The sequence below is a fragment of the Phyllostomus discolor genome, chromosome 4, assembly GCF_004126475.2.
Source record: "Phyllostomus discolor isolate MPI-MPIP mPhyDis1 chromosome 4, mPhyDis1.pri.v3, whole genome shotgun sequence".
Classification (NCBI taxonomy): domain Eukaryota; kingdom Metazoa; phylum Chordata; class Mammalia; order Chiroptera; family Phyllostomidae; genus Phyllostomus; species Phyllostomus discolor.
In genome coordinates, this window is record NC_040906.2 from 37,417,555 (window position 1) to 37,561,733 (window position 144,179).

Consider the following 144,179-nt stretch of genomic DNA (forward strand, 5'->3'; position numbering starts at 1 on the left):
ATAAGGTCATCTGAGTATGTCAATTCCTCAGAAAATTAAACAGAATCACCCCATGATCCAGCAATTCCACTTCTGGGTATATACCCACAAGTGAAAGCAGGGATTTAAAAAGATACTTGTACAACCCATGTTTATAGCATTATTCACAGTAGTTAGAAGGTGGAAGCAACCCAGGCATCTATAGAAAGATGAATGAATAAACAAATGAGGTATATAAACACAATAGAAAGTTATTCACCTTTAAAGGGAAGGAAATTCTGACACATACTACAACATTGGATGAACCTTGATGTCACTGCTAAGTGAAATAAGCCAGTCACAAAAGGACACATACTGTGTGATCCTGCTTACCTGAAATACCTACCATGGTCTAAGTCATAAAGACAGACAGAATGGTGGTTGCCTTAGGCAGGGGCAGGGGAGGGAAATGGGGAATTAGTGTTTAATGGATACAGAGTTAGGGAAGATGAAAAAGTTTCGGAGATGGGTGGTAATATGGTAGTGATGGTTGCACAATATAAATGTACTTAATACCATTGAACTGTACGCCTAAAAATGGTTAAAATCATCTAGGTAAATTTATAAAATAAGCATAATGGCTTAGCAAACAAAATAAAAAGGAAAATACCTTCCAAAGGTGAGACCTGATTGACAGTGTTACCACTAATGAAAGAATGTTTCATATCAAAAGAGATATTTGTTAGCAAAGAAACTTAAAGAGGAGATAGGCAAATGGCGGTATTTTTAGCACAATCCAACCTGTGATGAAGGTAACAGAAGTATGTGACTCAAGTGGGAAGGGGTGCCTCAGGCTGAAAACTAGCCATTAAAAGCACCAAACTCATTTATTTCTATTGCTTCCATTGAAATTTGGTCAATGCAGAAAAAGTGTGAGGACCAGCAAGTTCAACTATTATTAACTCCGTCGTTGCGTTTCTCATAAATTAATACATTAGTATAATGGTTTTTACATAGTTTATTAGCAAATTGAATGTGTGACTAAGTATTCCACAGTGCAGACACTACTGATAAACCAATTTCAAGCCTAGAAAAGAATCAGATGTTGAAACCCAGCAATCACACCAAGGTCCTGCTGGGCAAGCTATACCACCTTCCCCAAGCAACTTTCTCAATGCACACTTTCCATAATGCTGTATTGCCATTACCTGTTACTAGCCTTGGTTAAATGAAGTAGAGAATGGATATTTTATCTCTAACAACTAATAAAGTTCCTAGCCTAAAGGAAAGAATCCAATACATATATGATGAAGTCCAATTTAGTGAGACATAATTAGAGAACAAGTATTGTAAAGATTCTTCTGTAAATTTCCTCTAAAGTTTACAAATGGAAAGCTAGACAATAGCAGAGACAAAATATGCATATTTAGATTTATTTGGAACTCTTAATTCAAGCTGAAGTTACAGTGGTGAGGTCATATTTCATTGAGAATGCCCATGAGTGCCACTCAAACCACATGCTTTGGTCTGATGAAAGCCAAGACCTGTCTCAGAGAGTACCCTTTCCCCCAATAACTTCTCTAGTTCAGTAAAGAAGATGGAAGATGTACACCTTCACTTGCCAAATATGTGGGACTGGTAAAATGCCATTTCTTTCTATTAACATGCAATCAAAGAAGAATAAAATTCCTTCCTAATGTGTCCTAGAGTTCTGCTGTTTCACATAGTGTAACACTCAGACTCAACATCAGCCAAAGATGCCCAGATTAGGAATCTACCAAAGAGACTAGCACACACAGCAAGGATAACTCTTGACAACACAGGAGAGCATTAGGCCACACCTGCTCAACATAATTCAAATTGCAAGAAAAACAGTGCCAGATGTGAAAGGGTCTGTGTTCAGGCTAGATTCCAGTGCATAATAGAAAACAACTTCTGGCCTATTATACCCAATCAGATAGGATGACTAACTTTTTAACCTTTAGGTCTTAAATTTTTTTTCCTCTTTGGGGTCAACAATACAGCATAGGGAAAATAGGAGTTACTTTATCTTCTACCAATTATGAAAACAGACTCCAGAGGCAGATGGCCTGACTTCTAATCCTAGCTCTGCATTTACTAACTATGACCTGAACATCACCCAAACCAGTTGCCTTGTGTAAAATGAAGACAGTAACTACCTCATGGGAGAGTTAAATAAATTAATCCACAACAGTGCCTGGCACATAGTCACACTTTATTGTTAATTGTGGTTATTATTGCCACAGATAAATGAAAATATTGGAAAACATGAGTTATACATAAATAACTTTCCAAACATTCTGGTAACTGGGAATTTACATATCTGTATCTACCACTAGACTATATCTGTGACTTCCCGATTGTGATTTATTCTTTTTTTTTTTTTTTACCAAGAACTTCACATTGCAAGACACAAGTATATGTACCAGCTGCAGCAACCTTGGGTTTATAAGGTCCTTGCTTAGTAAAACCTTAAAGCTTAGCAGGGAAGAAGAAAGCCTCGGGATAAATCTATTCAAACAAATGTAATAAGCTTACATACCAATCAAAGCAAAAAAAATGAAGGAGGTGCAAGAATATGAAGACATACTATGCTGAAGTTGCGTACACAGTAGGCAAAGACCACATAATGTAATGCGGAGATAGGATATTAATTTTTTTGTAAGTAAATATTCACAACTCCCCTCTTACTCTTCATCACAAAAACGAGCCAGCCCCACATCTTTTACTTCAAGTGAAGTGGGAGTAACGTTTTACTACTTTCCGACCGGAAACGCGTCGGTTCTCTGGGAACCCAGTACAAGTCCTTGCGGCCGCCCTGAGTTTCCATTCTCTCTTAAAATATTAGATATTTCAAGCCACACCGTTCAGTTTGGTGAGAGTTCCTCCAAGATAGAATGACGAACAATCTACCAATCATTTTCTCATAGGGGCGTCCGAATTCCAGCCAATTTTTTTTTTCTTCTAATGCAGCACAGTGTTCAGAACTTAATGGTATGCTGTTAGACAAATCCGTGTTCGGCCTCCGCTAGATCACTCACTAGCCCTCTGACCTTACAGAGAAGTCTTGTTACCTAGAAGCCAGGGAGAAAATGCAGGAGCTCAGGCACAGTGTCTTCGGCAAAGACCAGCTTTACGCTTATATATACGTTGAGTTGAGTTAAGAGTGACGCCCTCTAGGCTAATCACAGCTGGCCTGACAACAGGACGCGACACCATACTGATGACATCATTTCCGGAGCGCCAAGGTCGGGCTTTCTAACGCCTGAGAAAGGGCACTCCACCCGTCGATGCACGGGAACGAAAGGAGCACCAGCTACAGTTGTTCACCCTGCAGGTGGGTGAAAGCTCACCCCCCCCCCCCCGCCCGCCCCGGCTTTTACACGCTTGGGAAGGCGGTTCTAGACCGAGTCCCTCGCCTTCTTACAGCAGATATCGCTGGCCAAATCCCTGGGTTCACATGGGAGCCTTCTTGACCCAGAAGAGAAGTACTTTACTTGGCACGAGCTGCCCTACCTGGATTTAGGGATTGCACATCCAGTTTCTCAGGGTGTGTCTGTCTGAGCAGCACTCCTTTAGCTGCTCTCTGTGTGGTCGATCATATCCAGCCCCTGGATGCCCTCTGCCCCAGTGGAACAATAAAGGTTTCAATATTCATTCCCTCTTTTTTCCATGCTGTCAGTAGTGTAGTAGGGAAAAAGCCCACTTAGTAAACACCCAGAGAGTTTTAGAACAAGTGATTTGGGAGCATGAAACTAGATACTTGGCAGTGTGGAAGTACCAGGGGCCTTTAGTGGACTGCTATTACTTTGGAAAAAACAGGATTTGAGAAGATCTCTGTTGTGATAAAGTTGTGGCAAAAAGGTAGATTTAATTAGAAAACTTGTAATTAATGGATAAAATAGGTAGGAAGTTGCAGTCTTTTTAGTCGACATGTGGTTCATTTAAGATGAGCTGTATGAGAACACTTGTTTCTAAACTAGACCACTAAACCTTATTTTGAGTGTGTTTTGTGTGTACTCTGTTTTCCAATGAAATGATTAAATTTTATTTTGAAGAATGTTTCCTGGAAATGGAATGTATTTATTTTTACTGTTTCATTTTGCTATAATTTTAGCTGTCAAAAAATAAATAGCACTTTCCAAAGGACTATTCCATCATCTATTGTACTGTAACATTAGCTTTTTAATAAAGAATAATGAGTTGTTTCGTAAGAAGAGCATGAAAATAATAGGAATGCAAAAAATTTATATCTCACTTTCCTGTTTTCCCTCTTGAAGACCATTGTATTCATTCATACTATTCTTTATATTATATAAATTATATAATTATATAACAAGTTGTTACAACCTTTAAAGATTTTTGCTGACTTTTACCAAACTGTCCTATAATTTTATAAAACTCTAAATTGAAATATAGACCAAGCTTTCAAAATTTTGCTTAACTAAATGTGCTAGTGGCCCATATCATTTCCAAATAATATTTAGTTTGTTTCTTTAATTCTTTTCCAGGAATTATCTATAGAGTAAGTATGCTAATATTGAATAAGACAGCAGGAGTTTTCTTTAAACCATCAAAAAGGAAAATTTATGAATATTTAAGAAGTTTTAATTTTCATCCTGGAAAAGTATTTCTTCATAAACTAGTATTGGGAATTGAAACCAGTTGTGATGATACAGCAGCTGCTGTGGTGGATGAAACTGGAAATGTTTGGGGAGAAGCAATACATTCCCAAACTGAAGTTCATTTGAAGTAAGTAGACATTATCTTGGTGGTATTCACTTTTTTGGAAAAAAAGTAAAATAATTCTTTTGTATTTATCATATATAAAAGTTAAATTTTAGGAGCTAATTTCTTTTTTGTACAAAAGCTCCTAATAACTTTTTTAAACCTCTCAGCCCTGGCTTTTAAGGCTCTTGATAATAAAGTTCAAACCTTAACTAATCCTGTTGACAAAAAGAAACTAAGCTCATTCCCAGCTCCAGTATTTATCCATGACTTCCCCTCAGTAATGCCCTTCCTCTTTTGTTCACCTGTATGTATCATGTTGTCAACTGCAGTCTTAGGAAAGCCTGACTTCTAGCCTGTGTTTATCACTGAAAACAAAAAATCCTATTCACAATTATATACATAACTCATGTTGGTACTGTAAGAATATTATTGTATTGAAGCACAGAATGGTGCAAGTTTTATAAACTAAGATGTTTCCAGAGCACCAGCAGGCAAGTTACAGAAATAAGTGGGCTGGATACAAAGTGGAAAATATCTGGAGGGAAGTCAGTACTTAGATCCAGCCAATTATTGTCAGGCAGGTATATAGACCCTATATTATTTGGTTATCAGAATTTTCAAGAAAAAATGGAAATTCAGAATGTTACTGTAACATTCTGAATTTATCTCCAGATTTTTAAAATTAGCTAATTCAAAATATGTTGAAGCACTGTACAAATTAAAAATGCCTTGAAGCCCTCAATTTAAAATGGATGAATAGTGAAAAAGGTTGGTATTTTCATATCACAAAACTGTATTTTAATTATGAATTAGGCATTTGGTATTGGCTGCCTTTAGGCAAGTGCTTCATCCTCTCTGATTCTGTTTTACATCCATAAAGTGGGAAGGATGCCTACCATATAGGATTGTGGGAAATATAATAGAAATAATATAGAATATTATAATTAGAAAGAATATAGGTGAAGAGGCAGAATAGGCCTCGAATGGTTACATAATATGTGAAAGGGACTGGCAGGTGTTAGTAAGGCATAGTGAAGTACTAGAAAGTCCTTGCCTTCAAGAAGCTTAACCTGATCTCTAAGATATGATATATAGTTGACCCTTGAACAACACGGGTTTGAACTGCACAGGTCCATTTATGCAAATTTTTTTTTAGTAAATATGTTGGAAAATATTTTTGGATATTTGTGACAATTTGAAAAAAACTTGCAAATGAACCACATAGCTTAGAAATCTTGAACAAACAAGAGAAATGTATGTCATGAATGTATAAAATATATGTAGATACTAGTCTATCATTTACTACCATAAAATATATACAAATCTATTATAAAAACTTAAAATTTATCAAAACTTATTAATATATTTATAGACCATACACAGCACCATTTGCAGTTAGGAGAAATATAAACCAACCAAGATGAAATATTAAATCATAACTGCATAAAATTAACTGGAGTACATACTGCAGTACTGTAATAGTTTTGTAGCCACCACCTGTTGCTATTGCAGTAAGCTCAAGTGTTGTATCTGCTTGAAGTGCCATTTGTCTATAATACCTCTACATAAGCAGTTCATCTCTCCGGTAAATTGGGTATCACGGCAGAAAGTGATCTACTGGGGATTTTTGTATAGTTTTCATTGTGTTTTGTGCAGTACCATAAACCTTGAATAACACCATGGGACCCACATGAAGTGCCACTAGTGATGCTGGAAGTGCTTCAAGCAGAGAAGAGTTATGACATTACAGGAAAAAGTTGGATTGCTTGATATATATCTAGATATGCCTGCCATTTTAAGGTAAATGAATCCAATGTAAGGGCCATTGCTAAAAAAAAAAATCATGAGGCTGTTGCTGCTGCTATGTCAGCAGTTATAAATATTTTGCACTTCTTAGGAAGTACCTATTTATCTCATATTGAAAGTACAGCTTTTATGTGGATGCAGGATTGCTATAAGAAAGGCATACCTATAGAAAAAGTGAAGTCATTACATGACAAAGTAAAATGAAGGTGAAGATCTAAAACTGAAGAATTTAATGCCAGCATTGGATGATTTGATAATTTTAGAAAAAGTTTTGGCTTAAAAAATGTTAGGATGGCAGGTGAAGCAGCTTCTGTTGACCAAGAGGTAGTAGATGAGTTCCCAGATGTTAAGAAAATCATTAAGGAAAAAGTATATCTACCTGAACAGGTTTTTAATGCACACAGAAGTACCCTATTCTGGAAAGACAAAATGCCACAAAGGACATTTATTGTAAGGAAGAGAAGTGAGCACCAGGATTTAAAGCAGAAGGGGATAGGCTTAACTCTATACTGTTTTGTGCGAATACAGTTGGACTTATGGCCAGGACTAACCTTATCTATAAAGCTGCTAATACCTAAGCCTAGAAGGGAAAAGATAACTACTAGCTGCCAGTCTTTTGGTAGTATGACAACAAGAAGGTCTGGATAATGAGGACCCTTTTTCTGGATTGGTTCCATCCATGCTTTGTCCCTGAAGTCAGGAAGTACACTGCCAGTAAGGGACTGTCTCTTAAAGTTCTTTTGATATTAGACAATGTCCCTGACCACCCAGAAAGCTGTGAGTTTAATGCTAAAGGCATCAAAATGGACTTTCTGCCTCCAAACACAGCATCTGTAATTCAGCCTCTAACCCAGGGTGGGGGGTGTGTGGAGGGTGGATCATTAGGACCTTAAAGCCTCGTTACACATGTACCCTATGGAGAGGACTGTATTATGAATATGGTTATAGTACTACATGCCATAAAAATTTTTAACCATTCATTATTGTATAGGCTAGGCTACTGTGATGCAATTATGTCGATTATATTAGACCACCATAAAGCAATCACATTGCTGCTGCTCTGTTATCAGTGCATAAATCATTGTACTCTATAAATGAAATTTTTTCATAGTATCTTTTCATTTTTGATGTCTAGTTTTAGTAATATGTATAAATCTGCAGTGTTTTGTATCATATAAGACTGTTGATGTAGGTGGTGATAGATGATTCATATCTTGTAAACAGGCATAAACTCATGGTATCAAATACTGTACAGTACTACAAATGTAGTTTCTCTTATTATTTTTGATAACACTTTCCTCTCACTAGCTTACTTTAAGTATTTAATACATATACAAAATATGTGTTAATTAACTGTTCATGTTATTAGTAAGGCTGCCAGTAGTAAGATATTAGTAGTAAAGTTTTGGGGGAATCAAAGTTATGCCTAGATTTTTGACTGCATGGAGGCTGGCACCTCTAACCCCTGCATTGTTCAAGGGACAACTATATATTAAGTAAATATATTAAGTAAATATAGTTGTATATTTGCATACAAATACATAGTTGTATAGTTCATTGTATGCTCCTACTGAGGATTTTAACTTCTCTGTAGAGGACTAGCAGATCTTCAACATCAAATGCTTGAAGTTGTTTTCAAGAGTTGAGGTGCATGTCACAGACCCTGTATTTTATTGCTCTGCTTTTCTGTCACATGCTGGCAATATTTTTGCTGGCAACTTTACCTCCTAATTCTTTATTCTTGACATTTGGAGTGATTATCCACTGTCTGTCCTTACATGGACTAAAAATAAAAATTACCAACTCTGAGCACAAACTTTTTTTCAGGATTGCAAGCTGTTCTGCTGTCCTGCTATGACTTCAATGCAGTGTTTAAAAATAAACTTATCTTTCTTTACAAAACTCTTCATGTTTCTGTTAGTATTTCTTTACTCCCAGTCATTCCAGCTCAGTATCTGAATCATCTTTGATGCCTTCGTTTCTTTTCCTCTTATATCCAATTAATTATTACAGTTTTCCAGGCTCCCTCTCCCTTTCTTTTCATTCCCACAATCACCAGATTAAGATGTAATCACCTTACACTTTTGCAATAACTTTAAGTCTTTAAAAGTCTTACTACTGCAGAGATATTAATTTTCCTAACATCCAGTTTTATCCTGTCCTTTCTGTGTTCAAATTTCTTCCTTAAAATGCCTCTCAAGATTATTTTGGTAATTGCTTTCATCAAGAAACAAATCTGTAGGAGTTTTTTTGTGCACAATTTTAAATAAACATTACACCCTTAATCTAGTACTACATCCTGAGTTCTTATAGTGTGCTGCATTCATTATGACACATTTGAAAATACTTGACTTAACTATTAACTAACATTTTTAGCTATGTAATGATTTAAAACATATCTTCAGCTATAATATATAATTTTTCTTCCTATTTTACCATCTTAAAATTATAAAAAGCTTTTTAATAATCTCTTTCAGAACAGGTGGAATTATTCCTCCAGTAGCTCAACAGCTTCACAGAGAAAACATTCAACGAATAGTACAAGAAGCTCTCTCTGTCAGTAAAATCAGTCCAAGTGAACTCTCAGCAATTGCAACTACCATAAAACCAGGACTTGCTTTAAGCTTGGGAGTGGGCTTATCATTTAGCTTACAGCTGGTTGATCAATTAAAAAAGCCCTTTATTCCCATTCATCATATGGAAGCTCATGCACTTACTATTAGGTTGACAAATAAAGTAGAATTTCCTTTTTTAGTTCTTTTGATTTCTGGAGGCCATTGTCTGTTGGCTTTAGTTAGAGGAGTTTCAGATTTTCTGCTTCTTGGAAAGTCTTTGGACATAGCACCGGGTGACATGCTTGACAAGGTAATTAAGAATTAATTTCTCTGTTCTTTTTTAAGGTGTCAGTGTCAGTTAAATAGTAATAGCTGCATTAGTACCATTCATCTAAATATTTCTGAATGATATTATATTAGACTGAAAAATGTATGTGCAGTAAGACAAGAGAAAGGAGTATCTAGTTTACAAAAGATTCTTTAATAGCCGTTCCAAATAAAATGGTAAGAGATTTACATCAACATATAAGAGCTCAAAGAGTTTGCAAATACAGTTAGGTTTTTAATCAGCTAGGATAATGTATGTGCAAGAAAGCATTTTTGTGAAGTCTAAAGTACTATAAAATGTGAAATGTGAGCCAAGATAACATAAGAATATTAAAGATACACGAAATTTTAAGGTTAAATATCACAATTGCTGACACGATCACCAAGCAGGTTTCTTTTTCCTTTGCTTTAGAATCCTGCAGAGCCTAATGCCATACAAAGAAATCCTGCTGCCAACAGTTGAAATGATTGGAATAAATGAGATGTGAAAGCCCATCTCACTTTTGAAGTTCAGCATTAAGGGGTCATTGCTAATTTCAAATCTATTTTCCATACCCAGTAGAAGAGCAAAAGTAGATAAGGAAACAGTGATCAGCCATTATTGATCCAATTGTCAGAAGTAAAAGTAGAGTATGTCTTATCTATCCAGGGTTTTGTGTGTTTTTCATTTCCTTTGCATCTTCGTTTCAATATGTGCAATTTTATGACTCATTACAAAAATTTTTGTTTGTTTTTGATAGGTAGCAAGAAGACTTTCCTTAATAAAACATCCAGAATGCTCCACCATGAGTGGGGGAAAGGCTATAGAACATTTGGCTAAACAAGGAAATAAACTGCATTTTGATTTCAAACCTCCCATGCAACGTGCTAAAAATTGTGATTTTTCTTTTTCTGGACTTCAACATGTTGTAGATAAGACAATAACGCAAAAAGAAAAAGAGGAAGGTACATTTATAATTAGTAAAGTTGGACAGATAAATAATCCTGGGTTTTGCCTAAAAATGCCTGTTTGTTCTGTAGGTATTGAGAAGGGGCAACTTCTGTCTTCAGCAGCCGACATTGCTGCTGCAGTGCAGCACACAACAGCTTGCCACATTGCAAAAAGAACACATCGTGCTATTCTATTTTGCAAGCAGAGAAACTTTTTATCTGAAAGTAATGCAGTATTGGTAAGTTTTCTCATCTCATTATGGAATAGTAACACTTCACTGTAAGATACTTTTCTCCCAAGAGCTTAATTGACCCTGTGCATTGGATGAAAAGGTCTTTAATGCCATACACTAGACCTGACAATATGAGATATGCAGAATAAAGCTAACATCCATTTCTTGTACGTGTGGCAGCTTTATGGGATATGTATAGCCTGTGTGGCAAAACAGTCCAAGCTACATCTTCTCACTAAATTTAAAAAGATGGTTTACAATAAGAAATAAAATGCAGTAACCGGTTTCATTATTTTTAGAAAAATAGATTGATTTCCTTAAAAATTATTTTCCTTTGATGAAATTCTTTTAATGTGCTTAAAGTCTTTAAATAAACTTCTTATTTAACTATATCTTAAACTTAATTGTTTTGAAAAATTATAAAGTGAGACAATATTTAAATGATGGTATATTCATAAAATGGAATATCAAAGATGACAGTGTTTTAAGGATTATGTAATAAAAAGGAAACATACTTGTAAGTAAAAATTTCAGGGTCTAAAGTATTGTGCTATGATTATAATTAGAAAAAGGTTAGAAGGAAATATACAAAAAGTAGTAGTAGTGATTATAGGCTGATAATTTTTGGTGTTTTTTTTATACTCCAAATTTTTATTGTAGAGAGATATCAATTGCTCATCCATCTATCAAAATGTGATCTTTTCATTGTATAATATAGCTAACAGCTTGGCTCATATCCATATGTAATATTTGTTAATTTTGGTCTTCTCAATTACTTCAGGTTGTATCTGGAGGAGTTGCAAGTAACTTATATATCCGAAAAGCTCTGGAAATTGTAACAAATGCAACACAGTGCACCTTACTGTGTCCTCCTCCCAGACTGTGCACTGACAACGGCGTTATGATCGCATGGTAAGCCACAAGGTGTATGTGCTTCCCTCATAATTATGTAAATATTGTCATTTCATCATGTAAATCTTCTTCTTTTAAATTTTGGGCTATTTTGTTTCCATGATTCTTATATAGGAATGGTATTGAAAGATTGCGTGCTGGCTTGGGCATTTTATACGACACAGAAGGCATCCGTTATGAACCGAAGTATGTAGTACAATTCATATCTTTATGCAAGTTGAATTATAAAAGTCAAAGCCTGGGGTGAAGGGTTTGCAGGAACAATTATAAAGGACATATGGACAATAACAAGGTGGGGGTGGAAACAGGGGAGGGAGGTAGAGAGGGCTGGGGTGTTGGGCTGGGGTGGGGGAAACTGCTCGAATAACAATAAAAATTAATTAATTAAAAAAGAGTCGAAGCCTCAATGTTGCCTTTATATTTGAGGTTTTCACTGACATTCTAGTAACATTAATCTAGTGACATTAATTTATTTCATGAACCTAGGAGATAGATACCTTATAAGAAATATGTTTGCTGCAATTTCAAGTTATAAAAAATTTGACAAATCTTAAGTTAGAAACATTATAAGGCACGAATTATAAAATGATTTTTTTTACTTGGAACCAGAATGGAAACCCTATCTATAGCCTGACTTTTGCAGTGTCAAGACCGCCTCAGAACCAGCTAGTTTGCTGGGAAACAAGGAATATGTGCAAAAAGCATTTGGGTGTGAGACTGGGCTGTGAATATACCCTTCTTTGTGCAGCTGAGTAATGGCCAAAGACAGGTGTTTTCTGGAAGTCTTAGTTTACTCCCTAATCAAAGTTCCAAAGAATAGCACAGTTATTCAGTTTGTTATCAAGTTCTGGTCTAAGTTAATTCAAGAATAGTAAAAATAGTGAAGGATGATTATGTTTCATAGTCTAACATAATTCTGTTTTAAACATTGGTTCATCTGATGTTTTACAACTTTTTAGCATTATAGTCCATCACTGTAGCTACATGAACCACAGACTCTTATGGCTGATTGTAACTGAACTGAGTCTAGTTAGTAGTGGCAGAAGAAACCCCTATGTCAATGGCCTGGTCTTTGGTAGAATATATCATCTGATCCAGTGGTGCCTTCTTTGGGCAGTGCAGAGGCTGGAGACAATGGCTTTTTCCAGGTTGGGCAACATAGTGAAAAAGCAGAAATCTGCAGCCAAAATTACTTATTAAGGAAGAACAAAGGAAGAGGGTGGGATCTAAGACCTCTCCTGCCTGTATTGACAAAGGAAGGTGGAAAAGAAGCTAGATTTTGAAACCTCACAGAAGAATCAGTGGAAATCTAGGGAATTTCTAAAGTAGGAGTGGATGTAGTTTTGGCTTTAGCTATATGGTAAATTGTTTTTGCCTTTTTAGCATTATGGAGGATTATAAGACTTTTTAAAAATCTTCCTACTTCATTTTGTTTTTATTTATCTACAGTATTTGAGAGCCACAGAATTATTTCTTTCGAAACATCTCAATCCCCAAAGTCACACTGAGTTGTATATATTAAATATGTATAACTTTTTACATGTCAAATATACCTCAAAGTAGTTTAAAAAATCTCCAAATTTAGATTTCTTATTAGTGAAACTGGCCTTTCTTCATCCATTCTTCTGGTTTGAAGTCCTGTTGTACTTACATGTATTCAAGAATTATCACTACACACAACTAACTATAAATTAGATACACACATTGTTTGTTAAGAATTCTAAGCAAATAGTCTGCAAACTAGTGCCAGATCAGGAAGCAAATATTTGAAATAATGTGATTGGTCTGATTATCGTGCAGATGTCCTCTAGGAGTAGATATATCGAAAGAAGTTGGAGAAGCTGCCATAAAAGTACCACCATTGAAAATGAAGATTTGATTTTTGCTTTTCAAAAATCCCTGAAGGTAGTATTTCAGCAGTTTTAATTTTTTTGTATATCAGATTGTAGAAGATATATAATATGTTGATGAACACTTTCTTTTGTTACTCCTCTTATATTTGATGCTTAACCTGTTCTTCTGAGAGCCTGCAATAATATGTTATTGTCTTACAAGAGAATATAAATTTTTAAATCAAAAACCAAAGTAAAACATCTTCTGGGGGAAAGGATGTACTACTATTGGCAGATAGAAAAAACAAACCTGTAGGAAGAAATACAGTGACTCTGCTAAATTCTGGCCCCATGTCATACAGGCCGAGATTGTCTTCCCCTTTTTCCTATCAGAGTAGTAGAAGCTATTTCTTTGGCTTCTGCTGAAAATTAGCCTGACTTTTCCATTGAGAGAACAGTGTTGGAAAAGGAGCCAGGTCAAAGTTGTGTCAAGTTGTAGAATTCCAAATCAAGACAAAAGGTGACATTTAACAGAATGTATGTTATAAATTATAAAAAATTTAAAAAATATGTTACATAGGTATGTTCTCTGGAGCAAATGGAATGTCTATACATTTCTTAAAACCCACCTGGGATTTTAAGAATAAGAAATGTGACATGCAAGTAATTTCTCATCGTGTATTGTACTTTTTAGTTGATCACATATATTCATTATTTTAGTATATTCATTATGTTATTTAATTGATGCAAATAGATGAGATGAAAAGGGTTTTGTTTTGTTTTTAGATAATTTCCCAGAATCTGAAACTTTGTACTGCAGATATCATAGTAGTTTATCACTTTTTTCTGCCTGGATTAAAGTAGGTTTGACTCTACGGACAGTGCCACAGACTATATAATGTCCTTTGAGAGGATTTACCAGTAGAGATTTATAGAATGTCATCCACACAGGACAAGCTAACTTTCTAGTCAGTGACTTGCATTATTAAGAAATAGGAGAAAAGGATGCAAATCTATAATGAAAAGATTTCTCATTTTAATCCTGCCTTCAGGTGACTATCTTATGAGAAATTCCTTAAGTTATTTTCTTTAGAATTGTGATCATAGAGTATTGCTTTATGATCATCCAATTTATACTGGAAATAGAAAACATAATTTATATGAAGGAACTTACAGAAACAGCCAATTTATAAAGCTTTGCATTTATTGATGTTGAGGTATAGGTTTGATGGGATTGGTTTACAGATATTAAAAAGAAACAATTAGTGAATTCACATTTTGTATTTGAATTTGTGTTCTGTATAATGTGGATCTTAATTCAAAGAGAAGAAGTGGAGTCCTTTGCTGTGGCTATTAGAATCAGAGTGCATATAAATTACGGAAGAAAATTTACTAAAAATTCTTACCACTATCACATATTATGAAATAGGGATATCTATAAACTAAGTTGTTAAAATTGACCAAAATTTCTCCCCACTATCACAATTATAAAATAGGGATATCTATAATATAAATGGTTAAATTTACTAGCATACATGTCAAATTTGGGTTCATGATTAAGTAAGAGAAACTATAGATAAAGAAAATGAGCAAATTCTGGAAGCATTCATATCTTGAGCCCTTTCAGTACTTAGCCATAGGAAAGAAGGAGAGAAGAAAGAAAGATGGAAAGGAAAAGGAGAAACATCATGCTCTATATTGGCAAGGATATGTACCAAATTTAGCTTATAGTCAGGTATGAAGCAAGCAGTTGCTGAAAAGTTTCTATTTAGAGGCCTTTCTTATCTTACACATAATTTTAAAAAACAAAAGGAAAATGCAATGTAATAAAAATAATCTGTACAGGGAGGAAGGGGCTGTATTTGACAGTAATTTACAGAGAAATACAATAAGTATTAGAAGTAATATGATGGTATGGCTAGGCCAAGGTACTCAGGTAATGTCTATGTTGTTGAAAACAAAGAAATGCTGATCCTTATCTGGAAATACTCTTAAAATATAGTTACAAAGCTAAAGTTTGCTATCTAAAATAAAGGCTTTTTAAAAAGTCTACATAGGCTTAATATTTCCTTTGATATTCTTATTTTTAATGGTACTAAATAAATGACATAGTTTCTTATCATTTGAATTATTTATCCCTTTCTAGTATAAAATAAGCCATTCCCCCACCACAATTCCTGTATTTTAGTCCATCCACCAGAAAGCTGTGACTCAAAGCAAGTAAGAGAAAATAGAATTGTATTTGAGGATTAAAGAGGTCTCGTATTGTGCAGTGGTTAAGAGCACATGCTTTGGACTCTGGCACATGGAAAAGTCTAAGTACATGTAGCTGCTGTCATCACCATCATTACTGTTGTGTTAAGGCATGTTGGGGAAAATAACCGTTCATTAATAGATATGTTCAGTGCAGCCCAGGAAGACGTATGAAGACACTGAGCAAAGTGGATAGAGAAAAAGGGGGCCTTTAAAGGATACAGTGAAGCCCAACTTGCTTTCGTGTCACATCTATGTGCTGCTGTAAAATGGGAGAAGCAGACATACAACAAAACTACTACCTGCTGCAAACAGTTCTCTCTGGGCAGAGACACCATGTAATTCTAAGCACAGAGAATATCACCCTTTCCAGCTGTAAACCAGAGGTTCTCAATAAGTATGGAGAGTGGTCAGTGCTGTTTGCCACATTTTTAGCCATACTTTTGTACATGATGGTCAATGAGTTCAGATTTTTTTAAAAATAAAATGTCTTAAAGGTATACATTTAGAAGCCTCATGAATTTGTGGAATTTATCATTAAATATCTTAAGGTATTTCAGTGAGTGTTAATGTGGGCTACTTTGAATCAGGCCTCTTTAGCACAGCATACCAATTAAAAACCATTTATAACACTTCATACAAATACTAAGTATGCCACTTGTGTCAGTTCCTATATTTTAATAGTTTTAACTTCAGGCATTCTATTTCAGAAAATTGTACCTATTTTTTGAAACTATAACTCTGCCTAAGTTTAATTTCCCTTAGTAGACATGCTAAGGGAAATCTGTTAAATATCAGTATCAAGAACTTCCATTAAAAAAAGATTACTTAATTATGTAATATGTATTTTACCACAATTAAAAATTAAAAAGATTTCTCAGGAATCCTTTCACGCTAAAATGCTTTTATTAGCCTTCTGTAGTTTCCAAATCATCTTTCTGTACATGTTTTCCAAGTTCGTTCAAAAATACTATTCTTGGTCTTGATACTTTTATGATATCTGATGAAGTTGCAGATGAAAAAGAAAAAATATTATGAGAAACAGTGGTCTTTTTTGCTGCTTTGAAGAGTCCCATGAAGTTAGTTACAGGAGGCAATAAAGTCAAAGAATCTCTTGGTTGAATTTTAGGTTTTAATTTTCTTCTGTGCCGTTTCCCTAAAAATTAAACAGCCACAATTAAATGTCTCTTTCTTAAGCCTAAGAACCCAGGTATGGTCTTATTACCTTTAGTTCCACATAGTTCTGTTTTCTTTACATCAGTAAAGCATACTAAGAGAATAGATCAGTAGCTTCCAGACTCTTAGATGTCAGAGTGCAGAAATCTTTGGGGACGAAACATATGGTTGCCAACTTTTTATTGTGCCAATTTGGCACTTTATAAAAGAAAAAATGCTCATTACTTTAATTATTATTTTGTAAAAGAAGATATTTTAACACCAAAAAAGTATGAAAGGCATTATTTCAAAGTAACAGACTTTAGCAGAAACTTGCTACCTTGTCTTTATTTTGTCTTACTTCCACAAACCTGTGAAAACTTCTTCAGACCATGACTGGTACAGATTGTTATTTAGAAATCAGTATTAAAGTGAAGGAAGAATAAGACTAACTAAAGAAGCTGTACACAAAAATAGACATTCTTATGCCCAGGACATTCAGAAATAGAGCCTCCCATATATACATATGTAACTTCCCTCAAATACTCCCTGAAAAATGAAATTTTTTTCTTCTTTTGTTCTCTCTCCCTAATTTCTCTCTTTCCAGTTGTAACTAAAGCAAACTGACTTCTGAATGATTCCATGCTTGCTTTTGACTTGAGGACAATATGCCAAGTAAGACTGAATTTGGTCCTACATTAAACACCTGTGAACAAGCACTAAGCATGTATGTGAAATCAGTGAGTAATTTGTTTTTCCTATCACATGTCTGATAGGCATTGATGGGTAACAGTAGAAGATCTGGACTTTGATCTTGCAGGCCTAGACTGCTCAGTCGTCATCTGCCAACTATGTAGAAAACCATACAGAGTATCAATAGAAAAAAATGTGGTCTCTTCCCTAAGAATTCATTAGACAAGTTGTACATGGAACAAAACAATAGCAAGGTCATAATTTAAGTCATACTTACATGTTTTCCAGTAATGACTTATTACTGTGTGTGGCTTGTGAGAAAAAGCAAAGAAAGATGAATTTCTGTCAAGTGATGTTAGTAGGAAAGGCCTTAAAAGAAATATTTAACATTGGTTTGTAAATGGGAAGACACTTTAGTTATATAGAATTACAAAACCCAAAGGTCACAGGTAAACGTCTGGTAATCTCTACATTTTGAATTTTTATAAACAGAAAACAGAGTGTCAGGGCTAGAATGTATCTCAGAGATAAAAGAAAAATCAATTACCTTTTTTAAAGACAGGAATTATGGATGGTCCTCCATTTTTCTCCAGGCTAAAAGGAAAACATGTTTATCAAACTATAAATATATAAATACTTTGTATATCTACGTACCATGTTCAGTGCCTAATGATCTAATTTATACATGTTACCTGTAGGTATTTTATATTCATGTACTCATTTATACACTTAATCGTTCAGAACATTTGAAACATTAAATCTACTTAAAGTGATCAGGGAAAGCTTCATGGAAGGAAAAACACTTCATCTGGGTTTTGAAGAAAATAGGTCTGCAAACAGATGAGGTGGGGGACAGGTGTCCAAGATCAAGGAAATAGGGCATGAAAGATTATAGTACTATAAAACAGCAGGGCGTGTTCCAAGGGCACTTAGTTGTCTGGTGCAGTCGGACTTAAAGGTATCTGGACACCTGATAGGAGATGAGGTTGGAGAGTACAGATCAGGTCATTTTATGTATTAAGAATATGAGAAATCCCAAGCATTATTTACTCTACTTTGAATTCTTGTGAAGTTTCATGGCTGAGAACTCCCACAGGATTACCTTCCACAAACTTCTCTTGCAAACACCATCTCCCAGAAGGTACCAGCCAGGAATACAAGAGTTCTTTCAGTTCACAGGCTGGCACTCAATCTGCTGAGCCACACCAGGCAGGGCAAAAAAACAACTGTGGGACATTTACACAATGGAATACTACTTGACCATAAAAAAGAAGAAAAATTTTTACCCTTTGCCACAGCATGGATGGACCTGGAGAACATTATGCTAAGTGAAATAAGCCGGTGAGAGAAAGACAAATAAATACCATATGATTTCTTCATACGTGAAATCTAATGAACAAACTGAACTAATAAGGAAAACAGAGATAGACTCATAGATGGAGAGCACATGACAGCTAGTGAATGGGGGGCGGTGAGGGGATGGAGGGATTGAGCAAAAAGGACAAAGGACTCATGGACAACAGTGTGGTGGTTGCTGGGGGTGGGGGAGGTGGGTATGAGGGGACTAAAGGGTAATGGAAAACATAAAAATTAAATTATTAATATTTGAAAATATATATTTGAACTGACTTTAAGAATAACTTCATGTTGCAATAAAAAGTTGTTTGTACTTATAAAATAATGTGAAAAAATTTAAACTTCATTTTCAAAGTAATGGGGTACCTAGGAAGTGTTTCAAGTCAAAGAATAATAAGTCAAATGTGCCTAAGTCAATGTGTATGTGTGTTTGGAAGGGGGGGGTGTTTGTGGCTTTAAAAGAAGTATTATTTTAATCATCATCCTGTACCTTTAACATACAAATACAGTATTGTATGCAAAAAATCCCCTGGTAATAAAGGTTTTGATTAAAGTACTAAATAGTTATCACAAATACATTTCTTCTGGTTAATTAGATGAGAAACATTTGCTCTTTTCAACCTCAATGAAGCAACTTCATGCCAGTAGGCTTAACATGAAACTAGCTAGTGTTGGTCTCATATTATTTTCATGCAGGGTCAGTTAACACCAGTGAAATATGTCTCTACAAGTACTTCAAAACTTACACATTCAGGGACTCTTCTAATAATTCCATTCTTGGATGGGAGTATAGAAATAAGAGTAGTGGTATACACTAAAAAAAATGCTATTATGATCCCAATCACAATCAATCTACTTTCTCTTTCCAGTAGTGGTATCAAGGAATATTTTGTGAAAGGTTATGCTTATTCATCCCAAGCTTGCAAACTTATTTTAGTAATCTTTTAATGCGTTTCCCATAGTTTCATTTAAACCAAACTCCTTTATAGGAGTGTTATAAAAATTACAGGGAACTGTCCATATAAGTGCTCTAAGGAGTGTGCGTAGCACTATTTGTTATGAGAGTAATTGTTATTTGCTCACCACTTCTACCTCACTGGGTAACCATTCCTGTAAGTTTACTAATTGCTAGTCACTGCTTATTTATAATCCTGCAAGTGGAGTATTTGCAACTAGAGGGAATGCATTCACCTCCGTCATTGCAGATTTGTATAGTTACAACAGTTTTCCAGCAGATGGCAGTAAAGTGTCCTGAGAAGGGATATTTTTTCTACTTCCCCAAAAAGTTGCCTTGTGGGCTAGCTGTGGGAGTGACTGTTAAATAATACTTCCATTACTTATCCTAAACTAATTTTTTCAACCAGCAAAAATTACTTTTTGATGCTGTTAATCACAGCAATTGCAATTTAGTTTCCCTGGCTTTTTTTTTTTTTTTTAAAAATGAGGTAATAACCATGGCTGGTGTGGCTTAGTGGATTGAGCTCTAGTTTGTGAACCAAAAGGCCCCCAGTTCTACTCCCAGTCCAGGCACATGCCTGGGTTGCAAGCCAGGTCCCCAGTTGGGGGCATGCAAGAGGCAGCTGATCGATGTATCTCTCACACATTGATGTTTCTCCCCCTCTCTTTCTCCCTCCCTTCCCCTCTCTAAAAGAATATAAATAAAATCTTTTTAAAAAATTAAGGAACAAGTTTTAGGTTTTAAGTTTTTCAAAGAATTCAAATTAAAGTGACTTTGAAGATGTACTCATTTTTCTCTGTACTTAAAATTTATTTTTAGAACCATGATATTGTATCTTATTCTGTTATTATAAAGTTAATAGTACATCTTGAGTAGATCTGTTTCCTATGTGTAAATAGTACTATTTGCAGAGAAGACTTATAATTCAGCTACATTTACAGAAGGAAATATGTGAATAAATGTCTGGCAAACTTTGGCATAACTCCAACCACTAGTTCTGATTTGACCACGCTTTGCATCAAGTCCCAAAGTCCCATTTGATGCCAAGGTCATGGTGGTGGTGGTCCTGGTTGGCTCAGAACTCTCACAGATGAGGAGGCAACCAGGCTCCGCAAAACTTCTGAAATGTGAATAATCCTTGTCAGACAGGATCCCCAAGATCTGGTTGTATTCTTGTTTGCACTCACACTCCTGTTCATAAGTTGGAATTAAAACACGCTTTGGCAATGGACATTTAAAGTGAAGTTTATCCTTTGGTATAAAAGGCATATATTCCTGTCAAGAATAGTTCCCCTTGTTTGATGTTTCTTAAACTTCGTTAAAATTTCCTCTATCAATAATTTCACTACTGCAACTTCAAATATAAGCACAATACCTTAAGGAAGGAAGTCCCACTTTTTGTTGTATTTGAAATTCCTTCAAAAAGGCTGGGTTAATACTTGCATCTCTGCTGATATTATTTGTTATACGAAGGAACTGGTTAGGCTTATTCCTGCATTCCATTAATAGGATGCGGAAAGCATTTGCATTGTAAGTTAAGTAGCCAAGAGCGCAGGAGCAAGCTGTGCGAACCTACATGAAGAAGAAACAATTCCTTAACCATTGAGCTTTATTCTTAAAATATGTAACCCAGTGCTCTCATTACGTTTTTCATAGGGAAGTTCCTGCAGCTATGTATAGCAAATATGTAGGTCAACCTATGGCAACCACAGTCATGTTTTTAGAGAGGATGTCAACTGTCATTAGTTTCTACTAGTTATTCTCAGTCCTCTCATTTTAGGATCACCAGAAGTTTTCCTTGTTGTTTAAGTGCACCAACTGAATGAGACTCTTGGGGCAGAATCTGGCCATATATATTGTTTTTAAAGTGCCACAGGAGATTATAACTAATGTACAGCCAGAATAAGAACTATTGAGTTTGAACCAAGCCAGTGGATCTCAGTTTTGATTGTGAATTGCAGTCCCCTGGATAGCTATGAAAGTTACTCATGCCTAGGGTTCACCCCCTAAAAACTATGATTTTATTATTTTGGGTGTGGCCTAGATATCACAGTTTTTCCAAACTGCTCAGGTGATTGTAATAGGAAACCACTGAGGAAAGCAACTAAATTTTCCACTAGCAAAAACAAACAAGAACAAGCATCAGGCCATAGGGCTCCAGGAAAAGTCCTTTCTTTTCTGGAAGGAAATGATACCCTCTGTCTGTGACCTTGAATTAATTAGGTTATTCATATGATTGATTAAAGTATATTCGTAGGCAGTTGTTAGGGAAATCTGTTAGTTGGCATAAGCAATGTGGCCCATTCACAGTGCCAGAAGCTTGACACTTTGGTTTTTACACTGGCATCTGACTGCTGTGCGTCTCCATATATCTCCCACACCTTGAACAGTGGTCCTCAGTGTATGGTCCCTGGAACAACAGCTCCAGTTTCCAGGAACTTGTTAGAAATGCACATTCTAGGTCCTACACCTGATGTATTGGATCAGAAACTCTTGGAATGGAGCCCAGCATCGATGGTGTAACAGGTTCCTCTGGGTGATTCCAGCCTACCCTAAACTGGAGAAACACTTCCTTCCACGTGGGGCGAAAAGCGTAGGGGGACATTCAGAGGCACACCACTACTGGCCATCCTGGCTTTCTTCACACACCCTCATTGCTAAGCCTGCTTGGCAGATAAGGAAAACTGTCCAATAAATTCCACTTTCATTCATTCCAAATAATCATAGAAATGACAGTGAGATCACAAAATTTTGTGAGACTTTCCATATATATTTTAATTATAAATTTCTGTATCATCAATGCAGTAATTTGTAGATTGACTCTTAAATACCAAAGTTAAAACAAATTTTCACATTTTGTGGGAACCAGGATTGTGGATGGCAGATACAGTAGTAGAGAAGTAATTTCATTTTCAGTTAGTAACATGAACTATTGTATATCACACTCAACCTGTGGAGGAATTAGCCCACAGAAATGAGAGAGGCAAATTACAGTTTTAGAAGATTCAATTTTAGTCTTTACCTCTTCTTTTTCTGAGTACAAATGATAACAGAGCCGTTGGATTGTCCCTAGTGTGGTAAATGCTTCTGGAATACCAGCTCTAGAATGAGCCAGGCTAGCTATTAAATTCCCTAAAAATTAAACAAGAAAAAATGCATGTGTTACTTGATATAAACTGATACACTGTGCTTTTGATTATTGGCACATTGGATTAAGGAGGTTTGAGTCACAAGTGCTGAGGAAAAGCATTTGTATGTCAAGTTTAGAATAAACTTTCCCCATAATTATGGTTTGGTTTTCTGTCACAAGGACTAAAAGTTAAGTGAACTTATTTAAGAGAGGGAATATTTGAAAATTAGAGGTTTTCTTCCTTGTGGTTTCAGAATATGTTTTGTTTTGAGGTTTTAGGGCTTTTTCTTTTTAATGACTATGAACATTGACATACCTTAAGAAAACAATATGTAGAGACACAACTAAAAAAATAATAAGGAAACTTGATATGTCCTTTTTGAAGTTCAAATGGCTCTGAGTTAAGAAAAGCTTAATGGTATTTTAAAATCAAAATTATGTTGCTTATTGAAGATTAAAGTCACTGAAATTTTTGCCATGAAAATAAGTGTTTTAGGATTAAAAATAAGTGATTCAGTAATTAAATAAATGTGCAACTACCAACATAAATCTATTTCATTCAAATTCTTGTTTTAATTTTAGAGTTCTCTTGTGATATTCTTTCATAATATTGCTGTGTTAGTATAAGTATAACACAACTTTTAAGATATAAGTAAATGTATTTTTACATTTGTGGGTAGATACTTTGTTGAGGTATTGACTGGGTTTTTGTTTTATTTTTTTCCCACCACTATAAACCAAGAAGACCTTTGAATTTATTGCCTAAGGATGGGGAGGGCTGAGTTGTATAGCCTAGAGAAAAAAATGTCTAAATTTAACCTTTCTTTCAGGCTTATATTTTAAAAAGCCTGAGTTTATTGAGGGCATACACTAGCAGGAAGGGAGAGAGGTGTCTTTAAACCTGCAGAGTGAGAAATAGGGAGCAAATGGAGGAGGGCAAAGAGTCTAGACTAAGAAGGACATAGTAGAAACAGGAACTTGAATTGGATAATAGTTAAGTGGTACATGTAAGAAAACGGGACACTTGGCAACAGAAATTCCAGTCTCTGCAAAACATCTATACCTTTGGAGCCTCTTCTGGGGACCATGTGGACTTAGACATTGAGCACATCACTTATTTTATGGTATACCTGAGACAAGAATAGCCTGCTCTGCTTGAGATGCCTCTGACATGCATATGACTCTGGACATGTGTATAACTCTGATGGAGTGCTGAGAAAACCCAGTAATTTGGGGGATTAAATTCTTACCGGCCTGGGGAAATTAATATTTGAAAGCTATTATAATGTGGCATTTCTTCCACACAACACTTAATGGAGCAAAATTAAACCCATTACATTTGTTTTTCAGAGTCATAGGATTATTGTTACTTAGAGAAAAATATGTTTAATAACTTTTTAAAAACATGTTTCTTCCCTAGGTAGTTTCCATCAGAAAGTTTTCTTTTGCTTGAATTTCTTTACATGCCAAGTAAATATACAACATGAAAATATAATTTATTCTATGGCAACAAGTGGAGCTTCCTTCACTGCCTTCAGTGATCCGTTTCAGTGATCTGTTTCAGATTTTGGTGGTAGTTACTCCAAATTGTAACTTACTCCAAATCGTAAATGACTATTGTTTTGATACTATTTTATGTTGTGTTGACAGGGATATATGAAGTCAGTAAAGTACTTATTGATTATCCGGAGAGATGAATCTGGAGTAGATATAGTTACCCAATTAGAATTGTGTCAAGAACTCTGTTGGACCATTTTGCTTTGCTATATTGAATATCAATGTAGAGAACTCTTAAATGTTAGCCAAATATGTCCATTTGGTCAAAAGGGCACCAGACACAGGTATGTCAGTATAAATTGGCCACTATTATAAATCAGTGTGTAAATTTTGTTAGTAACTCATAGTTGAATTCTAATTTTATATTCTGGAAAAAATCATTAGGGTTTGAAAAAGTATGTGAAGAAATAAAAAAGGCCATGTTCAGAGTTACTCTGCTCCTATTTGGGGTACAGAAAAGACTTACATTATTCAACACTACTACCTGCCTATCAATGTGACACTGTTCAAGACTTACATGTAGACTCATTCTCCAAACTGTGTGACAGAGTATCAGGCTTATTATCTTATTATTGCTCTGGTTACAAAAACATTTTTTTAAATAGATGTATGTGGATACAATTAGATTCTAGTTATTTCTCACCTGTCAATACAATAGTAGCGGACTGAACTGAATGCAAACAATCGACTAAAATAGTAACGCCTCTTGAAGACAAAGTAATATGGTCCATGTCTATAATGACTTTAGCTAATATAATAATCTAAAAACAAAAAAATAAGCATAGAATTATTGAACATTTTCCTCTCAGTTTCTGTAATTAATTGATGGATTGATTGATTTAGTACTTCTCTGGAAGGTAAGAGGGGTAATTTGATCTGATTGAATAGAAGAGAAGCAAGTGACAGGGGTAGGAGTTCAAACACTTGTCCCTGTCTGATCATTTTATTGACTATGGTAGGCCTTAGTATTCTTTCTACAATGTTTGTAACTTTCATATCCTTGAAGTATGGGTTCATGGGAAATACTGCTCCTAAAGGTCATAGGGTAGAAAAAGAAGAGAGAGAATAAGACTTAGAAGAACCCAGATACATCTAGCTGTCATAGGCTGAAGAATCGGGTGATCAGCTAAAGATGTGCAGTTAGAAAACTTGAGTAGGATACTACCATGTTTCTCTGCCTCCTCCCTTGTAATATGCAGGTGACTAAAATACTGCTACCTGTCTATCAATATGACATGGTCTTATAAACATCAAATGATGTACAAAAGCAAATATTCCATTTTAACTTGTAAAGTTCTATATAAATGAAGAAATCCTTGTAGATAATAGGGTTTTTATGATGTGAAAGGGGCTGTTGTGAAAAATGTGAATTTTACAGATCAATAAACATTTTTTCAGATTCAAAAATTTTTCTACTTTTTGGACCAGAGTTCTGGCCAAGATGGAGGCATAGGTAGAAACCCTTCCTTCCTCACACAACCAAAAGGAGGATAGCAACCAATCTAAAATCAATAAACAACCAGAAATGCCAGAAAAATCTAACTGCACAGAACTCCGACAACCAAGGAATTGAAGATATAGTCAACCAGAACAACCAGACCAGTAAGGCTGCAGGTGGAGAGAAACCGCAGAGGCGCAGTGGACCTCGCAGACAGAGCTGGCTACAGTGAGGTGGTAGACTGCAGGCGGGGCTGACTGAATGGGAAACTGAGACTCAGAGGTGGCTGTGGACTATGGCCACAGTGGAAGATACTCCCAGTCTCACATAAGAGTTCATTGGAAAGTGGGCTAGAGATAGATGGGGGAGCTGCATTGTTCCCTCTCTGGCCCCTCCCCCACAGGCAGTGCCCCAGCACAGCAAAGAGGGTTACCCTGCCCTGGTGAATACCTAAGGCCCCACCCCCTTACAACTTAACAGGTGAGCCAAGACAAAGAAATATGTCCCAAATGAAAGAACAGAGCAAAACCTCAGAGCTAAGTGATAAGGAAATAACCAACTTATCTGATGGAGAGTTTAAAGCCCTGGTAATCAAAATGCTCACAGAACTGATTGAGCTTGGTTGCAAAATAAACACATGAAAGGTACCCAAAAGGAAATAAACCAAAATATTGAGGGAACCAACGGTGACAGGAAGGAGACCAGGACTCACATTAACTATTTGGAACAAAAGGAAGAAAAAAACATCCAACTAGAACAGAATGAAGAAAAAAGAATTCAAAAAAATGAAGAGAGACATAGGAATCTCTGAGACAACTTGAAACGTTCCAATATCCGAATTATAGGGGTGCCAGAAGAAGAACAAGAGCAAGAAATTGAAAATTTATTTGAACAAATAATGAAGGAAAATTTCCCCAATCTGGCAAAGGAAATAGACTTCCAGGAAGTCCAGGAAGCCCAGAGAGTCCCAAAGAATTTGGAACCAAAGAGGAGCACACCAAGGCACTTCTTCATTAAGTTACCCAAGATTAAAGATAAAGAGAGAGTCTTAAAAGCAGCAATAGGAAAGGAGAGAGTTATTTACAAAGGAGTTCCCATTACACTATCAGCTGATTTCTCAAAAGAAATCTTGCGGGGAAGAAGGGACTGGAAAGAAGTATTTGAAGTCATGAAAGGCAAGGACCTACATCCAAGAATACTCTACCCAGCAAAGCTTTCATTTAGAATGGAAGGGCAGATAAAGTGTTTCCCAGATAAGGTCAAATTAAAGGAGCTCATTGTCACCAAGCCATTATGATATGAAATGTTAAAGGGACTTATCTAAGAAAAAGAAGATAAAAAATATGAATAGTAAAATGACAACAAACTCACAAACTATCAACAAATGAACCTACAAAAAAGAAAAACAGTGAAAACTAAAACTAAGCTAACAACTAGAACAGGAACAGAATCAGAGAAATGGAAATCACATGAAAGGTTTTCAGTAAGGACAGGAAAGGGACGAATGGGGGAAAGGGTACAGGGAAGAAGAAGAAGCATAATTGGTAGGCATAAATTAGATGGGAGGAGGTCAAAAACGGTATAGGAAACAGAGAACTCAAAGAACTTACATGTACCACCCATGAAAATGAACTAGAGGGAGCAATGAAGGAGGGTTGAGGGGTGCAGGGCAGAGGGAGGATAAAGGGGAGAATATTGGGAAAACTGTAATAGCATAATCAATAAAATATACTTAAAATTTTTTACTTTTCACTAAAAAGACATTTGTTGAAGATTTAACCTCTAATTTTATACCTGAAATGCTGCCATTGCCTTCTCGGTTTCAACTGTTGATTCAAGAAAAGGTTCAAAAATTGATATGGTCATTATTCCACTTTCCAACATTAAATATTGTTGAAAGCGATTATTGAAGGCAAAAAGGGTCAATGCATAGCCTGCTCTTAAACAAATATCCTGGAAATAAAGGAAACATGCATTATCCTTAACTTCATTTATCAGGTTATCAAGGTAATAGGTTTTGAATTCTTGCCCATTATAATATATTGCATTCTTATTGCTGGGAGTAAAATATGACATTACTATATTGGGGAAAACAAATAAAAACAGTTACCTCAGAAAATAAAGAATTAGGTTGTGATATTGGAGAGAAGAAAAGAGAAAAAAAATTAATTTTTAAAGGAAATGTTAGATTACTGATTATATAATTGAATACCAAAATGGCAATAGGAAACTTTGTAATTTCACTTACACTCAACTAATTTGTCTCAATATATTTTTATTTTCAACATTTCAAAGTAATGAGTTGATAAATCAGAACTTCCCATGTATAACAGGCTATATATTGTATTTTATGCATTGTGGAATGATTATCATCTCTTAAAATAAGTTCATTTGTAAAATTCTATTTAAGAGGGAATTAACAATGATTTCTTTTTTTTAATATAGTCTTTTATTTTTTTAATATTTTGTTTTTATATTTATTTTTAGAGAGGGAAGGGAGGGAGACATAGAGAGAGAAACATCAATGTGTGGTTGCTGGGGGTTATGGCCTGCAACCCAGGCATGTACCCTGGCTGGGAATCGAACCTGCGACACTTTGATTCGCAGCCCGTGCTCAGTCCACTGAGCTACGCCAGCCAGGGCGTAAAGAAGATCACATTTTAATATTCTGGGACTGGGAAAAGAGCAAAAATCAATTCTCCTTTAAAGACAGTCTGTTTGCCATAGATGAACAAGTATCATAGACCTTCCAGATAGGCGCAGAAGATAGAATATTATGACAAAATCTTATTTTTAATATTTTATTTGAACAGTATAGTACAGAGAGAAAGAGAACCACTAATCTTACTGAGTTTTCTTCTGCCACTATGAATCATATTAAAATGTTATATACTGAAATGTTTACAGATAAAATTATACGATGCCTGATATTTGATTCAAAAATAACATAGGGATAGCAAGTAGGTATATAGAGGAAATAAGACTGACCATGAGTTGTTTGAAATTTTCCACAATAAAAATTGTATGCACACTAAATAGTCACTAGGCCACAGGCAAGAAGAAAGGTATTAGAAACAGGTGGTAACAGACTGGAAGGAAAAAGAGAATGATTGATAGTGCAATGGGTAGTAGAGCAAAAGTGAGAAGTGTGGCCTGAGGAGTGGGGTAATGAGACTAAAATGTGAAAGGAACAGAGAGAGAAGAAAGGTGACTTGGAGAGTCAGATATGAATTCAACCTCCTCACCCTATTATTCCTTATCTTATTAAAGCAGAACTTCTCTATCTTTTGTGAACTGCCGTAAATTAAAATTCTCTATTAAAACAAATAATGTAGTGACTTCATTTCTCCCCTTACAACCTTTCTTTCTCCTCCCCAAATCTCCCAGGACTGAGAGGGACATAATTGGCAATTTTCTTCCCTAATTGCCAAATGCACTGTAGGTAACAGAAGTCCCTGAGTTTTTCTAGGGTTTGTGCTATTCAAACTGTGGCCAATGGACCAGTGACAATCCACAAAATGATTGACAACAGATTTACAGAAACTGAGAATAAACATTTTTTTAAAGATTTTATTTATTTACTTTTAGAGAGGGAAGGGAGAGAGAGAGAGAGAGAGAGAGAGAGAGAGAGAGAGAGAGAGAGAGAGAGAGAGAGAGGGAGAGAGAGAAACATCAATGTGCGGCTGCTGGGGGCCGTGGTCTGCAACCCAGGTATGTGGCCTGACTGGGAATCAAACCTGTGACACTTTGGTTCACAGCCCTTACTAAATCCACTGAGCTACGCCAGCCAAGGCTAGAATAAACATTTTTTAAAATGGCTCTTTCTTACAGTGAAATGCCAATTAATAAATGTAGAAGGAAAGAGGGATTTTAAAAAAAATCACCATTAGGCAAGTGCCACAGTATTCACTGTTGCATCAGTGTATGTTAAAATTGGTGAGTAAAGGTACAATGCAAACCAGCATATTTGCATAGCCTCAAAGTGTCTCACCTCAAGATACTTATTAATTGCAATGGGAATAACAGTAACTTTACAGTGAGAAATATGGCAAACACCACTTTAACAAGTTTACATTGCCAGTTGTAAGACATGTCAATATCATGTACCTCCTGAAAGGATGCACTGGGAAGATGAGTGAAGAAGACCATGTCATTTTTATGGTATTCTTATCAAAATCATCACCTCAATTGAATCATGAGAAAACATCAGATAACAAATTGAGAGACATTCTACAAAATAACTGGCCCGGACTCCTCATACATGTCAAGATCATGAAAGGTATGAAATCCTGAAATACTGAGGACTGAGTTTCACGGATTGAAAGATACTAAAAAGGCATGACAACTAGATGCAATGTGGAATCTCTGATGGATTCTGGAGCAGAAAAAGGACATTGTTTAAAAATAGGCAAAATTTAAATAAGGTCTGCATATTGGTTAATAGTAATGTATCAATGTTCATTTCCTGATTGACATCCAGGAAAACTAGATGAGAGGTGTACCAGAACACTCTATTAAATATTTTTGCAATTTTTTTGAAAGTCTAAAAGTATTTCAAAATTTAAAGTCTGTCTTTTTTAAAAAAATAATATTGGATTGGTGAGGAAAAGCTATTTCTTTATCACAAATAGACTGAGAAGCACCATTCTAGCATATTGGGTAAGCAGCAGAAAACTGAGGGTTGAAAGGTTACAAAATTAGGTTACAGATTTGATGGATTCAGGATAGAAGAGATGTGATGTTTGGTTTGTCCCAATGTATAAAATTGCTACATGTCAAAAATGAAATGTGCTAAATATGAAAAATATGGAACAGTATCATCTCATCATTACAAACGACTTATTGAAGAGATTTTACATTTCTTAAGTAACACATTTGAATATCGCCATGAAAAAGACTTGATGATAATTTGAGCATGTGACCTAAAAACATTTTTTTCTAAATGATCTTTAATGTTTCATAAAGATATTACCTTATCTTGTGAGTGAAGAAGATAAAGGACATCAGCATACTTAAATCCTTCATTTTCTTGTAATATATTCTGCAACTCATCATTCCTTAGGACAAGGCATGCCAAGGAAAATGCCACTTCAACCTAAATATGTGGTTTTCAGAAATTAACTTATTTTTCATTTATGCTTTATCAAAATGACATTTTTATTATACAAATTTATAGTGGATACATTAACTCAAAGATACTATGAAATCCATTGATTCTAATTCTCTCACTAGTACTTAGAGAGTGGTATTTACAACTTTTGGTGGAATGTCCCTTATCATTGTGAACAGCTGGGAAAATTCCTTCTTCTCTGTGCTGGCATGACCACAAAACTCCATTTGAGGGCATAGGTGTATCCCTTCTATATCTAAATATTTTTAAAAATTTCTTGGCATGGGTTATAAAGCTGTTTTGAATTGCTTGTTAGCTCCCTACCTTTGAATTGTAAGACTTTAATGGAATGCCTATCAGTTTAAGCAAAGTACTGAGGAGTAGTATTAATGAATACTTCTCTATATCTGCAGTCATTTATTGCACATTCTGATGTAAATGAACATTGCCTATTATTAGGATTCAAAGTTAAGTTTTTTAAGTTGTTACACTATGCATTTCTATGAAAAATGTTATGAATTAGAAAAGCATGAATATTGCAAAAGTGTTTTGTTTACTATAGAATTTCACTTGAGGAAAAGTATTTGTGTTCTGATTCAACAAGTTTAAGAATTTATTGAAAATATATACTGAAATATAGATGGATGCAATCATGAAAATGCACATTTAAAATAAAAATGTATTTTTATGTAGCATTTTGCATAATCTTATAAGATTTATTTATACTTTGAAAGCCAGTGTAGTTTTTACTATAATTCAAGCAAAAAAACCACCAGCATATGCCTCTTTCTTTTTTCCCCCTAATTCAACTTCTGTAATAAATCTATTTCATAGCAAGAAAAGCCACAAACCTTACAGCATCTTTTCTGATAACAAATACATTCCTTAAAAGAAATAATGCTATGTTTACTTACATATTTTCTACTTTGGCTATTTCTATTTTCTCATTTCCAGTGGAGCCCATACCAAATTTTGAAGAGAAAATATATGTTTTTGTTGTTACCATTTTGTGCCTGGCCTCAATTTCCAAAGCTTCAGTAAAAGGGTTTAAGTAGAGGTCAATGCCGTTTTATTAAAGGCATTCTACTAGAAGTAAAAGGAAGAGTAAATGACTCTTCAACAACTCTTAGTAATTCTTAGTAATGTTCACCCTTGAGAAGGCTGTTGCTGCCAGCTAAAACAGGCTGTTAGGTAGAAGGTAGGGCTGTTTTGATGATGTAGCAATGACAGGATTCACTTATATTTGAAAAATTTTGCTGCATAAAGCACACACACCCCCCACCCAATTTTTAGCAACCAATATCTGAGGAAGTAGGGAATAAATTCTGTGAATAATCAAACATCTGAGGAATAAAACTTGTTTGATGAGTGAGGATATAAGACATATTTTAAAGAAATATTTTAATAAAATTTACTATCTTTGTGGCAACTTTTTTGTTTAAAACTTCTAGAATTTTATTTAAAAGTCAAATATTTTTATTAAGCTTGTGAAGTTTTCATAAAGATACAAATTATTCTTAAAAACTCATTTATGTTCATTTTTACCATATCAGGAAAAAAATCCTTAAAATGTTATGCATACCTTAATGCTGGGAGAAGGGTGATTTCTTAGTAGTTGAATAAGTACTGGAAAAGCATTTTCATCTACAATAAATTGTTGACTAATGGGATTGCTTGTATGGGCGACACCTGCAAGGATCCACATTATCAATAAGAAACTTTTTTCCATCTTGGAAATGGCCAAGTCCAACACAGGTTGATATGCTTGATTAATAACGTGTCCTAGCATAATACATTAGTAAACTCTTTCCACCAGATTGGAGCCTGTGGAGGTAAGTGGTGTTGTTGCTTCTGAACTGTGCAGGCCTGTTTGAACAGGGCTTCTACACGACAAACATGTCTGGAAGGCTGTGGTCCAGACATGAATGGGGTCTCTGGAACCAGAGGGAGCACACAGCTCTTCTTAAAACAGAAGGTGTTTATGCTCGAGATGAAACTGAATTCCATCTAGGCAAGAGATGTGCTGATGTACTAAATAAAGAACAGCACAATGACTTTTGTTGCCAAACTGAACAAAACTCGAGTAGTCTGGGGGAAGGTAACTCATTCTCATGGGAACCAGTGGCATGGTTCGTGCCAAGTTCCAAAGCAACCTCTTGAGAAGGCCATTGGACATGGAATCCATGTAATTTTGTGCTCCTCAGGGATTTAAACTTCTTGAAAAGTAAATAAATATAAGAGGGTTTGTTCTCTTATAAAAAATGTGATTCGTAAATTACCAAAAGAAATGCTATATCTACACTAATTTATCTGAATTGTTTTCAAAAGGCAAAGTTTAATGGAAAATGTACTGTTAAAAGTGTACATAGTTTTCTTTTTTTAAAATTTTTATTTATTTATTTATTTATTTATTTATTTATTTATTTAGAGAGGGAAGGGAGGGAGATAGAGAGAGAGAGAGAGAGAGAGGGAGAGAAACATCAATGTGCGGTTGCTGGGGGTTATGGCCTGCAACCCAGGCATGTACCCTGGCTGGGAATCGAACCTGCGACACTTTGGTTCGCACCCCGCGCTCTATCCACTGAGCTACACCAGCCAGGGCAAAAGTGTACATAGTTTTCTAATAGTCACAAAACAAATTAGAAATGCTAGACTATCAAAGAATAATAATATAATAGCTGTCATCTATTGGAGAATTATGTGCAAGATACTGAAGCCTGTGATGCTACTGTTTTTCCATAATGTTTGTTTTTATAAGAATAAATAGATTAAATATTCTAACTTCCCTAAATATTACAAATTTTTGGATTCCCTAAATACACATACTAAAAGATAATCTTACTGTCTTCTTTTTTAACCTACTACTTTAAAATAGGCCTGATCTCAGTGAAGAAACTTAAAAATTCTCTTTCTAGTGAATCTAATTGTCATAAATGTCACAACACATATAAAGTAGGCTTATAAACTTAAATACAAATGCAAGATTGGGCCTCTCCATAAACAATAAAGAGAAACCACCTACTTATTGGTCTGGGGAGGTTTGATGGAATTGGGCGAAATAGAAGGAACAAAGAACAGATTTGTGTCCTTGTCTCTGACTCACTCACTGGCTGCCCAGGGACATATACAAACACTTATTACATGAACATTCTTCATTCAACCGACGGGTATTGAATGCCAAATCATTAGGCACTGAGACAGGAATTAGGGCTAAAAAGAGGAATTAGAATGTCTGCCCTCAAGGAGTTTATATTCTATAGGGAAAGCAACTATTTAAGTACATGATTTCAATACTGTGTAATAAGTGCTTTAATAGAGATATAGAAAAGTACAGTAGGAGCACAGAAGAGGGATTGCTCACTTCAGAGTAGGTGGGAAAGGGATAGGAAAGGGGATTTCAAAGGGTGAAGATACTACAGATGGGTCTCAAAATATGAGTATTTTTGATAGTTGTTATGATAATAATGGTGTTGTTATATGAAGAATACACCCAATTCTTTGACTGGAACTTCACATGGTAATGATGGGATGAAACTCCATTAAACTGGAGAAAGAACCACTACAAGCAATGGCTGAATAGTTCTCAGAGCTCACACAGGGCTCGGGATGGTTTGTGTTCCTACTGGCCAGAGTCCAGATACCTCATAATACAAGGGGGCTATGATCAGGTCCAAGGAAAAGTATCGTCTTAATACTAGGGTTAAGTTAGTTCCAGAGTGAAGGTTGCTGTAGACTTGTCCTAACAAAGCTTAAAAGCTAGCTGCAAAAGGGTCAAACAGATCCCAGAATGGAGCCTGACCCTTTAAAGGAAGACAGTAAGATTCAGCATCTTTCAATTTAAACTTACAATGTCCAGCATTCAATCAGAATTTATTACTCATGATTTTAAAATGAAATATTTAAGATAAAATGGGTAAAATATATGCAAAAATTGTATGTTGGAAGTTACAAAGCATTGCTGAGAGATATAAGAAGACCTAAATAAATGGAGAGATTCACCATGTTTACATATTGGAAGACTTGATATTGTTGGGATGTTTGTTCTCCCCAAATTTATTTATAGATTACATGTAATTCCAATCAAATAACAGAAGACCTTTTTAAGAAATTGAAAGATTAATTTTTTAAATTGTATGGAAATACAAAGGACCTGGGATTCCCAAAAGAACTTTGAAAAAGGTTTAAGGACTTAATACTGCCCACTTTCAAGATTTACTGTAAATCTCTAGTAATTGTGACAGTAGGTAAAGCATAAAGATACACAAATGGACAAGTAGACAGAATGGAGTCCAAAAACAGACCCACAAATACTTAGTCAACTGATTTTTGACAAAGGTGCCTAAAATATATGGAGGAAATATAATCTTTTCAATATATAGTACTAAAGTGGATAGTAAAATATCACATGAACAATAACAAGGGGGGTGGAAACAGGGGAAGGAGGTGGGGGGAGGGCTGGAGTGGTGGGGAGGGGTAGAGAGGAAGGCAGATAACTTGTACTTGAACAATAAAAAATTAAAAAAAAAACGGATCATACATCAAAATATACAGGAAAACAGAAAACCTTTCTGATTTTGGATTTGGCAGAGGTTCTTGAAGAGGACACAAAACCTATAAACTAAAACTTTTTAAAATCAGTAAATTAAACAATCAAAATAAAAACTGTTGGTCTTCAAAAGACCTTGTAACAAATCTGTAAAGATACACTATAAACTGGAAGAAAAGATAATACAATAAAAGTGGACAAAATACTTTAACAGACACTTTAATAGAAAAGATACACAAATGACAAACAAGCACATGAAAAGATGTTCTAAATCATTAGTCTATAGGAAAATGCATGTTAAAACTACATTGAAAGCCCTGGCTGGTGTAGCTCAGTGGATTGAGCGCGGGCTGGGAACCAAAGTGTCCCAGGTTCGATTCCCAGCCAGGGTACATGCCTGGGTTGCAGGCCATAACCCCCAGCAACTGCACATTGATGTTTCTCTCTCTCTCTCTCTATCTCCCTCCCTTCCCTCTCTAAAAAATAAATAAATAAAATCTTTAAAAAAAAAACTACATTGAGATTTGCTATACACTCACACTAGAATGGCTAAAATTACCATACTAACTGTTGACAAGGAAGTGAAGCTGCTGGAACTATTATACACTGCTGGTAGGAATGCCAAGTGATAACACTACTTTGAAAAAGCCTGGCAGTGTCTTTAAAAGTCAAACATACAGCTACCATGTGACCCAGAAATCCTACTCTTAGGTATTTGCCCCAGAGAAATGAAAACATGTCTACTCAGGACTTATACATAAATGCTCATAACAGCTTTATTTACAATATTGAGAAACAAAACAATCTAAATGTCCACTAATGAGTACATTGATAAACAAATACTAGTATATTGATATGGACCAGTCACAGTTTTCCAGGGAAACAACCAACAGGATATGTATGAATGTATGTATGTATGTATGTATGTATCAAATAAGGCATGAAATTAACCATCATACCATATAGTGGAATATTACTCAGAATGAAAAAGAAGTGAACTATGACATGCACAATAACATGGATGAAAATAATTATGCCGAGTGAAGGAAGTAAAAAGAGTACATCTGATTAATTTCATTTATGTAAAAATCTAGAAAATGCAAATTAAACTACAGTAATAGAAAATAGATCAGTGGTTATCTGGAGATGGGATTGCAAAGAGGGAGGGAATATAGAGGGACACAATAAAATCTTTTGGAGTGATGATTATATTCATTTATTTGATTGCAATGGTGTCACAGCTGAATGCCTATGTCAAAACTCATCAAACTGAACATTTAAATCATGTATTTTATCCTACTACCTATTTTAAATATTGTATGTCAATTATATTTCAATAAAACATAAAAGAACCCATACCTAAAAAACTCTAGACATGCAAAGGAGCAGGAAAATATGATTCATAATTAGGAAAAAATTAAGCAATAGAAAGAGACCCAGAAATGACAAAGATACTGGAACTAGATACAGGGATGATAAAACAGTTATTTTATATTTTTTATTTTTTAATTTTAAAGTTTCATTTATATTTTATTAAATTTTTAGGTTGACTTTGGTTCGGATGGTCATATAGGTTTCAGGTGTACATTTCTATGATACATGATCTGTATATTACACTGTGTGCCAACCACCCAAAGTCAAATCATCTACCACCACATATATGGCCTCCTTTACTGCCCTTCCACCCCCTTCCCTCTGGTAGCTACCATGCTGTTGTGTGTCTGTGTCTATGAGTTATTTTATATCCTACATAAAATACTTTAAATATGCTGCATTTGTCAAGAATGTACAAGCAAGCATGAATTTGATGAGAGATAAAAAGGAAGGGGTGTGTGTGTGTGTAACCAGTCTAAGCTGTTGAGTTTGAAAACAAGCTATTCTGTACTTCTACTGGCGACCTCTTGTCTAGGAAAATGTGGACAGCAAAACTGATATAAAAATCTGGATTATACCACTTTTACTCATTAAAGTCTTGGAGAAATAAAAATTATATCTATAAATTTAATTTAATTAAGTATTAAACCATATTTAATATGGTTGAGGTCTCTAACAGTGGGGATAGAGGGGTATGGGAAGTATCTTGATAATTAAAAAATTGGGAATAAATTTACAAACCAATACACATTGATCCCACTGCTCTGATGACACTCAGAAGTGTGCCTTCAGCAAGTTTACTAATCCTTAGTAAGCGAATCAATGGTGCAATTCCATTCCCTTCACATATTTGATTTTGATGTATCCTGCTGTCCTTACTTAGAGCTATGACTGCTTCACCTCCTGGTTTAAAAAACAAAACAAGAAACATGTCTGATTTCCAGTGTTCCACATTGTGTAGATTTATACACAGAAAATAACTTACCAACATACTGCATTTTAGCTGATGGCGACAAAAGCATATTTATTATAAAGTTGTATCCAATTTGTTCTGCCATATACTTTTGTTGTTTCAGTGTTTGTCCTGCCAAGGCCCAAAGTGCTACAGCTCCTTGTTCCTTAACATCTATTTGAAATGCCTATTTTAAAACATATTTCATTCATTTAATGAACATTTATTAATACTGTAGGCATATCTGTTTTATAAAATGTTTATTCTAGAATAGGTTTTAGTTTTATTTTTACTGAACTGAATTCAATATCAAATACTTTGGCTAAGAAAAAGGACAAGTAATCACAAAATTCCTACCTTGAGAAGTTTTAAAAGATATTTACTTAATGAATTTTCCAGAAAAGCTCTCTGTATAGAAGGGTTGTAACTTGCCAGTGATTCCACAGCCATCGCGCCCTTCACTTGTACACTCAGATGTTTCCCTTTAAAAAGAGCCACCAGAGGTGGAATGGCTCCTTCCATAGCCATAGCATTCTGAACATCCCTGTTGTCACGTGCAACCTCGGCTATTGTAGCAGAAGACGCAGCCTTTAACATATCTTCAAATGAATTCAAGAACCAGTTAATGAAATCTTTTAAAATGTAAGAATATAAAAACACAACACATCAACACATCTTTTGTTTCTCACTTTATAAAATCAAATTCAGAGTTTTTAGAAAATTTAGAAAATAAAAATAGAGAAAATAAAACTGTCCACATTCTTACCGCCCAAACACAATCAAATATTTCCTTTAAGCCCATCTACTATTTTTATGAATATATATATAATTTTAGATAGTATTAAAGACATTTAATACAGTTGTACAAGAAATACAATGTCTGCATTTTAATTTATCAATATAACATTTTCCTATGCTTTATAAACATCAGTGTCTTTTACATATTCCATCAATAGGCATATCACATTTCCTTAGTAACTTATAATTTATCTTTATTTTTAAACTACAGTTTACATTCAATATTATTTTGTATTATTTTCAGGTGTACAGTGAAATTGGTAGAAAATCATATACTTTAAAAAGTGGCCCTCTGATGTTTCAAGTACACACCTGCTACCATAATAATTATTACAATATAATTGACTATATTCCCTATGCTTTACATCCCCAGGGCTATTTTGTGACTACCAATTTGTACTTCTTAATTCCTTCATGTTTTTCACTCATTGCCCCAAACTCCCTCCCCTCTGAAAACCATCAGTCTGATTTCTATATCTATTAAGTCTGCTTCTATTTTGTTTGTTCATTTATTTTGCTCTTTACATTCCACATGTAAGTGAAATCATATAGTATCTGTCTTTCTCTAACTTATTTAACTTAGCATTATACCCTCTAGGTCCATCCATGCTGTCACAAATGGTAAGGTTTTATTTTTTATGTCCAAGTAATATTCCATGTACTTTTTTAATGCACTCTTCTATTGATGGGTACTTAGGTTGTTTCCATGTCTTGGCTATTGTAAATAACACTGCAGTGGATATACAGGTACATATATTCTTTCCAATTAGTGTGTTGGGCTTTTTTGGATATATATCCAGAAGTGGAATTGCTGGGTCATAAGGCAGTTCAATTTTTAATTTTTTGAGGAAATTCCATACTGTTTTCCACAGTGGCCGCACCAGTCTGCATTCCCAAAAGCAGTGCACTAGGGTTCCCTTATCTCCACATCCTAGCCAACATATTTTTGTTAATTTATTGATGACAGACATTCTGACAGGTGTGAGGTGATATCTCATTGTGGTTTTAATTTGCATTTCTCTGGTAATTTATGACTTTGAGCACCTTTTCATGTCTATTGGTCATCTGTATGTCCTCTTTGGAGAGAAGTATATTCAGGTCCTCTGCCCATTTTCTAATTGGATGTTTGGTTTTTCTGGTGTTGAGTTATATTAGTTCTTTATAAATTTTGCATATTAACCCCTTACAAGATGTCATTGGTGCATATATTCTCCCATTCAGTAGGTTGTGTTTTCATTTTGTTAATGGTTTCCTTTGCTGTGCAAAACGTTTTTAGTTTGATGTAGTCTCATTTGTTTATTTTTTCTTTTGTTTCCCTTGCCTGAGGAAACATTATAAAAATATTGCTAAGAGAAATATCCAAGATTTCACTGCTTATGTTTTCTTCTAGGAGTTTTATGGTTTCAAGTCTAACATTTAAGTTTTTAATCCATTTTGAATTTACTCTTGTATATGATGTAAGAAAGTCTAGTTTCATTTTTTTTGCATGTATCTGACCAATATTTCCAAAATGATTTATTTAATAGACTGCATTTACTGCATTGTATATTTTTATGTATTAATTGACCATAAAGGCATGGGTTTATTTCTGGCTCTCTTTCTGTTCCGTTGATCTATATGTCTGTTTTTATGCCAGTACTGTGCTGGTTTCATTACCCTGGCCTTGTAGTATAGTTTGATATCAGATGCTGTGATACCTTTGATGTTTTTCTTCTTTCTCCAGCTTGCTGTGGCTACTGGGGGTCTTTTGTGGTTCCATATAAATTTTTAGATTATTTGTTCTGATCCTGTGAAAAACACCATTGGTATTTAGACATAAATTGCATTAAATCTATAGATTGCTTTAGGTAGTACTGGCATTTTAATTAGGTTAATTCTTGAGCACAGTGCACACTTATATTTATGTGTATCTTCTTCAATTTCTCTCACCAGTGTCTTGTAATTCTCTAAGTACAGGTCTTTTACATCTTTGGTTAAATTTATTCTGAGGTATTTTTGATGCAATTGTAAACAGGATTGTTTTCTTAGTTTCCCTTTATGATAGTTCATTATTGGTATATAAAGATGCAACCAATTTCTGAATATGTATTTTTGTATCCTACTACTGTACTGAATTCATTTATCAATTCTAGTAGTTTTTTAGTAAAATTTTTAAGATTCTCTACGTACAGTACTATGTCCTCTGCAAATAAAGAGAGTTTACTTCTTCCTTTCCAATATGAATGCCTTTTATTTTTTTCTTGTCTCATTGCTGTGGCTAGGACTTCCAGTACTATGTTGAATAAGAGTAGTGAAAGTAGACATCCTTGTCTTGTTCCTGATCTTAAAGGAAACACTTATAGTTTTTCCTTGTTGAATATGATGCTAGCTGTGGATTCATCATATATGGCCTTTATTATGTTGAGGTATGTTCCCTCTATTCCCACTTTGCTGAGAGTTTCTTTTTTATCATAAATAGGTGCTAGATGTTGTCAAATGCTTTTTCTGCATCTGTTGATGTGATCATACAATTTTTATCCTTCATTTTTTTATCTGGTGTGTCATGTTCATTAATGTGTGAATATTGTACCAACCCTGCATCCCAGGAATAAATGCCTCTTGACCATGGTGTATGATCTTTTTAATGTATTGCTGAATTGGGTTTGCTAATATTTTGTTAAGGATTTTTGCATTTATGTCCATCAGGGATATTGGCCTATAATTTTCTTTCTTTGTGGTCTCTTTATCTGGTTTTAGAATTAGAATAATGCTCACCTTGTAAAATGAGTTTGGGAGTATTCCCTTCTCTTGAATTTTTTGGAATACTTTGAAAAGGATAGGTGTTAGTTGTGTTTTGACTATTTGATAAAATTCACCCGTGAAGCCATCCAGTCCAGGACTTTTGTTTGTTGGGAGGCTTTTTTTTTTTCATACTGCTTCCATTTCATTAGTTGTATTGATCTGTTCAGATTTTCTGTTTCTTCTTAATTAAGTTTTGGAAGATTACATGTTTCTATGAATATATCAATTCCTTCCAGATTGTCCAATATGCTGGCATATAGTTGTGTATAATATTTTTAATAACCCTTTGTATTTCTGTGGTATCGGCTATTCTCTTTCATTTCTGATTTTACTTATTTGAGTCCTCTTTTTTTCTTGATTTGTCTGGTTCAAGTTTTGTCAATCTTGTGTATCTTTTCAAAGAACCAGCTCTTGGTTTCATTGATATTTTGTACTGATTTTTTTAGACTCTGTTTTGTTTATTTCCATTCTTATCTCTATTATTTCCTTTCTTCCTTCTACTTGCTTTGGGCTTTGTTGTTGTTGTCATATTTTTAGTTCTCTTAACTGTAAAGTTAAATTGTTTATTTGACATTTTCCTTGCTCCTTGAGGGAGGCCTATATTGCTATGAGTTTCCTTCTTAAAACTGCTTTTGTTCTGTCCCATAGATTTTAGGTTGTTGTGTTTTCATTTTCATTTATCTCAAGGTATCCTTTGATTTCTTCGCTGATCTCATTGTTAGACCATTGATTGTGTAGCAACTTATTACTTAGCCTCCATGCGCTTGTGTGTTTTACAGTTTTTTTCTTACAATTGATTTCTAGTTTCATAACATTGTAGTTGGAGAAGTTGCTTGATATGATTTCAATCTTCTTAAATTTTTTGAGACTTGTTTTGTGTCCTAACATATGGTCTATCTTAGAAAATGTTTCATGTGCACTTGAAAAGAATGTACTGCTGCTTTGACGTGAAATGCTCTGAAAATATCAGTTAAATCCACCTGGTCTAGTGTGCCATTTAAGGTCACTGTTTCTTCATTGGTTTTTGGGGGACTTGGAAATTCTATCCATTGATGTTAAAATCCCCTGCTGTGACTATTACTATCAATCTCTCCTTTATGTATATGAAGATTTGCTTTATATATTTCAGTGCTCCTATGCTGGATGCATACGTATTTACAAGGGTTATATATTCTGGTTGGATTGATCCATTTATCATTATGTAATGTTCTTTGTCTTTTATTATGTCTTTTATTATAAGCCTTTGTTTTAAAATCTATTTTTTCAGATATAAGTATTACTACCCCAGCTTTTTTAAAATTTCCATTTGCATAACATCTTTTTCAATCCCTCTACTTTCAGTTTCTGTGTATGTTTTGGTCTGAGGTGGATCTCATGTAGACAGCATATATATGGGTCTTGTTTCCTTATCCATTAAGCTATTGTATGTGTTTTGATTAGAGCATTTGATTCTCCTTTATCCTTTAAAATGATTATTGATAGGTAAACATTTTATTGCCATTTTATTATACACATTAATGTTCCTTTTTAAATTTATTCTTCTTTTAAAAAAATCCCTTTAAAATTTCTCACAATACTCGTTTGGTGGTGTTGAACTCCTTTGGTTGTTTGTTTGTTTGGTCTGGGAGGCTCTTTATTTCTCCATTTTTAAAGACAGCCTTGCTGGGTAAAGTAAACTTGGTTGTAGGACCTTGCTTTTCATTACATTGAATATTTTGTGCCAATCCTTTCTGGTTTGAAATGTGTCATTTGAGAAATTAGCTGAAAATATTATGGGGGCTCCCTTATAAGTAACTAACTTTTCCTTGCTGTTTTTAAGTCTTTCTTTGGAGTGGCTGCTAGAAAGAGGCATAAGGAAACAATTTCCAGGCCTGCTGCATCTAGCCTGAAGTATGAGAAAAAATTAGTAGAAATTCTGTGGGCTGGAGGGCACTGCGATTGGCCAAAATGGGAAGGACTGGGTTCTTCTCTCTTTCACAAAGAGCTAGTGGGACTGGCTAAGGTCAAGTATTTTTCCATCTGTCATCAGGCACTGACCACTCATTCTTCTAAGAAAACCCACAAGTGTAATTTTTGTGAGAAAATGTTTCACCAAAAAGATCACCTGAAGAATCGCCTACATACACATGGCCCTAAACAAAGAGATGTTTAAGTATGAAGAATGTGGCAAGAACTATAATACCAAGCTGGAGTTCAAACGTCACATGGCCTTGCATGCTGCACCAAGTGGTGACCTCACTTGCAAGGTCTGTTTGTAGATTTTTGAAAGCACAGGAGTGCTGCTGGAACACCTTAAACCTCATGCAGGCAGGTCATCTGGTGGGATTAAAGAAAAAAAGCATCAGTGCGAGCATTGTGACCACCGATTCTACACCCAGAAAGATGTTCATAGACATATGGTGGTGTACATTGGAAAAAGGGCTTCCTCTGTCAGTACTGTACACAGAGATTTGGCCAAAAGGATCACCTGACTTGACATATGAAGAGTCACAATCACAAACTTCTGAAGGTCCAAACAGAACCAGAGGATTTTCTGGATCCATTTACCTGTAATGTTTCTGTGCCTATAAAAGACAAGCTCTTTCCAGTGATGTCCTTACCTTCCAGTGAACTTATCAAAGCCACTCACAAAGACTTTGCTGGTCAAACCCCTGTAACACTCCATTTCAGTCCATGCAGAGCTCCGGATCTGCCCACCAGATGATCACAACTTTACCTTTGGGAGTGACATGTGCAATAGATATGGATGCTGTTCATCCTTCTCACCACCTTTCCTTCATATAAAGAACTCATATGACTCAACACCAGGAAAACAAATAATCCAATTAAAATATGGGCAAAGGACCTGAATAGGCATTTCTCTAAGGAGGACATGCAGAGGGCCCATAGACAAATGAAAAGATGGTCAGCATCACTAGCCATCAAAGAGATATAAATTAAAACCACAATGAGATACTAGTCCACACTGGTCAGAATGGCCATTGTTAATAAATCAACAAACCAAAGGTGCTGGCGAGGATATGAACAGGGATCCCTAGTGCACTGTTGGTGGGAATGAAGACTGGTACAGTCACTGTGGAAAGCAGTATGAAATGTCCTCAAAAAATTAAAAATGGAACTATCTTTTGACCCACAAATTCCACTGCTGGGAATATACCCTAAGAAGCCCCAAACACCAATTCAGAGGAACCTATGCACCCCAATGTTCACAGTAGCACTATTTTCAATAGACAAGTGCTAGAAACAGCCTAAGTGCTCATCAGTAAATAAGTGGATCAAAAAACTGTGGTACATTTATACAATGGAATGGCAACAGAAAGAAAGAAGGAACTCCTCCTTTTGTAATAGCATGGATGGAACTGGGGAATATTTTGCTAAGTGAAATAAGCCAGTTGGTGAAAAACAAATACCATAAGATCTCACTTATAAGAGGAATCTAATGAACAAAATAAACTAATTAACAAAATAGAGTCAGAGATAGGGAAACATGAACAGGCTGACAGAAGCCAGAGGGTAGTGGTAAGGGCAATAATGGTGGAAAGAAGTGGAAGGGACTAGTCAAAGAACATGTATGAATAACCCATGGACATGGACAACAGTGTGGGAATTATCTGTTTGTGGGGGAGGGATAGGCAGAGGAGCTCAAAGGGGGAAAAATTGGAACAATATAATAAAATAACAATTAAAAAAGATCCTTTGTCTTTAACCTTTGCCATTTGAATTATGTGGGCCTCTTTGGGTTCATCTTCTTTGAGACTCTCTATGTTCCTAAACTTGTGTGTCTTTTTCCTTCACCAGTTTTAGGGAAGTTTTCAGTCATTATTTCTTCAAATAAGTTCTCAATCCCTTGTTCTCTCTTCTTGTTCTGGAACCCCTGTGATGTGGATGTTGGCATGCTTCATGTTGTCACAGAGGTGTCTTCAACTCTCCTCATTTAAAAAAAATTCTTTTTTTGCTACCTTGTTTTTCAAATCTCTGATGTGATGCTCTTCTTTATCTATCTGGTCCTCATTCCTTCTAGTGTATTCTTTATTTCAGATATTCCTCATTTCTGACTGGTTCCTTTTTATGGTTTCTGTGTTTTTTTTATGCTTACTGACTGTCTCATTGTTGAAGTTCTCGCTAAGTTCCTTGAGCATCCTTATAACCATTGTTTTGAACACTGTATCTGGTAGATTGTTTACCTCCAATTTCTTTAGTGTTTTTTTCTGGGGTTTTCTTCTGTTCTTTCATTTGCAGCATGTTTCTTTGTCTCCCCCTTTTATTAGCCTCTCTGTATTTGTTTTTGTATATTAGGTAGGTCTGTTATGTTTCCAAGTCTTGGTAGGGTGGCCTTATGTAGTAGGTGTCCTGTGGGGTACAGTGGTGCAGTTGCCATGCTCACCTGATATACATGCTCCAGGAATATCCCTGTGTGGATTATGTGAGCCCTCCTGTTATAGTTCAGTCTTGATTGCTGTTGGCTTGTCCATAGGTGGGGTTGGCCCTTGGGTTAGCTAACTCTGAGATGTGACACTGCCCACTGTGTACAGGGTGATATGTGGGGGCTGACCCCACAAAGCAGAATGTGGGACCACAGGTTCTGGTGCCTTCCAAGATTTCCCTTTGTGTGTGCTGCTCTTGGCACTAATCAGACCATGCTTTGATATGGTCTGAATCTTGGTTCTGGGGCCTTTCGGGAGGGACTCTGTTGCAAATCAATGTCAGATGCTGCCTGTGACCACCACTGGGCTACTTGTCAGGAACTGCAGAGCGATCCACAGTTGGTGACTGCTTCTTCTGGGCCTGGGTACACATGGGAGGGCCCAAGCCACATTCTGAGGCCAGCTTCCACTAGTACCAATCCTGGGTCAGGTCAGCAAAAGGCCAAAGGCACTCAGATCTGCCTTCACCTGCCAGTTGCCTGTTATGCTCAGCCACTGAAAGAGCCTCTGGTGGTACACGAGTTGTGTGAGGCAGGTTCTGAGTCTCCAGGTAGGGGCAAGCAGTGTCACCAGGCTGATAGAGATTCAAACTCAGTGTCAGTGTTGGCTGGGTCTGAGGCCACTCAGCACCTGTCTTATCTGAAACCTAAATGAAAGTAATTTATCTAGTACTGTTAATCTATATTATCTCCTCAGACCAAGGAAGAAAAAAAATTAATTTTGAAAATTAATTTTTCTCTTTATGTTTACTATTTAGAAGTGCTACCTTTATAATTTTCATGATTTAACAAATAATTGTCTAGGACACAGGTGGCAAACACAAGGCCCGAGGGCCGGATCCTGCCCTCCACCTTGTTTCATCCAGCCTGGCACCTTGTTTCCACCCAGCAGCAGCAGCAGCAGCAGCACCGAGCTCCTTGCCCCTAGTTAAGGAGTAGTTAATTACATTCAGCCCTTTTGAAGGCAACTGTGAGGCTGACGTGGCCCCTGGTGAAAATGAGTTTGACACCCCTGGTCTAGGATGTTCATTGGTTTGTTAAATTGTAGCAGATCATGAAGGAATTTTATTAATTTTAATTTATTTTTAACCATTCTGAACCACTCTAAAATGTCATGCATTCAAGTTAAATGGCCCCAAAGTAGATTCACAGCAGTTTCTTGAGACTCTGGGTTTATTACCGTCTCCTAAGTTTTAACCCCTGTCTCTAGAGGTTTTTCTGAGTTTGGTTTGTTTTAGGCATATGGTTCACCCATTTTTATCTATTTGCTTCATATTTTTCCACATATGTATGTGTATACACACATTTCCATTTGTTCAATGCTTCTGATTTCATCTTTTTTACGACACGCAATTGTCCTGCTCTGCATTATTAATGAAGATTTATATGACACTACCATGGAAATTCAAGCATGTAACAAATCATACAAAGGGCTTTTAACTCCATACTACCTGAGCAAAACTTGAAGAGCACCTTCTCCATCTCAGAATGACTATTAACACATTTTCACTGCAGAAATGTTTACATGTACTCATTACCTTCTAAAATCTGAAAACTTTGGGATTATGATCCCAAGAACTTTAGATAAAGATTACCTTCACCACTGGGCTTCTTTCACACAGCTCTTAAAATTGGATTTCTTCAACCTTCTCTTCTTGGTCTGCAGCTTTTTTTCCACACAGCAAACTCTCTTTAAGCAACCTTATTTCTCTTAAGAACTTTGTTATGTTTATAATCTATTCTTCCCACTTCTCTATCCAAATCCCTGACCCCTCCTCTGAACTTTAAAGCTCATACTATTGGGGTGATTGAGGTTCTAAGTGAAGACAGCCCTCTTCCTTTAGAATGTCTATCCAATTGGTAAGTAGACACTGGAATCAAATAGAGATAAAAGCTTGAGCCATATTGCTGGAAAGCTTGTTTTGAGATAAAGTGCCAAAAAGAACCTAAACCATACATTTTTAATGACTCATTCTTCAAACTGAGAAATTATAGAACTCATTATTTCTTTCACAGGAGGAATGAATAATAACATTCCTGAGTGGGAGGTAGAAGTAGGAATTTCTACCTTTGGACCCATGCAGAAATATGGGGTAAGAAAAAGAAAGGTTTCCCTCTCACTCCCTTAATTTTATAAACCCAGCAGGTTAAATTCAGGTGTTCTAGATCTTTGGGTTATATTACACATGTCTAGATCCATTCTAAGACAATCCAAGACAAGTCCAAACCTGTGTTTGCGTTACTTAATAATATATCTGGTTATTTAAAAATATATAAATAGAGGCTCACCTGAATCAGAACTCAGAAAGTCAATGAGATATTTGATGCCTTTATGGTCTCTCACTGCTCTTTGATTTTTCTCATTTCCCATACATAATACCCGTATACAGCTCATTACATTTACTAGCACATTTTCTATGTCTAACTTTAAGAGATTAACCAGAGCTGGGATTCCATTCTAAAAATAAACAAAAAGTTTAACTACAGTTAAATTTATTTGTGATGGATGCAATCTCTATTTAGAATTACAAGGGTACGATCTTGCTGCAAACACCAGTTCATTTAGGACAGGACATCTCTCCATAAACAAATGTCTACTGATATGAGCCATAAAGCGCCAGTTAATACAACTTTGAGAATATTATACACTGTAGTATTAGGGTAAATATTCTATAAATATATTTTAAAATAGCCTCCTTTATGCCAAAATAAATTGATGCTCCAAGTTCACTGTAACATTTAATAAATATATTTATATTATATACAAATATATTTTATTATATGCTTATATATTATAAATATACTATATATTATGTTTATATTTATATAAATTATATATAATTATTTATATTTATATTATATTTGTTATATATTATATTAAACATATAATAAAAAGTAAAGCAAGTGAGTAAGATCAATTGAGTACAGTGTCCATTTGGAAATATTTGCCATTGTAGATGCACTCACTATTGGTAATTATATTTGAGCAACAAATTATTTTTAAATGTGAATATAATTTCCTAATAGTAAATGGCATAAAGATGGAATTTCTCCCTACTAATAGAAATAATGCAAGAGTATTAAGGAAAATAAAAAATGGAAATGTAGCCCCATCTTCAGTAAACCTAGGAGACATCTGCAATGTAAACCATAATAAATGTGAATGTGTTGTCCACAGGGAGAGCTCTCCCATGGCCAGTGGCCACAGAAAATGCTAGCAGAGGACAGTTTTCCAAAACGGGTGGCTCTACCTTGAGGGGCATAAAAAGAAACACATATTCCCCCCATTTGGGACAACGGCAATGAAGATGCAGCATGGCAGCATGCACTTTTCTGCACCAGTGCGGCATAACGTTTCAAAAATCAAGGAAGGCAAGGAGCATACCAACAAATATGTTTAGGAAAAGTAGTTTGTGGGGGAGGTAAAAAGGAGAAAATAGTCTCACTTTGTGGAGAAAATAAAATCGACATTGTAAGCTACTACCCACCAGTCTTTGCTGACTAGGGAGAAGTAAGGTGGACAGGACCCACGCACACAACCCTATTCCCTGAGTCATATTCTTGATAGAGTAGCACACGGGTCTAGGCCCTTTCCCACATATACTTCCTGCAAATAGTTGAGCTGGAAAAAAACTAATTCAGAGATGAGTAATAATCATAAAAGAACCAGGATAGGATCTATCCAAATATGAGGGAAAAAAAAACAGGAAAACTTTGTGACAGATAAAGAATGCTCTTCAGAAAAATACTGCCACAAAGTAGATAAAATTATTACTAGATGGTATATTATTATCAATGAAAAAGTGATAAGGCAATCACCTGTATAAAACAAGAGTATACAGGAAACACCCCAGAGCTCAGGGAAAATATTTTGGAGATGGAGAAGATAAAACAAGAGCTGGAAAAGCTCGGGAAAGATGTTGGAAGATCTAAAAGCTAAATTTCTATCCACACAAAAATGAAGCTAAAAAACATAGCAAGGGACAAGGAGGACAGGACTGACAAAATAAGAAAAATGAAATAATAAATGGAAAAGGACTAGAGAGGAAATGATAGCTATGTTAGACAGGAAAAGATGATACAGTTTACGAACAGTTGATGTTTCTAAATGGAAGTGGTCAGCTATTTCAGTGATCAATAAATTCAATGGTCAATTTTTGGCTTTCATCTTACAACAGCATTTAACACTATTAATCATTCCCTCCTCTTTGAAACACTTTCTTCATTAGGCTGATAGGACAATAGATTCTTCAGATTTCTCCTACCTCAATGGCTATTACTTCATAGTCTCATTTGCAATCCCTCCAGATCTTACAACTTTCCCACAGAGAATATGATCACTTCTCATCATTACCACTATTAACACCCTGGTTCAAGACACTATCATCTGTCACCTGAATTATTGCAATAGCTTCTTAGTCTTGCTGCATCTCCACTTGCTTATCCATTGTGATAGAGATAGAACAATGTAAATTTCTGCACGGAACTTCCAGACTTCCTCAGAGTACAAGCCCAAGTGTCTGACAGGTGCCCACATGGCTCTACATGGTGTGGTCCACAATTACCCAACCAAGATTGTCTCCCATTTCTCCTCAGCTACTTTTGCTGTCTGGCTATTCCTTGAGCATGGCAGGCACACTCCCACTTCATTTACTTTGGCCCTGTTTCCTCTGACTAGAATGGTCTTTCTAACAGAAAAACGTGTCACACTCTCCCATCTACTTTAGGTCTATACTCAAATGCGAAATTCTTAGTCCAGTGTTTTTCAACAAGCTTCCCCTGTCGTCTTTCCCTGCTTTATTTTCCTCCTTAACTCCTATTCTCAACTAACATAAACTACTATATATTTGGCTCAGTTGCCTTGTTTATTGTCTTGTTACCCTCAACTAGAATAAAAGCTCCATGAATGCTGGGATTTCATCTGTTTTATTCACTGCTATAACCCCAGCATCTAAAATACTATCTGCCATATAATAAATTCTCAAAAATTACTTGTTGTATGAATGAACTGAAAGACTACTATAGAGATGTAGTATTTAAAGATATAAATTCAAGAAAACATTCCAAAAATAAAAGATGAATGTACATGTTGAAAAATTATACCAAGTCCCAGGAAAAATAGGTAACTAACATTGATATATAAGTCCTATATTTTAAAGATGAAAAAAGCACTGATTATACATAAGATTTAAAAATAATAACAAAATATGACAGAATGAAGATTAAACATGTTACATCAACAAATGTTAATGAATTGTATACTTAATAAAAAGTAAATGACAAAACAAAAATTAAATATACTTCATACAGAGGACACATTTATCCTAACTTTGGGTGGTTCTCAGAATCACTGAAGATTATAAGGTCTAAATTAATAAGACTGAGTAACTCTGAAGGTGGGCCTGGGGTTTTTTATATTTCTAATATATTTGCCAAATGATTGATATCACACCAACCAACAAGAAATAAAATAGCAAGAAAAGGATGGGCAAAGCCAAATTAAACATGAGAGCACAAAGAAAACAGATCATAAACATATTTTTGGATAAGACAGCAGTGCAAAAGTATTACACTTGACAAAAGGGTATATTTTATAATGCTAACTGATTCAATCCATAATGAAGATGCATTACCTAAGAATACTATTAAATATTAGTTATAAATATCAATTAAAATAACAAAAATAAAACATTAGCAGACAGAATAAGGTGGGTTTTATTTGAGGAAATATAGCATGGCAAAGATTGTTTGATGTTTATAAATAATAATTTTCCTCTAATTCTGGTACAGAATTAGACTATATTTCTCAGGCAGGATGAACATCTAAAATGGTAGTGTTTCTTATAATATCTTCTCATAAACAGTATGAAGCAACCACATCTCCAAGAGCTAAGTTGGCACTTGCCTTCCATATTTGCCCAGCTGCTAGCTTTACCAGATATTTTTGTTGAGAAACAGTCTTCCCTGGGCCTCTTGCATGCCTACCTGTAATGTGCCAGTGTGTCAAGATTATAACAGCTCTTTCACCTGGGCCATGCTTCAGGATTTTTATGTGGCTAGAAATCTTGTATGATATGGCAACAGCTCCCTCCAGACAAAGAACAAGCTTGCTTACTGATTGCCAACAAACACAATGACAGACTTCTTAAGCTCAAGGTTACACAGATGTGACACAAACCCAATGTATAGGTAGCATCCACCTGGGCCCACTGTGCCACCTTGTAAGACTTGGGGACAGGGGAACTGAGTATCTCTGCTAAAGCTCATGCCTGTTCTGGTATTGTCTTGCTTGTTTACTTTTGACTCTCATTGGATTGTGGCAGGTTTTCTCTTTCTTGTCCTCATTGAGATTGGAATCCTCCCCTGAAAGTTTGGCTACCGCATAATAACATGGTATGTGTCTTTTGAGCTTCTATATGAGGGAATTACTACCAGTCAAAATGATTTGGTATGAAAAGAACTTACACATTTGGCAATAACATCCTTGTTTTCAAGTTGTGCGATATCATACAGAACAGCAGCACAGCGAGAGTGTAGTTGTGGTTCATCAGAAACCAGTAGGTTGATCAGAGCTGGAATGCCTCCTGCCTCCACTAGAGCATGCACTACACTTGCATGGGTTGAGATGTTACTCAATAACCCAACAGTTTTGCACTGTAATTTTATTTTGGAACCTTTTAATGCATTGATTAAAGCAGGAATGGTGCCTGCAATGAAGAGATCAAGAAAAACATGAATTATGTGTAGCCATTTGTAGTCAATTTATCATGATAAGATTTAAGTAAAATTTATGGGTATTGCTATATAAAAATTAGCAAATAATCCTATAAAATATTTATAAGTTATCACTTATAACTACATAAATGCACCTTTTTGTCTTGTCTACAACACAGAGCTCTCTCATTCATATGTTTCATTTCACACAGCATACAATCATACATTTCATATTGGTAACTGTAAGCAATCTTTGAAACACTGAATTTTGGCTTAAGATCATGGAAAAATAAATTCTTTGAGCTGCCACATTGCAGAGTTCATTTGTGTATCGCCTCAAATTTCTGTGGCAGTGTTTGTGCAGTTATTTGAGCATTATATTATATTTTAACCATGTTTTTTACAAATACAAGTACTGCAAAAACAAAAATTAAGTGCCAAGTCTAGTAAAAAGCAAGCTTTTTTGACAATTGGGTCAAAAATCAATGGGCATGGTGAAAATAGAAAATCTGGCTTCAGTTGGATGCTCGTTATATCAGTTCAATGTGAAAGAAAAGAGCACATTATGAAGCACACACAAAGTGTTGGAAAATATAATACTGAATAGGTATAGTTAGGCTTTGTTAATTTATCTGAAATGTAATCTCCATCATAACTTACTTATCTATGGCTCACTTTTTGGACATAGAACTTTTGTACATATTTTTAGGAACACATTAGGGGCACTACCTATAGTAATTTTTTTCACGGATTCATTCATTCAACAAATATTTATGGAACATATCATGTATGTTCAATATTTACCTTAGAGTAAAGGCAACCATAATGGACATTGCAGATACAACATTTCCATCATTTTAAGAAGTTATATTGAATAGTGCTATTCTCTAAACAATCCTATGAGGTATGACCCGTTTTATTAATGAGGAAACTAGGATTACAGAGGGTAAGCAATTAGATTAAGTTCACACTGCAGAGCTATCTACAAACCCAGGACTGCTTTTACAGACCACAAACACTACTTTTTTAAAAAAGATTTTATTTATTTATCTTTAGAGAGGTGAAGGGAGGGAGAAAGAGAAGGAGAGAAACCTCAATGTGTGGTTACCTCTCACATGCCCCCAACTGGGCACCTGACCTGCAATCCAGGCATATGCCCTGACTGGGAATTGAACCAATGACCCTTTGGTTCGTAGGCCAGCGCTCAGTCCACTGAGCCACATCAGCCAGGGCACAAACACAATTTTTAATTTAAAAAATAAACTGTGGCCCTGGCTGGCATAGCTCAGTGGATTGAGTGCGGGCCTTTGAACCAAAAGGCTGCCAGTTCAATTCCCAGTCAGGGCACATGCCTGGGTTGCGGGCCAGGTCCCCAGTAAGGGGGCACATGAGAGGCAACCACTCATTGATGTTTCTCTCCCTCTCTTCCCCTCTCTAAAATTAAATAAATAAAATCTTTAAAAAAATAAAAAAATAATTTGTGTAAATACAGAATAGATAGTTTCTACATGAAAGTAGTAAATATGAGAAGTTGTAGAGTAATTTAATATTTATAAATTTGTAATTTTTAGAAAAATGGGACTTATTTAGTTTTTTGATCCTGTGCAGCTTCTGTGTGGAAAATAAAAATATTTCTTAAAGTGATTAACTGACTATTATATTAGCTCTGTATAAAACAGCATAAGCAAAAGGTAATTAATAAATTTTACATCACCTGCACTCAAAATATATTGCCAGTACTCCTCCTTTGCTAAGCAAATTACTTCTAAGGACATGACAGCCATGATCTTTCGTTTGTAGCTTTCGCTCTGCAACATTTCTGGTGAGCGTTGAACAGAAAAACACATGTTATAATTTTACAAAAGAAGTGGAGTGAATGCTTCTGTTTCTGTTTTGTCTAGGCCAAGTGAAGCCAAGAGTTGAGATCACCACCACCATCACTACCACTGCAGTCGTAAAGTTCCCTTTGCGTGAGGGCTTCTGTGAGATGCTGAACATACCGCATACAACCATGATCTTTGAGCTTTATAATCTGTATAATTAGTATTAAAAATCATAAATTTTTTATCTTTGGCCTGAATGGCTTAGATCGAATGGTCACATGATTCAAGTTCACTTGGAAAATAGTATACCTCAGTGGCCAGAAATCAGCTGCTGAATAAAATTTGAGTATGGCTTTTCAAGGATGTAAATTACATTATTGTCAATAAAAATTTAATATCTATTAAATCATATGTGAGGCTTTATATATTCCCTGAATATGAAGAAGAATGAACTTATACTCCAGACATGAGATAATACAAATGCACATGCTTCCAAACAATGTTTATAGTGCAAGAAAAACCTCATAGCAGTATCCTTGCCTCATCTCTCCTTTCCAGCTCTTGTAATAACAAATCTGGCCCTAATTCCTACCTTGGCTAGATTTCTCCGTGGCTCTCTCTTTTAAAATTTAGCTTCCACTCCAAGAGCTAATCCTGAAGACATAATAAACTCTGGCTATTTTTCTTTTACTCATAGTGGACATGGTCAATGTAAGGAGGAAGACCTATTCTAGAGCTCAAAGCAAAGAAACGGTGGCCGATGCCCACTGGTCACCTTGTTTTTATCATCATCGGGACATCCTGACAATGACTGTAGGGAGCAGTGGCTGTCGGGAAAGTTTTGTGCCATTAAGCTCTTCCGGGTAGGAATACTATTCTATACTGAGGTGAGTGTGCAAATATCTTAGTCTATTAAAAGTAACAGGATTGTCTTCTTAATTCTTCCTAGGAAAACTAAGATATAAAATGATACATATGCACACATATACAAACATTGAAAATACTTCCCAATATTTGTTGGGGCTGATAATTGGAATGTGTTCCCCGTACCCAGTAAAAACCAGTTACTCCGACTTCCTGAGTCAGTAGATTGGGACTGAAAGTCATAAATATATCTTTTCCCATGCTAAAATGAGTTGTTGGAAAAATATATTGGTTCTCATCTCTAATTTGTTTCATTTTTTGCTTTAGTTTTTATTTTCTTAAAGTAGTACATGTTACTAAAAGGCCTGCAGCAAAATATAGTGGTTCACTGCCCCACACTCTTCAGCCTTCTGAATTTCTCTCCCCAGATAGCCTCTTTGGACTCTTTCCCTATACCTTCTGTGATTTATATATCTCTGTATCTCTAAATACTTACACACATTGTTACCTTTTGCTATATAAATTTTAGACATCATAGATTGACTTCACATTATGGTAAATGAGAAACTAGCTCTTTCAATACTGCTTTGCCATTACCTCTGCTTCCTCTTCCCCATATTTATGTAAATATTTAAATGAATATTCAAGCCCTGACTGGTGTGGCTCAGTTGGTTGGGGGTTATCCTGCAAAGCCAGAGCAAAAGGTTGCTGGTTTGATTCCCAATCAGGGCATGTGCCTGGGTTGCAGGTTCGGTTCCCTCTTGGGGCCCAAACAGGCAACCGATCAATCTCTCTCTCTCCCTCTCTCTCTTCCTCTTCCCTTCTCTAAAAATAAATAAAATCTTTAGAAAAATGTATTCAGTACTTACATTATGATACTTAAACAATTATTCACAGCTAAGCATTATAATATAGTACAGTTGAGTCTCCTTTCTTTTGTTTTCCTTGGATGTAATAATTTTCTTATTTTATTTCATCTGTGTAGTTTTCTTTGTACCTACTAGTAATTCCTCCCACATTTTCTTGTCCACCTGGGTACACAGTTTCTATTCTGGGACTTCCCTTTACTGTCATCTTTGAAATTCTGTTTGCTTTTCTTTAGGGCCAGGTTCCCAGTTTCCTGCTGGCTGGGGGGAATTCCCTACTTAGCATCCTTAGGTCTTTCCTCAGTTAGCCTCTGCAGAGAGCACTCCTGACTGGCATTGCAAGTTCTTGAACCTATGGAGGATTTACAGTGTGAGTGTGGGAGGGTCTCAGTTTTTCCACTGTTGGCATGGAATGGTTTTTCTAGTCAGTTAAATCCTAAGATTTGCCTATCTGTTTCCAATATCTTATTGCAGTTGTATCCTTTCCTGTTTTCTCCTGAATGCTTGTTTGCTGCCAGTGGTGGTGGTGTTATTTTTATTTAATCTCCATGTAATTTTGGTGAGAAGTTGTAAAATTAGATGTGTACATTCCAGTTGGCCTAGTAAGTCTTACCCTTATAATATTTCTGGCTAGGTTGTATAAAAATTTGGACAGAAATCTTGAGCAGAATTTCTCAAAAAAACATTTATCAAAATGTGAAAAAAAACGTTACTGATTCTGTCTCTAAAATTAGGAAGTGAGGAATAAATTGGAGGGAGTCTTTTCCACTCAAACTTTAATTTCCTCCCCCTTTCCTTTTTTTATAATTTGCTTTTTCGATGGAGAGAAGATGATTTGACTTTTGAAGAAAATTGGAAAAAATAATTGTATAAACTATATTCTGCCTAGGTTCTTTATCTTTGATTTTAATTTAGAAATAAAACTACTTTTACACATACAAACACAAAGTTTGGTGCTTTTTTAAAATGCAAGTCAAGCAAATATAAATTTATATTCTTTTTTTAAAGATTTTATTTATTTTTAGAGAGGGGTAAAGAGAAAGAGAGGGAGAGAAATGTCAATGTGTGGTTGTCTTTCATGTGCCCCCTACTGGGGACCTGGCCTGCAACCCAGGCATGTGCCCAGACTGGGAATTGAACCAACAATTCTTTGATTCACAGCTTGCGCTCAATCCACTGAGCTACACCAGTCAGGGCCAGTTTGGTGCTATTTTTATTTCTGGCTTTAACTCAAAAAATGTTTATTTCATGATTTTCAAATATTTGAAACCTGATGCATGTATTACTGCATTTTATTTCCTCTATTTCAGACTAAGTATCAATAATTAACTGAATAATAATCAGAACATTTATTTATAAAGAGATTACATGTTCTATACTCACCTACCAAAGTTTTCCAAACTGGGAGTTCAGGAATATTTAACTCTATTATATATTTGAGAACTTCTGTGTGAAAGCTTAGCACTGATAAATGAATTATATTATTTCCTTTAATATCTGTTTTTCTCCAGTTAGCACCCAGAGAGAATAGGTACTTAATAGTGTCCAGTGCTCCTGAAGTGGCAGCAAGTAACAGTGGAGTACACTGATTCCTAAAAATCAAGGAACATATTATAATAATTGAGCACACATATAATATGTCAAATTTACTTTTTGTGAATCTATCCAAATTGCTATTGGAGGAAGTCTGCTTTCTCCCATCACCTCTCCTTCTTACACGTTATTTTTCTGTATGTTCCATATATGATAGATTTGCTTCCCCTGCCCTGGTTGCCCTTAGTGTTTGTCCTTACACTCCTTCCCAAATTATTGGGTTGGCCAAAAAGTTCATATGTTTTTTTTCTATAAAATAAAAGACACATTTTTCATTTTCACCAATAATTCTATTGATTTGGATATTTTGAGTATGTCAGCTATCTCCTGCATAGTATAATGATTGTTCTCAATTAATATGTTTTTTTGATCGCTATCAACTTCAGCTGGTCTCCTGGACTGTGGAGCATAGTCCAAGGAGAAATCTCCAGCATGAAACTTTACAAACTGCTTTTGACATGTTTGATCAGTCACAGCATCTTCTCCCTACACTGCACAAATATTTTTTTGCAATTCAGCTTCATTTTTACCTTTCTTGATATAATAAAGAATAATATGCAAAAATGCTTATTTTCTTCCATCTTCAACATTAAAATGGCTACACAAAAATTCACCAATTTTGATAAGTTTTTTAAATGCATGCTGACATGACAGCTGTCACAATACAATCTAACAAAATTGTTTCGAGTGAAGTTAAAGACAACTAAGCACTACTACAGCCATCTTGTGGGGAAAAAAAACAAACTTTTTGGCCAGCACAGTAATTACCATGTCTTATAATTTGTTCAAAAGTTGATAATTCACAAAGTTCTGAGACTATCCTATCTCATCGAATCCTTACAACCACTCTATGAGTGAAAGAAAAAGCAAGGCAATTATTATCAGCCCATTTTACAAATGATTAAACTGGGACTCAGTTGGAGTTACAACACATTTATACTTCAGGTCTGGTCCTCAAATCCCAGCTTCCTTATTGTGGCAGAAACTAACAGTTTTTTTGAAAACTTGCTATCTGCTTTTTAGAGTATGAAGACTTTTTGGTTGGACATATGGCCCCCCACCAAAATATGACATTCCCACCTCCTCATAGATAGGAATGGCCACCAGACTCACATTGGCCAATCTCATATTAATAAAAGTTGTTGGACAACAACCTAAAGAGAAAAGGAGAGCACAATTACTTTTCCCCTCTCTTTCTTCTCACAGCTAGAATACAGGCATAATAATGAAAGCAGGAGTGGCTATTTTGCACCAGGACATTAAAACCACATAATAAGAAGCAACAAGAGGAAGTCAGGGTCCCTCGTATTGTCGAGCCATTATGCCAGCCCTCAACCATGAACCCAGACTTCATAAAAAGGAACTACATGTTTATCTATTTTAAACTACAAATATTTGGGGGTGTCTTTGTTATAGCAGCTTCAACCATGTCTTAACTAATAGGTCTAACTGACTAGCAATGTTACCAGAAGCAAACTGGGTTCTGTTCTTTGTCTGTAAAAGAATGAAGGTAAAAATCAGCTGATAGTACTGGTCTAAGAGGGGATATAAGGTACTTGGCACAGTCTCAATACATAGTTCCCCTCTCCTCCTTTCACCACATCACATTGCCTCAACTATTAGTTTTTTTAAAATCCTTATATCTATGCCTTTATCTCTTTGTGAAACCTCTCTCTCTTGCATCCTGTTCCTGACCTCTATCCAGCTGACCCCAAGCCTCTCCTCTTATTTCTTTTTTCTTGGCACTGGGGAAACTGTAGCTCTTTATGAGTGACCATCTCTTTACTTTCTCCCTTTTCTACTTTGACAAGACTATTCTCCTATTGCTTTCTCATATTCAATGTAGGAATAAAGATTACTGTTACTTCTAACATCATCACCCTGATTTGCCTCATTTGAAAAATATGCTACACATTATAATACCCTATCTAGCTCCATAGTGCCATTGTCCCCCACTCAAGTGAGTCGTTTTCCACATCCTAGCTCATGTATTGCCACACCCGCATGGCCCCTCCTATTGTCAGTGACTTCAACATCCATGCTAATTACCACCTGTGTTCCAGTCTCTCAGTTCCTTGTCATACCTTCATTTGCGTTCCATATTCAAATGCATATTCAGCACAGCCACTCCTCTTTAGCTCCACAGAGGAGATCTCAACCTCTGTAATCATCCTCTCTACTAATCCTTTGCTTCTTCCTTACGTTCTACCTCTGATATCGAATTGTTTGATCTTTTATAATCCACCCAGTCTTGTAGCCTCCTTATTCCCAAAGGCACACTGTCCAAACTATGACAGAACCAGGACCTGAACTTGGGTTTCCACATTCCATGGCTCTTTCCAGAATCCATTAGGTTAGATAATCTGTTAGCCAGAGATCCTGGTTTCCTGAAAGCTTTCTCCATACACATTTCTGCCCCAAAACAGAGAGAGGATTAATTTCTACGCTGAATAATAATGGAAAGATTATTTGAAGACCCAAAAATATCTGAATGAAATCATGCCTAAATCATGTTCAGAGATTCAAAACAACAACCCGGTTTTATGAATACCAGCCAATAGTGTACCCTCAGAAGTTACACTTCCACCCTAAAAGTTGGTCCTCAGCAAAACTGAAACAGACACCTGTTTGGGCTGTTTCTGTATTTCAAAGTAAATCATTTTACTTCTTTTTAATGTGTTCTTATTCTGGATACCACTAAATATGTCTCCTGTTATCTAAGGCCTAACCATTTTATTCTGGAGCCTTGGGGCTGCATCCTGATTGTATGGTTTCCAATTTAGGGGAACTTTCTCCTCCCTAGTCTCAGGGTTCTTCTGGGGCACTAAGAAGTAAGCCTGACAAACCAGACTGTAGAACCATACCATTGGGAGAAGGCTAGGAAAAACCTGCTAGGGCTTACTCTCTGCCCGCCCCCCGACCTCGTATTTCTTTGGAAGTTCATGTGACCTAGATCTGGCCAATGAGAGAGAACTAAGTCTCCTAAGTGGACATTTTGGGAAAACTATTACAATCCCTAAGGATGGGCTTCAGCTGGCATATGTCTTTCCCTTTCATCAGTCCACTTCTTTGCTTCATGGAAAGTGCAAGCACACCATGAAGTATGAGATCAGAGGCCCATGTCCAGGATGGCAAAGTGGAAAGAGGATCCCAGACCCCTGGTGGCCTTGGAGGGGTCCTGTCCCAGCCCTGGATGGCCAGCCTCCAAATGGTTCAACAACAGTTTGCTAGGGCTTACTTTTTGTTCTTCCAGACAGCATGCATAGGCTAATAGAAAAGCTGTCTGTATAAATTCTAAGGATAAGTGGTAGGAGAAGAAGGTAGTGACCAGAAGGATGGCAGAGTAAGCCTTACACAACGGTTCAAATCAACCATACCAACCATTTCTTTTAGTGTCAGTGTTTGGGGCAAGCCATGAGAGCAGAAAAGTATATTTTTACAAATGCTTAATAACTTACTCAGCTGCTGCCTCTGCTTCTAGCAGACTAGGATCTTTCCTACAGAGAATAATGATGATGCTGATATTGTCATAGAAAGCAGCAAAGTGAATGGGCAGCCAGCCTTTTTTTTCAGAAAGCATGTAATCAGCTTTGAAACAAAGTAGACAGGTGGCTGATTCTAATGAGCAAGCCTGTGCAGCCAGGTGTAGCGGTGTTGGACCTGGAATGGATGGACAATTCCTTCAGTGGTCAAAGATCTGACATTTCTAAAAAACATGACTTTTTGATATCTTTCCACAGAGTTTAGTATTGTGCGATATAGAAGCTCCAAGATAAGCACTAAAAGGATTAATGTAGGCAATGCTATATTTCTTTATTTAATTTAGGATATCTAACCATTAAAAATGAATACTTCTTTAAAAGTTAAGAGTAAATAACACTGAAAATATTAAATAATTGAAAATTAAGTCAATGTGTTAAACGGTCTTGTGATAAAATAAGCTATTTGTTTAAGTTATTTTTCATTTAATTCAAATATTTTGTACAAAAGATAAGATCCTTTGAAATTTTTTTAAAAAAACTCACTCAAAATGTCACTAAATCCAGTGGGCTTTTTTCAATTCTCATCTTACTGACCTCTCAACAGTAAATTGACCACATCTACCTCTTTAAAATAGTTCCTTTCCTTGGCTTTCGTGATATCATACCATCCTATTCCTCTTCTACCTCTCTGGCTGGTCCTTTGTAGTCTCCTTTGGTATTTTCTTTGTGCATCCAAATGAGTTTTAATCTCTGTCTTGGTCCTTGTTATCTTCTCAATGGCTTCCCTTACCACCTATAAGTTGATGACTCCCAGGGTTATATCTATGGATCAGTTTCTTTTCCAAGCTCCAGATCTGTATCTCCAATGTGTGACTGGGCCTCTCCACACACCACCTCAAATTCAACATAATCAAAATTGAATTCCTATCTTTCCCTCCAAACCTGGTCCTGTTTCACTGCTCCCTAAGCCAGTAAAGGATATCATCACTCAGCCGTCCAGTTTTACAAACTGGAAACCTGAAAGACTCCTTAGCACCTGCCTTCATTTCATCTCCATAACCAGCTCATCACCAATTCTACATATCTGCAGAACCTGTCTTCACTGCCACCACCACCCAACTCTGAGCCATAATCACCTCTCAGAGGATGTCCCCATCTTCTTCTTTCCTTCCCCAGTCCATTTGTTTTTTCCAAAATGTAAATGTGATTTCTTTTTATTTTATTTACTTATTTTTAGAGAGGGAAGGGAGGGAGACAGAGAGAGAGAGAGAGAAAAACATCAATGTGCGGTTGCTGGGGGTTATGGCCTGCAACCCAGGCATGTGCCCTGGCTGGGAATCAAACCTGGGACACTTTGGTTCCCAGCCTGCACTCAATCCACTGAGCTACGCCAGCCAGGGCAAATGTGATCTTTTTATTCCCTTGTTTAAAACTTCTCAGTGGCTTCTTAAGGTCATCTGAATATGAATACAGGAAAGAAAATCCACTGGCTTCAACTTAACCTGAACCACCACCACTGGCTTCAGCTTAACCTGAACCACCAGCTAGCTCCCACCCTCCAAAAAACCCACAACTTACACACCTGGTTTTCTTCATTTGGGCCTGTTTGTAGCTCCTCCAATGTAAGGTGACCGACCACACATCCCAGGCTGTCCAGGAAAATATTAGTCTATGACTGTTGCCTGAGAACAATGTTTAATAGTGCCCCTTCCATTATCAAGTCTTCCACATTTTGATGATGAATTATCTGTTCCTGCTTTCTGAAAGCTTCCTTCTCTCAAACAACACTTCCCTGACCAGGGTCTAGCTAACTCCTTCGTTTCTCTGAAAAAGCACTATTTTTCTTCTGACTCAAAAATTTCTAACAGCCTCTGCCTGCCTTAGTAGTCCAAGCTTTATATCATAGACTTGATAATCTATAACACCTGAAACAAATCTATTTAAAGCTACTTGCTTAGTTTTACTTGTTTCTGGTTTAGCATGTAAGGAGCTTAAAAGTCATCACTCCATTCTCACCTCAGTAAAAAGCTGAGCAAACTTAAAAATCAACAACTCTTCTTAAATGTCTTAGAGAAATGAGGTCACAGTGTAAAAATGCTGCCTCCAAAATGGGAGAGCTAGACAGGTAAATTCTGAGCATCACAACTTACCGGAGCAGGAGCCCAAGAGCAGAAACCTGCACAGGAACCAGTGCTGGGATGCGAATTGCTGGTGGCTCAATGAGGACGAATCTGAGGAGTTAAAAACTCCAGGGGACCCAGTCAGAGGGAACCCTACATGTGGCTGAGTTTTACCTTCAGGTCCTCACAGTGAATATCAGAAAAAAATCCCCTCTGCTTCCAGCAGGGGGAAGGGAAAAGGAGCCGTTCTGAAACACACCAGAGCATTCTGTCTTTCTTAACAAGGCCTGCCTGCAGGAGAAACTATTTTACCAGAGCCTGAACTGCTGGGTTATCAGAACCTTATTGATCTCGCTGAAGAAAATACCCAATCCAGCCTCCTCTAGCTACTACCCTGACCCACCTTAGGTGGGGGGAGCACTGACAAGAGCAGGCTCCCCAAAAGACTTGAGACCTAATGATAGGACTTAGAGCCTATGGGTTCACTTCAACCAAAGGGAAGGCAGAAGGCTGCTCTCAGCCAGAGAAGCATATCTGAATGACATGAAGAATTTCTTTTTAAGACCACAGCAACGTCCCCTCTCACCCTCTCTTGTCTCTGTCACTCTCCGAAAACCATTTCACAACATCCAAGGGGCAGGAGCTGTTTCCCTATAAACCCCCTCTTACTCCTTTAAAGTATGCTTCATAGAAATGCTGAATCGTGGCTTCCACCCAGGCCCTCTGAATCAGATTTTGCATTTTAATAAGGTTTCTGGCTGATTCCTATGAACTTGAAACTTATCCCAGAACCTCCCAACACACATATGTGCAATGTCTGATGACATTTTTGCTCGTTATAACTGGGGTGAGGGTTGTTACTGGCATTTAGTGGGTAGAGGCCAGGGATACTACTACATACACGTTTTATAGTGAACAGGATAGCCTCCCACAATGAAGGATTTCCTGGCCCACAGCATCAACAGTGGTTAGGATGAGGAACACGGTCCAAAGTCATGCTAGAATCAGGGAAGCTCTGGCAGGGCCTATGTAGGCAGAAGAAACCATTCTCTGAGAATATTCCCTGGTCTAGAGAATAAATATTCTCTTGGGCCCTGAAAGGCACATTTACCTCCCTTTTCTCTGAATTCCTCTAGTACATTACTATATATTAATTAATGCCAGTAATTGTCAAATGCTACCCTGCATTCATCCACGCATGCGTTCATTCAACAACTATTTCCTGAGTACCTGCTAATGCCAAGCTTTCTTTGGGGCACTAGGAACCACTGCAAAGTAAACCAAATCCTCACCCTGTGTGGGGTTTATATTCACATGAGGGAGACACACTAAACAAACAAGTACTATTATACAGGGTAGCCATAAAATGATTTTTTAAAAAATCGTTTTTATTGAGCCCTGGCTGGAGTAGCTCAGTGGATTGAGTGCGGGCTGCGAACCAAAGTGTCGCAGGTTTGATTCCCAGTCAGGGCACATGCCTGGGTTGCAGGCCATGCCCCCCAGCAAACACACATTGATGTTTCTCTCTCTCTCTCTCTTTCTCCCTCCCTTTCCTCTCTAAAAATAAATAAATAAAATCTTTTTAAAAATCATTTTTATTGTTATTCTATTACAGTTGTCCCAATTTTGCCCCCTGTGCCAGGAAGCATACTACTGTTACTCAACTGCAAATTCCTACAGAGTAGGTGGGCCAGATAACCTTTCTTTCTCCACTGCAGGCCCAGTGCTCTCACCTTACCACCCACCCTGCACTACTCAGTCTCTGTGAGGGGTTCAGGTCAGCTGTGCTCCTCCACCAAAGCACGGTGGCTGGTTTGAATAACTACCACCCTCCCCTTACGAAAGTCAGGGCTTTGTAAATGGTTTCTTTAAAAAATAAACTCTCATTGAATTACCTAGTACAAAGTATGAATTATATATATATATATATATATATACTTCATATATATATATATACATACATATATATACATACATATATGCCTTTACATATTTTTCTGTTTTCCCCACATGTAATGCTTACAGCAGACTCATCCCTCAGGCCTCATAGACTGTTACTGTTGCCAGATGGCAGCACATCTAAATAATATTAACTGGCTTTTGTTTGTTTAAGGGATCAAAACCACTTTGGGGTCTGATTTTATAAAAATAAGTAAAGGTGACTGCAAATTTCACAGTTAAAAATGAAAAAAAAAAACAAGCTTAGGAGGAATATAAATAAGTAACCACGAGTAGAAAAAGTTTATACTGCAACATGTATATGGCATTGTGGCATTCTCACAAGACAGCATTGTAGAGATTATACACTGTAAGAAAAGTTTTAATATATGCAATAATGTTTTAAAATGCACCAAATATTTAACTTCTGTCTTACCATTTCTTTCTTTTTTCACGTCCATTTTTGATGACTCTGATTTAAAAGGAAATACACATCAAAATATGATTATTAATATATAGCAGTTTCCTAAATTAGTCAAAATAGACTCATATGAATAAGAATAAGAAGGCTATGTGTAGACACAGATCACCTCAAACAGGGTTGGGGGTAACTTTTGGTCAAGCCACCTGGGCATGTTGTGTGCACCTGACATCACCTCAGAGAAGACCTGTGCCTCCCAAGTGGTTGGTCAAAAGGCACAGGTGAGGTGGTGTTATGTTGATTAGGTAATAATAGACAATGCCAGTAGAGTTAAACCTTTTCTACACTTTAGAATCTACCCAGTTCTCAGCCAATGGAAATTCAAGTAGTCACAGGATGGATGAGAGACTAATTTATTAGAAATGTTTTCACACCAATAAGAGCTTAAAATAGAACACATTTTAAAACAATAGCTACCCATTGCATTTAAATTTGACTGAATTTGTGCTCTATTTTAACTAAGTTCACTCTGTATTGAGTATTTTAATCAAGTAATAGAAGCATCTTACTATCAAAACAGTTTAATTATAGTGATAGAGTACAGAATTTATTAGTAGTCAAAATGATTAAAGCAGAACATCTCATTTTGATGAGTGAAAATTTAACACAGCTTGTTAAGATAGCTAGTTAAAATATAAAATCATCATTTTCTTTTATTGCCAATATTGTTGCATCAGCCATTCCTGACACTTTATCTCTATCTCTCCCTTCAGTTATGGAGGACCTCCACTCTCATTTTCAATTTTATTATTTTTGTGCTGGTTAAATATATTCCAAAGAATATACACATATGTAGGTGTAGCTAATAACCAGGAAAATTTGCTTTTCAAAGTCTAAATGGTGGTAGCCCTAAAGAGGTCACTAATCCTAAAACTCATTATTATAGAGGACATTTTTGTCATACATATAATTTAAGTTTATGTCATGTGAAGAAACTACTCCCCAGCTGAGACCCTGGGGATAGAAATGGATATTCTGTTAAGATCTCTATTTATCTCCCCTGTCTCTGAAATTCTAGAGTAAACCACTGCACTTTATGCCAGTGATTATCAAATGCTACCCTGCATTCATGCATTTATGCATTCATTTAACAACAATGATATCCTGCACCTATCAAAGCCAGGCTTTCTTCTGGGCACTAGGATACCATGGCAAACAAAGTAAACCCAATCACTGCCCTTCAGGAAGCTTATTCTCCAGTGACAGAGACACAATAAACAAATAAGACAAGGAAGCAATAAGTGATACTTAGAAAACTGAAAGGAGCCCCTCTGAGATAAATGAAACAAAACCCTCAACTTTGCTCTAGGTACCAGCACCAAATTTTAGGCTTGTCTAAAATTGTCATGCATTCTTAATGCTGACTAGGGGTAAGAAAAAGAAAAAAAAAATTAAAACCTTTTAAAAGATTTAAAACTTGATAGTACCTTGGCTCACCATAATAAAGCGTCTCTGGTTGATGTTGAAGTTTGCGTAGCACAGTTGGCATATGATGGAAACTCTGTTGTGCAGAGCAGCGTGGTGGAAAATTGTGTAACCGGCCTCATCCGAAACATTGATGGTTGAGCTTGAGGTTTTACGGCTAAATGTGTGGAAAATAGCAGATAATCCTCTTTCAACAGCAGACTTCATACCAAATGGGATACTCTAAAATTATTAAGAAGGCCGGAATTAGTTTTTTTTCAAAATATGGCTTCAGTATCATTTATAGAAAAAAAAAGGACAGTGAAATATATTGATATAACCACAGGATTGGTTCTCAGAAAGTGTCTCACTCAGCATTGAGAAACATTGATTTGTTGTTCCACGTATCCATGCATGCATTAGTTGTTTCTTATATGTGCCTTAGCCAGGAATCGAACCTGCAACCTTAGCATATCAGAACAATGCTCCAACTAACTCAGCTACCTGGCTGGAGCTCCAACTACTTAATATTTTAAAGTAAAACTCACAGGTTATTAAATTTTTTAAATGTACAGAAATTAAAACAAATAAATGGTAAGTAAATGCCAGTGTATTCTTTGAAATTGGTGAGCTCACCCTTTAAAAATCAGTTCCAGAAGCTATAGATCAAGGCTTGTTGAAGCAGATGCAGAGATTTATTTCAGGATGTTAGGTTTGTTCTTTAGGTTTAGTTCCCAGGACTGAATCTGGCCTCTAGCATTTATGAGCTATGTGATTTGGGAGAGATCCTTAACTGGCTGCACTTCCAATTTCTCATTTGTACAATAGGAATAATGACAATACTAGTAGTACCTTGAAAGAGTTCGATGAAAAGATTTATGAAAGAGCCTCACATACAAACTTAGCTCTCAATAAATATTAGCCATTATTTAAATTAATCATAATCCAGTTTATTAACAGGTTGTTTTATAACCCTGCTGTAAGTTTATAACCCAGAATTATATAGATTTCACTGCCAAAATGTGGAAATTTTATTTCATATTGAAAACTTTATTTAATCTATTATTTATCTCAGAGATAAAAATTTGAGATATATATTTATGATATATAAGTTCTTACACAAAATTATGTGATAATTACTGAAGTACCTTGCATTTCATGGCTTTCTTGAAACCAAATTTTTTCTTAAATTGTTCATGTAGCTGAGCATCTGTCAGTGGAAGTCTTTTTGGTCTTAGATTGTTCATTATTTCATTTATGGCTCCCCACCACTGTGTCTTATATAGTTGCTGATAGAAAGTTTCAAGTTCAAAATAAATCACATAGTAGCTATAAAAAATTTTTTTTAAAAGTAAGTTTTTCTGACTTTGAAGTAATTTGGTACTTTTTAATACGCTGGTAAACATTATTTTTAATAGCAATTTCAAATGTAAAATATAAAATGTAGTTTAAATTGTACTTGATTGAAACATTTTAATAACACAATTTATCAATTGTTACAAATCAAGTCTTTCTAATAACAAGTGTCTTTTCCGTATTGGCCCTTCCTTCCAATTGACTCTGCACTTCCCATGCCAGTGACTGGGGGGCATCGTCTAAAACTCATTGGAAGCCCTAACGCTTCCTTGAAGGAATTCTAGGCTTACCTTTTAACCATCCGCTTACTCTCCTGTCACAAATTTATATATTAACGCTTTTAATCTTATTATTGCTCCCTTTGCTTTCTCAAGAGTTTGCTTTGAGTCTGACCTGGAATGATGACTGGGTAGTGGCTGCTTGACTTTTACTTTGTTGTAGCAGTGGACTAGAGAAACCCCCAACCCGCCAGGTCCTTGAGGCATAGGTGGACAAAGCCTTAGCCCCTATCAATCTGGAATGGAAAAGTAACAAAATTTTGAGTGACTCTTTTCTCTGGGATTGCTTATTATCACAGGTGAAAGAAGATGGTGGCCTTGCTCTACTTTTGCCCATGATACACGTTTTCCCATCCCAAGATTCCTGTGGTGAGCACCTCTGCCAATGGGAAGCCTCTCCCTGTTACCTGGGTTTCTGCTTTAAATGAAAATACTTATTGCTGTAAATACTGTATTCTTGACAGTGGTCAACCCCTTCCTATGGCTGTTCACTTTACTGCTTAGTGGCTATCATTTCTCCGAAGGGTGCTGAGGAGTTTGTTCCATTGTGCACATTTTTAGAGAAGCGAGTCGGTGACTGTGCTCAGAAAGCTGGGCCCCATGGGTCAATTAAAAGAAGGTCTTAGGGAAACACTCTGTTACAAACTAGTCAGAGGCTAATATCCTCTTCCTTGACCTTTAGTTCAATCCCAGTTTTCTTAATATTGTCCTAGATCTCTGTACAGATGTAGGAATGTCTGAGGACTTGTTCACATTTATTTGAGCTTGTCATTCTTCTTATCCACCATCCTCTCCAACAAAAGGAAACTAGACCACAGGAAGCTAAAGGCTGTCTTCACCCGCACCTTACAAATACACTGCCCAGGCTGTTGGTGGTCCTTGTCACTTTATCCGGGGGTCCCAACATATGGAGGTGCCACCTTCATCAACATAGACTTGCCTGACTCCAGCCTCTGACATCAAGGAGCAGGTATCCTGAATCCTATTCAGAAAGCTTTCAAACCACAGTGGTGATAAGCTCTAGAATATTAAGGAGCCATATGGATCAGATTGTGTTAATTATAATTACCATCTCTGAGGACTATTTCACAGAATGTATCAAAGTTCAGGAAATAATAGATATAACATTTAATACTTTGTTGAGTTTATATGTCATTCATTGGGGTCATTATTATTCTGAGATCTCCATCTTAGCTTTTAAGTTAGCCTTTGAATTTTGACACTTTCCAGTTTTCTGCTTTCAACAAGTGGTGGCTGCTGTGAATAATTACTGAAAGCTCCTTACCTTTTTCCATTTAGCTCCATGACTGGTATTGAGTAATGTTCTTTGTATCCTGAATCTTCTACAAATGTATTAGCAGCACAATTCTTTATTTTTTCTAAATTGTTCTAAAATATAATGTTAGTAGAAACATATCTTTAAACAAATTACACAATTATGATGTCTTTTAGATGAAATTTTATACATGTAAATGACAATTTTTAAAAATATAATATCCCTCCCAGACCCTAATAATAACTGCATGTATCAGATCCCTACTTTGAGAATGAAGAAAAAAATGCAAAAGAAAAGAAATATAGAAAAAGTTGAAAAGCAATGACAGCTGAAATGTGTAGTGTTTATACTACATCCCAGATGAAGAATGATTATTCCCAAACTCTAGAGAATCTCCATTACAATACTAATCTTTGAGGAAGATAGAACATGTAGTGAGTGGTCAGGGATTTCTACTACAGTTTTGGTTAACTATTTGAGGGCACTTAATTCATGTGCATAACATAATGTATGAAAAAAATTAGTGAGTTGGGAAGATAGTCATATGGAGAGCTGCCTAGTGTCTGTACCAACAGAGACTGTTTCTGAATGGAAAACAGCATAAAAGAGGTGTGAAATGACAAACCATGTCAGGAACAATAATAATTTAAACCTTAAAATCTTCCAAAGCATTCTCAATTGAAGAGGTGGTGATATCAAATTCAATTCCTCCATGAACATGAAAATACTGATCCTCTGTGTAGTGAAAATTCTGGCATTTAAAATCTTTCCCGTAAATAAATGGAGGCAATTCTCGCTCTGTCTTGACCTTGTCATCTCCAAAAATGAAAACAAACTTTTATTTAAACAATGAAAAGCAGCATATAGACAATCATATTTTGGAAGTCTAGATTCTCATTTATATAAACAAAGTGAAAAATCCACATGAACTGAAAAATTTGGCAATTGTAGTCTACAAAATTATTTATGCTCTTAGGTGTAGATTTTAAATATTATAATATATTTATGTCATACATTTTAGGCATTTTCTGTAGTTTTATTGCAGATATTCCAAAAGAATAGTCAAAACATTCTTCTGCTTAATGATTTCTATGTGTGAGCTCAAAAGTAAGATCTTACCTCCAAATATCAGAAAGATTTGAAACCTTGTTCCTTAGAGAAACTTTGATTAAGTAAACAAAAATTTACCTGAGTTAGTTTAGCTGAAAAGCGACATTAAAAAGAAATAAAGGGGTATCTCTCACATTACAAAAATAACCAGCCCACTTTCCTGGAAAGTAATAAAACTACACATAAAACATTTAATTGAAAAAATATAATTTTCTAAAATCTCAGTAAGGATTAGGTTTGTTCAATATTTTGACTTGTTAGCAAAATATGATTTCATCAATATAAAGTATACAATGCATTTGGAAAAATGTAAAAGACACATATAGAAGAGCACAAAGAATACTATTACACCCTACACCCACCACCTGGAATTAACTGTTAACTACTAACATATTTGGCTTCAATAATCTAAGTAATGAAACATTACAGATAGAGCTGACATCCTCTTTAAGCAAGACCCTCTTAGTTCCGCACATGCACCATCCCTTTACCCCCACCCCAGACGAGTATTGTCGTGAACCCATTTTTAAATAGTTCACAGATATGGATAATCTTTACCATTTGAGTCCTCATGACACAAATTTTCATGGGATTTGCAAAATTTCTACTGCAAATTTGTCATCTGAATAGAAAGCCCACATGCTCGGGTCCCATGAAAACATGTAAATTGTGTGCTATTTTGGGTGGGTGGAGTAGTTTGCATTGCAGTCCTGCCAGATGCCACATGCACATGGTCCTGTTTCAGCTCTCTGTTCTCTTACATTGCCCTATTGTTAATTACAGGGCCATATATTAAACATTTCAAATATGTTCCCATCTCTTTTTCTGCAAAGTAAGACCATTCATGATCCTTTAGTGGTTTATATTAATTTCTGAATCAATTTATAAACTTACGTGAAAAATAAGATAGGAACTTTGTGAAGGGCACACTGACTTTACAGAGTAATTTGGGTAACATATGATATGTCCACAGTGGTGTCCCATCATAAAGATGGTGTATTTCCCAATTTCTCAGAATTTGTTTTAAGACTTTCAATAGCTTTTATAATTGTTTCATATACCGATTGTGTACCAATTATATATACCAAGTACTATGTACAAATACCAAGTATATTCAATTACTTTGGACACATTAAAGCTTGTTTTTTCTTTCTAATAGGCAACAGCTAGGTTATATGCCTGGGTTACATATTAAAACAAAATTAAATTTAAATATAAATTTAATATATATCTATATTTTATATTTGACTTTTGGTGGTACCTGAAAAAGGCTGAAGCAGACTACTTAAATATGGAACTTTCATTTTCTTTTTTAAATTCAGTAGAAATGGAATCAGAAAACATATTAACTTTAGGTATCCTATCCCTCTTCTGATTTCCTTTTTCTTCTCAAAGTGTTTTTGAATGACCTTTTTTTGAAGGTATAACCTTTGCTGTAGTCTCTGGTAGGTACAAATATCAAGACAATCCTGACTACACTTTATAGCATTAGTGAGCCAATAGGTTGTTTCAAAAATAAAAACATTTTCACACTGTTGAACTTCTGTGGTACTGAATGTCAGCTTTAGCATAATATTTTCAGCATGTTTCATAAATACAGCTTTTTCCTCAGGGCAATTGGAGTTATATGTTGGGTCTTCATTCATGTCTTCATCATAGATTCCATTAAAGTCTGGATCCTCTGTAATATCAATCAAACCTTCACAGTGAAAAAGAAAAGAAAAATTTTAGGTCAAGAAAGCTTCCTACTTAGCTTCTAGATAAATACAGCAGATTAAACCCAGGGTTTCATCTTGAAATCCTACTAACATGACAGTAAGGGGGTAATAAAATGCTAGTAAAATTGTTAAAGGTGAAAAACAGACAGATGAGTGGGAACTAAGCAGAGTAAAGAAAGATGGAAATATGTAGAATTAAAAATGGTAGATTTCCATTCTCCTTAAAGGAACAGAAACACAACACCATGGAAACAATAATGTAAGTTTCAACTTTAAATTGGGGAAAATATGGAAGAACAAGAAAATGTTATCTTCCTTTAGACAGGAAATCAGTGTCTCACTTGGGCTAATAGGGTAATTTGCTTTTCCAGCACTGTATTACATAGTCTTGTTTTTGCTCGTAACAGGGGATAAACATATGCAATCAGTAACTTTCCTGCTTAACCATGATAAATCAAATAAGAATTAAAACTTGATTTTAATTATAAGTGACAAATTTCCTGTTACATTTTCTTCCATTTATGAAGAAATTAAGGACCTTCTTGTCAGTAATGTCTTTCCATAATTGCATTTATGAAAGGATTAAGAAGTACAAAATAGTGTTACAAAAGAGTCACAGGGATGTAAAGTACAGCATAGGGAATATAGTTAATGTTACTGTAATAACTATGTAAGATGTCAGGGGGGGCATTAAAAATATAGGGGGGAACACTTTGTAAAGTATGTGATTATCTAACCACTATGCTGTACACTAGAGAGTAATACAAATAATACTGAATGTAAACTGTAATTGAAAAATAAAATTTAAAAAATAAAATAAAGATAGGATAGTTGCATTTATAGTGTTATCCTTAATCTAAGCTTGAGAAAACAGCTTAGAACCATAAGATACAACTTTCAGTAAAGTGTGAAGTTTGACTGTAACACATGAACCTTAAGTGTAAATGATACATTAATGTGCTCCTCTTTCTTTTTTCTTTTTTCCCCTCAAATTCTTTCTATCTATTTATCTATCTTTCCACAATATTCTTGGATTTTTTAATGGCCATTATGATTTCTCTCGTTTTTGCCAAAGTTAGTAAAATAAATTATTGAGAGTTTATAAAGAAATTAAAGTGTTGCTGACAGTTTTACAAAATCTACATATGAGTCAGAGCACTGTTGATACCTCTAAAACTTCCTGGGTTGGAGTGGGTGGGAACAAGTCAACTGTCACCACAGACAGACTCAGAAATTGAAAGCACCCAAGGACTGGTCATAGTATAAGGACTTTCATGGCATAGTACTTTCATGGAGCAGTGAGAACCTGGGACTGCCTTTCCCAGATAGCACCGCCAGAAGAAAGAGGGGAGGGGATGGGAAGGGGAGAGGAGAGAGGGAGGGGAGTGGGGAAAGGAGGTGGAAGAATGAAATGGAGGAGAGAGTGACAGCCGAGAATGGGAGGATATGTTTTGGAGAGAAGAAAGTGCCCAGAGAAGAATCAGTCATTGAGACAGAAATAGGAGGACGACACCCTGGATGAGGGGCTGTTCCCTGAGTTCACAATTATTTAATGCCCCTGGGACAGCCAGGCTAGACTTAATCTCTCAGGATGTGCAACAACCTTTCATTAAGCGAGCTGACTCAATTCATTTAATGCAATTTAACAAACATTTGTTGGTGCTTACAATGTGTCAGGCAGTTTTAGGCATTAAACATTCAGGGGTAAACAAGGTAGATAATGGCCCTTTTTTCATGGAGCTTACTTAGGCTTACTGTTTATTTGTTCTTGACATCAGACTTATTTTTGTGTCTCAGCAAGAAATAAAAGCTCAATGAATATTTATAATGTGAGTAAATCAAACTAGAGTCATTTACAAACATATATGTATATTTTGTTCATACACATATACCTTTTGACTTAGCTATCAATTGACAAAGAAGGGAAAAATAAGAAAACAATTCCATGAAACTAATTTACCATATTGACTGCATTAAATATTATGAACACTATATGCCAACAAATTAAACAATCTAGAAGAAATACATAAATTTCTAGACACATACAATTTTCCAAAACTGAATTAGGAAGAAACAATCTGAACAGACTGGTTACAACTAAGGAAATCAAAGCAGCAATCAAAAAAACTTCCAACAAACAAAACTCTTGGACAGGATGACTTCAAAGGTGAATTTTACTAAATGTTCAAAGAAGAGCTAACCTCTATCCTTCTCAAACTATCCCAAAAAATTCAAGTGGAGGGAAGATTCCCAAGTTCATTTTACAAAGCCAGCATCATCCTAATTCCAAAACCAGATAAGGACACTACAAAGAAAATTATAGGCCAATATTCTTGATGAAAATAAATGCTAAAATCCTCAATAAAATATTAGTAAACTGGACCCAGCAATATCAAGTGGGCTTTATTCCAGGGATGAAACTACAGCAATTTATATAGAAAATGATTAAATATATTTGATCAATGAAAGCTGTTGGAAACAGCGTCACACATTTCCCGCTTTACTCCCCATTCCACATGGTCTGCTGCAAAGGGAGCGTGGGGGAAAAATCTTTTTAAAACTTCAATAAAAACCTAAATATGGGAAAGAGATGCACCAGGATTTAGTGGCATCTATTGTTTACATACAGGCAGTGGAGAATTATGACCATGAGAAGAGAGGAATTTAAAACTTAGGTAAATCAAAGATAAATACTCATGAAACGAAATGCTACTAAAATACCAAAGCTTGGACTGCTGATACACGTTATTTATCCTTAATTTCAATTCCTAGATCATTCATTTTGGAGGTTTATAAAAATGGCAGTGTGGATAGCTAACAAATCTGGTAATCATTTTGAAGGTTTTTCTCACTGCACTCCCTCTATCCTTGGTTTTATTGTGGATTTTCCTACATAGGCTCTGTAAGACAAAAAAGTATAAACTGAAAATCTTCTATCAGGTTTTTGAAATCTGGTCTGCTCTGCAGAAACCAGAGATTAAGATGAGAGAGGCAAGCTGTTTCACTTAAAACATAACTTTTGGTGACACTGAAAAATTAAAATTTTATTGAAAGGATTCTTTGGCTTTAAAAAATATCTTCTAAGAAATGTGGCTAAATACCTAAAACTGAGCCATAGATAAATTACCTTTTATGACAGCATGGATGGACCTGGAGATTATTATGCTGATTGAAATAAGCCAGATAGACAAATACCATATGATTCCACTTACATGTGGAATCTAATGAACAAAGTAAGTTGACGAACACAATAGAACAGAGGCATGGTTACGTGGAGCAGACTGAAAGTTGTTAAGAGTGGAGGCGGGTTGGGGGGGCTGAATGACAGAATGTGAAGAGATTAAGAAAAAATATATATGTCTATTACCTATCATCTATCTATTATCCATCTATCTATCTATCTATCTACGTATCACATGGATGAAGAAAAAGGTGTGGTGATAGCCAGAAGAGGGGTGGAGGGAGTGGAGGTGGGCAAAGGGGGATAGATGGGGACAGAGACTTTGCTTTGGGTGTTGAACACATGATGTAGTGTACGGATGATGTTTTGTTGAGTTGTACAATTAAAACTTGTATGGTTTTGTGAACCAACATCACCCAAATACATTTCAATTAAAAAAATCTTTCACTCACACACACAATTTTTTAAAATGGCTTCTAATAAAAATAAAATGTATTAAATTCTCTTACCTGCTGAACTAAACTCTGCAAAAATATCTTTATTTGTTTGAGGCTTTCCATCTGGATCAATGTCCATGATGGTCCGCCACAATTCGGAGAATCTGACTCGCTTTTCTTTGGGCATGTATATTCCATGCCACAGTGCTTTCAGCATGTAGTCAATGTTGATCAAAATTTGACCAATTCTGGTATCATAATAAGCTGGAGGTAATTGACAAGAAGAACTCTGATCATAATTAGCTTCTAAACTAATTGAAGGAATTTGATTTAAGCAATAAATCCCAACAGCCAACTCCCTTATGATCTGATGGACTTCTCTATAGTCTAAGAGGGCAGTAGGGTCCACAGGAGTCAGCAGGATTGCAGTGCTGAAGGCAACATTATTCATTTGACTCATAATTCCACCCGGGATGTCCAGTTGATAGCGGACATCTTCTTTACCAGACAACCAGCTAACTAGTGCAGTAGTTAGCAACTCTTGTACTTCACTCCGATCATATTTTTCAAAAAAAGCAGAAGCATTTCTCTGTACTGCTAAATTTTCCAGGTAGGTTTCTTCATCCTGACTTTGATCAAATCTAGGTAATCCTTTTTTGGGCAGTTTTAACATTTTTCATTAATTCTGGTGTGTCCTTTTTGAATTTTCTATAATAAATAAAAAGAAAAAATGAGCAATAAAATTATAGTTGACATACCATATTATATTAGTTTCTGGTGTACAGCATAGTGATTCTACATTGATAAACCGTACAACATGATCACCATATGACCAGTAACCTTCTGTCACTGTACAGAGTTATTATATTATTGGCTATATTTCCTGTGCTGTACGTTACATCCATGTGACTTATTTATTTTAAAACTGAAAGTTTGTACCTCTTATTCCTCCTTCATCTTTGTCACCTATTCTCCCACCCCTCTCTCCTCTGGCAACTATCCATTTGTTCCCTGTATCTGTGAGTTTGTTTCTATTGTGTTTGTTTATATTCTATACATAAGTAAAAATCATACAGCATTTCTATTTCTCTCTCTGATTTACCTCAGTTAGCATAACATTCTCTAGGTCCATCTATGTTGTCACAGTGGCAAGATTTCATTCTTTTTTATTGCTAAATAATATTCCATGTGTTGCTGGACACAGATTGTTTGCATATCTTGTCTACAGTAAATAATGCTGCAATAAATATGAGGGTGCATATATCTTTTCAAGATAGTGTTTTCATGTTCTTCAGATAAATACCCAGAAGTAGAATTGCTGGGTCATGTGGTAGACCTATTACACTTTTCTTTTTTAAAAGATTTTATCTGTTTATTTTTAGAAAGAGGGGAAGGGAAGAACGAGAGGGAGAGAAATATCAATGTGTGGTTGCCTCTTACACACCTCCTACTGGGGACCTGACACACAATCCAGGCATGTGCCATGACTGGGAACTGAACTGGCAACCCTTTGGTTCACAGCCTGCGCTCAATCCACTGAGCTACATCAGCCAGGGCTATTACACTTTTCAATCTTAAACCAATTGCAGCATGAAAAAGTTATAATTTGAATTAAAACAATTAAAATAGTAAGACCTTTAACATTAGTCATGTTCTGCTTTTGTAAAGAAGTCAAAAGATGTTAATAAGAATGTCAAAAAGAAATGTAAGTTTATATATGAGAAGCTAATGTTGCATAGCTATTTTTTGTTGGAGTGGCATATGCTTATTTTTTATTTTAATTTTTAAAAGCAAGAACATGAAGATCTGCTTAAAAGAAAAGGCAAGGAAAGAATTGCCTGCTTAACTTTGTTTCTGTGTAACTAACTAACTACTTCTCTGTTTCTGGAATAAGAATGATCATAACCACTATTTACTGAATATCTACCATTTGTTTAACTCTTCATACCAGTATTATTTGTCTCCCCCCTTTTTTTAAAAGTGGTTCTCAAAATTTAGCCTGCATTGAAATCACCCCTGGGACTTGATAAAACAGATTTCTGGACCCTACCCTAGAGTTTATGATTCAGTTGGTTGGAGTGGGGCCAGAGAATTTGCATTTCTGAAAAGCTTAGAGGTGATGCTGATGCCATCAGGGCATTCTGAGAACTCGGCTCAGAGAGTAAGTACCGTCACTGTGTAGATGGAAATGGAAACTAAGAAGGTCACAGAGTGTGCCTAAGGTTTCACACCTTCAGAATCAGGACCTGCCCAGGTCTGTCCATAAGCAAGTCCAATACCCACACAGGTCTGTCCATAAGCAAGTCCAATACCCACACGGAGAAGGGAAAGGGGAAAGGATGAGAGAAAGTGTGGAAACCTACTTTGAAATGATTGTTTTCTTGTCCTGAAGAGGGAAACTGCATCCACACGGGTCCTCAGGATATTCCTGGGGGCCGGAGACAGTGATCAGCAGGAATGGCTTCTCTTTGGGTGGGAATCCACCATCAGGAGGCCTGCTCACTTGTGTGGCCACCCTGCTCTGGAAGCCCTTCCACCCAGCCTCCCGCACAGGGGTCAGAGCCATTGGTCCTCGCACCCGGGGCACCACTGATGACTGCAGATTCCTCCCATATAAGTGCATCACCCCCATTCTACCCCACCCCCTCTTTAAAACTCAGCTACTCCTCATGTTCTGGTTACCTGGCCTATTACTTTCTTCTACCTTCACTATTTGTCTCAGTGAAGAAAACAAAGAGTGGCAGAGGCGACAGCATCAGGCTCTAAGGTAGTTCCTAAGTTGGAATCCCACCTCCATCATCATTCTTGGACATTTATGAACCGATTATGAGCCAGGCACTGCGTTGGAAATTGGAGAACCTGGAACACAGGGCAGATTCCAAGCCCCATGGATGATTGTATAGGTTTCTTTAAACAGTGTGACAGATAACAAATGTATGGACAGCACAGGAAGGAAAGCTAACCAAGACCATGGGCTGGGAAAGGGGATGTCAAAAATCATGGCTTTTGAGAGATTTCTGTTTGCAGTTATGAAGTAGGAAATAATACATGTAAATTCCTCTACATAAAATGTTTCCTATTCAGACACTCATATGGTTTGTTCCAAGTGTCTCAAACCTTCAGAAAGATTATTCATTTAAGGATTAACATAGAACTTTATCCCCATGTTTATGGAATTAATTACCAAGTCTGTAAACAATCAGACCCTCTGGGAACTACAGAAAAAAACAAACCAAAACAAACACGCATAAAGTATCCTGCTAAAGCAGATGACCTGGAGATTCCTTAGTTCAATTGATTAGGCATTACATATACGATAGCTGTTTTTAGTACTGAACTGAATTATTATAAAAATTAATATAGTCTACTCTAGGCTGCTGGGCAAACCTCTTAAGTTACCCACTCCCAATATGAGCAATGTCAAATTAGCACTCAGTACCAGATACTTGGAAGTTGTTTGCTTTTAGGTAGAGATGAAAGCTATTTCAGGTAATATTTAAATCTGGTTTAAACATTGCATTCACCAGGGAATCAATTCAGGGCATATGAAAGTCTTTGACAATTCTGTCCTAAATGTACCTTAATATTTCTTTCATGACTCAAAGAATCAAAGCATTTCCATATTCAGAAAGCATGGCAGCCCTAATTGGGGATAGATCCCTAGCAGTGGTCTTAGCATGGTGATCATAGCTGAATAATGTGGGTGGATGTCAGGTTAGAGTGGAGTTGAGTGAATCAGGTGAAAAGGTGGAGAGGGCGAGTGTGGATGAGAAGCAGATGATAAAATAGAGGAAGATGAAGGACTCGAGACGTGCATTTTAAATTGGTATAGACTGCAATATTTAAATAATGATAGGAAAGATCCTATAGCAAAGAGGCTCAAGATGCTGGAGAGAGTATAAGGTTCCTGAAAAGCAGGAAGGACTGAGATAGAGAACATGTGGAGGCATAGCCTTTTGATGGGTGGACTGTCACATTTCCTTTCCCAATGGTACAAAGGGAGAAAAGGACAGGTGTACCTACAGGTGCATCAGTTTTGCTGTTGGAAAGTGGAGGCCATTCTTGGCTTGATGACTGATCTCTCTGTGAAAAGCCCAGGTCATAAGCTGAGAATGAGGCAAAGAGAGGGAGGCAGAGATTTATGAGACAAGAGAATGTTTAAAATAGTCTTCAAATGTTCTCAGAGTGGGAAATGAGTTGCCTAAGGAACTGTAACAGAAGCACCAAGTATTGGTCAGGAGCATGAACCTCAAGCAAATAGTTTAGCTTCTCTAAACCTTAGTTCTCTCACTTGTCAAATAGGGTCCCATGTAAGCCATGACCCTGACAACAAACTGAGTGCTTTTTGGATGTAGCTACCATGATGAAAAGAGTCAGTAAAAACTGCCTTCTGTTGTTGCTGGTGGAACATGAACCATGTCAGAGTTGAAAACAATGTTAATAGCACAGTTTAAAATACCAAAGTTGTTCATTCAAGTGTAATCATTCTTTCTGTAGGCTGTCAATATGACTAAATTGGTTATATTAAGTTGTATAGTTAAGTAAAAATTCACATAATGAATTTTAAAATGACTACATTATACAATAGAACAGCAGCGTTTTATTTTTATATAATTATTACTTAGCAAATGTTATTACATTGTGAAATATTATGTTTTAATATCATTTTCAACAGAAAGGTTTTCTAAGGAAATGACTTGGAGTCTTCCACATTTGTCAGATGCCTTTTCATTATTCTTTTCCATTTTTGCAATCCTTGATCCAAACTGCATGGCCCGTTTTGGCAGAAGAGCAGAGGCTGTAAGACCGAGTTCCACTGCTGCAAGACGCAAAATTAGTTTTTCACCAATTCCACGGGGTAAAGTTAAATTTGCCTTTTCCCAAACTGGTAGGGAATTTAGAAAGGAGACAACATTTTCATCCAGAAAAGGAAATCTAAAATAAATAAATAGAAACACTATAAATATAAAATCAATGTTATAATTACTTCTTATATGTACGTTTACATTTTATTCAATGTTATAATTTACATATAAAATTAATTTCTCAAGATACTATTTTCTTCAATTAAAAATATTCTTCAGCCCTGGCTGGTATAGCTTAGTGGACTGAGTACAGGCCTGCAAACCAAAGGGTTGCCAGTTCAATTCCCAGTCAGGGCACATACCTGGTTTGTGGGCCAGGTTCCTGGTTGGGGGGGGGTACAACCACACATTGATGTCTCTTTCCCTCTCTCTTTCCCTCCCCCTCTCTCTCAAAATAAATACAATCTTTAAAAAAATAAAAAGTCAAAATATTCTGGTTATTTACACAGTTTTGTAGCTAATCTTTAATCACATAAAAATATTTCATAATACATAATTTTAGTATGTCTGTTACAAAAATTTGCCTCAATAAATAATTAAATTAGACCTATGGTATTAAGAAATAATTTCAAGTGGTTTCACAAGATATGTTTGAGGATGTCCGAGGATGCCTTAAATAAGCATGGTCTTAAGTCAATTATTCAATTTCTATCTGGTCTTTTATCATGTCTTAAGAAACTGAACTTTAAGGATACAGAAGGGCTCTACAATCCTGAACTTAAACTTTAAGTATTAAAACAGTTTAATTATATTTAAGCCATTTTAATTGATATAACAGAACAAAATATTAGATGTTAAAAATAACTCTCTGCACTTTTGGCTTTCCTGTTTTCCTACAAAATTGTGTTTTTTTTCTGTTTAAAATACTGTACTTTAACATTCTCTTTCCTCTCAGTTCCTCAAAATGCAATACAGTTACAGCAGTGTTTGTGTTTCATTGTATTTGATTCTAGCTCAAGTAGAGAGACTGAGAAGGGTAAAGGCAATTGTTATACGGAATATTTTATAAAAATGAATTAACTGTAAAAGAGTATTTAGATTAAGAATCTAATCAATAGATTACTGTTAATGTGCATGCAAAAGTACATAATAAATTTTTTAGATCTAGCCACTATGATATTTGTTAAATCCCAATGTTTTAAACATTTTTCATATGCATTTTTACCTGATAGTATCACATGGAACCTTCAGAATTAAATGCATTCACTAAATAAAATAAATTCCTTTTCCTTGACCTAGCTGAAATAACAGACTGAATTTCTCCCCCCACGTCTCTCTCTCTCTCTCTCTCTCTCTCTCTCTCTCACACACACACACACACACACCCTTCAAAAGGAGTAACATTTTATAGACATTATATTGTGGCATTATCTCTTTATAATGTAATTTTGAAAATTAGAATCATGACACAATGGTCAAAATTTTACATGTCACAATGGGCAACATAAGAATGACAATGGTGCAGAGGCAACCATAGCTCAGTGGAAGGAAGAAAAGAACACAAACAAGAAACAATGAAGTCTCAGAGTTGGCGTATTAGGATGTTCTAAATCCCACAAAGCTTATTTGGACTCCTTGCCCTTGTATGCTAATAATAAACTACCACTGAATAAATTGACCTACTTGAACACGTCTTCTTTCTAAAACTGAATGACCCATCTTCCTTTCCTGCCATCTATGTTTGCTATATAAAGCCATGATATTGCTGTTGCTATAGTTATTCACTTAACAGTCTCTAAAGAAAAAAGGAACCTAAAATTTCCTTTTATAGTCTATTATTTTTATAAAATAACACAACACTCAGAGAATTGGTGTTACCTTGCTTCTTTTCCATGATCACCAATAACTCTGTCATCACGACCCAGATTTCTAGAAGAAATTCGACCCAGTTCCATCTTGATTTCCTTATTCAATCCTTCCAACCCATGGGTCTGAAAGCGGACACGATGACGAGAATAACCTGCAAGTTGCTCATCTGCACCAATACCAGTAAGAACTACCTACAGAAGTTTGAAGAAATCCATATAAACATGTTATCTACCATAAAGAAAATAAGATGAAAGTAAAGCTTAAAAAATTATAACCTTAAAGATAACATTTTCAGAGAAAATCCACAAGGCAAAGTCATAAAATAGTAAAATGTGCCCAATTTTCAAAGTCATATACATTGTATTGTAGTTTAAATGCAATTAAAATATGCTATATTTTCACAACTTAAATGCTAAAAGCTTTAAGGACCAAGATTAGGTCTCAGGAATTCTTCTGAGTGGAAATATTGTCATACCTTTGCATTGCTTTGATAGGACTTCACTTCACCCTGGGTCACTAAGCAACCAATTCCCCTAGAAGCAAACCAGACTGCACAGCCGATACTATCATCCAACACTGTATCCAGGGGCTGAACTAAGTGGCAAATTCGAGCTGTTCTTAATTTTTGCAGTTCTTCCACAGAAACATTAATTTCAACAAAATTCCAAATCCGGGAAGGGTTAGCCGTTTGTAGTTCCTTTAGACCTGCTCTTCCCGTGATTCGATCTGGTGCAGTGAATTGTTTATCAGGACTAGCAGCAGCAGCAGCAGCATTTTTAGAGGGTTCTTCAGGAGTTTCACAATTTTTCTGTTCTCTCCTTTTCTTGTTAAAACTAGTTGGTACAGTCTTTTCTTTAGTCATGAAAGCCACATTAAGAAGATCAATTGGTTCATCTAAAGGAATGTGACGGTCAGCAAGGGTTGCAATAACCATGGAATCAATACCCCCAGAAAACAGGATTCCAACGTTTGCTTTCCTATCACAAGTTTTCAAAACTTCCCTTGGTGTCAGGTAGTCATCCCTATGTAAACACAAAACTCGTCTCTTGACTGCAATACTCAGGACATCAATGAACTGCTGAACTACTTCTTTCATGTGTCCATCAGTAAGAAAGACCTGAAGTATCTCTCTTGTAGGTGAGATGTTGGAAATATTACTGCAATGACTATCAAATGAAGCTTGTGGCAACATCATATTTAAAGGAACAACAGGTTCTTTTAGATACAGTTTGGCTTCATTTGCTACCACTGATACAAACTTTGGCAAGTTTGCAGAAATTTGAGTCACGCTATCAACACATTCTTTGATAACATTCTCCTTAGAGATGTACTTCCACGGATACAATTTTAAAACCACAGATTTGGAAATGGAAGTAGATTTGAGATCGATTCTGAAAATTCCAGATGCTGGAACTTCTTGCCATTGATTGGCCACTTCAGATGTTTGGGTGCCAACTGATGAGAGGCAGAAAGTCTTGCCCAAATTACTAAAATGCCACAGCAAGCTACGGCGACCAAAAAAATCCCTACCAAACCATAAGTGATGACTAGATGCTTGATAATATATAAAAGACCAAGGACCTTGAACTTCTGAGAAGAGTGACAAAATATCAGATTCATTCTTACAAGAGGAAAGATAATTAAACATTACTTGAGTATCATTCTCTTCAGCTTCAACCTTTATCCCACTAAAGACTTCTCCATTCCACAGGAACACATTACCTCTTTCATCTTCCATAGGCTGGGCAGTCAAAACACCTCTTAAGTGAAGGACATGACCAGAGAATAAACACTGGTAGTTAACATCAGACTTTAACAACTGTTTACTACTATTGGGTCCCCGTCGTTTAAGATTACACAATAAATCCTCTTTCAAATCTTTGCAAAAATGTTCAATAGAAAAGCTTACAGAACAACAAATGCCACACATTGTTATGTGAAGTCAAGTTGACTATTTCTTGATTTTGGTCTTCTCTGAGTTTTCTATTTCTTGGTATTCTTTTCTTAGCTCATCCAATATATCTGTGGGGAAATAAGAAAAGAATATTAAATAAAATAAAAATTCTTGCACTTTTACCTAGTAATTCACAGGACAACATATTTACCAAGACCAAACCATTTAGTGTCCCAGGTTCGATTCCCAGCCAGGGTACATGCCTGGGTTGCGGGCCATAACCCCCAGCAACCGCACATTGATGTTTCTTTCTTTCTCTCTCTCTCTCTCTCTCTCTTTCTCCCTCCCTTCCCTCTCTAAAAATAAATAAATAAAATCTTAAAAAAAAGATCAAACCATTTGAGTATAATGCAGTGTATTCATGCAAATAATAACTTACAACAGGCTTCTCATATGAATATTTATCTTTTAGGAAAATAGTGTCAGTATATTAAATGCTTATTTTGGCCCAGGCACTGGGCTGTGCACTTTTACATATACCATCTTATTTAAACCCCACAGACTTTGGAGGCTCAAAGTAGTTCATGCAAAGTCACAAAGGTTTCAGAAAGTGATAGAATAGTTTTTCATACTAGATCTATCTCAAACTCTAAAACACACTTTAATAATTAGTGCTTTCTAACACATCTTATGTATTTTTATTTGATTTTCACCTTTACCATAAACTCATGTTTGGAAGGTTAACTTGAAGAAAACCAAACTACTGGATTAGATTTATTAACAAGTATACCACCACCCAATCTTTAGATATATATTAAAACAGTCTGATATAGATAGTATAATTTAGGTACTAACATGAATTTCTACAGAGAGACTACAAAAAACTTTCTGTGTATTTCTATATAATGTACCAAAAAAAACTTACTTTTGCTTTCAGAAAGCATTTCTGTTCGGTCAGCCAGAAAGAAAATGTTGCTGTTCTGTTGCTGCTTATATACTTTCTGCAAAACATAATTTAGGTTAATATTATGATTTGATCTAAAAAGCAGCCGATGTCAAAACTCTGAACCCTATTATTACCTATTCTTCAACTTCAGTCACAAGTTCAAAACAGTATCTTAGCATAAAGATAAACAAAAGTTACCCATTATCCTGCTACTGTTACCATTAACACTGATATGAAACTCTTTTTTCTCTGCAAATACCATAATACTACTTTAACAAATAAAAAGTCTTCTGTAAGTACAGATTTATAACTTGCTTTTATCAATGAACAATATATTGAGAGCTTTTTTCTTATTAATGTGTTCTTTTACAACATTACTGTATGGGTATAACATACTACAGTTTGGTCAGTTCTCAAGTTTTAGATATTTAAGGTGTTACCAACTTTTAACTATTGTAAACCTATACAATGTCTGTGCACTCCCATGACTTCTTTCCTCAGTATCAATTCCTGTAAATGCAACTGCAGGGGTTGAAGTGTTACATACCTTTAAGGTCTTGATACATTCTGCCAATTTGCCCTCTTTAAAGTCTGTATCAATTGTGCTTTAACCTCTAATATTATACAAGTGACAATATCAGAAGTGTCTAACCTGTCAGTTATCAATAATCTGTAAAATAAAGGGTCCAAAGTCATTTCTTCCTTAACTTTAAAGTATAATTTTTTGACAGTATAAGTACACATGAAACAGTAGTTTGCTTATTTATGAATATATTAATGAAAATGGCATTAAATAACAATGTTACATATTTGGAACATTTATGTAAGAAAATATGGGAGTGGGAGGGGAAAGAATTTATCCTTTTTTAAAAGATTTTATTTATTTATTTATTTATAGAGAGAGAGGAAGGGAAGGAGAAAGAGAAGGGCAGAAACATCAGTATGTGGCTGCCTCTCACATGCACCCTACCAGGGACCTGGGCTGCAACTTAGGCATGTTCCTTGACTGGGAACTGAACCCGGACCCATTGGTTCGCAGGCTGGTACTCAATCCACTGAGCCACACCAGCCAGGGCAATCCTTCTTGTTTTTTAACAATTATCCACTTTCACTTAAAGAAACTGTTTTCTCTTTCTTAATGTATTTAAAGTTCATTTATTTTTAAAGAAAATATCAAATTTAAGTACAAAATAAATACCATTAGTTATTACAGTTCTAAGGTATCATGGTAGAATCAGTATATCATTTGGTTCAAAGGTAATGTGAATTTTACATGATGAGGAAAAATATTATCAACTATGATTAATATATAGGTATCTATATATCTATATTTTCTCTTGAACTACAAAAATTAAGGTAAATATATCTATATTTAAATATATATCTATATATTATCTATATATTATCTCTCTATATAAAAGCTTGGAGACTTTGCTTTTGCAATTTAAAAAGATATTGAAATATTATATCTTATATAAAATTCTTGTAACTTTAGCATATAGTTAATAAGATATAATCAAACCCTCCCACATACGATTCATAATCACTCTGGTAACTCACCCTGTTCTTCTTCAGGTTAGAAAGTTCATCCACAACAATTTTTTGTTCTTTAATCTATTGAAATGAAGAAAAACTTCTTAAATCAGAAGTTCTCAAAGTATGTTAAATGGGGGCCCATTAAAAGTAGAGATGGGAAAACGAGCAATGTACTCAGGTACTCATTGTCCAAATGAGTCTGTGCATAGGATTCTTGTCAGCAGCAGTGTGTGTGAGGGTGCAGGTGTGGAAAAGTGGGAGGAAGAAGCAGTGAGTGGACTCACTAAGTGTTAGACAGCCCGACCAGGGTCTGGTATTGGTAATCAGCATTCATGCAAGAATCGGAGTTACTAAACAAGGCTTATATCCTTTACTTAACAGAGACAATATGTACCAGTCTTCCAGTGATTTTGTTTTGTCAGCTTTTTAAAATAAAGAATAGCAAACAGACAGAGGGGTGGGCTACTTCCCCCTGCCCCAAATATCAATGCTTTTTCACGATTTATGTACGAAATGGTGCAGGGAGGCCATTCAGAACATTCAGATAGTACTAAATGCCCCATCTGGGTCAGAAAGACCTACCACCTTCCATCTTTGCTTCCTTTCTCTATGTCAAAGGCTAGTACCGTGCTGGCATGGCTGCAGGAGGCTTCACTTTTTATTGTAGGAGAGGGTTCAACTAAGTGGAAAACACGTTTTTCCCCCCTCTTTTCAATAATGGTAGTTATTTTTGTGAACATGACGAATTACACAGTATTACCAGTGCTTCTAAAACCAAATTTATAATCTCTGTCCACCCCACATACCTGAGGTATCTGCCATACATCAGTAGAAGTGGCTTGCTCTGGTGCAAGGGTAATCAGAGTGGGCTGCATGCGGTTTGAAAATGCAACCCGCCCACGAGTGTGTACCCCTTTGTCTTCCCAGTTAACAGTCAGTGTGGCAACTGACTGTATTGAGCTGAATCCCGAGGCCGAATTTGCACAACCTCGAAACCTGTTTTTGATCAATGCTTTCCCATGCATTTTAGGAATGGCAGGTATACACACATTCCACTTTACTTCAAACAAGTAAACTGATACAGAGGGGTTCGAGACTTGCCCCAGACAGAACTATTGGTTTCGGACACAACCATAGAATCTAGGACATTTAATACCTGGAGGGATAGAACCATCCCCAACCCCAATATACTTTCACAGGTCTTGCCTGTCAACGGCAGCTAAGATTTATATTCCATTGGCTTCCCTCTCCCCACTTCTGGGTGGAAGGACAATCAGAGGGTTTAGGATCACTGCCCTGGCTAACGTGGAGAAGAGACTGGAGGGAGATGACGACGGAGGGGCGGTCAGTCGGGAGGCCACCGCAGGGCTCCGGACAGCAGGCAGACAGCGGCAGCTGGTTGGGATGGTAAGAGCGCGCACGGTGACAAGGGCGCATTTGTGAAACGAGCTTCAGAAGCAGAATGGACAGGACTTCACGGTGGACGTCAGGGACGGACAACTGGACGGATGGTGGTCACATTTTCTCAGAATAACGGCAGCGGATCTCAGGTGGGCGGAACTTACACAAGTTTCACTGCCGACCAAATCCCCGCCCACTACCAGTTGGGTCTAATTTTCGGGCACGTTTCGGGGTCTCCCTTTACTGTAGCTGTCCAGGGCTGAGAATAAAAGCAGCAAGGCGGCTGGGCCAAGCCGAGACCCGGCCTTGCCGCCGCAGTGCACCATCTCAGGGACCCGGCGGCGCCCGGTCCCGAGCCTGCGGGCCTTCTCGTTCCCTCCCTCACTCACCTTGCTGCCGAGATCCTCTCGGTGAGGGGCCGGGCTGTCGGGAGGGGCCTGCCCAGCACTGTCTTGTGGGCGTGCCTCCCGGAGGGGCAAGTCCATGAGCACAGAATGCCACCGCGCAGCGCTGCCCGCGCACCAGCAGCCCCCTGGCCCGCAGACTCAGCACCACACGCTCCCCGGGGCTACACCGACCTAGGCTCCCTTCCCCCACAGCCGGAAGAGCAACTGCCCCGCGCTCACTAGAACGCCTGCGCAGTTCTGGTCTGGCCTGGGAGCAGTCCTGCGCCTGCGCATAGATGCCTAAGGCGAGCAAGAGCCCAGCGCTTTGTGAAATCTGATAGGTCCCTGAAAAGTCAGCTCCTAGTAGCGGAGTAGTAACTGCGGAGTAGTGACTTCTGCAGTTCCTCAGGCCAGTAGACTGAGTTGTGTGTGCCCCACAGTGGTATATATGAAGAATAAGAGTGCAGTAGAAATAGGACTTAATATTGGGTTGGCCAAAATTCTGTTTAGTTTTTTTGTAAAATAAAAACACATTTTTCATTTTCACCAATAACATTGTTGATTTGGACATTTTAATTATGTTGTCCATCTGTAATGTGGTATAACGTTGATTGTTCTCAATTAATGTCTCAACTCGATTGCTGTCAACTTTAGTCTACCTAACCATCGAACATCATCCAGCGAGAAATCTCCAGGAGGAAATGTCACAGACAGGTTCGATGAGTCACAGCACCTTCTCCACACACTGCACAAATCTTTTTTTTTTTTTTTGTATTTCAGTTGTTTTTACCTTTCTTGAAATAATAAAGCATAATATGCTGAAAATATTGCATATTTTCTTCCATCTTCAATATTAAAATGGCTACACAAAAATTCACCAATTTTGATGTCTTTTTAATGCATGCTGATATGATAGCTGTCACAATATAACCTAACATACTTGTTTCGAATGAAGTTAATAACAACTAAGCTCTATAGAGCCATTTACGGAAAAAAAACAATAACAAGCTTTTTGGCCAGTATTTATTATCTAATAAGAAGCTATCCCAAATTTAAGAGGTGTATTGTTGGAAACAGAACTGGATAGACTTAGTAATTTGTTAGCTTGTTATTAGGGTTAAAAGATAAATACAGGATGCCTAGTTAAATATGAATTTCAGCTAAATGAACAACTTTTTAGTATATATACATCCTACACAAAATTTGCACTATCTCACTCTTTTGGGAAAAATTATCCAAAACTTGGAAATAGGCAAGAGATTACTGGCTGTTTTTCAGTGCTTTTCTGGGCTTGGCTTTCTATTGACTGGACTATCTTACAATTCTGTAGGCACAGAGGTTAACCTGTATATTTTTGTGTGGCAGAAGTGAGTAAGTTCTACTTGGGGGACCACATAACCCCACAGGTGGTAATTTATCATGCTGTAAAGCATTAATCAGTTTTGTATCAAATCCTGCAATCTCAGGCTAACATTTCTTTACTAATATAGGCCTAGCTTTTCAGAGACTCTTTGAATTGGTCTTAACATATTACCTGGTCCCTCATTAATTGATGCGCTGAATAAAATTTGGCATATGTTCATTTTATATTTTTATAAGAGATATGATTTTATATTTTTTAAATTATACTTTATCATTGGAAATCTCAACGTTCCTTGGAGATACCCAAATAGACTCACATGATGGAGCCAACTATGGCTAAGGAACAAGCCTCATGGGTTGTCAGGCTTATCTTTTATTGGCTCTTTGAGTAAATCCAAAGTGGTTATAGAACTGAGTTTACTGTCTGTTTTCCCTTTTTAATGACTAAAAAAATTTTTTTTTGATTTGCGCATGGCTAAGTCATTCCACATTGGTAGCGGCAGTGATTGGGAATTTAGTTTTATGGTGTGATCATTTGGTGATACCTGTTGGGTAATGGAGATCTGGTCTCTGTTAGAACAGCGGTGGCAGAAAATCCAGCTTTTTAGTCTTTTTGTTTATTCTTTTTAAGCTCAAAATAATTAAGAATTTAGTCCATGAGAAAGCAGAACAGCTTTTTGAGATCTGGGCTGGTGAATTTTTGTGTTGACTTTCAGTTTAGGATTGAGGTTGTAAAACTGAAGCTATAAATTCTCTGTGTGTCTAATTTAGAATAGCTTTTATATCTTGTGTAAATGTAAGATGTTTTCATACTTCTGGAGGGAATTAATAAATTCCATTGTAATTTTTCTTAAATTAAAGGATGGTCTATAGGCATAAATATTCACTTGTAAATTCACTTACTCATTTGTAAAAATCCCAAAATTCTTCATTGAGAATGTTTTCACAATTATTTAATAGAAACATCACCTGATTGAGTAGGTTAATCCTTATTTGATTTCTTAGCCAAAGTATATATTTTGACTATCTGTATCCAATCTATAAATGTTAGAATTAATCAGGCCATTTTTTTTCTCAATCTACAACCTGGTCTTGGACAACCTCATTCACTCCTATGACTTTTAATCTATCTAAAGACTAACAGAATAACTTGGTCCTCGCTTTACTTCTCTGAGATTTAGACCTATGTATCTAAATGCTCATTTTATATCCTAACATAATGTCTTGCATGCATCTCATAGTTAACATATTCCATGTTTATATATATAAATTTATTATTATATAAATTATTGTGTATATAACTATGTAAATCTGATCATGAGAGACAGTATGTCATAGTGGTTGAAAGCATGGGCTCTGGAGTTATATCCTATTCTACTTACCAGCTGAGTGAGTTGGGCAAATCACCAAACCATTTGGAATTTCAGTTTTTTTAATGTAAAATGAAGGTTAAAATGAGGACTGAAGGAGATAATTCATTTAAAGCATTTAACATGATAACTGAAAACTGGTTGCCATTAATAACTAACAATATTACTGTTTTTGTTCTTTGCTCAAAATCCTGTAAATAACCTACAAGGTCTTATCTATGGCTGTAGACTCATTTCTTCCATTCACATCCTTTTTTATTTTTATTTATTTATTTTTTAAAAGATTTTATTTATTTATTTTTTTAGAGAGGGAAGGGAGGGAGATAGAGAGAGAGAAAAACATCAATGTGCGGTTGCTGGGGGTTATGGCCTGCAACCCAGGAATGTGCCCTGGCTGGGAATCGAACCTGGGACACTTTGGTTCCCAGCCCGAGCTCAATCCAGTGAGCTACGCCAGCCAGGGCCATATCCTTTTTTATATTCTTGTTTAGCTGGTCTGTTTCCTACAGCAAACCAAGCTACATCTTACATCAAGGCCATCACACATTCTAGCCCAGGATACTTTCATTCTTTCACTGTTAAATCCCTTTTTTTTTTTAGGTTTTGGTTTAAATGTGAGATTCAGAGAAGTTTTCCTGATCCTCTGATTTAAATTAGTCCCCTCCTTTTCTCTCTCTTTGAGAGCAATTGGTAACTATGCACATGTATTTGTGCGATCAATTGTTTAGCTTACCTCCTCGAGGTCAGAGACTGTGACTGTTTGGTTAGGAACACTAGGTCACTATTAAATATTTGCCAAATGTGTGGGTGAATAGTTTTATTTCCTAACCAACCAGACTGTTATAATACTCTTATCTCTGGGAATTTGGAAAAAAACAGGGTAGTGGGGGACAGAAGGCACATATTAAGAAAAAATTTCCAGTGAGAACCTGGAGCCTCTAAAACACATTATTAAGACGTGTTTTTAAATAATCTTACCAAAAGTCTTCCGGCACAGTTGAATAGATTTGAATGGCTTGTGTTAGGAAAATATAATCTAGATTTTGAAGCTCACCACATTCTTTAAAAAAAACCTCTGTTGCTATAGTTAATGTATTTTAACAAAACAATAACAACAAGGGATGAAAAAAGAGATGGAATAGAATAGTCCACATGATGCAAATGTCATTGTCATTTTTATCGTGCAATTGGAAAACAGTTGAATTCTGGTGTTTCTGTACTTAATAGTAAAGGATTATGTGTATGTGTTAAGATTTCAGGGTCTTAGTGCAGAGGGAAAGATAATTTTGCCAGATATTTCTTTTATTCTTTGTATTTCTAACATAAAATTAAGATGCATAACAAATTGAAAGTTAATAGGGATGATGTTGGGAAAGAAAAAGGTTTATTTATAATTTTTATTTTAAAGGTCAGTTGTTTGTTGTAAGCTATTCTTATTATCAAATGAAATAATTGGAAAATGTAATGTGTAGTGTTAACTTTTCTATGTGGTAATGAAAATATGATGAAACACTTAGGCAACTATTATAATGAACTCACACTGTGTACTCAATGAAAACACCCAAAAGCAATCAGGGATGATCACTCTAACAACACAATTAAAGTTATACACTTTCGTACTTGGCATTCATGTACACATGTATATGAATGACAACAGCTAAATTTATTGGGAAATTATCACTATAAAGCAGGCACTGATTTAAGTACTTTACATATTTTAACTCACTTCTTTTTTAATTTTATTTTAAACTTAAAGTTGATATTTAATATTATTCTACATTAGTTTCAGGTATACAGCATAGTGGTTAGATAATTATATAATTTACAAAGTAATTCAAGTACCCATCTGGCATCATGCATAGTTATTACAATATTATTGACTGTATTCCCTATGCTTTACTTCACAATCCCATGACTGTTTTATAACTACCAACTTCTTAATTCCTTTACCTTTTTCACTCAGCCTCCCAATCCCTCTACTGCTTGGCAACTCACAGTTTGTTCTCTGTATCTGTGTGTCTGTTTCTGTTTTGTTTGTCATTTATTTTGGTCCTAGATTCCACATAAGTAAAATCATATGGTATTTCTATTTCTCTGACTTACTCACTTAGTGTAATACCTTCTAAGTCCGTCCATGTTGTTGCAAGTGGTAAGATTTCATTCTTTTTGTGGCCCAGTAATATTCCATTGTATGTATGTACCTCTTCTTTATTCACTAGTCTATTGATGGGCACTTAGGTGGCTTCTACATCTTGGCTATTGTAAATAATGCTCCAGTGAATGTAGGGATGCATATGTGTTTTTGAATCAGTGTTTTGGATTTATTTGGGCATATACCCAGAGCAGAATTGCTGGGTCATAAGGTAGTTCATTTTTAATGTTTTGAGGAAACTCGATACTGTTTTCCCCAGTGGCTGCACCAATTTGCAATCCCGCCAACAGTGCACAAAGGCTCTCTTCTTTTGACATCCTCGCCGCACTTGTTTGTTGATTTATTGATGATAACCATTCTGACAGGTGTGTAATTCAATTCTTGTAATAACGCTATGAGGGGTAAGTGCACTTAGTATTACCCCATTTGACAGATGAGGACTCGGAGTGGTTGGTTTTTACCCAGCATCATGCAGTTGGTAAGTGGGGAAAGTGCAATATGAACCGAAGCAGCCTGGCTTCTGATTTGCTAGTACAGGGCTTATTGCCTATTGTCCTTGGAATTCAACTGAAAACAAGTAATAAAACTGCATTAGGAAGGCCTGGTTGGGAGAGACTAGGAAGCAGTTAAATTATTTCTAGATGCCTTCTCTCTTTATTCCTTTTTACTTCCTACTCCACCAGGCAAAGAAGAAAACATCATTTTCACATGGTTTCTGGGAAGGTTGCTAAATGTTCAAATGGGATAATTGGTACCAGAAAAGTTTACTCAAAAGTGACTATATTTAAAATGAAAACAAATTTTATAATAAATATTTAAATAAACAACTTTAAATTACATTACTTTTAAAAATGAAACTTATGAAAATAAATTTATTTTTATCTTATATTGAACAAAATTTAGGCTCTATGACTACCATGCCTATTTTTTATAATGAGCAAAGAATGAATGGTGTTGGGTTTTGAGGCACAAGAATAAACAATATATGAGAGCCTAATTTGACATCTTTTGTTTTATATTTGATTTACTTGAAATGATCAAGGAAGACCAATTTTGCAAATATATTTGAGAACTTCATACTTCATTGATTTCCCCAAAATGGACTCTAAATATTTTGATATTAAAAGCATTTTCTCTTGAATCATCTGTTGTATTATATATGCACCTTTCTGATTTTCTCTTTAGTCAAAGGCTTTTCCAGGGATCCATGAAATATCACAGCTTTGCAACATTAGCAATATTTCTTTGCAGTTCACTTTCATTTTGTACGTTTACACTGGATGTGTTTTCAACGTCACAATTCCCAATTGCCCCTTGATGACTGAAGATAAATGCTGGTGTTCGTGGGGGAAAGGAAGATAAGAGATGTTATAGTGGAGACACGTTTTTGTAGTGGTCAGGTCATTGTTGAATGGTTGTGGGATGTGAAGGTTTCCCCCTACTTATTCACCACAATTTCTATGGGACCTCACAAATAACACATTCCTTATTCTGTTGTTTTCTGTCAAACTACAGAAGATTATATTTTGGCAAGAAGTCAAACAACATGGAAGAGTACAAAGGGAAAAACTATTCATCCTTTTTCCTTCCCCTTCCTAGGTATTTAAAACTATTTAATTTTAAAATAGGAACACTGAAACTGTATGATTTAGAAATTCAAATTAATTAAGAGACTGAAAATAATAGCAACAAAACAAACCTAACCTAGTAGAAACAGAGATTTAGAGAAAATAAAATTTGAAATAGTAGAACAGATTTTAAAAAATTAATAGAAAGTAAAATAAAAGGCTGGATTCTTGGAAAAGATAGTAAGCCTGATTAAGGAAAAGGAAAAATCTTAACATATGAATTTGGGAATGAGAAGGGGAATATGAACATAGACATGAAAGAAATCGGAAGAAAACCTTTTAAAGTAATGCTACCTGTTGTCCAGTGGCAATACATTTTAAAATCTAGAGGAAACAACTTCTGGCAAAGTATAAATGAACAAAAGTGACCCAAGAAAAGAAAGAAAATTGAAAAAACTGATAAATACAGAAAAAATGGAAAAGATTGTTGAAGAAATACTATTTAAAAGCTACCAGGACAGTGATTTTTACTGCTGAATGGACAATTTCTGTATTGGAACTAGACTGATTCAGAGAAAAAAAGTATGGGAAAACTACTAATTTATGAAGTTAACATGGTTTAAATACCAAAACCTGATAAAAGTAGCCTCCTTTCCCCAAAACTTATGACTACAGTTGCAAATATTGGCTTGGCCAACAAGTTCGTTTAGTTATTTCCCCATAAGATGGTTCTGTTAGTGTTTAGTTGTCTTTAACTTCATTTGAGATAATTTTGTTAGATTGTATTGTGACAGATGTCATATCAGTGTGCATTTAAAAAAACATCAAAATTAGTGAATTCTTGTACAGCCATTTTAATATTAAACATGGAAGAAAATATGCAACATTTTTGCACTTACGCTTTATTAATTCAAGAAAGGTAAAAACACAGCTGAATCACACACACAAAAATGTGCAGTGTATGGAGAAGGTGCTGTGACTGATCGAATGTGTCAAAAGGGTTTAAGAAGTTTCTTGTACTGTTGGCATTTTGGCCAGTCTTTGCTGTGGGGCTGTCTTATGCATTGGAGGATTTAGCAGCACCCCTGGCTTCTGCCCACTGGAAGCAATCGTGGGAGATAGCCAACATACTCAGAATATCCAAATCAATAAAGTTACTGGTGAAAATGAAAAATGTTTCTTTTATTTTATGGAAAAAAACTGAACGAACTTTTGGCCAACCCAGTATTCAGCTAAAGTAGTAACAAATTAAACCCATCACCAAACTGGAAGATCATAGCAAAGTAGAATTTATCCCAAGGTTACAAGGTCAGGTTTCCTTCTTGATGACCTAAGTGACAAAGAGATAAAGCCAAGGTGTTAATACAAAGAGAATTAAGCAGGAATGTCAAGAAATTTAAATCGAGTACTTAAAGTAATTCCTGTAACACACTCACAACCAAGAATTACTCTGCATACAGTGCAATTACTCTAAATTCACCAAGGGTATTTATAAAATTTGCCTATATTAAATAAACTAAAATTTACTATTTAGTAAAAAACCCTAGTGAGCCATGTAACCATGTAATGCTATCAATAGATATTAAAATCTGGCCCTTTAAGAAAAGATATATAAGATGGAGAAAAGTAGATTTATAGCTCTGAGAATGCAAAACACAGAGTTTATTCTTGTATTATTGTTTATTAATTATTTTGTTACTTTCCTTATGTACAACTGTAAACCTACTTTTGCCTTATCTTATAATAGTACATTTCAGAGAATACACTTCAGTTTTAAGCTTTAACTAAATTATAACCAAAATGAATAAGACAGTTTTGAGAAAAAAATTGGTAATGGCTTTAATGTATATTCCATAAAGTCAAAATTAATATTTTATTAACATATATTTGTATTTTATGGAATTTAATAGCTTTTTTACTTTGATCAAATATTTAGTTTAGAATTTGAAAATTAAGACAACATTCCCATACAGATATATTATTATTTAAGTTATGAAGATGAGAAAAACATGAAAATAATTTTTTCACTTAGAACTGAATAGAAGTTCCTTGGACATTAAGGTGGTAACTTATGCCCTATAAACACTGTTTCCTAGCACAATGCCTGGCACCTATGAGGCATTCAAATATTTGCTATATTCAACTGGAATTCGTTTTGCAGCCATTGAAAACCATTTCACAATTTTGTTCATTGAACTGTTCTGTGAGAAAAGGTCAATGAGCAAATAGTCCTGGGTCTTGGTATCAACTCTGTCCTTAGTACAGAGATGATAACAAGGACAAATCATTAAATTCCTTGGCCTTGTTGAGCCATGACCAATAAATTCTCAGCATGGGCTCTCTAGGACATGTGATCCACTTTTTTTTTTTGATATATGAATGAATGCTTTTATCTATCAATGCTGATGGGTTTAGGAACTTAAATTATAAAGGCCTGAAATGTTAGTAAATTATAAAGGCCTGAAATGTTAGCCAATCAACAAGCAACCTTATATGACATAGGCATTATTATACTGGAACAACTCTGTTCAAAAGAACTATAACATGAGTAGCAAATGTGAGCCATGTAATTAATACAAAAACTTTTAGTAGCTACATTAAAAAAGTAAATAGTCCTGGCCAGATGACTCATTTGGTTGGAGTGTTGTCTCATACCCCAAAAGTTTGTGGGTTAGATTTTTGGTCAGGGCACATATCTAGGTTTCACCTAGATTTTGGGTTTGGTCCCTAGTGGGGGTATGTATGAGAGACAACCAATCCAAGTTTCTCTCTCACATCAATGTTTCTGTCTCTTTCTCTCCCTTCTTCTCTCTAAAATCAATAAACATACCCTCAGGTGAAAATTTTTTTAAAAGTAAACATACAAAAGTAAAATTAATTTTAATATATTTTATTAAACTCAATATATCCAAACATTATTATTTAACCATGTAATTGATATAAACATAATTAATGAGATATTTTCCTTCTTTTTATACCTTCTTCAAAATCCATTATGTATTTTATAGCACATCTCCATTAAGACTCGGCACATTTCAAGGGCTCTATTGGCACATGTGTCTAATGGCTGACTGTCTTGGTTAGTGCAGTTCTAGGCCTCCTGCCTTAATAAAATCATACGAAAGTGTCTGCCATTATTGTATGAAATCTAACATCACAGCCAAATAAACTTTAAGATGATTCTCAAGCATGTCAGTGGAACATCAAGAAAGTTTCTCTCTCTTTATTTGTAAAATGGGTGAATTAGATAGAATGATCTATGAGATCTGTTCCATTTCTAATATGAATACTGTGGTTCTGTCAAAGTGCCTTGTATAGAAGGGCTGTTAGCATTGTATGTGGTAAGTAATATATGTGTGTTTTGTCTCATTCCATAAAAACTTTGAGGCATAAACTGTGGGAAGAAGGAAAAATGAAAAAAAGAGAGAGAGAGAGTGAGAAAAGCAATGAAGGGAGGGAGGGGAGAAGGGGGGAAAAAAGGAAGGGGGGAAGAGAAAGGATAATTGGAGAAGGGTCAAATCTCAGAAATGTCAATCTTCGTTAGGTTTATTGGTGATTATTTCTGGTATCAGTGAACTTTCAAACAGAAGGCTTAGTTGTTAGGTGCAGTGCTCTTTTAAACTACAAGATACATTTAAAAAGCAGACCATGTCCCAAGAACCCCTTAGACTGTGGACTTACTTGTATGTGGCATAGGCCTAACAGACCTTGGGCTTTGTGATCACAGCCCTGTAAACTGTAAAGTTTATATCACCATGGGGATGGCCAAGCACAAAATCTGCAATTTCCTCCCTGGATTTTCATGTTCAATGATACTTAAAAGGTGTGATGGTAGTGTAAATGTATTTTAACTTACAAATTTTATTTTTAAGATTTAAGTAAAATCTCCTAGAGGCTTAAGAGGTACTCTCTGTTGAAGCCTACTTTCTTAGAACAAAGTATAGGCTAGTCTACTTTTAGCTGACTTTCTAGTTTTGGGGTTGAATTGGGAGTTAAACCTTCAGGCAAGAGAAGGGTATACCTACTATGATCAATAATAGGGATTTTCAGGTAGTTTCCATGGCACTGGAACTAAAATTCAGGTAGTGATCATACCTGGTGGCTTTTGTTGGAAGGTGAGTCACTGTAACACAGTAAAGCTATTGCCCTCGCACCTATCATGAGTCTCTGACACATAGCAGATGATTTCACCTGTCTTTGATGACTTCTGTTGTCATCTATATACTGAGCACACTCAATTTGTAACTTTAGTCCAGGTCTGTCTTTTGAGTCCTAGACCCACTTTAACAAGACCTCTACTTCATTGACTAACTGGTGATTCATGTTCACTGTGTCCTAGACTGAACTCATGTTTTCGACTGAAGCTGCTCCTCCTCCGGGCTTCTTTATCTCAGTAAATGGTACAGCTGTCCCACCCAGTTACTCAAGTTTGAAACCTTGACTCGTTTAAGTTCCCTGACCTCCCACAGCCCATTCTCCCACAACCCATCAATCACTATGCCCTTCTGAGACTCCTTAGATGAATATCTTGAATCCATTCACCTTTCTCCATCTTCTGCTCACACCACTTTAGTCCATCATATTTCCCAACTACTGTGATAGTCTGTTTTCCCTGTGCCCAGTCCAAGCACTGTGGGGACTTCAAACTTTATAAATCAGATTACCTCAGCACCCTGTTTAAAACACTCAGTGCTTCTAGAACAAATTCTAAACTCTGATACTTGGGTATTTTAGAATAAATTCTAAGTTCTGTTACAAAGCCCATTGTGCCACTTTCCCCTTCACTTACCAGTTTCAGCCTCCTTGGTCCTCCTTCTGTTCCCAGTAGACTACCAGCTCTTTCCACCTCAGTCCCTTCCAACATGCTGTTCACTCTGCCCCCACACAAGCACTTAGGTCCAATTAATTGATTAGGTTTCACCTTAATGCTCACTCCATTCTATAAGCTTTTTTCTTTGCAGAGTAGGTTAGGCTCCCTTTATGCATTCTTGCAGCTCTCTGTATGCCATTGTGATCCTAATCTCATTGGTAATATTTTACACAATGTTTATCTTTCCACGTGGGCTTGGACTATGTTTCTCATGTATTGCAGCATCACCAGTAACTAGCAAAGGGGCTGATAGATAGTAAGCACCCAACAATAAATATTACTTGAAATAATGAAGGAATGGATAGGTAAACCCCTAACACATTACTTGGTTTAATTAGCAACTGGGCTGTTGTTATTAGCAACTGGGCCTACATATTTTAAAAGACTTAATTACACTCCTGAACATTTTTGCATGACAGTAATAACTCATAAGAGTATTTTAAAGTTATTCAGTCTCTCTCCTACATGAACATCTAATATGTAATAAAGATGTCATTAAAATGTGGAATAAAAAGGAGTGTATATGTTTTTATGTATGTCGTATATGTGTAAGTTAACAGAAGAATTAAAAAATGGTAGAGTTATTAAATCAGAATTATCTTAGAACTGGAAGGCATCTTAAAAATCACCTAGTTTACTTTTTTTTTAACTTCAGTTATACAACATAATTACTTGGATCAATTAAATTCGAATCCCTGAGGATGGTATATTCTTTTTTTTTAATCCTCACTTGAGGACATGCTTATTGATTTTAAAGAGAAGGGAAGGGAGGAAGAGAGAGAGGGAGAGAAACACTGATGTGAGAGAGAAACATTGATTGGTTGCCTTCCATACTCACCCTGACAGGGGACCAAACCTGCAACCTAAGCATGTGCCCTGACCTCAAATTGAACCCATGACCTTCCAGTTTACGGGATGATGCTCCAACCAATGAACCACACCGGCCAGGGCAGGATGATATATTCTAAAAACTCCTGAAGTGATTCTAATGTGTATCCGTGAAAGAGAACTGCTACTGATCTGGCCCAACCTTCCATTTTTCTATGAAAGAGAAATTAAAACTCAGAGTTCTCAAGTGACTTGTTCAAAATTACATGGCACGTTTCTATATTAGTGGTCTATTTGGTAGAACATATTTTCTTATATTAATAGCCAGAAAAATGGAAATTCATAAGGAAGAATGCTGCTAAGCCTCTGAAATCAAATTTTTTTTCAAGATGCCTCATTTCTGATTGGCAGTTCAGCCTGAATCTCTCATTAGATCAGCTGGTAAAATATTACCCAGTATGTTAGATTAGTGTTTCTTTGACTGGCCTGATCATAAGAATCACCCAGAATGCTAGCTAAGCATTCTAATTTCTAGGCCCATATCCTGAATACTCTGATGCAGTAGGTCTGAAGCAGGGAGGGCCCAGGAGTCAGAATGCTTCACCAGCACTCATATGATCTTATCCTCAGTTATTCTTAGGAATCATGGGCTTAGATGATGTCATTATTTCCATTTCCAGAGATGCCAATTAAAGAGGCCATAAAGAGCTAACTTCAGCACGGTGATTTGGGTTTACTCCCAAGGAAGAAGGTCAGCATCAAAGACTGCGATGCTGAAGTAAGTCAAGGTGTGCTGATAAGGAAAGGAGACCAGGAGTCTTGAGAGCTAAGGGCCAACAGAGGGCTCCGACTCAAAATGAGTTGGCAGAAAGCAGGTGTGCTAGTGATGATGGTGTCTCCCAGGAGCAGTGAACCTTATGAAGTGACATCATATAGGGTGGGGCCCGGAGGTAGAGATAAGATCAGGGTGCAAAGGCCTGTGTGCACTGCTTCTATTCCTACAGCAGCAGGAGGCTTCCATGGAGTAAATTTGTAAGGATCATTGAGGACCTTCTCGAACACAGCCCATAAATGTGAGATATGGTACTGGCATACAACAGGATTGTAATGCATTTGGGAAAACGTGAAACTGCAGTACATAACAGAGTTAAGTTAAGGTGCTAGGTGGTATAGGATAGATTGGCAGGGCTGTGAACACCTTTAAATGGGAAGATCTTGATGAAGCTGCAATAGAGAATGCTTTGTGGAGAGGCTTCAGCCTGAGTTGGGCCTGAAAGAGTGGTCAGGATTTTGACAGAAAGGCATTGAGAAGGGAACATGGAAGCCACAAGATGAGGAGCAGAGAGAAACAAGGGTTCCCCTCAGCCCATTGGTGGGATGGCCAGGAGTGTGGTGGGGTGAGGAGCTGGTGAATGGGAGTAGGTGGGGCACGTAGAGAGACAGAGTGACAAGGGGTAGAGTAAGACAGCATTTCAAAGGCCTTGAATGTCAGTTAGTGAAATTTAAACATGATGCTTCACAAAATAAGGGTTTATTAGTGCTTTCCTAGTGTGGCAGGAACTTGGTGTAGTTAATTTCTGCTGGAAATTGGTCTGGCAGCAGGATGCTAAATGAACTGTGGCACAGGGACAGCCAGTGAGCATTTTCGATGTGGTCTTTTGTGAGGGCCAGAGTTCAGGTGGAGTCTGGAAACAAAAAGAAGCTGAATGGAAGAGCATACCTATTACTTAGAGAGGGACTTGACTCAGACACTGAGGGAGAGGGAGGAATTAAAGATGGGTCCTGTATATATTTTTAGTTCACATTCTTGAGGGGGTTTTTAGAATAATGCCTTTTTTTCTCGTTTACCCACTCCCAGTGGGATTTATCAAGACTCCGTTGCTCTGCATGGAAATGCTGTGGCTTGGATTATGAGCATGAGATGAGGATTCCTGAGGTCACCTCATGGCTCTGTAGCAGTGAGATTTGGCTTCACTATTATCCTCTGAAGGTCCTCCTGGCCTCTGCCTATGGGTAGTGCCTTTGTAGATAAGAAGCCAAGAATGTCATGAAGAGGAGCATCACCTCCATTAGGGAGGTATAATGCACAACCAACACTATGGTGTCAGCTGAACCTGGGCAGATTGGGTGACCCTGGGCAAGTTGGTGACACCTCTGAGTTGCCATTTCCTTACCTGTAAAATGGAGATAATACCATTGGCATACAATCTTGTCAGAATATGTTAAGGAATCAGTAAAATATTTCTAAAGAGCTGAGGTTAGTGCAGTGGCTCTCAACTGGGGCTGATTTTGCTCCTGATTGTCATGACATGGGAGGTGCTTCTGACTTTTGGTGGGTACAGGCTAGGGATGTGCTAAATAAACATTCTGCAATGCACAGGACAATCCCCCACAACAAAGAATTATCTGGGCCCAAATGTCAATCATGCCAAGATTGAGAAACCCTGGTGTAATGCCTGACATAAAGTGGGCACTCAAAAATAGCTACAGTTGTTAGAGTATTTAAGTAATATGTATAAGACTATACTAATTGTGTAGCATTTATTTTCTACTTGAATCCTTCCAGAAGTCCTGTGGAAGGTAGTAACTCTTATTAGGCCTACTTTATAGGTGAAGAACCCAGGAGTCTAAAAAATTAAGTAACTTTCCTAAAAACAAATAGCTGGTGTGTGGACTCAGGCAACCTGACTCGAGAGAGCTGGATTTTAACCACTGTGCATACTGTCAATCCAACAAATGACAGATACTAGTGTTATTATTACTGTTATGTAGAGAGAAAATAAATTTCTGAACCCACTCATTAATTCAGTAAGTTGAGTTATCTGTTATGGGCACACAAGACAGACAATGAGTGAACTGCAATGACCGAGTCTGAGCTTACATGATTCAGTAAAGTAAGCCAAACCAAAGACTCATAATAATGACTCATCACAGCTATTAGTCCAATTAGAGATTTCTGAGTGGTAGCCGCAGCGGTGATAGTGGTACTGAGTGGAGCAAGATGCCAGTCTCTGTTCTCCCCAGGATTTTTGCCCAAATGCTGTGTCTATACAAATAGTAGGACTGCCCACCACTGTTTACTTCTAATTCTAGATTCCAATTTCAGTGGACCATGGGATTGAAAGTATTGGGAGCTTTTATGCTTCAAGCTAGGCAGTATTATGGAATGATAAGGCCAGTTATATAATTGGAAAAATAAAGTCTAGTTTTTCTGCCTGTATTTGGCCTTCACAAATGAAGCTTTAAGATTTTACTATTTTCAGAATCTTCAAATCTAGCTTGCTTTGATGACCTGTAAGGAACTCTCCAACTTGATTTTTATATTCATAATAATACCTCGTATTAACTATTCACCTAAATTCATTATATATTTTTGTATTTGTGAAGTGTTTTCATGCAAGTAATTAAAAAATTAGTGTTAGAGCACTCTATAGTCATGAGTATTATACTAGGTACTTTGGAAGAATGTAGAAAAATAATGAAGTTCTTTTAAAAACTTAAACCTAGAGACAAAATACAAGCAAATGGAGCTACTTGAGAACAATTAAACAATTCACTACATATGCAGCATAAAATAAAGGCAACCAGCCCCTCACATGCAAAAGTGATACGGAAAGAGAAAAGGAGCTGGGTTCACGGGATCCGGATATACAGAGAGCGGCCTCATGGTGTGGATGGAGGACTCTCCAAGTCCTGGATAAGAGGCTGGACGATGGGCAGTGCACACAATGGTAAAGGCTCAGACTGTGGAGTCAGGCAGTCTGGGACATATCCTGGCTCAGTGCTTACTAGACATGTGACAGTTTTCTCATTTGTAAAATGGGGATAATCATAGTAGCTACTTCATCGGTTTGTTACAAGTATTAAATGATGTATGCAAGTGCTTGAAATCCAGGCAGTCTGACCCCAAAACTTGAGCTATAAACTCCCAAGCTACAAGCAGCCCAGAATTATCAGTATTGCTGTGGTTGTTGTTTTTTTTAAGATTTTATTTACTTATTTTTAGAGAAGGAAGGGAGGGAGGTAGAGAGAGAGAGAGAGAAACATCAATGTGCGGTTGCTGGGGGTTATGGCCTGCAACCCAGGCATGTACCCTGGCTGGGAATTGAACCTGGGACACTTTGGTTCCCAGCCCGCGCTCAATCCACTGAGCTATGCCAGCCAGGTGTTGTTCTTATAATATCATGTGGAACAGTGTGGATCAGGAAGATACTACCTGATGGGACACTGCCTGAGGTTGTTACAGAAATCCAGGCATACAAACGATAAAGACCTGCATTAAGGTACTGGCTTGAAAAGCTTTATGCTAAGTGAAACAAGGCAGGCAGTGAAAGACAAATACCATATGATCTCACCTTTAACAGGAACCTAAACAACAAAACAAAGAAACAAGCAAAATATAACCAAAGACACTAAAATAGAGGACAGACTGACAGTGACCAGAGGGGAGAGAAGAGGGAATTTCAGGGGAGAATGGGTAGGGTTTACAGGAACAAATTTAAAGGACACATGGACAAAAACTAGGGGAGGGTGGTAATGGGGGCAAAGTGGGGAGTGTTGGGTGGGTGGGCTGGAATGGGAGTAAAAGGGAGAAAACTGTACTTGAACAATAATTTTTTTAAAAAGATGATTAATGGGGTGGCGGGAGTGGAGGGGGAAAATGCAAACAACTCTAATTGAACAACAGTAAAGTAATTTAAATATAAATTAAAAAAGAAACACAGAGATAAAGGGGAAGCAGTGGGGCAAAGGAACAAATCCAAAAGACATTGCATGATACAAACCCAGAGGGTAGTTGGATGTTGAGGCTGAAGTGTAGATGTGAAATAGAAGAAAACAGGATTGTGAGCCCAGGTGCTCACAAGTTGGGTGATGCCATTGATGATAATGCAGGACCTCCATTTTATTAAGAAAAAAGGACAAGCTCAGTTTTTAAAATGTTAGATTCTGTATGTCAAAGGGAAGCCTATGGGCAGATCACCTCTGGACAATCAAAATATGGTCAATGACAAGCTAGAGACAGAGGTAGAATTTTGCTTTCCTACTACATTGCTCTTGTGTCACTGGAATAAGTAGGTGGGGTTGGAGTATTGCTAGTCTCTTCAGATTCTTGACATATTTCTGGGGTCTGGGAGACCGGTTAATCTTAGGTGTCATCATTGAGAGTGCTTTCACATTCCTGATTCTGCTTTGATGTATTTCCTTATTTTTTAACTACTGGAGCCTAGTATGCATTGCTAAAATGTTACAAAAGTTGGTAATCTTGTTGCTAGGTAGTCAAGTTATTCTTTCCAAAGTTGTCATCCATTTGTCAGCAATAATATATTAATAATGATATTAATTATTCATCCAAATATTTCTGAGATTGAGCATGATGATTATTATCATCTAATTGTTTTAGCAGAGTTCAAATTGCTACTGATCAAATGTAGAGCATGAAAACCTGGCCCTTCCCTTTTTCTTGGGACCAACAGTTCCCTCTGTTCAGAGTACAATATTTTACGACTACTTTTAGAAGTTGTGCATTCTTAGAAGTTGAGTAGGGAAGTAGTCATCTGCATTAGAGCCCATCATAACTTGTAATTAGAGTAGCTTTTTTAAAAATTATAGTTTCTTAAGGTAAAAGGATTAGGTCAGTATTTCTCAACCTTACACTGTTGATATTTGGGGCTGGATAATTTTTTAAGGGGGCTGCCTTGCACTTTGTGGGATGTTTAGCAGAATCCCTGGCCTTTATTCACGAAACACCAGTAGGAGCTCCACTCCACAAATTACAATGAAGAATGTCTCCAGACTTTATTGAATGTCCCTAGTCAAAACCTCTTGCTTAAATTCTTCCATTTAGTTATTCCTATTGTTAATTTTGAATGTGTTTTAAATATTTAATGTCATATGAAAGAGCATACCACATATGTGTTCCACCACCAAGGATTTCAGAGTTCTTGGCTTCTTAGATAAATGATGTGCCTGCTTTAAATTTGTGTGGTTCTAGAATGTGAACCACAGCTCAATATGCAGAATGACATCTAGGAACAAATACACTGGAGACTTGCCTCACACTGTTGCTATCCACTGAGGGTACAAAGATGAATGAAATTGTATCTAACCTCAAATAACTCTCAGTCAAGTGGAGAAGCCAGACAAGGAATCAGTCATACCATAATGTGATGTAAATATTGCCTCGTCCACATTGAGGAATGGATGAGGCAATATGGGAGCTTGGAGGAATGAATAACTCTACCTGAGGAAATTAGGAAGGCTGCAGAGGAAGCAAAGCTGGAACGGATTCTTCAGATGAGTAGGAATTTACTAGACACAGGAGGAGAACAAGAACTTTAGGCAAAGAAAACAACCTCTGCAGAAGCTCAGAGACTTGGCTTTCAAGCGTGATAAGCATGTTTGCATGACCGGACTGGGACTGGTGAGCAGAGGTGGTGGGAGAGACAGCAGAGAAAGTGGCCAAGGCCCAGCTGCTGGCAACCTTGAATGCCTAGTTAAAATCTTCTAACCCTTCTTCCTGGTGGCCAGGAGAGTCCCTTGAAGGATTTATAGGCAGGGATGCCCTATACTCTGGGCCAGAGATAATCTAGCCAATATTGAGGTATGTGTTTTATAATTGTGTTTATTGTTAACTCTTCGGGTATGTGTATCTGTTCAGTTATTAAGTAAATGAGTGCCTGTAATAAACAAGTTCTTGTGCTACTTGTAGGGGAAATAGAGCCACCCCCCAAAAGACCTCAAGGAGACTATAGTTTATTAGAGAAGAAAGCCTAGTTTATCTTACAAGTCTGTACCCAGTGAGGGGACATCAGACAGGAGGGATGATGAATCCTGTCTGAGAGTCCTGGTGTCTGTGAAGGCGGCTCCGGACTTGAATGGCATTTGCCAGGAGGACAAAGTCTCAGTGGCACCACCTTGAAGGGCTGCTCACTCTGGGGACAGAAAATTGTCTCTCACCAAGGAAGAGTTCCCCTTCCTGTTTTTGTTTTTATGAAATAAGTATCAGTTCAATTTATCATTTCAATTTAAAAGTTGAGACTATATGAATAAAGTTGAAGGCTCATTCAGATCTTTACTCAGAGGTAAGATTTTCATAGAGGGATTCTCTGACCATCTCCTTCTTATTTCACCTTTTTCATGCTACTTTGTCACTATATCACAGATTATGCTGCTTATTTTATTAATGTTGTTTATTATCTTCCTCCTCTAGAATGTAAATTCCTTATAGTGGGGTTTATGTCTCATTTGTTCACTGCTATATCCTCACTGCATAGTAGAGGGCCTAGCATATAGTATATTTTAATAAGTGTAGAATAAATGTATAATTTTATAATTAATTATGTTGGCTTACCTAAAATTTAATTGTCTACCATATTATTACCTAATAATGAAATTTTATTTTAAAAAAGCTAGATACTCTTGGAAATGGCTTTGTTGCCTTCAGTTTTATTACATATTTTTCCAAAGGAAATCAGTTATTTAATTTTTTTCTATCTGGATTCATACTTGTATTCAAAACTCATAGATAATTTTATAATAACTGGCTGATGTGATACAATTTTTTTTAAATGACCTGTGAAACCATTTTAGAAATTTTAATACCAATAAATTGCTTTTCAGTACATATTTCCAGAATTTATGAATACTTGTAAATAGTATAATGTATAATATTTATAATATAATATATAATATAATATAACATATATACTATATAATATAATATTATAAATATTATAAATACCCCAATAATAAGATTTGACTTTCAATAGGTCAAAATGTATTGAGTCTCCTTGTTTGAGGACCTGTCTAGGGTTAATGTACATTTATCTCAGCTCTGTGGAAATCCGAGGTATGTTTTGTTTCTCTCCCTTTCTCCTTTTCTGTCTGTTCCTCTTTCCCTCCCTTCCTCCCTCCCCCCCTTCCTCCCTCCCCCTCTCTTCTTTCTCTCCTTCCTCCCTTCCTCTCTCTTCTTTCTCTCCTTCCTTCCCCCCTCCCTCCCTCCTTCCTTCCTTCCTTCCTTCCTTCCTTCCCTCCCTCCTTCCCTCCCTCCCTCCTTTCTTTCTTTCCTTCCTTCCCTCCTTCCCTCCCTCCCTCTTTCTTTCTTTCCTTCTCTTTCTTTCTTTCTTTCTTTCTTTCTTTCTTTCTTTCTTTCTTTCTTTCTTTGCTATATTGCTGTGGAATCATATTTAAATTAGTGGTTGAAGGAACAGAAATTTCTTCTAGTTATAAAGAGGGATGAATTGAAACCAAATTCTGTATCTTCAAATTGAGAGAATATATTTGATTGGTACAGTGGGGGAAGATGTTGGACCTGATTCAATCAGCTATGTCAGGGAAAGGGCGTCATGTGGTCCCTGAGATTCTTCTTTCCTGTGTGGGGTGCTGCAGTCATAGCTGGTGGGTAAGCATGGGAGGAATGGGTAAGGAGATAGTGGGAAGGGGTTCGCTCTACAGATACCCCTTAAGTGCCTACAGTAACTGCTCAGTTTGAATGAAGAAAGACTGTTTCCTTTCTAAGCATTAAAAATATTCTAAATAATCATTAAAATTAGCAGGTAAAGTTTTTCTTTTTATTCCTTAATCTTTTTACTGTTGCCTTGTTATTTATGTTTAGTCTATATAGCATAATCCTAATCATAAAAAACAAAATTTCAGAACCTCCCCTCTCTCTCTTCTCTTCTTTTGGGGTGAGATCCCTGCTGAGGAAAAAGAAAGAGAATATTTTGTTTTTTACTTGATATGTAAGAAAAAGTCTACATTCAAATCCAGAAGTTGCTTTTATTTTTTTTGTCTTGAAAATCAACAAACTTTGTCAGATGTTTTACATCATGAGAACCAGAGTCAGATAGCTACCTGTTGTCTCAGAATATGAATGTTTTGAAATGCTGTTTTACTCAGTTTATTTTCACTGTTTTTTTCTATTTCCAACTCTTCCTCCTTGCCCCCACCCCTTTGTGCTTTTTTAAAACAGTTTGTGTTCCACATTAGCTTTTTGATTCCCTTTCAAGTTAAAAAAATAAATAAACAACTGAAGTAACACGGGTCAGTTTCTGAGATGAAATTTGAGTCAAGCTCTCCCTAGCTGACAGGGAGACAGATTCAAGTGACCACATGTTTGTTTTCATAGTTCTCCAGTTTCTGCTGGAGACAAAGTCTGCGTCACCGCCCATTCAGAAAGCACTTCTTGGCCCCATGTGGAAGACCACTTTTGCCTTATAAATTCCTGTGCTGAATGAAAATATGAGACAGATGCAGTACTTCCTGCAGAGCCATGCACACATTATTCACTCATGTCAGAAATCAAAATTAGCTTCTACTTTGTGTTAGGCTAGGTGCTGGGAATATAACTGTGAGCAAGACAGGTAGCTGTCTTTGCCTCACGTAGCATGTGACGTAGTCAGACAGGTAGACGGTGAACAGATAATGGTCTTCTGAAGTGATAAATATGATGACAGGCAAAGTGCAGTTTGCTATGGGGGCATATATGAGGGGCCTCCAACCAGATGGAGATACGGTGGACAAGGAGAGGCCAGGGGAAAAAAAGTTAAAGGAAGTTTTAAGATGAAATTGGAAGGGGTCCAAATTAGCTAGGCAAAGGATCAAAGAGTGGGTGTAAAAAAGAAGGAAAATAAAGGTATTTACTTATAATCACCACAAGCAGACTTCAATGCAATGTCTGTTTCTGAATGCTACCTTCATGTTGCACTACCTGGGATCCCAAGCATCAAAGTTGGATGAACAACAATTTCCTCTTTGCCAAAGTGCATGTGTAAAGAATGGCCAGTCCCAACCTAGGCAAGTCACATCTTCTTCCACTCAGCCATTAGAGATTGCTTTCATAGCTTCAGTGTGCTTTCAAGGAATCCTCCAGCCCAGCATGACCAGGCACCCTTCTAACAAGGCCTATGTGCCTTTGCCAAAGCTCTGGGAGCACATGAAAACCAGCTCAGCCATACCTATAACCTAGGGTTTTTCCCTTTTTGTTTAAAGAAGTAATGCCTGCTTTCTATTTATGCTTTCTAGTTCACCCAGTCCTCTCCTGAACCATTTCACCTATTGGTGTTATCTGTCTAGTGTTTAAAACCATCAGAATTTTTAACACTGCCAAAAATATAATATTCAGCAGAATTGATACATAAAAATGTAAAATTTCTATGTGGTAAAAGACTCTAAAAACAAAGTTAAACTACAAATGACACAGAAAAATATTTAAAACATATAAAGAAAAAAGTTTAAAATTCTGAAAATCCTGCCTATTAACTGTGAAAGGAAGGGAGGAAGGAAGGGAGGAAGGAGGAAGGAAGGAAGGAGGGAGGGAAGGAAGGAAGGAACGAAGGAAGGAAGGGAGGGAAAGAAAGAGAGAGAGAGAGCAAGCAGTCCTACAGAAAAATAAAGGTAAGGAATAGGAAATTCATTTAAAAACACAAATGACCAATAAACTTATGGGAACTATAAATTATAACACCAACATGCCACTTTTTACCCATTAAGTTTATGACAAGTTATAACATTAAAACACCAACTCCCTAAAATGTATAAACCAGTGCCACTCCACACCAAGCTTCCAGTCCATTCATGCATTTTTAATCTGTGGATTTTGATTAACCTTGTATTAAGTGTAGGGTGTAGGACTTGGGATCCTATAACCTCAGGGAGTCCAATTCTCATTGTGCTTTATATCACTGTTCACTCCTGGAGCACAAATCTATACCAAGTGAACAATGACTCTGAAGTTGAACACTATGAACCCCAGGTTTGGGCACAAAGTTTTTAAAAACTTTATTTTAAAGGGAAATAGCTCCTAATTTATTTATTTTTATTGATTATGCTATTATAGTTGTTCCAGTTTTTCTCCTTTTGCTCCTTTCCACTGAGCACTCCCCACACTCTCTGGCGATACCCCTCCTTTGTTCATGTCCATGGGTCATACATGTAAGTTCTTTGGCAACACCATTTTCTATACTTCTCTTAGCATCCCTGTGTCTCTTCTGTAACTACCAATTTGTACTTCTTAATCCCTTCACTTTTTCCCCTATTCCCCTAGACCCCCTCCCCACTGGCCACCATCCCAATGATTTCTGTATCTATGATTCTGTTCTCATTCTGAATTTGCTGAGTTTGTGATTTTAGATTCAGCTGTTGATGGTTGTGAATTTTTTGCCATTTTAATGTTCATAGTTTTGATCTTCTTCATTTTCTTAAATAAGTCCCTTTAACATTTTATTTAATAATGGCTTGATGATGATGTACTCCTTTAGCTTTACCTTATCTGGGAAGCACTTTATCTGCCCTCCTATTCTAAATGATAGCTTTGCTGAATAGAGTAATCTAGGTTGTAGGTCCTTGCTTTTCATCACTTTGACTACTTCTTGCCAATCCTTTCTAGCCTGCAAAGTTTCTTTTGAGGATCAGTTGATAGTCTTATGGAAACTCCCTGTAGGTAACTAACTGCTTTCTTCTTGCTGCTTTTAAGATATTCTCTTTATCTTTCTTTAACCTTTGGCATTTTAATTATAATGTGTCTTGGTGTGGTCATCTTTGTGTCCATCTTGTTTGGGACTTTCTGTGCTTCTTGGACTTGCATGTCTATTTCCTTCACCAAATTAGGGAAGTTTTTAATTATTTTTAAAAATAGATTTCCAGTTTCTTTTTCTTCTCCTTCTGGCACCTCTATGATGTGAATGTTGGAATGCTTGCTGCTAATGAGTTTTGCCCTCCAGTTTTCTTATATGGCATGGATCCTGCAAAGGAGAAACATATAGCTAGAAGTAGAGTAAGAATAGGGAATTCCTCCTTACTAGCTTCCTGCTTTTCTCAGCCTTGTCTGATTACTTTATCTATTGTGTGTTTCTAAAGATAAGGAAAAATCTGGGGACGAGGGTTGACTTTGGGTGTGCTCCTAGACCATTCAGTCAGCCTTTAGGTATTCTGTGGGTTTATGGCAAGGATCCTCAGGCTAACAATCACAGCTGGATTTCTGTAATACTGAATTTTTTACTTATTGGATAACTCAGCCTCTCTAAACTTTAAGGCATGATAATAAAAAAATGAGAGTTATGCAATATTATTTTCTATATTTTTAAGAGCTGTAATTAATCTTGCCAGCCTGTAAGCTTTGCTTCCTCTACAACACTGGATCTCTCTGTAATGGTTGCTGTTCTGGGCCCATGAATTGGGAGCTTGGATAGGATGATGAGACTGGGATGGAGACAGGATGATTCAAAATGCCCCCCCCCCCCCGTTCTCACCTGAGACCTGCAGTCTGGTGTTGATACATTAGGTGGCTCAAGGGACTCCTTTAAGTTTGCTTTTTATTGGGCCCCAGAAGTTACTATTGACTCCTTTGTGGTCCTATCCCTTTGACATCTTCTTTGCTTGCAGATATTCCCTTTGGAAGTCGGATTTGATCAGATGACATGGATGTGCATAAAGAGGAAGAACTGCTTGGTATCTCTGACTACTATGACTTTGAGGCATTGAACTGGGGTCCCAGGCAACCTGTAGCACCAGTGCACCCTGGGAGCAGCCACTCACCTGTCCTGCATGAACTGCAGGTTTCTTCAGAGTTCTTTCAGGGATTCACCAAAAGCTTTAAAATAGGAAGGCAGTGCCTTGACCCTAATGACCAAAGTGTGTGCATGTCCTGCATATGTCATCAAGCATGGCTGGAAGGACTACATCATAGCCACCTTCCCCAGAGTGGGCATAAGGCCATGTCATGCCAAAAATATACGTATGAAATTATCTTGTGCTCAAAGATAAGATCCTTGTACCCTTCCTCCACGATGACATCAATATGCTCACAATGACTAATGAGCCTCAAAGAGGTGGGGCCTGGATCAGGTTGTTTGTGATTGGGGTTAATGGGAACATTCTCATTTATTCCAACCAGCTGAATCATTCTCCCTTTTTATTTTTTCTTCCTTCTTATTTAGTGAAACCTAAACCATTTTTTTAATTCTCTACTTCATTTTCCCCCAAGCAGAGAGGGTGCACTATGAACATTTCCACCATTAATAGCAAGATAATACCTTATCCTAGCAATGTGTCATCCAATTGGATACCTTGGAGAGACTCAGCTGGAAGGGGATTCCCTTCCCTAGGGTGCCCACTTCAGAGGGAGACCTATTTGTCATGTTTAAAGTTTGCTTCTTACATAGATTAACACTATAGACTTGATGGATTCTTAAGTGAATTTACTCTAATCTTAGTCTGTGCCCTGAGCCACCCCAGGATCCAACACAACAGTGTTGCCCACCACACATACTCCAATCCTGTCCATGTACTGTTCTGGGTTCAGTGATATTGGAGACTTTCTCTAAAATGCAAAAAGCCACAGTTTTCAGGAAAAATGTCCTGTCTCTGATCTACTCCAGAGCTTCACTGTCTTGGTGTGAAGACGGGACAGTTCAGAAAAGGTTGTGGGGAGAGCCAGTCAGGAGTCACTAGTATGGAATCCAATTCACACTCCAGTTGTAGGAATCGACTGGAGTGCTATATGAAAATAAATACAAACTGCTTCTCCAGGTCTTCTTTTGCCTCCTGGACTGTTCTGTCCTCTCATTGGCTTCTTCCTGAAAGAGAAGAAAGGGGACAACAGATATTGTTTACAACCCTTATTCCACCCTGAGTCAACATAGTCAGGTACCCAAGGTTATTATGCACGTACTTAGACACACATGTAACTCTCACACCACGCCCTTTTCACCTCTCTGGTGAGAAAGGAAGAAAAGGTCTTTAGTGGGTAAACAAGGCCTCCCTGCTGCCTCCTTCTTTGTAACGTAACTCTGAGCTGGCGTGTGAGCAAAGCAAGGTCAACCTCCTTCCCAGTCCCCCAGTCACCTTTGAGAAACCAAAGGAGGCACTCCGTGAGGGCTGAAGAAGTCTCCTTCCTTTTTCTAAGCCCAAACTTCTGTTATTCCCTAAATATCACCCAAACACAGCACCCACAGAGGAGATCACTCAGCTATTAGAAGAAAAAATATATGTGGAAAGAATAAATATCCTTGGTTATGATAAACAGTGAACAGAGACTATCCAGAGAATGTGGCAGCATGTGGAGGACTAATTAATTTTCTCTAATTGTACAGAAACATTTCTTTGGTAGAAATTTTCCTTCTCAGAAAAAAGACTTTCTTGCTACCTTGATGAAATGCATCCCAAAAGACGAAGCCTGAAACAGTGGGGAGGGTGGCCTGAGGAACCTGGCCTCCTTCACACAGCCTACAGGGCCTGGCTGAGGACACGGGCTCATGGAATGTGGATGAGCGAGCCGCAGTGACTGATTCATGATTCTGACAATTTTTTAAAACTTTTCTCCTTTTATTTTATTTGAATGTGCTATTTTTTCTTTTTTATTGTTGTTTAATTACAGTTGTCCCCATTTCCCCCCATTAATCTCCCCTGCCCTACCTGTCCCCACATTCAAGCCTCTGCCCCCTGTTTTCTTTGGCCATGGGTCCTTTATACGTGTTCCTTGACTTGACCTTTCCTCTTCTTTCCCCTGTGATCCCCCCTCTCTTGTGACTGTCAGTTTGTTTTTTATGTCCATGTCTCTGGTTCTGTTGTGCTTGCTTCTTTGTTTTATTGGTTAGGTTCCATTTGTAAGTGAGATCATATGGTATTTGTCTTTCACTGCCTAGCTTATTTCACTCTAGTTCCATCCATGCTGTTGTAAAGGATAGGAGTTCCTTCTTTCTTTCTGCTGTGTAGTATTCTGTTGTGTAAATGTACCACAGTTTTTTGGTCCACTCATTTCCTCATGGGCACTTAGGTTGTTTCCAGCATGAAAACCAAATACAATTATCCTACTAAACCATGTTCTGAATGGCAAAGAAAATACCTTTGTTGACCAAATTATGTAAATTGACAAGATTTTAATAAAGACAATGTAACAATGTTAAATTTATGGTAGTTTATGTGTACTGTGTATATATAAAGGAATCTCTTTTTTTAACTATGTGGAAACTAATATTTATAGGAAAAGAGCTTTGATATATGTAACCTACCATTAAATGTTTGAAAAAAATCTATCCCTCTGTCCTTTTAAAGAGGGCAAATATGGATCATACAACTTTAGGCCTTTATAGTACTTCCAAATTAAAACAATGACCAACTGTCTCTCATCAAGAGGTGCAAACTATATTTTAATTAATTAATTTTAATTTTTTATTATGAAAAATTTCAAAATACACATCAGAGAAAAAATATAATTAATTGTTATATACCCACTCCTCCCTAACATATTATGTCCTTTTGTCACTTGTGATAATACCATGTCTAAAAAAACACAACGCAGCAGTTTTTCCAGTGGAACTTCATGTCCCCATCTCTTGGAGGCAGTGCTAAGTGCCTTCAGGCAAAGGTCTGCAACACTTTAGAGCTCTCCAGCCCTTCACTTGAGAAACACACTTTCCTCATCTGATTTCTACGGTGTTGGTGCCGGGCACTCAGTGTGCTTTCAAGGCTCTGGGTGACAGTCTGCCTTGCTCTCTAGTCAGCTCTAGAGTCTATTTTGAATGCATTTTCTTCACATAACACACAAGGAAGTTGACTATCTGACTTGAGTAATTTCAGTGCATACTCATATAATCTTTCAATCACCTAGCAACTGCCATATGCAAAAACTAGCAATTGAAAATGTGGTTAAAACTTTCTCCTACCCTTTGTGACAGCATGGGTAGAACTGGAGAGCTTTATGTTAGGTAAAAATAAGCCAGGGGGTGAAGGACAAATACCATAGGATCTCACCTTTAACTTTTGTTATGTAATCAACAAAAGAAAAAGCAAACAAATGTAACCAGACACTTTGAAATTAAGAACAATCTGAAAATAGCCAGAGGGGAGAGGGGAAGGGGCAGTGGAGAGAAGGGTTTTCAGGAACTACTGTAAAGGACACATAGACAAAAGCAAGTTTTGTTTGTTTTTGACTATTTAAGAAAAAAATATTTTTATTTGCATGAAATAGAATACAAAAGCATAACAATTTCATTTTTTTCAGACTAAGTACAAGTTACAAAGCATTTATTTTATTTATTTATTTTTGGTATTTACTAAGCTAAGATAAAGAATAAAAAGTCATTAAAACAACCAGTGTGATACAACATATAATACACTCGCAATGTCTTAGATATACACATTGCTGGTCTTCACAACCTGTTACAAAGCAGAGGAAAGGCCAGCTGTCAGCATAAACATTAGCGCTCATGGTGGATTATAGTTCAGGGTCCACTCAGTATTGTTTAAAAAGAGCCACTCACAGTGTGTCTAAGAGTGCTGGTGTTTTCATGGACTCAAAACCAAGGGTGGAAGCAAGGGAGGGAGGTGGGTTTGGCTGGGTTGGGGGGAGAGTGGTGTGGGGAAAATGCAGACAATTGTAATTGAACAACAATAAAGTAATTTTAAAAATACTTTAGATTGCTATGCTTCTAGTGTTGATAAAAAATAGTGCTGCTACACGTCTAAAATAAGAATTTGTGATTCCACTCAGACATTCCCTAATTTTGCCTGCATAACAATCAAATATATAATTTATATAGAATTATTAAGTTATACCATATGTAGCATTTTATACCATATTATGGTCCTATATTATTGAAATAGCCCATGTGAAGCTATTTGCTATTATAGGGAAAATATAGGAATATGGGAAAACAGACCTGAAGTGGCCATATTACCACTCAGTTTTTTGTGTGTGTGTATGTGTGGCTAGAAGAGAGTTCTCTTTTTTTTTTTTTTTTTTAAAGATTTTATTTATTTATTTTTAGAGAGGGAAGGGAGGGAGAGAGAGAGAGAGAGAGAGAGAAACATCAATGTGCGGTTGCTGGGGGTTATGGCCTGCAACCCAGGCATGTACCCTGGCTGGGAATCGAACCTGGGACACTTTGGTTCCCAGCCCGCGCTCAATCCACTGAGCTACGCCAGCCAGGGGATGAGAGTTCTCTTTTTAAAAGAAAACTTATTATTTGTTTTTTAGTGAGAGGGCTAGGGAGGGAGACTGGAGAGAAACATCGATGTGAGACAGAAACATCAATTGGTTGTGCCCCTAGTGGGGATCAAAGCACAACCTAGGCAAACTCCAAGCCCAGGAATTGAACTGGTGACCTTTAACGTTGTGCAACAACACCCAACCAACTGAGCCACACCAGTCAGGGCTAGAAGAGAGCTCTTGATGAAATTACCAGAGCTCATTTATTATGTATTTTATAAATACCTAAACTTTTTTTGTCTCTTGAACATGTTAAACTCTTTTCTGCTTTAGACTTTTTTACTTGCTATTTCTGGTACATAGAACCCTCCCTCACTGGCTTGTAACATATCTTCATCTTGGCAGTGTAAATGTCATTTCCTTATAGATGCATCTGTCGTTTTGCACCCAACATTTATCCATCTCTCTTTTGGTAAAAGAGTGACTCAGTTTTCCTCTGGAGTCCCACCCTTACCCCTTTTTAAACTTGTGGTTAGTGGGGAATGGACCCTATATCCAGGTCCAGGTGTGGTCCTGATTGGCTTGAGCCGATAAGCATTTTCCATTACCTTGGCCATGGAGGTCAGTTCAGGGGTGGCCCTGTAACCCAGTCAGAGCCAAGGAGGTGTGAGAAAACATTTAACAGGGTTTCTGAGTAAAGAAAAGTTTCTTTTGATTCATTGAGAGCTTTTGGGTAAGCTTCCTCTTTCCCTAGATTATTCGGTAGTAGTTATGTTCATAAATGGGAGTATATTTGTGTACGTATGTGGGGGTGAGGAGTGGAGAGTAGCAACTGTGTGCAGTCCTACTGGATGACTTCATCAGTGAAGAAAGCAGAGATGTTTTGGAATGACTTCAAGTTGCTAGACCAAACCCTGCAGGAAATCAGACCTATTCCCAAACAAGTCAATAAATTCTCTTTATTGTTTAAGCCAGTTCTTGCTGTTTTTATTTATAACGTAAAGAGTTCTAACCTATACAGCTTTTCAGAGAGGATTTTCCTGACAAACCTCTCTGAAATGGTCCCCTCTTCCCAGGACTACTTCTCATGAACCCTGTTTATTTTCTTCATGTTACTTATCAAAAACCTGTAATTATATTCTTGATTTATTTGCTTACTTGTTTATTGTCTGTCTCAGTTACAAGGCTGTGAGTCCCCAGGGCTGGAAGCTTGTGTATCTAACTCACTAATTATCACAAGTACCTGGAACAGGATCTGAGAAGATAGAAATAACATTTATTAGATGTGTGGGTTAGGAACTTTTCATAGATACAAAAATGTGACTTCTCCAGTTCCCTGCCCCAAGCCCCCTTGCAAAAGCAAAGAACAAACAAATAAACTAAGAAAACAATAGATTACAATTATACTGCATGTGCCCATCAGTATGAATTCTTGACAGGCCTTTTCCAAACAAAATGGAATAATTTTCCTGGAAGTCGTTTTAACATGGAATTTTGTTATTTTTCTTAACCGCAGTCAGACTTCCAACAGTTTTATAGTTGCTCTCAGACAAAGAACTCTTTCACCACTGTTTTTAATTTTGAAACAGTTCCCTGAAAGGCAAACATTTGAAGACACATCAAAAACAGAATTTAGATAGCTTTAAAAGAGGAGCATATACTTATTTTTCCAAAAATGGTGACCCAAAAGGTCATAAATTATTTAGTACTTTTCAGCAACAAAAACAACAAAACAGAATAACAGTTTCATGACTGTGTGATAGTTCAGATAATGACCAGAAGGAAATGAGATGCAAATGTGGTAAAAAATGATTTATATACTCTGAAAGAAGCTGAAGAAGCATTTTGGAGAATAATACTATTAACTTCTAATCCTGTCAGTAATACTTGAGTTGTTGCTGTACCTGTGGCATAATAATTAATAGCATTAGATCCTGTTTTTTTCTTTTTGACATTCTAAAATATAAACTATTCTCAAATGGGAAAAGATGCTTTTGAAAATGGCTATTTTCTCAATGTTTTTATAGAGTGGTCTTCCATTTTGGGGAGACCAACACAAAAATTTTACTAATTTTTTAAATCAGAATCTCTATCTCTAGATATTTAATGACAATACTCATTCATCAATCAAAAATATTTATTAAGCAGCTACTATATGCTAAGCACCATGTTAGACTGATACATGCACCAGGTTCCCATCTCTTAGCTGGGATCCCAGCTCTTAATGTGCCTATAATTTAGTCAGTAGCGAATGGTGAATATTCTGAACACATACTTTATATTTTAAATGTGTTGATAACAGGAAATTTAAGGAATGAATTGCTAAAATCTACCTCAATGTATAATTTTAGTGACATGTCCCTGGAATGTGATATATATATGGCCATTTGGAAGCTCCACTGACTTTAGGATCCTGGGACTACACGAACATAAAGGAGTCCTAGAGGTCACCTAATCCATTCCCTGTGTCAGACAGTAGCAGAAGAAAACAATCCTAGAAAATAAACATCATTTCTGTTTTGATGTCCTGAAAAATATGATTTCTTAAAAGTGACACTTTCTAGGATAATAAAGTTACAATGATACTTTGTAAACAGATATTGTTGGAATGCTGCTGCTTTGTCCTGGGATTAGAGGACTTAAAATACAAAAAAATTGATTTTTAGGATTTTCAAAAACTGAAGAGCTGAGAAAGAAAAGTGCTTTCAACTTCTAGAAAGGAACAAAAGCCAAAATAACTAATTAATAAGCAATAAAATTTGTGTGGCATCAGACATATAAGAGTATTTAGTCAAACAAAACATTTTAACAAATGCAGTTATTCTAGTATGTATCCATACAAGCCTTTGGTATCTTCTTTATTCACGAAGTGCCCACTGGAACCTATCACCATTGCAAATGTTAATTTGATGTTACCTTTAAGAACATCTGATACAGAAACTTATACAAAGAAAGGCCTCCCCTCTTGTCCCTTGCCACTGGACAGAAACCTCATCTACCAGCAATACAGGAAGAGCCCTTCCCTTGCCAATGTTGCCTGTTACCCTGAGTCCCTGCTGATATCCCTTGCTAAGAAAATTTGTCCCCAGCTTAGAAATAAAGCAAAGAGAGTGTTTTTCTACACTAGCGCTACACTAGTGAGGGAACCACGTGGTCAGTAGCAACTGTGGTGTGCTGGGGGAATCTGAATCAATGCGTTGTATAGACAGCTCTCTAGATTGATTTGGAATTAATCTGAGTTTCCTTCTTTTTCCCCAGATCTGGATGTTCTGCTTTCTTCATATCTCCTTTCCACCTCCTCTGTGAGGTAGAACCCCATCTAATTGGATATAGAGCTGATTGAGGGATAATCACAGACGACACCATACTGTGTCAGCATTTCCTCTACTTAAGCTGCCTGCCCATTATTACTTCATTAGTGTGGACCTGTCTGAGCACCCGAATCACTAAGGAACCCTTTACCGATTTTCAGATTCCCAGGCTTATTCCAGAACTGTTAGAGGTGGGATCTAGGAATTGGATGCTGGCGTCATGTTTGGGACCCATTTGTGCAAAGGAAAGAAGTCTGAGACGACTTGGGTTCTTTGACCCTGACCGCGGCTCTCAACATCCTGTGGGCATTGATTTCCCAACCTGTAGAATGGGGAAATAAGCCAGCTCTGTCGACCTCACAGGTTGTTGTGAGGCAGATGACCACCAAAACATTTGGGCAAAAATGCTTTACCATTATTTTCAAGGAAAGGCAATTTGCAATAGTTGTTTTTACTCTGCCAGCAAAATGGAGCTTGAAAAGTACAAGTGTCACAAACACACAGAATTCTCTCAAACACAGATTGTATGGCACATGTTTACACAGACTCACTGCCATTGCTGAGCCTGGATCTAAACCTCATTATGGAAGTCAGTCTTGAGGATAGTATAGGGAATTCTCTGTCTGCCCTCCCACCACAGTAGCAAACCTGTATAAGGAGGCCTAAAAGTTCTTTTAAAAAAGGAAAAGTCCTTTATTCCATAATTAAAGATTTTTCGTATTCAAAACACATTTCATGAGATTAACACACTTACTTAAACAGATCCAATTGTGACATTGACTTGAAAATAGCTTTGAAGAGGGCTGAGTGGTTTGCATGCGTACAAGCAGCTGGGCATCAGGCAGGGTCTACTATCAAGTGGGTTGGAAAGTGCAGACCAGAAACACTAGGTAATTATGAACACAAAATATGCACACTTCAAAATGCGTTCTATGGCTGTGCAGAAGCTTTTTGGTTTGATATCTGGTGATGAAAGGAGATTTGACGTTGGGTGGTGGGCACACAAGGCCTTATACAGATAAGGTATCATAGACCCGTACACTTGAAACCTATGTAATATTATTAACCAATGTCACCCCAATAAACTCAATAAAAAATTTTTCTAGGCCCAGCTCCTGATTTGATACTTTATTTCTATGTGGCAACCTCATTTTTCCATGTCAGATTTGCCTGCCTCTTCTGGTGTAAATTAAACTGTGCTTGAGATTTTGCTTGAGGAGATTTTTTAAGCATTTGAAAATTTCTTATTTTTCAGTTGGCTCATATGTGAGGGAGGGTTGGGGAAGGGCAGGGAAGGAAGGAACTAATTTCTAATTCAACCTGGTACTTGATATTTGTCAGTTGGTTGATTTAACTGAGTCTTATCCAAATTTTAATTTTCTGACCCCCCTGTAGGCCTAACATTTTTTTTTGAGTTGTTCTTTCAAGATAGTTATTCTTGAAGGGATTAGCCAAAGAACATATAGGCATGACCCGTGGACATGGACAATGCTGTGGGGAGTGCCTGAGGGAGTGGGGGTAGGCTGGGTGGAGGGGGACAGAGGGGAACAATTGGGACAACTGTAATAGCATAAACAATAAAATATTTTTTAAAAAACAATAGTTACTCTTTCCCAGGAAGAAAAAAAAATATAAAAAAGTTTACCATAAATTCTATCATTTCCCTTTTAGAAATCATGTATGTTCTGATCAAGGTTCTTTTCAGGGATTGGAGATGGCAAGCAATCCATCTGTCCATTGTCAAAATGTCAATGTCAATCCATTGACATTTTTGGTCAGCTCTTGCAAAACAGCACAGAAGCACACTGGAAAAGAATGACAGGAAGTGGAGCTCTGGCTAGTAAAAGCAAAGAGAAGATACGGCCTTGCATGCTTCAGGCTTGAGCACACTTGGGGCTCTCATTATCTAACACCCCCAGTGACATGTCCCAGATATCAGCTTCAGTCTTAAAGGAGTGCAGACTCCCACTGGTGGAAAACAAACACCTCTGAACTGAAAACGGTTCATTCACTGACGTTTAGTATCAAGGGAAAAAATGTTTTGCTGTTTTACCTTTCTTAACTAACAATAATCAGTACACAGATACTCACATAACACATTTATTGTTTAGGTCTCTGTGAGGAGGAAGAAATGAAGACAGGAGGGAAGGAAGAAGAGAAGGAAGGAGAGAAGAGTAAAGAGAAACCTGTTAGTAATATGGTTTTGGGGTGGGTTTTTTTTCTGTTTGTTTTTTTGGCAATTTGTCTTCCAAGGTTTATGTAACAAGAAATTAAATATATCATGTAGGACTGATGTAATATTCTTTCTTTTCCCTAGTTGGAGGCCAAAGAATCATGTAGAACACAAACTCTTTGTTTAGTTTTACTTATTTAGTGAAGGTTCCAGTATTAACATGTGAATCAATGCACTTTGTAAGCCAGCTGTGGCATCTGCAGGCCTGTGCGAACCTTGACGTCACCCCTCCTCCCCCACACTGTTTGCTTCCGGTGTCCCTGCCAAAGTGGGCACCTGAGAACACCTGGCTCAGCTCTTACTAGTGAGAGCAAAGTATGTATACAGCTTGGCTTTCTTTTTTTCCTGACACCATGCATTTGAGCTGGTATGTGTAAACATTTTAGATGGAAAAGGCCTCCTAAATCAGACACCAGTCCTTTGGTTATGCAGAGAAAGCAATAGAAAACATCCTGTTGGGGGCTGTGAAGCAGTTTCTACTTTGCTACTAAAACCTCACATTTCCATAGTCTCATGATTAGCTCTTTTTGGACTCCCTCCATCTCTCCTTTCTTAGTTGTCACCAACAGTTTTATCATGTATTTTCACTCTTGTAGTAACCAAGATTCATGGTGAAGCCTTCTTCCCACAGCGCTGGTCCCCACTGGTGTCATGGAGCTATGACATTAGAAGCAAGCCTGCCTGTCCGGAGGACTGGGGGCCAGGTCACTGAGTCCTTCCACAGCACTTTTGGCCACTTTCTGAACTATAACAACTAAATATTTCATCTAAAAACAATGTGCTTGCTACGTACAGTTTTAAGGCAAGTCCGTAATTTTCCTATATTGCATGCAGTTCCTAAGGCCTTCTAATAGAGACATTCCAGAGGCCCCACTGCCATGGGCTATTTGGTTGTCTAGGTGAAAAGGTAGCTTTTAGAATTGCATAGTAATAGGGTTACCTCATAGGGTTACTGAGCATCCAATGAGACAAGTAAATAAAACATCTTAGCGCAGTCCCTGACAGGCAGTCAGTGCTCATTTAAAATGTTCGTTCTCTAGGTTAGTTCACCTAGTTTCCCTGTAATTTAGATGTCCACTATTAGATTAAGTCCTTGGATCCACTTGACTTAATTATGTTGTCTAAAAGGGGAGCAAATGAAATCCCATATAGTAATGGGACTGGGTTCTGAATCAGAAATAATTCTCGCTTTGTGATGTTTAATTGGATTTAACCTTTAGGTATTCCAGATCTTCAAAAAATTATCAACAAGGCATTAGATTGCCTACTAAATAAATTCAAGAAGATAAAGGCTGAATTCTAGGAAGAATGCATTTCTTGTGACTTGGTGCTTGATTTATACAATGTATTTTCCATCTGTACTTAGAAATCTTATGCTTTTAACTGTGATATCTATCTCTGGCATTGCAAAGAAGGATCATACTGGATTCCTTGGAAGACTGCTAATTCATGTTTGTTGAAGTAGCTGATGCAGTTTTTAGGATAAAGGAAATTCCTGCTTGAAGGGGCCCGTTTGTTCTCAGACTTAAGTTTGTGTCATGTGAGTTGAACCCTGGAATTTGAACTGAAATTACTCTTGAAGGGTAAGATAAGGTATATAGAAAGCTGGTCGTAACTGGTTTGTTTAAACTGAGCCTTGAGCGAGGCAGCTCTGTGAGGGGGAGGGGCAGAAAAGCCAGATCAGCTCGCCTGCAAGAGCCTCCACTGTTCAAACCAGTCGAACATGCTAAGGAGAGCAGGACGCCCCCTGAGAGAAACTAGGCCCCAAAACAGTGGCCTTACACAGCATGAGCGTGTCACAACTTTGATTTTTCTGAGGCCAATGCATTTTGGCAAAGCTTTGCAAAAATGCAACTATACATTGTGGAGGTTTTTATGCAAATTAGAAATCAGGAATATGGATTTTCATGTCTGGTTACAGATTGTTAACTTAAAAATGAGTTCCAGCAATTTAACATTCTACTTATGTATAATATAAAGCACTGTTCAATCCATATATTGATGCTCAAAATGATGAGAGTATAGTAAAAGAGTACTGTTTCTCAAGAATCTGGATACCTAGGGGTCTGAGGACCTTATTTTCAAGCCCCCCACCCTCCTTTTAAAAAAAGATTTTATTTATTTATTTTTAAAGAGAGAGGAAGGGAGGGAAAGAGAGAGTGGGAGAAACTGATGTGAGAGAGAAACATCAATCTCCCACCTGGGACAAAACCGGCAGGCCAGGAATGTGCCCTGACCAGGAATTGAACTGCCAATCTTTCGCTTTGTGGAATGTCCCCCAGCCAACTGAGCCACACCAGTCAGGGTTTATCCTCAGGTCTTTGTGTTTTGAAATGCGATGTGTGTGTGTTTTCAGTTCAATGATGATATTTAAAATTATTGTTTGCCCTTACATAAATAAAAGTTTTCTTTTTATACTGGTATTTCATAACCAAAAGATGCTCTCATGACCATGTATCTTAGATCAGTGTGTTTTACTGATAAGGAGGCATTTCCAGTTGAATCTCTCTTATTAAGCCCCAGCTGCTGGGCTCAGCTGCCTTCAGATTAGATACATTTTCCCCTGACTTCTCATCCCAAGTCCCTGGGCCTCAGTCTCCCACTGTTTTACCCAAAATGCACACACATCTCAGACAAAACAGTTAAATCTATATAAAGGCTGTTGTAGTGTTTTCCCTCACAGATTTAAATCTAAAACATTCCCAAACTAAATATCAATTACGAAAATGTTAATGCCAAATAATTGACAGATTTTAGTCACTAATTATTTCTATACTGTAATTTTTCATTGAATTTGGGCTTGGTTGGTAGGATAGAGACAGGGTTGTAGGAGATGGAGGTTATGTGTGTGGGAATATAAAATGATCTCTACTTGTATGAGGAATCTTATATAGTTCAACTCCTAGAAGCAGAGGGTAGACTGGTAGATGCCACGGCTGAAGGGGGTGAGATTTGGGGAGGTATTTGTCAAATGGTACAAAGTTTCAGTTATAAAAGATCCATAAGACCTAGATATCTCTAGTGCCTATAGTTAACAATACTGTATTATATACTTAAAATTTGCTGAAAGGGTAGATTTTATGTTTTTATTTTATTTACAGATATGGCAGTAAAAGTTTGGGAGGTGATAGATATGTTATGGTGTAGATTGTGCTGGTGGTTCCTTAGGTGTACACTTAACTCCAAACTCATCAAGTTGTTTACATTAAATATGTACAGCTTTTGGCATGTCAATCATATGTCAGTAGAGAGTTTTTAAAAAATATATAAAATAAACTATGGATTTTCAGGAAGAAGATGGTGGCAGAGTCAGTGGAAGTTACCTTCACCTCCTTCCAGGTTCATACCGGAATTATAAATAAAACAACAATCAACCTGAATAAGCAACTGATGGCCAGCTGAACAAAAATGTTATTACCAAGGATTTGCAGAGGAAACCACATCAAGACTCGTAGAAAGGATGGAAATATGAAAAGGGGCTGGCTCCATGCCCCCAGGGTGGTGGCTGAGATTTTGGAGGGATACCTTAGCTGAGGAACATGGGATCTCAGGGCTCCACAGCCTGGAGCACCAGAGCCAGGAAGAGGTGCCCACATAACATCTGGCAGTGAAAATCAGCAGGGATTCTGTCTGTCAGGGAGAAACAAGAGTCTGTTAGAAACCAGATGCCCCATTAAAGGGCCAGTGCACAATATCTTGTTTGTGGCCACTCACCCTGGGCTTCAGCAGAAGGAGGGCAGATTGGAGTGGATTGGAGTCATGCTAGACAGACTGGTTTGTGTGGCTCTAGGGAGAGTCTGAAGGGATAGCCACCAGGGTCCCTCTGCTGAGTCTTTCTCCTGTACTACCTACAGATTTCATTTTTCCTGGGTTGAGCATTCCCCTCCATGCAGTATCAGCCTGGAGAACTGCACTAGCCTCATTCTTCTGACTCTTTGATGATCTGCCCAGCTGAGCTCACACCCAGTGAAGGAATCTGCTTCCTGAGCCTGTGGTGTGAACTTTTTGGAGGATCTTGAGAGCAAACACAAGAGGAGTCAGAGACTGACTTGTGTGACTCTGGAGTGGGGGATATTTTTCTTCTCTTTTCCACATGCCGAGCAGTAGCACCTCACCATCCCCCTCCCACAGGAGATCCACTAGCCCCACCATAGGGGAACAACTAGCTACACTGTTCTGATTCCCAGGGGCCTTGCCCTGTCAAGCTTGCACTCTGCAAATTGTTAGCAAGCTGTGGCCAGCCTGGTCCCCCAGTGCAGAAGACTCCAGGAGTTCCAGGGAGATTCTGGGAAAACTGAATTGGGTGACTCTTGGACAGGGACCATTTTTCCCCTTGCATGCCTGACTAACACCACAATTCCCATGCAGAGCCCTCCCTTCACACAGCCATCTCTTGGTCTCTTTGGGCCTGATGAATTCTCCTGGCTTCAATCTGATGACTACTTGGTACCCTGACCCACCACAAAGGTTTGTGGGCTTCTTTCACTTAGTTCCAGTTCACATACTCTCCAGTTCCATCCATGCTGTCAAGAAAAGTTGGAGTTCCTTCTTTCTTTCTGCTGTGTAGTATTCTATTATATAAATGTACCACATTTTTTTGATCCACTTATTTACTGATAGCCACTTAGACTCTTTCCAGCACTTAGCTATAGTAAATTGCGCTGCTATGAACATCGGGGTGCATAGGTTCCTTTGAATTGGTGTTTCAGCAGTGGAATCCCAGGTCAAAAGGCAGCAGTGGAATTGCCAGGTCAAAAGGCAGTTCCATTTTTAGTTTTTGACAAAATTCCATACTGTTTTCCACAGGGCTGCACCAGTCTGCACTCCCACCAACAGTGCACTAGGGACCCCTTTTCTCCACAACCTCTCCAACACTTGTTGTTTGTTGATTTGTTTATGATGGTCGTTCTGACTGGTGTGAAAAGGTATCTCATTGTGGTTTTAATTTGCATCTCTCTGATGGCTAGTGAAGGTGAGCATCCTTTCATATGTCTCTGGGCCCTCTCTATATCCTTGTTGGAGATGTGTCTGTTCAGGTTCTTTGCCCATTTTTTAATTGGATTGTTTGTCTTCCTGGTATGTAGTTGTGTGAGTTCTTTACATATTTTGGAGATCAAACGCTTGTCGAAGACATCATTGGCAAATATATTTTCCCATGTGGGTGGTTTCCTTTTCATTTTGCTGATGTTTTCTTTAGCTGTGCAGAAGCTTTTTAACTGATGAAGTCCCATTTGTTTATTCTTTCCTTTATATTGCTTACTCTAGGGGACATATAGGTGAAAATATTGCTGCATGGAATATCTGAAATTTTCCTGCCTATGTTGTCCCCTAGGACTCTCATGTGTCATGACTTATATTGAAGTCTTTTATCCATCTTGAGTTTATTTTTGTGTATGGTGTAAGTTGGTGGTCAAGTTTCATTTTTTTTTTGCATGTAGCTGTCCAGATCTCCCAACACTGTTTCTTGAACAGACTATTTTTACTCCATTTTATGCTTCTGCCCCCTTTGTCAAATATTAATTGACCATATAGGCTTGGGTTTATTTCTGGGCTCTCTATTTTGTGCCATGGATCTATCTGTCTGTTCTTATGCCAGTATCAGACTGTTTTGATTACAGTGGACTTGTAATATATTTTGATACCAGATATTGTGATCCCTCCTACTTTGTTCTTTCTCAAAATTACTCTGGCTAGTCAGGGTCATTTTTGGTTCCATATAAAGTTTTGAAACGTTTTTCTACATCTGTGAAATATATCATTGGTATTTTAATAGGGATTGCGTTGAATCTATAAATTGCTTTGGGTAGTATGGACATTTTGATGATGTTAATTTTTCCAAACCATGAACATGGTACATGCTTTCATTTATTGGTGTCTACCTTAATTTCTTTCTTCAGTATTGTGGTAGTTTTCTGAGTACAGGTCTTTTAGGTTTATTCCTAGGTACTTTATTTTTCTTGTTGCTATAGAAAATGAGATTTTTTCCCCCTGATTTCTGATTCTGATATTTCATTATTGGTGTACAAAAATGCCTTAAATTTCTCAATATTGACTTTGTATCCTGTTGTTTTGCCAAATTCACTTGTTAGGTCAAGTAGTTTTTTGGTGGAGTTTATAGAATTTTCTATGTACACTATCATATCATCTGCAAACAATGAAAGTTTTACTTCCTCCTTTCTAATTTGGATGCCTTTTGTTTCTTTTTCTTGTCTGATTGCTGTGCCTAAAACTTCCAATACTATGTTGAATAGAAGTGGTAAAAGTGGACATCTTTGTCTTATTCCTGATCTTAATTGGAAGTATTTTCGATTTTGCCCATTGAGTATGATATTGGCTGTAGGTTTCCCGTATATGTCCTTTATTATGTTGAGGTATGCTCTCTCTACTCTTACTTTGCTAAGTGTTTTTAATCATAAATGAGTGCTGTACTTCATCAAATGCTTTTTTCAAATCTATTGACATGATCATGTGATTTTTGTCTTTTGTTTATGTGATGTGTTGTGTTTATTGATTGGCAAATATTGTACCATCCTTGCATCCCTGGGATGAATCACACATGATCATGGTGTATGACTTTTTTAATGTATTGCTGGATACAGCTTACCAATATTTTGTTGAGGATTTTAGCATCTATGTTTATCAGCAATATTGGCCTGTTGTTTTCCTTCTTTGTTGTGTCTGTATCTTGTTTTGAGATTAGGATGATGCTGGCTTCATTAAAAGAGTTTGGGAGTCTTCCTTCTTCTCAGACTTTTTGGAATAGTCTGAGAAGGATAGGGGTTAGCTCTTCCTTGAATATTCTGTAAAATTCTCCTGTGAAAACGTCCAATTCAGGCCTTTTGGTGCTGGGGGGTTTTTGATTACTGCTTCAATTTCACTAGCTATTATCAGTCTTTTCAGACTTTTTGCTTCTTCTTGATTCAGTTTTGGGAGATTATATTTTTCTAGAAATTTGTCCATTTCACCCTGGTTTTCAAATTTCTTGGCATATAGTTTTTCATAGCAACTTCTTTTAGTCCTTTGTATTTCTGTGGTATCAGTTGTAATCTTTCCTCTTTCATTTCTGATTTTATTTATTTGGGTACTCTCTCTTTTTTTCTTGATGAGTCTGGTTAGAGGCTTGTTGATTTTGTTTATCTTTTCAGAGAAATAGCTCCTAGATTTATTGATCTTTTGAATTGGTCTTTTAGTCTCTATGTCATGTAATTCTGCTCTGATCTTAGTTATTTCCTTCCTTCTACTCCATCTGGGCTTTGTTTACACATACATTTTAAACAAATCAGACTTTACAAACAGCAACATATCATGTCATCTCTCTAAATCCTACATACGGTTTGTCCTCATATCTTTTCCCAAGTATTGGTGATTCTCATCTCTTTTAAATCCTGTAATTTTAAAAAGAATTGAAAGAAAACCCACCTTAGATTAGGCCCTTCAGGCCTGCTCACTTGCCAAGTCAGCATTGAAGATGAATTACAAATCATGAAGTAGTTAGAAGGTAAATATTTCTCTGTTACATAGCACTGTATTTTAGATTTCTTTTTAATTACCAAACTTAGTTTTTTCATGGTTGGTAAACTTGCTGCATCTGGACTGAATTATTCTATAAATAAAGAAGTTTCTACTTAATATTAATATATCCTATTCACTTCTTACTTACAGCAGTGGGGTGATCAATCATGTTAGCCACAGAAGAGGAGGAAATACATACTGTATGTTCAAGACAAGGCGTGTAGTAACATTACTCTCACCCTCTTGCAAGCCTTCCCTCTGCATTCTGAGTGGGAGGAAAAGCAGTGGAGATGCTGCCTACAACTCTGGGCATTCCCATGGGACAGCAAGGTGCATGTCAACACCACTTGTCTTGTGCTTTAAGGTGAAAAAGTGCTTAAGAACCACTTTTCCAAAATAGCAAATTTTGAACTTTTAAATGAACAGAATCTTTTTCAAAATAAATTTTAGCATGGCTCTGAAATGGATAAAATAAGTAAAAAGGCATGCTCTGGATGAAATGGTGGGGGATGGGCTTGGAAAATTATAGAACCCCAATGGCTAGGCTTTTCAGGGGGTTTTCTTACCCCCAAAAGTCCCGAGGCACCCTATAGAACCCAAGGGCTGGAAAGAACATAGTTTGGGTTGCTCCATAGTTGGCTCTGTTGCAACATAATCACTGCATCACCACACAGGGTGCGAGTGCACATTAAATTTAAAGACATCTTGGAGGACTAGCTGAGCGATCACAATTCTCTTCAAACTCTGTGATGGCTCAGTAGCCATCAAAGAGAACGGGGAGGAGGCAAGTGGATGAGGCTCTGCTCCCTTTCACTCCAACATCCCTACACATACAGTTACTCTTGTTTCTGTTTGACCTGTTGAGTTTCACACATAAGATTTTTTAATGAAAAAATTCAATTTCTGAAAATAAAATAGAAAAATGTGTTTAATTTTCTTACTTTGTAGGTAAGGAATCTGAGTACTGGAGAAATTGTGGGCTTTGTCTAGGTTGATTCAATTAATAGATATCAGAGTTGAGACTACAGCCAGGGCCAATTGAACAATTCACGATCCTGCACTGGCTGGGTATGCACACTGTGATGAGCACTGTCCTAAGCAGGAGGAACTTCATAATCTCAGTCTTTCTCTGATAACTTTGTTTCTTTCCTATTTTTGGCTTTACTCAGATGACTACTACTAAGTTTCTTCCAGAATGGCAATGGCATGGAAATAATTTTCCAATTCAACTTAAACACAAAGAGGACTTTCCGATGTGAGCCCTCAATCCACATCCACTTTTGACTAAAAGCGTAATGAATTGGATTGGTGCAGGCCTGCTTGTACACGGCATGGTTTTACACATTATGACATAAAGGACATACATGAGGTTCTAGTTTAATAAAATTTAGATAATCTAGGTTTGTTTTTTTTTTTTTTTTAGGACAGGTGGGAGGGAGCTAGTATAGCAAGGAGAGAGACTGGAAGTCAACATTTCTAACAGTGTATGACGTGGTAGGGGGTGGAAAGGGCCAGGGCATGTCCTTTGCCACACCAGCCTCCCTCAATATTGCTATTATAGGTAGAATCAGAACACCACCTTTCCAGAGAACAGTCAGAGGAATGTCAGTGGACAGGAGAAAAGACCATCTAACCAATTTTGTCTTGCTGCTTATTTGAGGTTTTGTTCTTATAGCACTATGATTACAGAGCCACCATCTTCTCTCCCACTGGCTGATTCCCCCAGTCGTTCCAGAGGCTAAAGGCACAGGCAGTGACTGTGGAGGCCCAGGGCAGTCAGTCACTGTGGTCTGGGACTCTGGGGCTGCTCCTGCTGCCCAGCTCTGTCAGTTTTGTTATACTTGTGGATGTAAGAGCCCAGCTGAAGTATTACGGAAACAGCCAAAAGAAGGGGTGGATTTATCTGTGTGAAATGGAGTTGTTTTATTTAAATGTGTGCTTTCCATACTATTTCTATAAGAACACTTCCTTGTACATTTAGAGATTCTCCATTGTTCTCAAGGCACATGAGGGGAATATTTGCCCTTGTTCATTCATTTGTTCATTTTCCTCTCCTGTCCCTCTTTGTTCTTTCTCTCTTTCTTTCCTCTCTCCTCCCCTTCTTTCCAATTCCAGGCGTTAAATGCACAAAATTATACATGACTACTTTATTTTTTATCTCTTTCTACAGCCAGGTACTTTATAATTTTTATACATTTGTAATTTAATTTTATAAAGAGATATATAGTATAAAATATAAATTCTTGTATTATAGAATATGTAACAAACACAATATATAAATATAAATGTATATATGATACAATGTAAACATTTAAATTTATATAAATTATACATAATTTTAATCCTCAGACCTAACTTTTAGCCATGTTTATAGGTAAAGAAACTAAAGCACAGAGACCTTTGCCCTTCAGGAGCTTACATAAACATTAGACTATGTCCCAGGTCTCAACAGCTTATAACTAAAATAAGGTGACAACTCTCTCTTCATGTTCAAATTATTATGACTAAAGCTTCCAACCTTCACCAGGTTCCCTTTTGCATACAAGGAGACTCTCAAAGCACTGACTCATACAGGTCCCAGAGCAAGAACTCAGGTTCTGCCACTTGAGCCTTTTGGCACCACTGTTTTCTTGCTGCCTCTCCACCGATGGCCCTTGTGAAGGTCATTGCTCCACCAGCCTCGGCAGTCCTTCTCTGGGAACCACTGCTCACAGTCTCACTATGGTCTTGGAAAGAGACACTACTGTTCCCTCCCTCAGCTCTTTTCTTAGAAGGACAGTAAAGCTTCTAGTTCATTGATGTAAACAAGGCTTGATCTCAGGCTCCCAACGGCAGGGTCTCATTCTCCCTTACTACTTGGCTTCTGTATGCCTTGGAATCTAGGCCTCAGAGAAAGATAAAAAAAATTTTTTTCCTGGTACCAAATAGCTATGTAAATAAAAGATCCTTGGGAGTGGTTTCTTTTGGACAAACACAAATTTTAAGCCTTTAATGTAGGAGGCATAAATTGATTGTGAGTTTAAAAATAGCAAGTTTGAGAGCTTTCAGAGTAATGTGAACATCTAGACACCTTGGGCACATGATCACAGTGAATTTCTGAAGTCTTAAATAACCACAGCCTTACAGTAGGGTCCCAAACCCACCCACAGTATTAGCACGGTTGCTGTGACCACAGTGCTTGATGCCCTTTTGAGGGGGTTGAGACATTTTAATTTGATGAGGATATGCAGTCCTAATATTTTAGAGTAACAAATGAACTGTCGTTTATAAATCATGCTCTAGAAGAGTTCATCTGTCTCACGTTTTCAGTTACCAATAGGTGAACACGGGCAAAATGAATGGGAAGATGGTGGCTCTTATCTGCCCGCCTAATACTGGTAAAAACATGCCTTATCCCACATCACTTCTCACCATAACACACGTCTTTCCAACCTGAGCAGTTCACGTTACTCCCAACCCTCATATTCAACCCCTTCTCTTTCTTTCTCTTTTGTCTGAATTACCTGGGAAACATACATGTGTAATTTTTCTTGCTCTTGTCTTTCAGGCCTCATTTGTTTATATTTTGTTTTATTTAATTATTAGCATGTGAATGACAGATAAAGCAGTTTGCAGGGGGAATGTGGTCCTGCTGTTTTCAACATCGACCCTAACTGGGTAGTGTGTACTCTTTTTTTAGCCTTACAAGACAGGGCCAAAGGCAGAGACAGTCATTGGAATGAATTCAAAACTCCAATGGCACAGTCATGAAATATTTGGGGATTGTGAAATAAAATTGCTGTGTATTTTTAATTTAGTTTAGTTTAGATTTGTTTTCCAGTGTTTTTTAGAAGCAAATTTATTCTGTTTTTCCAGTAAGCATTGTTTTTGCATTGCCTACCAGATTTTGTCAGTCTTTCTGTCAGTTTCTCCTATGTTTTTTTATAGTGTCTATTATTTATTGCAAACCACAGTGCTATCTTCAAGTAGAAGGCTGCATTTGATAATTTTATCTTTGAGGAACCTACCGTAGGTTGTTTTTATAACTGTTCTAAACTTGAGTAAATTAAGCATAAGCAAATTAGAGGTTGATTTCTTTAATTCACATTAATACTAAGCAACCCACTAAAAATCAGAAATGATGAATTTCCTATTAAGCAATTTTAATTAACTATTATTATTATTTTTATTAGAATATCATGCAGTGTTTTAATTGGACTACAAATAAACTTAAATCATACAATTTTATGCAAGCAAAGACAAAAATAACATGGCATGTGGAATCACTTTGAAGGGTTGTGAATGAATATAGGTGACATATTTATTATTAGAAAATTAGAAGATTCTTGAAGCCTTCTGGAAAGCCGTGTCTACATCATCCAAGAAGTTTATTGGCCCCAAAATTGGTATATGTGTTTTCTGTCTTAACAAATGATTTTTGTGGCTTAGATAAAAGAAAGGTTTCCTTTGTACGGGTGGAATTCCAAACCAGTAGCTGTATTAGTATAAGAAGCTTTTTTAAAAATTTTTTTAAAGATTTTATTTATTTTTAGAGAGGGAAGGGAGGGAGGGAGAGAGAGAAAGGGGGGAGAGAGAGAGAGAGAGAGAGAGAGAGAAACATCAATGTGCGGTTGCTGGGGGTTATGGCCTGCAACCCAGGAATGTACCCTGGCTGGGAATCGAACCTGGGACACTTTGGTTCCCAGTCCGCGCTCAATCCACTGAGCTACACCAGCCAGGGCTAGTATAAGAAGCTTTTAACATATGGTATGAATGACTGAAACAGCTACCATTCCTGTGGCTCACATGTTTATTGTTCACGTGATAACATGTAATCACCAAAGGTTGAAGACAAGTTTCAGCACTATAATATTCAGAACTGTCAATGGAAAGGCAATCTCAATATTCCAGAGGAATGCGAGGAACCATCTTTGCTGTTACTGTTACAATCGTGGGCTATTTCCCTCTTGTCTACACATGCTGTGATTAAGGACAGACTTTTGCACAATGACTCAACTCAGCAGCTACCCTTTTGTAGAATTTTATAGACTGGTGGAACTCATAGATTTTTTAACACTAGAGAGGACTTTGGGAGTTATCCAGCTGAACTCCATCATGCTACAGATAAGGGAAAACGAGGCCCAGGACAAATAAAAAATACTCTAATTTGCCTTATTTGCAGCAGAATCAGGCCTAGACTTTAGGTCTCCTGGTTCCTGGACCAGTGTTCTTTTGCCCATATTATGCTGTCTCCTCTGCATATGAATTGCTCACTAAAGATGGAAATGACTGGATTCAGAAGTTTTTAATAAAGAAAAGGTGTTTCCTCCTAACTCCTGGATCATTGCCTCTGCTCATCTTGGTCTGAAACATATGAGCCCCTTTTCAGTCCATCACTCAAAATACCTGTGCCCCAAGCACTCATCAGACATTTGGATTCAGAGCAAGGGCTGCCCCCATCAAAACAATTGCTACTGAGTTGATCGAATAAGGTAGTTGTCTCCAAAAAGATGGGCATGAATAGGTAGCAACTGTTGATAAACTTATCATTGGTTTATGGCAAATTGCAAGATTTAAGGACAATACAGTAAAATTATCTGAAAGCCAATTTAATTCAATTAATTTTTAAATTTTAAGTTGGATTTTTCTATTTTTTCTTCATTCCATATTTATGGTCACTGTCAGAGAGACAGTGATTTGTCCTCATGGACATTCCATTCTAGTGGAGGACACAACCTTTGAACAATAAAGCACATATTTCACATATCAGTAAGTTCTGTGCAGAAAATAAAACAGTAACAGGACAGAGAATGCCTGGAGTGGGGGAAGGGGTTGGCTGCCTCAGGTAGACTGGTTAGGAAAAGTCTCTGAGGATGTGGCATTTGAGCAAGAAATGGATAAAGAGAAGGAACTACTAGGTAAAGATCTGAGGGAGGAGCATTTCTGTCAAAAGGATGTATGTGCAAAGGTTCTGAGGTGGGAATGGGCTTGGTAGTAGCAGAAGTGGAGTGAGGAAATGGGGAGAGAGTGGGAACTGAGATCACAGGAGTGGTTGGTGTCATTATGGGGGTAAGGATTCAGATTATATGCCACATGGAACAGGAAGTCCACTGGAAGGTTTTAAGCTAACAGGACAAGAGTAGACAGAGGCGACTAACAGAGGTTATTGCACTAGTGTAAATGAAAGAAAATGATGACAGACTAGGGAAGCTGGAGTGGAAGTGGAAGTGATGAAAAGTGGCAGATTTGGATGGAGTATATCTTAAAGATTCAGCTGACAGGGTCTGCTGAAAGAATGAATGTAAGAAAAAATACAAAAGTGTTACAGACAGACCTTGAGGTGGCCCCATGACCACTGCCTCCTGGACTTCATGCCCTTGTAATCCCCTCCCTTTAAGTGTGGGTGGGACCTGTGACTAACTTCTAACCAATAAAACATGGCAAAGTGATGGGATGTCACTTATGATTACATTACACTGGACTCCATCTTGCTGAGCTCTCTCTCTTTCTACCTTGCTAGCTTTGAAAAAGCAAGCAGCCATGTTATCAGAGGGCCCATGGACACGATCATGTTTCGGAAGAACAGTGGATGGCTTCTTGGAGTTGACAGTGGCCTCCAGTTGACAGCTAGCATGAAGCCAGGGCCCTTAGTCCTACAAGTACAGAAACTGAATGCTTCCAAAACCTCATGAGCTTGGAAATGGATCGCTAGCTTCCAGATAGGAATGAAGCCCTTGACAACACTTTGATTGCAGTCTTGCAGGGCCTTGCAGAGCCCTGACTCTTGATCCATGGAAACTATGAGATACTAAATGTGTGTTGTTTTAAGCTGCTAAGTTTGTGGTATTTGTTACACATCAGTGGAAATGTAATACACCTGGGATGTTTACTGCAACTATTCTACTCTCAGTGCCATGAAGTGTTCGAACAATAAGAAAGCCACGATCTTCAAAGACAACCCACTTATTTTAAAGGTCGGGGAGACAGGGTCACAGAGAATGAGGGCCCTGTCTGAATCCACATGTCTCATTAGCAATTAGAAACTCCCTCCTTCTCCCCCAACTATTGCTCTTCTTGCTGCACTGTGCTGCCTTCCAACTATTACCCACCATCTCTTTGTTCTTTTCTGTTAGTCTATGTGAATCATATCTTATGACTTTATTCTGGCTTTTTGAGGTACAGAATTTTTCAAGTTTCGATCTGTGAAAGTGTGAGCGAGAGTCTCTACCTTAGGTTCAGAAAAAAGACAAGTCTTTCTTTACCTCATAGGAGATCTGCCCTATGTGCAATTCACCTGAATTCTTAACCTGCCATCAGGAAAATGAACTGGTATGGAGAACTGTTTAGAGTTCTGCAAACATGGCTCATTTGAAAACTTGCTGTCCAAGCAAGGCAGCTCCGCTCTCCCCATAAACCCTTGGGAGCCTCCAGAAACCCTTACCCTGTTCTTGTGGGCCCTCCTGGGGAACACAGCCACAGTAAGGGTCAGTGACAGGCCATAGGGGTGACGTAATAAACAAAAACCAAGAAAATAGAACAAAATTTAAATGAAAAAAGAGAATTGATTGTAAACTATAATTGATTTTTCTTCATTCCATATTTATGACATTGGTCACTGTTAGAGAGATGGTGGTTTGGAGAGTACATTCTAGTGAAGGAACAATAAAATACATATTTCATATATCAGTAAGTTCTATGCAGAGAATAAAGCAGAATAATAGGCCAGAGAATGCCTGGAGTGGGGGAAGGGGTTGGCTGGCTCAGGTAGACTGGTTAGGAAAGGTCTCTGACGTTGTGGCATTTGAGCAACAAATGGATGAAGAGAAGGAACTACTAGGTAAAGATCTGAGGGAGGGACATTTCTGTCAAAAGGATGTATGTGCAAAGGTCCTGAGGCAGGAATATAAAAAAAGAAAGAGAAATAAAACAAAGTAAATAAAATTTAAAAAGAAAGAGAAAAAAGAAAGAGAAATAAATAAACTATATGACAACAATGCAACCTAAAATGCCATTGACCCTGGTGCTCACGATTAGAAGCACAGAGCTTGAAAAGCCCTGGGAAAGAGATATTTTTCATTAGCTGAATAGCTTCTGTCAAACATCTTACACTGCTTTCTACATCCACTGTCAGACACAGGAGAGAGAAGAACTGGAGTTTTGGCTAATACTGCTTTGGAAGTTGCTCTTCCTTTATGTAGTTCATGAAGCAGTGAAAGGATGTAACAAACAACCTCATCATATCAGTAAACTTTAATACTTTCTTGGCAATCATCCTCCTAAATCTCACATATCTCACATATTTTACTGCCCTTTGTCTCATGTGGTGTTCCTTACTTAGCCTAGTACATGGTTACTACAGTCATGTGCTGCTGAACGGTGGGCATGCATTCTGAAAAATATGTTGTTAGACAGTTTTGACCTTGTGCAAATATCATAGCATGTACTTACGTAAACCAAGATTGTATAGCCTACTGTACACCTAGGCTATGTGGTATAACCTATTTATCCTAGGCTACAAGTCTGCACAGCATGTTACTGTACAAAACAACACGAGATTAAATCAAGCATGGGAAAATAATGAAATCAAGAGATGTGGTAACGAGATGTATGAGTCTGCTGCCAGCATAACATGACACACTGTTTTACAACAAACTTTTTTTAATAAATAGAAAGAGTACAGTCTAAAATAAGGAGAAAAGGTATGGCATAGTAAATACATAAACCAGTAACATAGTCATTTATTATCATTTTTAAATATTATTACTGTGCATAATTGTTTGTACTATACTCATAAGACCAGCAGTGAAGTAGGTGTGTTTACACCACTATCACCAAAACACATAACACATTGTGCTAAGATGTTACAATAGCTATGACATCATTAGGCTATAGGTATTTTGCAGCTCCATTATAATCTCGTCGGACCACGGCTGTGCATATGGTCCGTTGTTGACCAAAATGTTATCATGCAGCACATGACTATATTTTTGTTCTATTAATACTTGGATGAGAAAACAGTATTCTTCTCTTTTGGATGTGAACCAAGGTATACTTTACATCAGGGCTGGCTGAGAAACAGGCAGCAAATCAACATCTCTGTGCACTGGACAACCAAATATTTTTCTCTAGGTTACAGCAATTTGGGAGTAACTCAGGATGAAATGAGGCTTGTAAATAATTATGGTTTAAGTCGCAAGGCTGTAGTTTGGACTCCTATTCAGGTACTTGATGTAAGCAAACACTAGTAATCACATTTAATGTGGAAATGTTTCACCTGTCCTAAGTACATATGAATGTTTACAGCAATTCTGAAAGTAATTTGAGGTTGCTAAACTTTCCTTATTCCTTTGTCTGGGAAGATCCCTCCCCTTCCCGCCATCCTGCAAAAATACTTTCTTCACTTGCTAGAATCTCGAATTTAAAAAAAGTAGATATTTTATTGTATGCTTATTTGTTGCTTAACTAAAATTAATTAATAAAGGAAACATAGCAAATGAAGCTTTGTCAGCTGTTTATACATGAAGGTGAGTCCCATATTTCCTGGAGCAGATTTTGCTGAGGGGAGGGAAGCTGGCTCAGAAGTAGAAGTTATACGGAAGTACCTGGAGGGCATATGTGGTGTTAGGGATACACTTAGGGAAGGTCAGGCAAAGGTAAGGGGAGCTTTGGCAAAGGGAAGGAGAGCCCTGAAGGCCCACTCAGCCCACCTGACAATCGGCCTGGCCAGCCAGCAGCTCGCTGTGATCTCAGCCTGGCTTCTCTCCCGATCCTGGAAAGAGCTGGTAGATGTCTGAACAAGCTCAAAAACCTAAGTAACAATTATGATGTGGCAATCAAGAGCCACACCTTTTATACACTGTTTAATAACAAAAATATTATTCTGTGTATTTTCATATATTCAAAGCTTTTAAAAGCACCTGTGTTTTCAAGTTCCTTAAACATGTCCCATAGTACCACCTTTTTGTCTGAGGGTACTGGTGATACACATATTTTGTTGTATATAGGCAATGTATAAATGTAGCTGTATTTTCTGAATTTCAATATTTCTGAACAAATAGAATTTTCAGCTTGGACACTTCATGCTGTACTTGATAACACTCATGATTGAAATGGTTAATTGGTTCAATCAAATAAGAGATTTAGTAAAATATTTTAATTTGTGTGTTTTTATAGTTTCCTAAAAACAAATATAAACAAAATTAACTAAAACAAAGACAAAATTCCAAATACTAAGCCTACAAGTTAGCTCTCTCAAAAAAAGTGGAGGCATTGCAAAAGAGACTATTGGCAACAGCAGCGTAAATTTTGGTGAATCTACCAAGAGCCGAAGGAACTTTATTATGATTAACTTGAGTTTAAGGATTGCTTCTTATGATATATACTTATAAAAATTTCTCTGTAATGCAAAATAACTTGTAGATTGTGAGAGTTAAAATGTCATGATATATTTGTCCAAACCTATAGAATGAACAAAATCAGCAGTGTACACTTAAATAAATTATAGACTCTGGGTGATAAACATGTGCTAATGTAGGTTCACTGACTGTAACAAATGTACCCATCTGGTGGTGGATATTGATAATGAGGGAGACTATGAATATATAAAAACAAAGAGTGTATAAGAAACTTCTGTACCTTCTGCTCAATTTTGTTGTAAACCATAAAATGCTCTAAGAAGTAAACTCTATTTAAAAAAAAGAAGCTTCACTTAAAAGTGTGGACTTGTCACACATGATCGTGTATGAAAAATTAACATCTGATTAAATTACAATAAAACAAAAATTATGATTGCAGTTGACTAGGAGAAAAAAATACATTTAGCTAAACTCTGCAGGTATCAAAGTTGTATTTATTAATTTAGTAGGTTCTCTGGCATTTATATTAAAATCAATTTTACTTTATGGACCAAATTACCAATGCCAGGAGAGAGACATGTATGTGTGCATGCATAGATATGTGTATAAACGCACACTGTAGCTCCAACTCTTGACCGGCTCCGCCTGGCCTCCTGCATACCTGTCAGCCAGGGCTGGATGGAAAACAGAGGAGCCACTGCTTCTATCACGGGGAACAGAAGAGTCTCCTTGCCACTGGCTATTTGTCAAAAGCTTTGCCAATTTCACACAGAACATGAGCCATATTTTAAAATTTATTGGGGTGACATCGGTTAACAAAACCATACAGATTTCAAGTGTACAACTCTATAAGCACATTATCTGCACATTGCACCATGTGCTCACCACCCAAAGTCAAGTCTCTTTGCACCACCTTTTAGCCTTCCTTTGCCTTCTTCCACCTTCCCCCATCCCCTTACCCTCTAGCTATCACCATACTGTTGCCTCTGGGTCATTTTTCTTTTTGCTTAATCCCTTCAATTTTTTCACTCAGGCCCCCAACTGCACCTCCCATCTGACAAAGCTGTCAGTCTGTTCCCTTTATCTATGAGTCTGTTTCCATTTTGTTTGTTAGTTTATTTTGTTCATCAGATCTCACCTACAAATGATACCATATGGTGCTTGTCTTTCTCTGACTGGCTTATTTCACTTAGCATAATACTCTCCAGGTTCATCCATGCTGTCACAAAAGGTAAGGCTTCTGTCTTTTTTATGCCTGAGTAGTATTCCATTGTATAAATATACCACTGTTTTTCATACACTTACCTTCTGATGGGCAGTTGGGCTACTTCCAAATCTTCACTATTGTAAATAACTCTGTAATGAACAGAGAAGTGCTTATGTTCTTTCAAATTAATGTTTTGGGTTTTTTTTTCAGCTATATCCCCAGGAGTGGAATTGCTGACTCATAAGGCAGTTCTGTTTTTAATTTTTTGAGGAAATTCCATACTGTTTTGTACAGTGGCTGGACCAATCTGCATTCTCACCAACAGTGTACAATGGTTCCCCTTTCTCCACTTCCTTGCCAGCACTTGTTGTTTGTTGGTTTATTGGTGAGAGGCATTCTGACAGGTGTGAAGTGATAGCTCACCGTGGTTTTAATTTTCATTGCTCTGATGATTAGTGACATTGAGCATCTTTTCATACATCTGTTGACTATTTGTCCCTTTTTGAAAAAGTGTCTATTCAGGTCCTTTGATGATTTTTAAAAATTAGATTGTTTTCTTGGTGTTAAGTTGTATAAATTTATAAATTTTGGAAATTAACACCTTATGAGATGTATCACTGGTGAATATGTTCTCTTAGTTTACTAAGTTGTCTTTTAATTTTGTTAATGGTTTTCTTTGCTGTGCAAAAAAATTTTAGTTTAATGTAGTCCCATTTGTTATTTTTTCTTTTGTTTTCCTTGCCTGAGGATATATAAAAAAATAGTGCTATGAGAAATGTCAGAGAGTTTACTGTCTATGTTTTCTTCTAGAACTTTCATGATTTTGAGTCTTACATTTAAGTCTTTAATATGTTTTGAGTTTATTTTTGTATATGGTATAAGGAGGTAATCTAGTTTCATTTTTTTGCATATATCTGATCAATTTTCCCAACACCATTTATTGAATATACTCTCTACCCCATTGTATATTCTTGCCTTCTTTATCAAATATTAATTGACCATAAAGGTGTGGGTTTATTTCTGGACTCTCTATTCTGTTCCACTGATCTATATGCCTGTTTTATGCCAGTACTGTGCTGTTTTGATTACTATGGACTTGTAGTATAGTTTGATATCAGGTAGTGTGATATCTCCAACTTTGTTCTTATTTCTCAAGATTGCTGAGCAATTTAGGGTGTTTTGTGGTTCCATATAAATT

General features: G+C 36.9%; 4 protein-coding genes, 1 long non-coding RNA gene and 1 pseudogene across 8 annotated transcripts; 2 read left to right on the forward strand and 4 right to left on the reverse strand.

Moving 5' to 3' along the window:
• The first annotated feature begins 3,222 nt into the window (after positions 1-3,222).
• OSGEPL1 (O-sialoglycoprotein endopeptidase like 1) lies at positions 3,223-18,611 on the forward strand. 4 transcript variants are annotated; one of them, XM_036023184.1, is made up of 8 exons: positions 3,223-3,316; positions 4,491-4,731; positions 8,994-9,381; positions 10,139-10,567; positions 11,343-11,473; positions 11,588-11,659; positions 13,274-13,378; positions 17,321-18,611. In XM_036023184.1, exons 2-7 carry the CDS (start codon positions 4,511-4,513, stop codon positions 13,350-13,352), a joined length of 1,320 nt encoding a protein of 439 aa, XP_035879077.1. In that variant the 5' UTR covers positions 3,223-3,316; positions 4,491-4,510; the 3' UTR covers positions 13,353-13,378; positions 17,321-18,611. The 4 variants fall into 4 exon arrangements, with proteins under 4 accessions (XP_035879077.1, XP_035879078.1, XP_028366511.1 ...); XM_028510710.2 differs by lacking the exon at positions 17,321-18,611 and having other exon boundaries at positions 3,225-3,316; positions 10,139-10,343; positions 10,419-10,567; positions 13,274-16,031; XM_036023185.1 differs by lacking the exons at positions 11,588-11,659; positions 17,321-18,611 and having other exon boundaries at positions 3,224-3,316; positions 10,139-10,343; positions 10,419-10,567; positions 13,274-16,031.
• Positions 16,458-80,952, reverse strand: ANKAR (ankyrin and armadillo repeat containing). Its single transcript, XM_028510684.2, has 24 exons — positions 80,494-80,952; positions 78,834-78,965; positions 76,543-77,178; positions 72,396-72,833; positions 70,677-70,840; positions 70,034-70,137; positions 68,263-68,443; positions 67,138-67,357; positions 61,148-61,349; positions 57,480-57,688; positions 54,258-54,362; positions 52,295-52,536; positions 48,119-48,287; positions 38,185-38,426; positions 37,861-38,014; positions 37,617-37,778; positions 32,538-32,644; positions 30,818-30,940; positions 27,640-27,798; positions 25,051-25,168; positions 22,743-22,852; positions 21,096-21,292; positions 17,954-18,000; positions 16,458-16,714 (listed from the first exon to the last, which is right to left on the reverse strand). Exons 3-24 carry the CDS (start codon positions 77,141-77,143, stop codon positions 16,467-16,469), a joined length of 4,302 nt encoding a protein of 1,433 aa, XP_028366485.1. The 5' UTR covers positions 77,144-77,178; positions 78,834-78,965; positions 80,494-80,952; the 3' UTR covers positions 16,458-16,466.
• LOC114494011 lies at positions 39,816-44,235 on the forward strand (annotated as a pseudogene).
• A 98-nt stretch (positions 80,953-81,050) lies between the features above and the next one.
• Positions 81,051-85,099, reverse strand: ASNSD1 (asparagine synthetase domain containing 1). The gene is made up of 3 exons (XM_028509206.2): positions 83,620-85,099; positions 83,154-83,335; positions 81,051-81,405 (listed from the first exon to the last, which is right to left on the reverse strand). The coding sequence occupies exons 1-3, from the start codon at positions 85,072-85,074 to the stop codon at positions 81,120-81,122; spliced, it is 1,923 nt and encodes a 640-aa protein (XP_028365007.1). The 5' UTR covers positions 85,075-85,099; the 3' UTR covers positions 81,051-81,119.
• Positions 83,963-89,520, reverse strand: ASDURF (ASNSD1 upstream reading frame). The gene is made up of 5 exons (XM_028509207.2): positions 89,311-89,520; positions 87,545-87,598; positions 85,964-86,039; positions 84,796-85,166; positions 83,963-84,038 (listed from the first exon to the last, which is right to left on the reverse strand). Exons 1-4 carry the CDS (start codon positions 89,404-89,406, stop codon positions 85,096-85,098), a joined length of 297 nt encoding a protein of 98 aa, XP_028365008.1. The 5' UTR covers positions 89,407-89,520; the 3' UTR covers positions 83,963-84,038; positions 84,796-85,095.
• Positions 89,521-97,027: 7,507 nt separating this feature from the next.
• Positions 97,028-101,340, reverse strand: LOC118500049. Its single transcript, XR_004902573.1, has 2 exons — positions 100,549-101,340; positions 97,028-97,089 (listed from the first exon to the last, which is right to left on the reverse strand). It is a non-coding gene; the product is annotated as an uncharacterized LOC118500049 (long non-coding RNA).
• Between the last annotated feature and the right edge of the window lie 42,839 nt (positions 101,341-144,179).

Bases quoted from the DNA above. Each gene is read 5' to 3' on its own strand.
- OSGEPL1 (XM_036023184.1), top strand. From the start codon at position 4,511: ATGCTAATATTGAATAAGACAGCAGGAGTTTTCTTTAAACCATCAAAA. The intron at 9,382-10,138 runs GTAATTAAGAAT...TGTTTTTGATAG, and splicing joins CGGGTGACATGCTTGACAAG to GTAGCAAGAAGACTTTCCTT. The intron at 11,474-11,587 runs GTAAGCCACAAG...ATTCTTATATAG, and splicing joins AACGGCGTTATGATCGCATG to GAATGGTATTGAAAGATTGC.
- ANKAR (XM_028510684.2), bottom strand. From the start codon at position 77,143: ATGTTAAAACTGCCCAAAAAAGGATTACCTAGATTTGATCAAAGTCAG. The intron at 38,015-38,184 runs GTAGGAATTTTG...GTTTTAAAATAG, and splicing joins ATCTTTTAAAACTTCTCAAG to GCATTTCAAATAGATGTTAA. The intron at 27,799-30,817 runs GTAATATCTTTA...CTTTATTTCCAG, and splicing joins TTCTTCACTCACAAGATAAG to GATATTTGTTTAAGAGCAGG.
- ASDURF (XM_028509207.2), bottom strand. From the start codon at position 89,406: ATGGACTTGCCCCTCCGGGAGGCACGCCCACAAGACAGTGCTGGGCAG. The intron at 87,599-89,310 runs GTGAGTGAGGGA...TCATTTCAATAG, and splicing joins GAGAGGATCTCGGCAGCAAG to ATTAAAGAACAAAAAATTGT. The intron at 86,040-87,544 runs GTGAGTTACCAG...TATGTTTTGCAG, and splicing joins CTAACCTGAAGAAGAACAGG to AAAGTATATAAGCAGCAACA.
- ASNSD1 (XM_028509206.2), bottom strand. From the start codon at position 85,074: ATGTGTGGCATTTGTTGTTCTGTAAGCTTTTCTATTGAACATTTTTGC. The intron at 83,336-83,619 runs GTATGACAATAT...AAACTTCTGTAG, and splicing joins CCTATCAAAGCAATGCAAAG to GTAGTTCTTACTGGTATTGG. The intron at 81,406-83,153 runs GTAACACCAATT...TATTTATTTTAG, and splicing joins GATCATGGAAAAGAAGCAAG to ATTTCCTTTTCTGGATGAAA.